This window comes from Cyprinus carpio, chromosome A22 (assembly GCF_018340385.1).
Source record: "Cyprinus carpio isolate SPL01 chromosome A22, ASM1834038v1, whole genome shotgun sequence".
NCBI classification, from domain to species: Eukaryota; Metazoa; Chordata; class Actinopteri; order Cypriniformes; family Cyprinidae; genus Cyprinus; species Cyprinus carpio.
This window is the reverse complement of record NC_056593.1, coordinates 15,586,240-15,713,820: the sequence shown is the minus strand read 5'-3', so window position 1 is coordinate 15,713,820 and position 127,581 is coordinate 15,586,240. Positions and strand designations below refer to the sequence as shown.

The 127,581-nt window shown below is 38.6% G+C and overlaps 2 protein-coding genes across 10 annotated transcripts; both read right to left on the bottom strand.

The window, feature by feature from the left end:
• Positions 1 to 9,042: 9,042 nt before the first annotated feature.
• Positions 9,043 to 92,097, bottom strand: LOC109058568 (gamma-adducin-like). Of its 9 annotated transcripts, XM_042712096.1 has the most exons (16): positions 41,725 to 42,019; positions 38,712 to 38,854; positions 35,730 to 35,952; positions 29,978 to 30,132; positions 27,828 to 27,978; positions 27,303 to 27,383; positions 22,302 to 22,451; positions 22,023 to 22,166; positions 21,797 to 21,895; positions 21,181 to 21,354; positions 19,640 to 19,891; positions 17,377 to 17,493; positions 14,212 to 14,295; positions 13,597 to 13,720; positions 12,710 to 12,799; positions 9,043 to 11,212 (listed from the first exon to the last, which is right to left on the bottom strand). In XM_042712096.1, exons 3-16 carry the CDS (start codon positions 35,922 to 35,924, stop codon positions 10,965 to 10,967), a joined length of 2,064 nt encoding a protein of 687 aa, XP_042568030.1. In that variant the 5' UTR covers positions 35,925 to 35,952; positions 38,712 to 38,854; positions 41,725 to 42,019; the 3' UTR covers positions 9,043 to 10,964. The 9 variants fall into 9 exon arrangements, with proteins under 9 accessions (XP_042568030.1, XP_042568028.1, XP_042568031.1 ...); XM_042712094.1 differs by lacking the exons at positions 38,712 to 38,854; positions 41,725 to 42,019 and adding an exon at positions 91,963 to 92,097; XM_042712097.1 differs by lacking the exons at positions 38,712 to 38,854; positions 41,725 to 42,019 and adding an exon at positions 76,251 to 76,428.
• A 14,555-nt stretch (positions 92,098 to 106,652) lies between these two features.
• Positions 106,653 to 114,332, bottom strand: LOC122135027 (waprin-Rha1-like). The gene is made up of 3 exons (XM_042712474.1): positions 114,115 to 114,332; positions 108,658 to 108,795; positions 106,653 to 106,849 (listed from the first exon to the last, which is right to left on the bottom strand). The coding sequence occupies exons 1-3, from the start codon at positions 114,206 to 114,208 to the stop codon at positions 106,653 to 106,655; spliced, it is 429 nt and encodes a 142-aa protein (XP_042568408.1). The 5' UTR covers positions 114,209 to 114,332.
• Between the last annotated feature and the right edge of the window lie 13,249 nt (positions 114,333 to 127,581).

Below are 127,581 nucleotides of genomic sequence, written 5' to 3'. Positions count from 1 at the left end.
GATGGCTGTTTAGGCCAGACAATGCCTGGTGGTTTGCTGGGATCTGAAAGGCCCTTGCAGACCCAGGCAGTGGTCTGTCACCTGGGCCAGACTGAAGAGAGATACTGGGGCACCATTTGCTGAGGAACATCTGGATGTCATGCGCATCTATTAACCCACTTAACAGCAGAATAAAGATTTCATGAGTATTGTGGAGATCTCTTTAGTAAGAGGACATGAACTCAGAAGCTTAAAGATTTACATGTTTCTGTAAGCCTGTGTTTAAAGGACTTTCAAGGTTTAAGTTTAATATTAAAACCAACTGGGAAAAATTGTCAAAAATCTTAAATTAGATTTACTCATCTTTTCAGTTATTCCTCCTATTCATCTTGCTTCAAGACCAAGATTTTAGATTGGACATCAAGTAGCAACCCAACACAGTATCCAAACTGTTCCATCAAACTAATTTAGTTAAAGAAATCTTGTCATAAAATGAGTTAAACGTTACTTGTAATGTAATAATATTATGGTTCCAATTTGAGGATTTGACAACCTGTATAAATGAAGCCAAATGAATTTGAGCCTTGAGTTTGATTGGACAGACAACCTTTGACATCAACAACAAAATTAATAAGCATAAGAATTGTTTTTCCTGCTGTCCTTGACTCCTCTTAGGGGTTGTGGCCTGCCAGTTCTGTCATTGACAGCAATGAGATCAAAGAGAGCAAATGCAGATTTGGTCCCCTACTTCTTCAGATTTTCTCCCAGTGATCTCACATATTTAACCTCTAGAGTTTCAAACAATGTCTCAAACATTTCAACCAAATGTTCCTACCAAGACGCCAAAGGCTACAACCAAATATCAGCGATATCAATATGAAGACTTTTTTCAAGACCAAATAATCTGAGCTATACTATCCACATATACATCCACAACTCTGCAGTCATACTGTAAGTCAATAATTTATGCCAATAATGATCTCATTTGTCTTTTCATTTCTCCTAAGGAACTCGAGGAGAATCATCTGAGACAAAGTCTCTTAGCTATGAAAGAGCAACTTCTTTTCCTGTGGAAACTGAGGGTTAGGACAGGGAAACCACATCATCATATCACATCATAAAGACTTCAAAAGCTTCCACTGCCATCCCACAGATCCACTGTCATATTGTCCCAAGAGGATGGAGGGGGTGGAAAAAGACAGACAGAAAGTAGGAAAGAAAGGGGGATAAAAGTTGATATTTCATACAGATAGACTCAGCACAGCTGCGGGTTGAGGATAGTTTCTGTTGAAGAGTGATTAGTTTCCTCAGGTCTATATTGAGCTGATGTTTTACTGCACAGTAATTGCAGTTGGATTTAAGGACCCCTGCCCCCTTCTTCAAAGCTGGTTATGTGTGTATGCAGGGGGTGGTGAAGCTTCGTCCCCTGCCCCAGACAAAGGGTGCAGATGGCCTTCAGGGTGGGGTGAATGTGGGTTGGGTAAAGACAGACATCTGCAAGAAAGAGAGGGAGAGAGAGTGAGTGAGTGTGGCATTCCATTTTGGAAAGCTAACTGTGTATTTTCAGTAGGAGGAATTGGCCAAAACTAGTCAAGGAGACAGTCATGTCTGCGAATATCACCCAGGAGAGTGACTCAGACATGAGAGACGCTCTGCTTTGGGCCTTAAATTTATCCATGTCATAAACAAGTATTGTTTTCAGTTTTTAGTCATTTACTCACCCTCATGTTGTTTCAGACTAGTGTGGTTTCTTTCACCTGAAAGTAGATATTTTGCAGAATGTCCAAGCTGCTTGCTTTTCTGCAACAAACGTAAAGGGTTATTTATACTACCAAGCTCCAAAGTAGACAAAAACAGTATAAAAGATGTATATATTATTTGTTTGCTATGTCACATTAATCTCTGTACTGCTAAGCAGAACACTTGTGAGTTAACCAAGTGTGTGTTTTTTTTTTTTTGTTTTGTTTTTTTGTTAACCACACGTTTCTGTCCTTGTTTCATTATTACTGGCACATCTGTACTTTTAGTGCTCTCCTTCTTGAACAGTTGGAATTGTTTTTGTTAAACCAGACACCATGTGTTCATGAGGAAATGACAACTCATGGCCCTGGTGCAAGTGGATCAGTGTGGTTTGGGGTGTAAGGCTGATATCCGCTGTCAAAAAACCCATCTCACCCTGAAGTCTTACACCATATCTACCCTGCAAACAAACAACATGACAAATCTACAACTTGACTGTCATAATCACCAAAGCTAAGCTGGGCACAGATTTGTTTATAATGGGAGCTTTCCAGTTTAGTCACGTCATGTCACCCGCTTAAAGTCCATTCATCTGTCACTTTCTAGAAGCTAATCAAGATGAATATCAATGTGGGTGTGACCAGTTATCTTTGAAAACTGTGAACAAAACTGCAATAGGTTGAGGAAAATATGAGTCAGACTTGGGTTAAATAACAAGTCCACTTCTAATGCAAGTAAATGTGTGATGAATTTATTGTTGGAAATCCTGTTTAAGCTTCTAGCTATGTTTTGGAACATGGTAGCAAGTTTACGTTGAAGCTGGTTTCTTGCAGGTCCAAGTTGGCCATTAGCTGATTCAACCAGCCACTATGTGCTAAAAACCAGCTTGACCCCTTGGTATTAGTTAGTTTGTTAATGGTCCAAGAGTCTACCATCTTATCACCAACTTGCACCAGCGAATAACCAACTTGGACCAGCAAAAACCAGCTACCAGCAGGTCATATCAAAACCTCAAGCAGGTTTACAGAACATGGCAGCTGGTTGACCAACTGAAGACCAACATGGACCTGCAAGAAACCAGCTACCATGTTACAAATAACAGCTAGCATCTCAAGCTGGATTTCCAGCACGGTTACTGGCTGCCATGAACATGAAACTATCGAAATTGCATTTTCGGTTAATCAATTTTGGTACTTTGTTGGTTCGCCTCTTGATGTCCAGAGTAAAATCTGGGTCCTGAATTAAAAACAGTTTGAGAACCACTGATCTAGTGATACAAACACCCAGATTCAGTTCATAAGAATCCATAGACCTCACAACATGTTACACAGCAGACTCGGGTTACAAATCAATGGTTGTTTTTCTCCCTTCAAGAAACACAATGGCATCAGTGTGACCTACTGCTCGATATAGTTGCCCTGAGACTGATGCATTACATGTGCACAATGGGCTTATCTCACAAGGAGGCCAGTGTGTGTGTGTTATGACATGGGGTCATCCTGGATTAGACGGCCGATCGGTCCTCGTTGAGCACCGAAGATATCCTGAGAGTTTACAGGACAGGGCGGCTCTCACAGTATTGTGTTACAGGAAAGAGAGAACCAACAGGTACAAAATGAACCTAAATGTGATCTCATGCCTTTCCCTCCCCTCCATCCTTGGCAGCCAGCCGTCACACGGAAGACACATTGCAATGACTCCCTCCTTTTTATTCCCCCCCGATGCATTCTCTCTGAACCATCCCGGCTGGTAAGGGAGGATGAGATGCAGTCGGATATTGGCAGTGTTGTTTCGGTGCCTTAATTCCTTTTTAATATCAGATTTAGGAAGGAGGCAGAGAGGGACTAGTGAAGACAGAGCCAGACCCCATGCACTGAGTTGGCCTCCTAGAGTCATTCCGTCTAAACACAATCCCTTTCAGATACTCACAGCGGCCTGTCCTCATTTAGAGGGCTGAAGGGAGCGTGTTTATCATCGTATTGCTGACATGGCTTTGGATCTGTTTGGCTCCATTTCAAGAAGCGTCTGTTCTCTCTGAAACAGGCTCGGATTGAGGCCAGTTACAGTCTGATTGGAGCTAATTTTAGTCCCGGCTTAACTGGACTTGCACGCTTTACTTCTAATTACAAAACAAAGCTGTTGTAAAATAGCCATTATAAAGTGGATGGTTCTACTCCTGGCATCTGACCGGTCAATGTCGCAGGCATGCTAAAATACTGATAAACACACAGTTTTGCAGTTCATGTCTGTTAGCATGGAAATCATGGAAATGCACTTCAAAAAGATAGCAAAATTATGTAGATATGCAAAAATATTTACGTAAACATATTTCCCAGACACGTCCTGGTTGGGATTAATAAACTGTCTAAAATGTGACTCTGTTGATGCTCTACAGTCTTCACACATTATAAGTATGCATATTTGCATTGCTTTGACCATCTTCTGTAGATTCCACCTTCTTGCGTGCCACGATTGGTCAATTATGTACGATGCCTGCACACTATTGAAAACAACAGGAAAACAAAGGCAAAAATTGAACTTTTCATGCAGTATTTCCAGGAAAAAGACGAAGTATGGTCACCTTTAATAAAATCCTCTCTAATATAAAAAAGTTGACCAGATTTCTAAAATGGAAACCAGCTGCAGTAAGTTGGTTGGGCTGTTTTTTATGTGCTGTAAAATGGGGACATCTCCAGTCGGGGACAAAACTCCAAAAACCAGGACTGTCCCGGAAAACAGGGACGTCTGGTCACCCTCTGTAGTATGAGAACATCCCTCCTCCAATAGCACATGTTTAGATGATTAGCATTAGCAAGTAGCAAACCAGGGTTTCGCTGATGTCATACAACATCCTGTTCTAATCATAAGTTTCGTTACTATGTATTTAGTCTTAAATATATGATAAATATATTAATATACTTTAAAATTACATGCTACATTATTTTACAGAAGCTAAAAATTAAACATCCCTTTGTTTTCAGTGAGAAAGCTAACAATTTAGCCTCCTAGCTTAACACGAACTGGTTTTAAAAAGCTCCGTTTGCTAGAACAAACATAATGAGGAACGCATCTTGCATAACCCCGAGCTGTGATGAAAACTGAAGCCGACTAGCTATTTCGAAAAAAGGACAAGCCCTTTGATAAGTTTAGTAAGTAAGCAGTCGATGTTAATGCTTTCTTGCCGTTTGCAGAGCTACGACAACAGGTGTGGTCTCAGGACACCTGCTTTAATTTTATCTGTCAGATAGCAGAAACAGTTTATTCAGGTGGTTTTTGATTGTGCTGAAATGCACCTACGTTCACATGGAGATCTTGAGAGTTTAGGCGTGTATAAGTGTTTTAAGTCAGGAGGAGGAACGCACGGGAGACAATGTGCAGAGTGCAAGGGCTGATCCTGATTAACCCCCTCTGACCTACACTGTCATCCTACACTGTGTGTGTGAGAAAGAGAGAGTGTGAGCCAGGTCACCATGTGCTATTGTGGGTAGGACGGTGCTTAGGGATTGCGTCTATGTGTGTGTGTGGACCTGCAGTGCTGTGGCTCCATTAAAGGCATTGTCCCCTAGTTGGGACATCCTCCAACCTCCCTTCACGGTGACCCCGCTGACCTCTTTTCAAGGGTAGATGGGGTCTGCCTCTCTCTTGCCCTGGAACAGGCATGGGACGGTTTCTTCCTTGAAAGTAGTTGCAGGGACTTCAATACACCATCTGCTCCAGATGTCTTGCCCATTGGACACCAGTTCACAGCGGGACTCGTCACCCAAGGAAATTATACAAACTGAATATAATTTACACCCATAAAGACAAATGATCTGTTCACATTAGTAAGGCACATTGTTGCCCTGGTGAAGTGGGTTCACAGCTGATAAAATATATTGTTTTTAGTTTTAGTTAGAACCACCAGACTCAGAGAAGCTCAGAACCTGTATATATATCATATACCTATATATATATATATATTATATATATATATATATATATATCACAGCATATATAATTAAAATTCTAATATAATATTTAAATATATTTATATACTGTTTAAATATATATATATATATATATATTTATATATATATATATATATATATATATAGTACTGTATATATACACACACACAGTATATTTTGTTTGTAAAAAAAGTTAGTATACATATTTAAAAATGAACACACACACACATATATAATGAAAATATAGTTTATAAAAATTAACAGAAATAAAAATACAAGTATACATTTATTAAATTTATTAAAACACACACACGTTTCCTTTAGTAAATACAGTATATACTGTATATACTGATATAATAATTAAAATGTATATACAATATAAAATAATTGTATGTATATTATTTAAGAATAAAAACTAATATTCATAGACAGTCATATTAGCATTGTAGAATAGTTGTGCGAACACTATTTCATGTAAACTTTAAATTTCCGGATATAAATGCAGTTCATCTGGCAGCCTCTGCATGACCAGGTTCTCAGTTTGAGTTCAGTATTGCTACCCGACGATGAACTTGGCAAGACTCAGAAAGAACATTGTGTCTCCTGACGGTTCAGTTAGGACGGTCCATGAGAGTGTACGAACAAACTGTTCGGCTCTTTAGGGAGGGCAGGAGTAAAGCAGGAGTGCTGAAAGAATGAAAAAGGGAGTGTGTTCGAGGGTTTTGCTGACAAATTCACCCTCCCCTTAAGCTCTGAAGAGCTGGTGGCAGTGGCCTGTAGAGGGAGCGCTCCTGTATCTGCTCTCTCTGAGTTTATCCCCTCTGGCTGGACATCCATCTGGACTTGAGCGGTTTTATTGTTTTGACACTCACAGCAAGACACCGTCTGGAGACCTGGGACCCCCATCCTTCAGTTCCCCTCACTCTTCTCCAGCTTAATGTCGAGATCCTGCGGTCTTCCACCAGAGCTCATCTAAACGATACGGCCGCAAGAAACACCAGTTTCCCGCCTCGCTTCCCAGCACCGTCCCGGCTCGCTCTCAGTCCCTCTGTTCTCCAGGGACGCCCCACGTCTGAATGGCTGTATTGTCTGGGCTGCGGTTTCGGCCCACTGACCAACTTCCCACAGCTCCTGCAGTCATGAGCTCATAGGGCCAAACACAATGACAATGCAGCTGGGCCACCGAGGAGCCTTTCTTCTTTACAGGAAGGACATTTCTGGAGCACATGTGGTTAAAAACCAACTGCTTAAATGGAAATGTTTACTTAACATTACCTTTGAATTCTGCTCTCGTATAAACAATGTTTAGTTAGGACGTATACTTTATTAATATGTATTTCTTGGAAAGGGGTGCAGAATTAACACTGGCCAAGTGCCAAACAGGAGTAAATACTGCTTTTCAGAGAGCAGGCCTAATTAAACCGAACAGTTAGCAGGTAACTTTATATAATATTTATGGCTAGTGGGACTATTTTGCATTTTATAGTCATATTTGACAATGTTTGTAAACAATCCAAAGCACAGATTCAAATAAGGTCACATGAAAAAAAAAATATAATAATAATTCACAAGGCCTCTTTTATTCATTTCCATTTAATCTTGATGCTTCATATACAACCAAGACATCTTCAAAACATTCATCTGCATGGGCAAAATAAATCACAAGGCTGATAATATTTGGGTCATAGAGGCTAATCTGAACAGTTTCACTATGCATCAGATCAGCCCTCAGGGCAGCATTATTCTATGGCCTGGACTGAGGACAATCTAATTACATGTGCAGCGAAAATGAAAGCAAATGAGGCTTGTGAGACAACCGATCTACAGTCAGCCTCATACTGACCACTTTGTGTCCTAAAACAGCAAAGCTGCCCCACAATCAGCATGGGGATTCGCCCCACCAACTCGGTCGCCCACGGTTTAACTAACGCGTGAATCGCAGCAGTGTCTCGATAAATGTGTTGCATATTTCAGGTGTTGCATTCATGGGAAAAATGCAGAAAGGCACATCAGCACAAACACAATAGTGAAGCGCCTGCTTTTAAACCAACAGTCTGCTGCTTGTGCAAAAGGAATCAGATGCATATTCAGTCACTGAGAGGTCAAAGTGGAGAACAGACTGGATTTCTGAACACTGAGCATGACTTGTTAATATATGGATGTTTAAAATTCAACCTATCCTTAAAGTGAAAGCATCGTTTTTGCTGTAATGAGGGAATTCACTGCATCCTGCAGCAGGGTTGGTCTTTGGTTGTTATTGGTGCATATTGGTAATAATAAAAGCATAGAGGCAGTTTTCAGTTAAAAGTGCGTCATACATAAATGTAACAGGAAAGCGAGTGCTGATTATTTCATGAGAATGCGGTTGTCAACCACATACACATGATTTTTAGGAACATGTTTTGCTGTGTCAGAGATCCCAGAACTGAAAGTGAGAAAAGCAGTGATAATTTAGTGCACTGCCTGTTTGTTTACACTTTTTTTTTTTTTTTGGTGAAACCACATCCTTAAAGACGTAGTCCACCACAATTTGCTCATCCTCAGGCCATCCAAGATGTAGATGAGTGTTTTTATAAGCTGTTTGGCCTCTCATCCTGACGGCACCCATTCACTGCAGAGGATCCACTCATGAGCAAGTGATGGAATGCTACATTTCTCCAAATCTGTTCTGATGAAGACACAAACTCGTCTACATCTTGTATGGCCTGAGGCTGATACATTTTCAGCAAACTTTCAGTTGTTTTGGATGAACTATTCCTTTAAGAAAGAACATCTCGTCATCATTTATTCACTCTCACGCCAAACTGTGTGGAATACAGGGGGGCCCCTAAAAAAATGCTTTTAAACAAAAACACATCGTGTGAAAACCCCCTCATGATCACAAACACTCTCCCCACTTCTCTACACTTGTATTTTAAGTATGATTTATTGGCCAAAAGTAGAGAAAAAAAAATTAATTTGAATTTGTCTTAATGTCTATATTTACAAATTTCTAATAATCTTGAATTATTTTGATAGTAGTGTAGTAAAAATCTGATATGATAAGCCCTACTGAGTGCACAAGATATAATTACCACTTTTATGATACTTCCACTGTATTTGTTGGCCAGTATAATCTCTCACTGTATGGAAAAAGAAAAGTGTGAATATTGAAAATTTCTCCTTTTGTGTTGCACAGAAGAAAATCAGAGGGACATGAGCAAACAGTTTTTTTAGTAAACTAACCATTGAAGTCAAATGTCCTCATTTAGTTATACATTTGTTTCATAACTGTGAAATGGCTGTGTATGAAGAACTAAGAAATGCAATGAATGATGTAAACAAATGCATAAATGGTGTGAAATGCATGTTTCTGTCCCCACAGATGAGTGCAGTGTTTGCTTCTTAAAATAGTTTATTTGTGAATTTACACTGATTAGCAATACATCTAAAAGCAAGTCCGTTAGATAACCATTTATATAGGATTTCACAGGTCACAAAGAGGCTCGGCTCAAACAGGCCTTCTGAACCAGACTACAACAGAGAGGCGTTAGTAAAACAAGGTGCAAAACGGTCAGAAGGGGGGAAAGAAAAAAAAAGCAATAGAAACCAAAGCAAAAAGAAGCAAAATAAGAAAAAGTTAAAGCAATAAAACGAGTTAATCTTCCCGTGCGCTCCAGTTCTCTCTCTAAACTCGCACCCCGTGCAGCTTTAAATGTGTTTTAATACACGCCTGGCCCGCATCCAAAAGCACATGCTATTTACACAGCGTAGAAGTGTCTGTCTCTCTCTCTGTGCCCAAGCCAGTCCTTCACATTGCCCACTGGGATATACTTCTCTCTCTCTCTCTCTCTCTCTCTCAGTGGTTCCTCCTCTTCCTCCCCCTACAGGATGTACGATGACTACATTCAAGCCTAACTGAGTTCAAACTGAGGTCAAATTGCTAATATTAACCATGAGAGATTAGCTTTTGGTGTACATTCTGTCCACAGAGTGTGATCTCGTGTGGCGGGGCGCTTTAAAATGGGCAAAACAAGCAACATCTGACCTCATGGGAACTGGAGGGAAGATGAGTGAATCAATCCAGTTTTAGATGTAAAAAGCACACTGCACAATGCTGCTTCTCAAACTTGGTAACTCTAAAGCTTTGGAGACTTAAGTCTGTTGGATGGTTATGGGATGACTTGTGGCGGTCACAAGGTGACATAATGAATGAAGCTCAAATGTCTGATGTGATGGGAATCAATTACACTCAATAGATTTGGACCCACTGTTGACCCCATGAGAGCCAGTACTTTGCTTTGGGACTGAGACTTTTTCAAAAATACAGTTTACAAATATATATTTTGTGTTTCCCTTCTCCACCCTTTTTCTAGATGCTAAAACATTTCTCATGTTTTCATATCACACCTCTTTCGCTTTAGATCTCCTGCTAAGTTCATCCACGTTATGTATACCACATTTAAAAGTGCAGCACAATATATATATATATATATTTATATCATCACTCCAGTTTCATATATTTCTGTTACATGTTTAGTAATCTTACACGATTGAGAAGTCAGGCACTGCAGTCAGACTCGCAAAACATGCTTCAAGATTCTGTATTTTCGTTGTTAAAGTATAGAAATGAGTACAAAACTGTATGGATAAAAACGAAATCGTTTCAATTAAAAAAAAAGCTAAAATATTTCATAAGAGATGAAGAGTTGATGTTCACTAAAACGTGATTGCTCTGCTTTTTTAGCCACTGAATCTTTTAGTTTGGCAAAGAACAGTACGGAGAGGAGACTGGAGTGACTCTACCCAGGATCAGACCCAATTTTTAGACCATCGCAGGCAACATAAGAGAAACAGAATAAAACAAACCCTGTTAAAATAACCCCCGAACGGCTTCCAGCGTGATTCTTTAGAGTCTCCTGTGTAGTGTAACCAATTACACTTACCGTCCATCTACAGCTGGAGAAACCACGCAAACCACGAGAGATGACGTGGTGGATAGAAAAGGGGCTCATAAAAGGTCTGTATGAGAATCTAATAAACATACAGTATGAAAAAATAATGGGCTCATGAGATAAAATCAATAGGAAACTGTACAGGAACATTTTCAGTCCATCAGGTGAGAAAAGCCAGTTTCCCAGGAGTTTCCCCTCGCTTCTCTTCATGTATAAATCTCATCTTATAATCATGGCATGTCTCTTAAAAACAGATGACGCTCCATCTATTCACCGACTCCCAAAACAACGTGCCATGTTTTTTTCAAAAACAAACTTAAAAACATAAACCAACAAACAAAGCGGCGTGGGTTCACTCCTTCCTCTAGGCTTCCACTTTCTCTTTCTTTTTGTTCTTCTTCAGGAAGGACGGGGTTCTGAACTTTTTCTTCTTCTTGTTGGGTGATTTGGAGGGCGAGCTCTCGGGCGTCAGAGCCTCTTCGATCTTCTCTCCCGAGCGCACGGTGATCTCTACGCTTTCCACGCTGGTGGTCAGCTGGCTCACGCGCTTGATGAGCTCGTCCTCGTCACCGTGGTCGTCTTTACCGTTCAGCATCACGCCCGTGTGGTTCTCTGGATGAGGAACAATAAAGAACAGAACTAATCAAATCCATGTTTGGAAACCATGAACAGCCAACAGCTGTGCTAATATATTTTATTTGCCAGAAGATTTGTTTGGGGTGGTTCATTTTTTTTTGTATTCGTTTTATCATTATTAAATTATACACTATTTATTAGAAACATTATTAACTGATGATTAATAAATTCTTTAGATTGTTTTATTGCATTAATTGAATTTTTAATTAACTAATTATGAGAATTAGAAAATATTAACTAATTGCGGTTTAATTAATTGTGTTAATTGTATTAGTAAATTAAACTAAATATTAGAAAAATAAATAATTATAATTAAATAAAAAATAAAATAATTAATTAAATTATTGCATTATTGTACTAAACTCTAATTTATTTAAAACTTAGAAAAATACATTAATAAAAAAAGTTTTAAATTATTTAAAGAGCTATAGAGTTGCTTGACAAAATTAGTGCTAGTTTAATTTTTTTATTTGCTAGAAGATTTGTTCATGTTGGAGGTGATTTATTCCATTATTTTATTATTTATAAATTCTAAACTTATTATAAAAAAATAACGATAGATTTAAAAAAAAAAATTGTTGCAATTTTGCTGTTCCATAAAAAGCCTATAGTTGAGAATAAATGTTTGTGATTATTATAAATATTTTTTACAATTAAAAAGTTCAATTATAAATTTATTAATAATACATTGTCATATTGCCAATTAATTTGGTACAAATCACTGTACTTCAAGGTGTTAATTATGTTTTAAACAGAGTTCAACTGATTGGCAGGTGATTAAAAAAGTCCTATGAATATTTAATAAAAGCTATTTTGAACATCAGATTCAAGTCTAAATTAGGAATGCATAAGTTGAACGCGTCCTCAATTTTTGGCCACTTATGAATATCATGTAATACTGCTGGTGTAATACATCTGGTTGAGTAACCGGTGATTTTGACGCAAATGGTGCAGAGTGACGAGGGCAAACACATCCTGTTTCTCACCACACTACACTTCATCCCCAGTGTGTGTGAACACGTATTTCATGAAAGGCTTCACCTTCAGTTTATGTAAGCTGATGAACTGTGCTCCCCTCCAAAGATGTCTAATGTCAGCTCGTCTTGTAGTTGACTTAAATTTACTCTTCCAAAATATGAAACAGGTAACACTTGTTTTATATAAAGCCAACAGAAGAGCAAGGTCCTGCAACATATCCTGCCAGAATGTTTCGCAACAAGCAGGACCGTTGATTAGAAACATTGTGAAACCAAAAATGATGTTTAATTGTTTTAGATTATAATTTGCTTGTTTTAGTATATTGAATTTCTCACTGTTTTCTTTCGTTTATTTTCCTCCTGCATTGTTACCTAGCAACCCTGGTAAACATTTGCTGCTAATATTGACATGATATGTTAACATACTGCTGTTTGGAGCCACGTAGCGTGCACACACACACACACACACACAGCTGGCTCTTTCAGTGTGTTATACCTTGTTTAGCTGGAGTGTTTTGTGGAGACTGAGTTTGGGACACTGATTGAGAGAGTGTGGAAGCGTCGTCTGACGTGAGCTGCTCTTCATCTGCAGGAGCGAGTTGGTTAGTGACCAGACAGACAAGCAGGGAGACAGACAGTTAGAGACGTAGACAGGTGAACATGCGAGGACATTGTCACAGCTGTAAGATGCTCTCAGCCTTGGCTGTAGGTATTCAAGTTAGTTCTGTGCAAGCCACACTGTGATTTTTAGCTATGAGGGGCCAAGCTATACCATTAGCATTGACAGGGTCAAATATACGTGGCTTTGGGAACAGGAAATGAGGTTTTCTTACAGGCCAGGAGGTATCATGCATCAGTGTTCTCTTTATTTATTAGTAAGTCTCTTACGTTCACAAGGGCTTTATTTATTTAATCAAAAACACAGTAATACTGTGGACTATTATTACTATTTAAAAATGAGTGTTATCTATTTGTATATATTTTAAACATTAATTTATTCCTGTGATGTAAAGCTGTATTTTCAGCATGATTACTCCAGTCTTCAGTGTCACATGATCCTTCAGAAATCATTCTAATGTGCTGATTTGATGCTCAAGAAACATTTTTTACTATTATCAATGCTTAAAACAGCTTAATATTTTTTGTGGAAAGGTTGATGCATTTTTCCTCCAGGATTCTTTGATAAAAGTTCAAAAGAATATCATTTATTTGAAATATAAATCTTTTGTGACATTATGAATGTCTTTACTGTCACATTTGATCAATTTAATGCATCCTCACTGACTAAAAATATGAATGTGTTTTTTTTTTTATCTTCCAGACACTAAACCTTTGAATGTTAGTGTAAAGTGAAGGTGTGAGGGTCTCGTGAGCGTGTTTTACCATCTAATCCGAGCTGCTGAAGTTCTCCTCGTTTCTGGTGGCCCTCCAGCTCTTTCTCACTCAGCTCGCTGAAGGGGTTTGGAGGAAGCGGTTCCGTCTGTTCCTCATCGTCACCCATGTATGGCTGCACATGTGTGTGGTTAAAGCAGAGAACACAAAATAAGACACTAGAAGCATACCACAGTTATGAAATGAGTCGTAACGATGACAAAAACCACTCAAACACACAGACCATCTGGCATGTTAGTCACTGTGCATTCAAAAGTGAAAAAAAAAAAAAGTCACAAATCCTCTAATATTAAAACACAAAAACAAAAACATTCAGCCATGCAGATATTTCAAAAATGAAAATTGTGACATAACGGCAAACAAAACCTGGAATTTTACCTGAACTGTCCCTTAAAGAGAAAAACAGAGCTTTATAAGACCCTGCTTTGAAACATGAGGCCTCTGCCTCACATACTGATGCTAAATTCACCAACACAACTGTGATGTCACAGTTCAACTGTCTCTGAGAGGATCTGGCGCCACCTAGTGACACTGATGTCCGTGCAACACCAGTCTGACTGTTCAGGGTTCACACTGGGTGTATGGTATTGTCACTCTGACACTCACCGGCGGTCTCTCCACCACAATCCCTGCCAGCCGCTGTGACTGTGGCCCTGCTGTCATCATGTCAAACCGGTTCTGCTCACGAATCTGAAACAAGATCACAAAAAGCTGTTTAAGACAAGTGACATGGATGAAATGGTGAATAAGAGTCCTAATGGACCCTTTTTACGGACTGTGATCATGTTTTCAAATATTTCTCCAAAGATGATCATGTATCCAAAGTAGGGATGTCAACGATTAATCAATGATCGATTAATTGTCGATAAGAGATGCAATTGATTAAAGCTATCGATGGTCGATTTACTATTTAATTTTAGGCTGCGTGCGGCTCATGTGCAAAACACGTGCGCACGTGACTGAAGGTGACGGTATATAAACGCATCATCATTCATTCACAATGTACAAATTAAGCTTTTAATGTGATTTACACTTTAAAACTACATTAAAATAGACACAAAAGTTCTTCAACATGGAAAGGAATAGAAATGTAGTAACTAAGTCATTTCCGCAGATAATAGTTTCATATCGTGCGCTTTGCAGGACAGAAAGGCTATCAACTTGTTAATTTGTTCCTACGACTTATTAACTTGTGGCAACTGTCCATGTTTCATTAATTTTGTTCCCTAAATAACCCATGATTTAACTAAAAAAAAAGGGAACAAATTAATAAATCGCACAAATTCTTAATTAATGAAATCTTTCATTTCCCTTCCCATATTTACCACCATAAGAGATGTGAAAACAGTGATTAAAAGTGAAAGACAATAAAATAAACCTGCAAAATTAGAGGGTTAGACTGTGAGGATTTAGGAAAAGAAACAATGCCTATATGTTATTGAATTTGTGGAAATTCGTGACCAACTGGCAAACCAGAACAAAGCCGCATAAATGAAGGCAATATGCTCGAACGGCATTCAAAAGCATGGTAACGAGCTAACATTTTCCAGCTAACCTATTATTCCTCTAATAAACAAAGCTTTTATACCACACTTGTCATAATCAAAGCTTATAATTTGTAAATAAATAATTGCTGGATTCAAAACAGCAATTAACAAGCGCTGTGACCGACACTGACAATACGTTTTCCCGGAGCATTCAGTGATGTCACTAAACAGTGATGCCACAACAAGCATCGTTCACAATTTTCTGCATGGACCTAACTAGCTAGGGCACAGGTTCTCAAGCCCTGAGACAAACTGGGATATTAATAGGATGGGATGGTAATAGGCCTAACATAAAAATAACAATTTGTTTTCATAAAAAAAAAAAAAGCTAAATATATCTGATTTAAATAATTAAGATAACAGATTTACACCAGAAGGGTGGAGGTGCTCCATAAGTTCACGGAAAGAAAAGGATGACAACGTGCATTCTGTTTGTTTGCTTTATTTTACAAGAGCACAAATCTTCTGTTTTTATTGTGAGTGTGCACAAAAGAAAGTAAACACTTTTGCGGATTATATCTTTCTCCAAAAAGTTTTTTTTTTTTTTTGTTATGCCAGAGCCTCGCAGCACATATTCTAGCAATTCAAACTTACATCGCAGTCTGTTCATTATCAAAATATAATAGTCAACCAAACATTTAAGAGGTTACACTGGTCAGTTTAAATAGACTGTAGTATACCGGATCACTCTGCTGTTATGCCATTTGGATTTGTGCTGAATGAGCCGTGAGCAATAACCTCCAAATAAATCTAGCCAAAGCCGCACTCGCTCCATCATCATATGCACGCACACACTGTCATGATCTAATGCACTGTATGCCGGATATTTAAAAACAAATAGGCCTACCGGAACGCAAAAATTCAAAATCTGACATTTTCTAGAACAGAATCCAGCAGGATCAAATTAAGTACTGGTCATACTAATCATATAAAAATATTTAATGTGAGCAGTAGTGTGTTTTACTGCAGCAGCGCCGATGGAAGCAGTTCTCTTACTGCTCAGCACAGCCACACGCGTGCCACAGTTACGTTTGGGATCATTTCATTTTAAATGCCATAATGTCAGTTGAAAACATTGCAATTGTGTTTTAAAATACAACAACGAGCACCACGAAACCATTTAAAGAGGCGCGTTCAGCGGTCTCCGTGACGGGATAGGAAACAGTCAACAAAGTAAAATGATCTCAAACATACAGTGCTCTGATGATTTCTCCATCCAGCTAGGTTCTTCTACAAGTACCCCATCAACTTTGGTCAGAAATCTTGGTGTAACCTTTGATGACCAGCTGACCTTCAAAGACTACATTGCAAAGACTGCTCGATCTTGCAGGTTTGCATTGCACAACATCAGAAAGATCACGCCCTTTCTAACGGAGCATGCTGCACAACTTCTTGTCCAGGCCCTTGTCATATCTAGGCTGTACTAATTCAATGCTCTTCTAGCTTGACTTCCATCAAGCACAATTATACCTCTACAAATGGTTCAGAATGCAGCGGCATGACTGGTCTTCAACGAGCGAAGCCTCGTGGTACCGTCACAGAGAGGCTCAAAATCACTTTCCAGAACATTCTCGTTCACTATTCCTGGCTGGTGAAATGATCTTCCCACCCCTATCCGGAATGCAGAATTTTTAAGCGACAGCTGAAAACTCATCTCTTTCAAAGCTACTTAACTTCATCATAAAAAAAAAAAAATTCTTTCTCTTTATTTATTCCTTCCCTTTCTAGCTTGTACTTATTTGAACAATGCCTGAAACTTGGTATTACAAGCACTTCCTGTGTATGTTTGCATCTTTAAGAAGAATAATTTTTTATGTATTCCCCAATTGTAAGTCGCTTTGGATAAAAACGTCTGCAAAATGACTAAATGTAAATGTTTTCACAGTTATTAACGTTTAAGTTTTTCACTTTTTTTATTTTAAGTAATGTTCATTCATAACACTAAGTTGTTGGCATTAAAGGGATAGTTCACCCAAAAATGAAAACTCTGTCATCATTTTCTCACACTCAAGTTGTTCCAAACCTGTATGAGTTTCTTTCTTTTGTTGAACATAACATATTTTGAAGAAAACTGGTAACCAAACAGGTGACAGTAGCCACCGACCTCCATTGTATGGAAAAATACTATGAAAGTCAATGGTTACCAGCAACTGTTTGGTTACCAGCTTTCTTCTGAGAGCCCCGGAAATGTGAAAAGGATCCTTTAAACAGTCTGATCGCACACCTTATTTCTCTTCTCCAGAACTTCATTAGGGTTCGTGTTCAGAGGAACAAACTGGTTTGGATCTTCAATGCGGATCGGAGTCCCGCTGGTGTTTCCATTATCATCTGACTTCATCCACTGCAGAGATGGAGTAAAAGAGATTTAGTACAGAATTCAAGAAAAAAAATACAGGTTGAGATTTTAAAGCCCTCTGAGAGCATTCAGAGTTGGCGTAAAGTCTAGTGACAGCTGTTTTAAAAGAGTTGTAACAAATTCTCTCAAAGTTGAACTCATTCATACCAAGTACAAATTTTTGCCATGAAAACATTTGCACAAATGTCTAGTTTTGAGCTAGATCTAGACTTGGCCAAGTCTGACATTTCATTCTTGGTGAAAGTGCAGCACAGTTTCATCTACCACACACACTGAAGCATGCGTGACACTCGTGGTGTTTTCAGTGTCTGCAGTCTCATTATACGAGGACGTGAACACATGAACATCATCTCCAGAGTTGCTTTGAAAGTCAAATTCAGTAACATTTCACCATTTCCTTTGATAAAAACTATCATCATACTGTGTATATATATATATATATATATATATATATATATATATATATATATATATATATATATATATATATATATATAAAAACAGAAATGTCACAACAACCTGTCAAAATAAGTTAGGTTTAACTTAAGGTAGAAATATATCACTAAAGTACAGTAGATTGTACATCTCAAAAGAAATAATAATATGATACAATTAACCCTTTATTTTATAATCACATTTTTTCTGTTTTAATTTTAACAGAGAACCTCTGCAGTGCAGCATTTTGTTTGTCAAAAAAAGAACTATTAAAATTTCCATTTGATGACAATTTAATTAAATTGTTCATGTTTCATGCCTTTAATTTGTATTAAGTCATAAATCCATAAAATTTAAACAGACATCAAATAATTTCTAACAAAATTCAAAGGAATGTTTAATAAATTACAAAATTTTAAAGTTTTATGAAAGCATTTGAGTTAACATGTTTTATGATTATTACATTTAATTAAACATTTCAGTATAAAAAAAAAAAAAAATCATAGGGTTCTAAAGATGTAATATTTGTTCAACTTTTAATAAATTACTGTTAAAGAGATACTCCATCCCAAAATGAAAATTTTGTCATTAATCACTTACCCCCATGTCGTTCCAAACCCGTAAAAGCTTTGTTCATCTTCGGAACACAATTAAAGATATTTTGGATGAAAACAGGGAGGCTTGAGACTGTCCCATAGACTGATAAATAAATAACAGTGTCAAGGTTCATAAAAGTATGAAAAGCATAATCAGAATACTCCATCTGTCATCAGTGATTCAACCGTAACATTATGAAGTGATTAGAATACTTTTTGTACACAAAGAAAACAATATATTGTGGACCTTGACACTGTTATTTATTTGGCAGTCTATGGGACAGTCTCAAGCCTCCCTGTTTTCATCCAAAATATCTTAAGTTGTGTTCCGAAGATGAACAAAGCTTTTACGGGTTTGGAACGACATGGGGGTAAGTGATTAATGACAAAATTTTCATTTTGCGTTGGAGTAACCCTTTAAATTGTATACATTTCACTTAATTAAACGTGCCTTTTTATTACTTAAATTTAATTAAACGAGTAAAATAGAATTAAGAAAAATTCAAATGGAAAACACAGAACTTGGGGAAAATAAAACAGAATTGGAAATTATTTTTTTTTTGGTTAAACTTTTCATAAATTGTTAAACTGAGTTTCATGATTTCAATTACATAGAAATGTTTATCAAAGTCTTTTTATAAATTTAATTTAATTTAATTTAAATTTAAGTTAAACATTAAAATGGAATCCAGAATATATAAACGGGGAAAAAAAGTAATACAGAATAATATCTTAGGGCCCTAAAAATGCAGGCAAAGCTCTAATACTAAAGCCTTGACCACTAGAAGTCAACGGGAACGGTGTTTGGCATCAGGCTCGAAGGCAGTGGCGTCCTCCAGTCAACTGACAGAAGTAATGAGGCTTCAAAACTTTTTCTGTGATGACAGAAATTTGAGTTGATTTCATCTGCAGCTAGACTGTTAGGTACATGCCCAGGAAAATAACCACATTCTTGTTGTTTCACATAATCCACCAGCAGACCTTCTGATAAGAAAGATTTACTACTTTTACAGCAATCCCCTTTTTTTCATTTAAAAGGCTTCCAAAAACTGGATTGCACAAATCTCAGATCACCATAACAGAGACGAACTGAGTCTTACCATGGTCTTGGTGCGTCCGTTCTCCTCACTCGCCCCGTCCGACACGTTCACCTTCATGTAGCAGTTGGGTGAATTGAGCCAGCGTGTTTTCTCTCTCTGCTGTCGCTGCTGCAGTAACTTCAGTGGGAAACGTGGAGTATCATCGTCATCAAACATGAAAGTGGTCACTGTTGCAGGAATCTCCACTTCGCTCTTGTGTCGCGGCTTCTCCCGCACAATGGGGTGCCGATACGTGTAGCCTGTCCTGTAACCCTGAAAGTAAAAAATAAATATTTATAATATACATGAAAAAAAAATGTGACAAACTCCAAACTTAATAATGAAGAAAAAAAAAAAAAAAATATATATATATATATATATAATATATATATATATATATATATGGAAATAGAAACACAAAGTAAAAAAAACAACAACAACAAAAACAAAATTATAAATAAATAAATTATTATTTAAAAATCTATAAATAAATAAATAAAACTAACAAAAATACATGGAAGTATAAATACAAATATAATAGCCCAAATTAAAATGGTGTGAATACCCACACACACATACATACATATATATATATATATATATATATATATATATATATATATATATATATATATATATATATCTATATATATATATATATATTATTTTTTAATAAATGGCAAATGATATATAATATTCATATATAATACTAATACTATTATAATTATATTTAATTAAAATTATAAGGATGAGACCTATTTTTAAATAATTTAATTGCCACAGTACACACACACACACTAATAAAAAGCAATAATGAAAAGCTAGTCAAATTCTAGTAACTGTAAGGACGAGACCTATTCTTAAATCAATTTAATTGCCTTCTATGAATGAGCTTAATGAATAATTCAACTGAATTGGTTTATATAATGAGCCGCTGCTTGGAAACTGACTTGGCAGAAAGAAACTGCACAAAAAGTCAAAGGTCCATCTGCATTTCAAGTGCATTATGTAACCATATGCTGAAACTCTCCAAAAAAGCTGGTTACGGCGACTCACTGAGCGTCACACCATATCATTATCATCTTCCACATCACTCCATTCTTCTGCTGCGGCTGAGAAAACAGACTTTCCACATGCCTGCATTCTTCCCTATCTCACACGGACAGAGAGAGAGGAAGCAGTGCAGTCTGCACAGCTGGAGAAGACGGACAGAAAGAAGAGAGGAATTTTGGCAGAAGTGCTCTTCAACTCCAGTTTGTCTCTCTCTTAACATCTGTCTCTTTCTGTCTGCCTGATATGAGGGAGGAGGGCAGGAAAAGAAAGAGGCTAAAAGATGAAGAAAGAAGTGATTTTCCAGTCTCTCTGCGGTGATTATTCCTCTCAAACACAGCTGGACTAGTAGTAAGTAGTCATTTAGCAGATGCTTCTGGCTGTTATTGGCTCAACTGCTTGGTCTAAAGCAGAGTTCATACACCCGTCCTCTGTATCTGTATCACACTGGGAGACGACTGAGACAAAGCTCACTGGCAGTAAATGTAATCGAGTCTCACACAAACACATACCAGGTTGTCCAGCATTCTCATGAGTGACTCGAACTCCAGTTCTCCCAGCCTCCACTTGTGCTGAGAGCCCATGTTGACCCCGGCTTCTGCCACCCCCTGTGTCCGAGTTTTATACTTCTCCAGATCCAACACGATCAGGTTCTCCACTCCTCCGGCGCATGACAACGCATTCACCTACACAGATACAAATGTGCTGAATTTTTACAGAAATGTACTGGTTTTATTGAAATGTACTGCCATATCAGCTAACAGATACAAAAAGATTCAGGATTTAGTAAACAATACAAACTTATAAAATAAATGAAAACATTTACTAAAATTTAAATGAACCACAAAAACAGAGTCCTGAACAATTAAAACAAATTCAAAACAAAAATGAATTCAGAAAAATGTATAGAGAAAATAATAATAATAATTTTTCATGATAAAAACATGTTTACAGACAAGCTGGTGCTACAGTATTGACATTTGGTGCTTCTACACTCTTCATTAAATACCTGTGAGTCAGTCTAGTATGGGCTATATTCTGTTAGCCAATTGTATTTTTAGTTTAAAAAGCATCACTAAAATCCAATAAACAAAATGTAAATTTGTAGAAGAATTAAGAAAGGTTTACTTGTGTTTGACAGGCAAGCTGAGCGTTGTAAATGTAGTGAAAGGCCTCTTCAATGGTCTCCCCGAGAGCTACAACCCCATGATTCCTTAAAACCAACACCTGCAACACACACAACACGTACGTAATTATCTTGCACATTTATAATCTTAACTGCCCTTTACACTTTCATTCTCAATGGCAAGTACCGAATTGTTGCATTTCAGCTGTAAGACAGGAGGCAGTTTACCTTTGTTGATGGTCCGAGGGCTTTCTGGAGCTCTATGCGCTCCTCTTGCTCATCCAGACTGCCTTGGTAGTTGTAATATGCAATGTCACCCAGGATCAGAGCCTCCTGAGAGATGGGCAGAAGGCCGCACTTCATAGACGACACCTGACATGGCGTAAGAGATTAATGCAATCATGGTGATTTAAAAAAAGTCATTATTTCAATATAAGCTACATATTGCTTTGAAATTGGTGATAGTGTGTATGGAGCAGAAGCAGGTGGGACTGGACAGAGACTTACAGCAGCAGTGGCTGGTGTGCGTATGTGAATGATGCAGCGCACATCAGGTCTCACGGAGTAGATGGCAGCGTGAGGGCTGAAGCCGGACGGGTCGATCTGCAGGTTGGTGGAGCCCTGATCGATCACGTCGCCAAGAATATTTACCTTCACCTAAAGAATGTAAGAAATACAAAGTAGTTTATGACTGAAGATGATTGGGAAAATGTAGGGTGAATACATTGAACCCTCCTAAAACACACACACACACACACACACACACACACACACACAAAACTGAGGCTACACAAGAGTTAAGAAATTAATATTAGCTTAGATATAGTATCTGACCGCTTGTATCCGATTGCTTTTTAAACAAACCAGAAGTTTCAATACACATCCTACACTATCTCTCATTTCCTTTTAATCCTGACACTGTGCACCTAATCAGGAAGGAACTGTCATCGGAGATACACAGAGAACCGGTGGATGATTCAGTTAATGTTTTTAAAAAGCATCCAGTTCCTGGTTATGTCAACAGAGGTTGGCCAAAGGGGAAAAAACCTCAGGAAGTTTACAGCCTTATTAAGCTGATTTACACTAACGTTCAAAGGTTTGGTGTCAGTAAGATTTTTTAAAGAAATTAATATTTTATTCAGCAAGGATGCATTAAATTGATCAAAAGTGACAGCAGAGAGTAGATCATTTCTATTTCAAATAAATGCTGTTCTTTTAAACGTTCAATTGATCAAAGAATCCTTGAAAATCAGCTTCGTCACCACAGGCATAAATCACATTTTCAAATATATTCAAACAGAAAACAACTATTTCCAAATGCGTTTTTACTGTACTTTTGATCAGACATGATGAGCATAAGAGACTTCAAAGAAAAAAGAAAACTTACAGACTCCAAAGTTTTAGTAGTAATCTATTTTAGTATTAATTATTAATCAATTATTGGTTGTGTGTGTGGTTTTTGGAGTGAATAAGGCTCAGACAGAACGCGTTTTTCAGGTTTGAAAACATGAGGTGCACCGCACTGCCTTTTTTTGGTAGACTTTTTTTAATTTAGAAAAGAGCAGAGCGCTGCGGGTTTTTTAATTTTCTAGGCAACCACCAAATCAGCAGTCTTGTCAGTCTAATCAAGGATTACAGCACAAGCTCTCTAAAATCTTTGGTTTGCTGTTAAGTAAACTGTCGTATTAGCAGGAACCTAAAAAAAATACAGCTCCGGGTAACCGATGACAGCCACCACATCAAGTTTCTCCTCCATCACTGCATTCTCCTGACATTCCCAGCAACTGTAAACTTCACAACGGAAGTCCCGCCTCTCCATTCATTTGATTGGACAGTGAGAAAAAAAGAAAAAAAAAAAGAAAATGTGAATGACGTCGGGATCTTTTCAGCTCAGATTTTATTTTTGTCAACTTCAGGAGCTCAGAGCACTCCTACAAAAATGTGAGGTGCATAAACAGAGGGCAAAACTCTCACTGCCAATAGAACCAAATAAAACGTGCGTTCTGTCTGACCAGGCCTACTTGTGCATGTATGATTCCTCTAGAGCTCTGGGTGAATATCAAACTGCATCACATGCTTGCCCTGTAACAAGCCACCCAACATACCTTTCACATACCCGTCGATGCCGCACCCCACATCACTGCCAGCTCAAAATAAACACGCTGTCCCACTGCTGTTAATTAGCTCAGAATGACATCCATCCTCATACAGATCATATTTATACAGTCACTAATATCATGTGACTGTTTTGACACAAAAACAAATGCCCCATCTTTCTCGTGCAATTCTTAATGCAGCGGTTACACATCGACTACTAGCACATCTCACAGGAAGTCGATCCACTTCTGTATGGACATCTGTTGTATAATGCCACCACACTAATGCTAATGGACTGAAACAGGACCTAGCTGTTCTCTCACGTGATGTCAGGAAACTGTGGCAAAATCTTGCATCTCATTTGGAGAGAGTTGTTGCTTCAAGTTGGTCTTAGCTTATGTAAAAAAAATAAATAAAAAATGGTAAGAGTAGGGTAAATCCCAGAGGAAAACTAAACTTATGCTTTGTGGTTTGATTTCTGTTGTACGTCCTCATTCACCTTTTTTGTTAAACAGTCCAGCAAAAACACCAATATAATCGTCTTTACAAATAAAGCACATCCCTTGATTTTTGATGAGTGAAATAAACGTATTGCACAGTGCATGTAACAGCAATAAAAAGGAAACAAAATTACAAGTTACATTTCCTGTTACATGAACATTTGGAACGGTTTACAGCAGTTGCTCCACAGACAAGAAATCTCATGGCACATTATGTAATAGTTATAGTGATGCTTGCCTTAGCAAAACACTACTAGCAAAACGTGTTGCCACATTTGCTGTTTTTCGGCAAGTTTAGTTGGTAAAATCCAGTCTTTCAATAGGAATCCATGGGATTGGGAACTTGCCATGCATATTTCGCCACGGGTTCAGGTTGGATTCACCATGTTGACCAACAGAAAGCTGCTTGGTTTGAAAGTGACGTCTGTGTAAGATGTGTTTCCAGATTGAAACACTACTGACATTATATAATGGACATTTTAGCCTGCAAAACTTTGCTAATGTGAATATACTTTTAAAGGCACAATATGTTGGCTCTTTTGAATACCTACAATATCCGTTCATCAAGGCAGTGAGTTTTGCACAGATATTTCCTTCAAGAAGTGCTAAAATCTAGTGTTAACATCATGTTGTTCTTTGTTAAGAGGGTTTAGTGAACTAATGAGTGTAGAAGAGAGACTGTGAAAGTGACAGAGGGTTAATAAAACTCTGACCCAGATTGCTGGCCTGGTTCCAGCGGGGCACCAACCCCACGGCCACGCCCACAGAAGAGGAGAACAGGAGTTCTGAATGACTGTGTCAACAACACTGATATCTCTCTCTCTCTCGTAATACACACAGAGACAAAAAATCCTGTATGTTCTGCCTATGCAAATGAGATGGGTCTTTATCTAACCATCACTGTCTAAAACACACTGTCCATGTAAAGAAAAAGAAACTGGACAAACCTGTACTGTGCAAAAAAAGGTCAATATTATTAGCATTATTAATACTATTATAAATTACCAAGAGTGCATGACCAAAAAAAATCTGGTTTGCTATGATCCTGAAACGGCACAATGATAAGTGTATTTTTCATTACCGTGAAAAATGTATTTGCTGTGGCAGTGGTTGTAATTCAACTCCAAACACAATCCAGCATAGCGTGGCATTTAAAACAGCATTAGCCAGCACAAGAGTGCAAGTCAGATGCGGATACTGCCACTGTTTGCCTCAGGCGCCTTCAATTCTGTTTACTGAGTCATAAATGCTGCAGACAGGAGGACAAATGTGCTTCACAAATTCATTCCAGTGTTAAATCACCTGATTGGCAGGAATTTGTCAAAACAGCATCAACCACAAGCAGTGGATCAAAACTCATTCATATGCCGACAGGAGAGAAAAATGCTCAAAAATTAAACCTTAAGAACTGGTTCAATTCGTCACCAGCTAACTCGTGGTTTGCAGATCCGAGCCAGAAATGAACTCCTAGCAGGGGCGTAAATGCAGTCGCAAATGCTTGTATAAACTTGATATGTGCACTTTTGCTCTATGGTGAAAAAATAAATAAATAAAAAAATAACTCAAGGGAATTATAATGTTATTACCTCATTAAACCAAATGTGTTAAGGTGGATAGCTTTTAACACAGATTAAAAGCTTTGACTTTAACAGAATCTGATTTGACTCCAGAATCAGATCCAGTCTGAACAAGTGTAGACAAATCGGTTGGCCATCATGCCAGATCAATCAATACTCCAGGGTTTCTCAATCATGGTTCTGGATTATATCAGCATCTTATTAGCAGATAAATGCCAAAACATACTTTTTAATATTTTTGAGAAATATCCTTTCTAGGAGTAAACTAGGGTGTGCGTACAGTGTGCATGATGTAAATATTGTCATTAGGATAGTGGTGCTCATCATAGGTGTGCCTTGAGTGTTTTTGCACAGATTAGTTTGTCCACAAGGTGGCGACAATATCTAGGGTTTTTTCACGGTTAAAAATAAAAAGACAGAAGAGATGACAAGATAACCTACTGAAGACGCTACAAGAATAGACATTCGCGTTTATGAGCACTTGTGTGGGTTAAGAGATGCACGCATTTCTAGTTTAAATGAGTACAAAAACATTTTTCTCTTAACTTCAGGATCGAAATAGCACAGACACTGGACAAAGATGAGACTTTTTAGTGCACTATACTGTGTTGAATACCTGTGTTTGCACATGCTCAAATCAAATGACGTATGCTTAAAAAGGCTACATGTTCGGCTAGGCTTTCATGTCAAAACTGAAGAATACTTTGGGCTTTTTACCGGGGTTTTCCAGGACCGGGATTAAGAACCACCGCAATATGATTAGAAAATAATAACCATGAACAACTACAGGCACTAAAAGCCTCCCACTGACATGAACACACAGGCTAGTACAAATCCAAAACCCACTCTTGAGATTTCAAAGAAATAACTGGCTGATTAAGCTCACGTCAAACATTGGCAATGAGAACTGAGCTCAGTCAAGGTCTGCCAATGCATTCCCTCCGTGCACGCCACATATCAGACTTAAAAATCCCAAACACACAAAGGAAAACACATATTATTTAGCTCTGGGCAATATTATTGTCTCATTAATAATTTAAACAGGCTGCTAGACCATTAAAAAAAAAAAAAAAATGCAACAGCAGCACAAACTATAACCTGAAGCGATCAAAACGGAAGCATTAAGTAAATATTTATCATTTAATCAACATAAAATTAACTGATAAATGAATTCCGATGGTAAGAACCACACAAGACTGAATCTAATCTATCTGAAGTCTTACTGGTATGTGAGTTCAACTAAAGCCACTGCTCAAAGTGACCCTGGCAGCCCTGTGGCATGATGAACCGCTATCAACTCTGCTGTGATAATGCAAGACAGACAGTTTGTTTACCAGATTGGACGCAGAGGCCTCAGAGAAGGACAGTCCTCTGGGGATGATGAGGATATGATCCTGCTCCTTACTGACACGAACCTACAAGTTTTAAAATACACAAATAAGCAGCTGTTTTTCCTCTCCTGGTCAAGTTAGCTCAGGGTTTCTTAATCCATTCCAACAAGCATCCAGATATTCAAAATTATTTCCTTGTTTAGCAAACCTGGCTGTAGATGTATTAACTACACCATTATGAAGACAGAAAGCATCTTTCTCTATTAATAGCCATTCAAAAATAGTGTGTAATTTAATAATAATATAATTTAATTTGATGATGAATGGAAAAGCAGATATCTTTCTCCATGTATTAAACTGGGAGTGTCTAATGAGTGGAACTGCAATGTTTATCGCCTACAGGAATGGATTGCGAAACCCTGGATTACACAATGTACAATGCTCACTTTCATTTCCTTGTTCTAAAAAAAAAAAAAATCCAAGAATAATACTGTGGAGCAATATTAATGATAGAAAGCTGCGCCTTACTGTGATGTAACAGTTTGTGAAGTGGGCCCAACTGAATAGGTCCACTAGTCTGTAGAGGCTGGCCAGTTTGGAGCGGATCTGTTTCTCTCCCTTCACCACAGTACTGGACTCCATGCTGAACATGTCGTTTATTGGGGTCACCATTGCCAAAACCAAGAAAAAACAACAAAAAACGTAACAAGGAATAATTCAAGAACAGGTTTGACCAATTTCATGAGACTGAATTCAAATAAAGATGTATTTGAAAAAAAAAAACAAGATGTTCATTAGGCATCAATGAGTAAGCCCACTAGAGAGAACAACTTTTGACATTTCAATACTGCTCTCAAGGGAAAATGTAGAACAAATGAGTGTAAATCGATACCTTGATACCAATCAAACTCAGACTAAAGCAAGTGTTGTGACCTGATTAACTGATAACCTAAAGAGTGTCCATTAAACACTGATATGCCTGAATCTAATAAAGGTGTTTTAGTTAGACTGATGTAGTTTATACAGCTAAAACACTCCAGTAATCATTTTACTGTAGCTTATTTAGCACCTATAGGGGTTCTGGTCAAAGAAGAATAAGAAAATCCAATAATAAACAGTCAGCATTTCACATCTATAATACACAGACTTTTTAGAATGGCAGTTAAAGCACTTTGTATATTACAGAACTCCAGTTGCAAAATAAAAAAAATTAATAAATAAAACTAAATAAACATCCTAGAACTCATTCTAGAGCTCCAGTTGACTACACATTCCAGAACTCTAGAGTTTCACTTGGCTAAATGTTACAGAACTCATTTCAGGCCTCTAGTTATTACAAGTATCAGGAACTCATCCTCAAACTCCAGTTTACTTCCCATTCCAGAACTCTTTCTTGAGTTTCACTTGGCTAAACGTTCCAGAATTCGTCGTTAAACTCCAGCCCACCAAACATTTATGAACTTAGTCTTGAACATTCAAGAAACATTCATTCTTGAACTCCAAATGATTAATGTTCCAAAACACAACTTTACTAAACATTTCAGAAATCATTCTAGAGCTCCAGCTGACCAAACATTCTAGAACTCAACCTTGAACTCAAGTTGACAAAATATTCCAGCACGTTTTCTAGATCTCCACTGGCTAAGGGCTCCAGAATTCAACTCTGAACTCTAGATGGCTAAACTTTCCAGAACTCATTTCAGACATGCAGTTATTACAAGTTTCAGGAACTCATCCTTGAACTCCAGTTGATTAAGCATTACAAAACTCTCTCTAGCACTCCACTGACTAAACATTGAGGAAACATTCATCCTTGGATCTCCAGATGGCTAAACATTCCAAAAGTGTTTCCACAACTCCACTTTACTAAAGATTCCAGATCTCATTCTAGAGCTTCAGTTGACTAAACATTTCGGAACCCATCTTTGATCTCCAGTTAACTAAACGTTCCAGAACTCATCCTTGAACTCTAGACAACTAAATGTTCTAGAGCTCTTTTCAGAACTGCACTTGACTAAATGCTATGGAACTCATTTCAGAACTCCAGCTGGATAAATCTAGAGATTGAGAACTGCTGCTTTCAAATTCTCCACTGAACAGACCTCATAAATATGTTTAAATGTGGGTAGCCATTATTCGACAACCATGACACATTTTAAATGGCCCGATTTTGCAACTCAGTTTACATAAATGGTCTGGAAAAAACTGGGGAGGGCATTGTCATTTTGGAATGCTTGTCTACATAATATACCAAAGTCTTATTTCTGAATATCATACTTTTTCCATTATATGGCCTAGATAATGCTCTAGACCTGTGCATAGTCTACAGACACCTATGAGATTTAGGCGATGACTATGAAAGTACAGTAAGCACTGAAAGGGGTTCACTGAAGTTCTGCTGATTAGTTCCGCATAGCAGAGCGCAGAGAGAAAACAGACACATGTGCAGAGGGGCTGGATGGGGTGATAAGGGAGGAAGAAGTAAGATGAAAGAATGCAAAGGCTTTCCTGAGTCGGCTGGTCGTATTTCCTCCCTCAATATCTGTTTATGGGAATATCTATTACTTAGCGACCTTACTATTACTCAGAGACCTTTACAACTCTGAACAGGTGGAGGAGTGGGGCAGTCTGAAGGACTGGAGGAATGTTGTAATCTGTTGCAGTGTACATGAGACGCACCATGGTGACACTCACTGAGGGGGGAGGTGGAGAAGCCGGCTACAGAGCTGGCCATGAAGAAGTCTGCGATCTGCCGCAGAGCGAGCAGCTCTGTGGGGTTGTTCCCCTTGTTCATCTGTTCCTGGATCAGTCCCTCTAGCTCATCCTTAAATGCCTGAAAGAGAAAGAAAACCTGAGATTAGAGATGACTCACACACAGTAATGAGAGATGGACACAGAGCTGTAATCCTCTCACGCTCCTGCATGTTTAAACCTTTTTTCCACTTGTATCTTGACAACTAGTTAAGTCTATTAACCCATAGGCCTACTCCACTTACTCTGAAAAGCTGGAGGAGACTCTCTACAGACAAAAGCAAGGCAGTGAAGGATGAAAGTACCATCTTATATTCTTTGGGTACGTCCAAAAATCATTTTAGCCTATGGAACTTTGCAGAAAAGTTTATTTTCAATGTTTAGGAAAGAAAATCACCCGTAAGTGTTTTTTTAAGCAGAACAAAGCTCTTCTGTATGATGCATTGTCATTCTGCACACCTGTTTGGAGTCTCGGGCACAGGGTGATCAAAGAGCTCAGATGACAGAATGAATCACAGGATAAACAGACTCTGACGCTCTTGTGCTGCGGGTAATGACAGAGGAGAGTCAAAATGACACAATACCTCAGTTATGATGACTGTTCGTTCTTACTGTACAGTTGCATACAGACATACAGACAGGTGTGAGTAAGTGTCTGGATGTGAAATGGGGCATGTACAACTTCACTCTGCACTGATGATACAAACATGCAAACTGTATGCAAACACATATATGCACATATCAGAATAAGGAAGGTAAGCTAGTCTCAGCAGGCACACTCTATTCACTGATGTCCTGATGTATTTTGCACAAAATGTCAAGCAATAGTTAAAATCTGCAGATTTAAATGGACTGATTGGCTTTATGCAAACTGCAGGTACTGGAATAAATAATGGCTTATTGAAGTTTGTTGATTGTAATAAGCATCACCGAATCGTTAGGTTTGCCAAAGTTTGCCAGGTTATTGACATCAAATCTCTGAGAGGTACTTTGAGGATGTTAGTAAAAGTTAACTAGTTATTTACAAATAGAAATGTTCTGCTTTGAGTGTAAAATAAATAAATAAATGAACAGTCAGGTTTCTGCCAATTTCTTCTGTTTACCATAGAGATTTTTCTCCCCATGCTGGCCTATTATTTCGGCAAACAAATACTGTAGATAATTCTTCCTATAAACAGCAACACACACACACACACACACACACACACACACACACACACACACACACACACACACACAAACTAATTGTTTCACATCTAATTGGGTCATTCTTGGCCAGAATTTCATGCAAGTTGACCAAGTCTGGCTATGCAAGACTACAGGAAAACAGCAATCTGACCTGTAGATTCCTCCTCAAATCTACAGATTCTCCTTCCATTTTGGGATGTGATTTTGACTGATCTGTGTGTCCCATAAAGCACTTTAACTTCCCACCGATGTGGCATCCTGATACGCACCACAGAATTGGAGAGATTAAGCTAAATAAAGTCTGATTTCCATAGCGAGAATCACCAGGCAGCCACAGGGAAGTGGGCATGGTGTTTGTGTATCCATGTGTGGGGCTGTCTCTGCCAAACTCTCAACGAGTTTGTGTGTGTCAGTGAAGTTTGCTGGGGCTTGATTACCTAATCTAGGGTGAAACTAACTACACAGGAAGCAAATTAAATGGGCCTTTAAGTTTGTTTGTTTTTGAATGAGAGCCTCATTCATCAAACCTACACTGAGAAAACAACGGGAAAGAGAGAAGTCATAAATTCATGACATTAATGCACATGTAATAGCCCCAAAAGTTACATTTAGGGGTTGTGAATCTTAAATGTAAAAGTGCAGCATGTTCACAGTTGTTCGGTAACATTTTCGCCCAAATTTCACTCCTTCAGTACGGGGAATAGTAAAACTGATGCTTGTCTTGAACTAAATGAACTAAAATTATTGAACTAAATATGAAAATATTTAAATATTTCAGCAAAGTGCTTTAGAGGTCAATCGCATCTTGACTGAGGCATGATGAAAGATTAACCACGGGAATCATCAAACCTGCAGCCAACATGCTCGCATGGGGATACACCATCACAAAAACACGGGCTTAACATGCCCACACTTGTCACTAGATCAAAGCGGTGACAATCTAACCTCATAACAACACAAAACATAGTAACTACATTAATATCAAACCATAAAACTGTATCCGTCATGGGGGAATTTGTGGCTCTTATCTGAGCTTTGTGACACGGTATGTGGGCCAGAGTCTGTATTGATCTGCTGTCCATTCACCTCACATGGGCCACACTTCAATCGAAGCAGTCCGAGCCAAAACTGTCTAGCCAAAGTACAAAGGTTAGATGGAGATATCCTGGGCTCTAATTCCCTCTGCGAGTATTAAATTATGCTTGAATGAGAACCGGACGCCAGGGACAGGGTATGAACTGCACAAATTACTCTCAAAAGTAAGTGTCCCCACCAACCCAAACCACAGTGCTCTTGGAAAACAGCTATGACTTTGGAAATGGTGTGTTTTATTGCTGAAGAGGGAAACAGAGGGGAGTGGGGGAACTAAAAATAACCCAAGAGAGGAAATTCAAGACAAATTCAATTGTGCCATTACAGTTTAATATCATTAACATGTTGTTTAAGTAAATATCAGTGGTCTCTCAGAGCAAACCACTATTTTTCCACAGGTTCCTGAGCGGGTTACGCTGACGCTGAGATGTCTTCATTTGTTTTGGTTGTGACAGCACAGATGAGGTCTAAGCATAGCAAACTCTGCCCTGCCTATAATAGTCTGACTTTAAACACAGTCCACGGATAGACCTGTAATTTAAGCAGTGCTCTTCCACATGCACGCACACATGCATAAAGCCCACAGAGAAAGAGAGGGAGATGAAAGAGAGGCTTGTTGAATCAGCTCTGATAGTGCAGACGTAAACACACAGGCCTGTGTGCTGATACACCTGCTGCCTACCCTGCCTGGCTCCTCTCCATACAGAGTGAAGGATGAGTGAGAGGAGTATATAGTGTGTCTCAGAAACACGTGCTCGGACAGCTGCTGCTAATAAAGCCCAGCAGCGCTGCCGTAATTAACCTTAACTGTCACTCCGCCTCTGGTTTTATCACAATCATAGGGATTACAGTGACAGAATCTATTTCACTTTCACATACTGTGCTCAAACCCTACAGAGCTTGTCTAGTTTTTTTTTTCTTTCAAATTAAAGTAGTTCAGCTTTCTCAGATTTTCCAAACTAAATAAATAAATAATAATAATAATAATAAACCTACATTTTTATAATTTATATTTTTATAAATTATACTTTTAATTTAACATTTATTTATATTACATAATTAAAACAAAATTACAGCTTTATTTTATTAAAATAAATCATTTTGCACACATTTTTTCATTTGATGATTTTCCTTACAACACAAATGTGCAATAACAGCTGGATATTACAGTTATTATAATTCTACAAGAAACTTCAAGAATCTAAACTCCAAAACAGCATTAAGTTCATAAACGCAAGGCAAAAGATCAAGGATTGGTTTATGATTTTAAACCCATTCTTACTGATGATACCAACATTATGGCAAATCATTCTTGCAATTTCGAGTTAAATTAGTTGAAGTATCATTATCATATTATGAAAGTTGAATTATCAAACAAATGTCAAGAGATTTTGCAAGGTCTAAAATAATTATTTTTTATGTTTTTGAAAGAAGTCTCCTAGGCTACATTCATTTGATTAAAAATGCTTTAAAACAATAGTACAGTTAAATATAATTACAATTTTAAATACATTTTTCTATTTTAATATATTTTAAAATGTCATTTATGCAAAGCAAAATTTTCAGTAACTGTTCATTCTCAAGAAATATTTATTATTATTATTTTGAATGTCAAAAAACGTTGAAAACAGCTTAATTTTAATATTCGAAACCATGATTCTTTTTCAGGATTCTTTGATGAACAGAAAGATCAAAATAATTTATTTTAAATTATAATCTTTGAAATATTACAAATGTCTTTGTAACCAGTTGAATGTGTTCTTGCTGAATAAAAGTATTTTATTTTTGCAAAGTGAGGGATGAGATGGATTTATTTGCTGTGATAATCGAAAGCAGTGACAGATGCCATCCATACAGCTTAACTTGTATTGAACTGAACGTTCCTTTAAACACAGTATGTTTTTTGCTGAAATGTCTGCAGGAGTGTAATCTGTGCAGTATGTTCACTGTAATCTCTCCAGTGTGTGTTAACTGTAATCTTGTGTGTGTGTGTGGTTGCTATAATCTCTCTCTACTGTATGTCAGAGGTGCTTTGCTGGCTGTATTGTGTTTATAAACAAGATGTGGAAGTCGGTGTTGTGCGTGTAATAGGGTGTGGTCTTCCAGATGGCTTTTATGGTGCAGCTGTGGCTTTGTGTGTACGATTGAGTTGTAACTCAAAACATCACACCAAACACACAATTAACTGACTGACAGACCTACTCATCTGACAAGAATAAACAATAAATCTTTCATTGTGAACAAAGAGGACGTGTAAGGTGCAACCAGCTGGGTTCAAAACCAGCTTTAGAAGTTCATGCCAAGCTTTGAATGTACACTTCATGGCAATGTGGCGTTTACTCTAAACCACATGGCTCGAGACAACCTATAAAATCTATACATAAACACTTTTACACTGAAAGCACATTCTTGCTGATTAAATCAGTGGAAAAGTGGAAAAACATCCCTGTACAGTACAATAACTTCACAAAATCTTTTAAAAACACGCTCAAAAATAAAGGTTCCAAAAGGTGTTTTTTGCAGCAATGCCATAGAAGAACCATTTTTGGTTCCCTAAAGAATCTTTCAGTGATCATTTCTGAAAATAACCATTTTTTCCTTAGTGTGAAGAACATTTCTAAAGAAGCTTTTTACACTATAAAGAACTTTTTGTGCATTGAAAAGGTTCAATGGGTGTTTAAGATTCTTCATGGAACCATAGATTCCAATAAAGAACCTTTATTTTTAAGAGTGAATAAAGTCTCTTTTACTGGCATTGATGGTTGTATGAAGGACCTTGGAACATCCATGGAACCTTTTCATTGCACAAAAGGTTCTTTATAGTGGAAGGTTTTTTTCTTTCTTTTCCATTTGTTTGTTTTTGTTTTTAAATATATATATATTTTTTAATTTCACACTAAGAAAAACAGTTCTAAGAACTATTTACTGAAGGTTCTTTGGGGAACCAAAACCAGTTATTTTATGGTATCCCAGCTAAAACCCCTTTTGGAACCATTTTTCCACACGTTTTTACATGTGTTCTTCCCAGGCAAAAATAATTGCTTATTAAATTTCTCATTATTCTATATTATTTCCAAATATTGGATTCAGCCTTTTTATCAACTTGTTTCTTTCAAAACACTTTATATTTCTTTTTGGAACTAACTGATCATAGGCCTCGTTTTTTGAGTGAATATTTCCAAATTTATCCACAATTAATGCTTTTTACTCAAAAATTGAGGAGCATAATCTCAAATCAGTGAGGCCTATGATAAATCAGTTCCAAAAAGAAATACAAAACCTGTGGTAATTAAAAGAACTCACGTTGATAAAAAGACTCAATCCAAGATTTGGTGAGAAACAGCATAAGCAATTTTTAAAAGCTTTTCAAAAGTCATTTCAGTGTGTGTGTATTCTTACTGGACTCTGTAGTATCTGTGTGACCCTTTTCTTCTGCTCCATCATGTTGAAGTCTTGTCGCAGGTCGGGTGACATGTTGCGTGCACGCAGGTATTCAGGGTCGTTTTCGTTGATGCGGTCGAAGTAGCCCTCCCTTTTCCCCATGCTTGGGGGCGGAGGGGTCGTCACCACCCCCTGTCTCAACTCGTCACTCATCTCTACTGTTTTTTCCTGCTGTCTTCACCTGGAGAGAAAGAGAGAGATTTTGCTTAAGCATGTGCATATTCTGTGTGGAAATGTCATCATCCATGAAAAAACTCTAAATACTTATTTTTGCACATCCCTAGTAAACATCGAACAATACATACTGCACCGACTGAATTAAAAACCCTGAGAGAGGAAGTCTGTGCACTTGATTTGACAGGCAAAACAGTCTCGATCAGTAATGCCCCAAGGACAAACTCATCATCCCACACAAACACGCACCTAAGTGCACCGATCAATACAATCAAAAACCCAGCAACTGCACATTAGCTGAACTCGCTTGCTCAGAGTATCGCTATTCACAATGGACTTTGTTCACCTTCAAAAAAAGAAAAAGAAAAGAGTGGCTGTCCTGCCAACAGTGAAGGGTGGTGTCAGGTCAACCAACAGGAGGGCAGCACTATCCTATAACACTATCAGGTTTAGTTAAGCCTGATTTCTGTTCTCTCTCTCACACACACACACACTATTGTCTCAGGCATGTGCATTTCTCTCTCTCGTGTAAGTAAAGCTGTAAAGCATTAAAAATGACAGATCACTCAATTTCTCCAGATGGCTCACTACCGTTAGTTGGTAAGATTTTTTAAGAAATTAAGACTTTTATTCATCAAGGATGCATTAAATTGTTAAAACGTGATCGTAAAATGCATTTTTAATGTTACAAATTATTTATATTTCAAATTAATGTTGTTCATTTAAACTTTCCATTTATCAAAAAATCCTGAAAAGATTCAAAGAAAAATATGTAGCAACACGACTGTTTTCTACATTTATAATAATAATAACAATAATAATAATAAATATTTCTTAAGCAGTAAATCAGCATATCAGAATGATCTGAAGGATCACGTAACACTGAAAAATTGAGTAATTATTCTGAAAATTCAGCTTTGCATCACAGGAATAAAATACAACGGAAAACAGTTAATAATATTTTTACTATATGCGATTTCTCTGAAAAACATTTAAAAAAATCATACAGATTAGGGCTGGGCGATATGTCAAAAATATCTTATCGATAATCGCCTTTAAAAATATGGCGATATCCGATAATAACGTCTACCTAAGATTAATTTCCTTAATTATAACAGTTGCAGCGTTGTTTTTAAACTTATAGTCAAGCTACGTATTTGATATTTATCACGTATGACTAAATCATCCGCCCCCTGCTGAGACACTTCAAACGCATACGACCATAATGTTTTTGAATTGCTTGAATCACTTTGAAAAGGAAGGTATCTTTAAGGGCAACATATGCAGAACAAATCTGTCATATATAGGCTATATCTTCATGACTAGCACAGTCGCTTATGCAGCCGCTCACAGCCTTTTGTGGATCTGTAAGTTGCAATATTTTGTTTATATGTTTATTGTGTATATATTATTCATATCTCATAAAAGAAGCATTTGGTTGAGTTAAGCTGCAGAAGCGCTTCACTATGGTGATTATCTATTAAATACAAACAATAATGCAGAATATTAATAACTATGACTGGGACTGGCATATACATAACATTATAATGAGGACACTATAGGAAAACGCTGTGAATTTTTAGAGTTTAGTTGCCATGTTTCGCTGCGGGATTGTGGGCATTGTGCTTAATTCTACACATTCCCGCAGGTTTCGTGATTATAAAGCGGGAAATTCCCACAAACATTTATGCACTATAGCATGCAGGTTGAGTCCAAACTGATTATCAGAGCAGATCAGTCGTTTAAAAGTGTCTGTGAGATGGAATTTCACAAACAGTGAGTGATTGAGCGGTACTGTGTCTTCTCCCACTCTCTTAAAATGCACAAATAGCTTCACATCTATAATATCACGTTGAGTTTGCTCTGCAAGCGAGCTGCACGCAAGACTATCGCGTTTCGGACAGTTGATGGAACTGTCACTTGCACGTCATTTTAAGTCATGCCACTTTAACATTCAAGCTATTTTAACCTACTTTAAGTACTCGCACACTCTCTAAGAGACTGTCTTCAATGCACTCTCTGCCAAAGTGTGCACAGCCGCCTCTCAAACAGCTTGCGACTCTCGAGTGTCAGATTGAGTTAGTACATACTTGCTTAAAATCACTTCCTTATTGTCCAGCTATTCCATTTTTTTTTATCTATGGCACATGCATTTTTATATGTAGCCAAAGTAATGTTGTCCAATGACTTGTTTGCATTATTCAGGCATTATTTATTTTTTATTTTTATTTTTTTTAAAGCAATAGATTTTTGGCAACACTTTACAAAGCAACAATTTTTAAAGTCTCATTTGTTAATGCATTAATTAACATGAACTAACAGAGAGCAATTATTGTTACTATTATTGTTATTAACTTCAAAGAGAATCTATTGTTCTTTAGCATCGCTGGTGCTATGCCATGACCCTACCCCCACAGCAAACAGAACCGAACCAAACTGAATCAAGTCTCCAAAACTGTGATATGAACCGAACCGTGGCATTGGTAAATAGTTACACCCCATTATTCAACAGGTGAAAAAAGAAAGTTTGATCAAAGTAATAGCACACCTCTCCTGACCAGACGGCATGATTTGAAGAACAATTCATTCATGGGGTGAAGTTGCCATCAGGGGTTTCTTCAAATCCCTCGTCCTATATGAGTAGTCTTAACAGTGATGCTTAGCAAACTCCAGACATTCAGCTGGGACTGTTTTCAAATCACTTCTGCTGTTGTGCCAGACAGTGTCAGGCATCCCCCAGCCCTCAGTAAAAGCTTTCACCTGTACCTCTCTAGGCTTTCACACTCGCTCTCTTCTGCGATTCACTCTGGAGGGGTGGGGGGGATTCTTTTCTCTTCTGTACGTCGCTAAGCTGCTCATTCAGGTCAAATGGCACTTGGAAAGATGGTTCAGATTAGAGACACACAACCCTGCCAGAAAACACACACACATACAGACTGAGGGTGGGCTCAATAAAAGAGCTCAAGCCAACAAAAGGCAATACTACACCACACATTTTTAGGTGTCTGAACACACGTGCAAGAATTAAAACAAAGCAAAAAGCCTATTAATCTGAATAAGAGTTGCATTCTTGGTGAAAAAGCCAAATAAGCACAAACATAAATGCTAAAATGGATCAAATAAATTGAAAAAGGTGGAGCTTCTTATGTTTATTTTAGTCAAGACAACAAAACCGCACGCGTACACACAAAGCTCACATGTTCAACTTATTATGCAATATTCAAACCTAGCAAGCGCGTCTAGTGAAAACTCTCATGTGCTGATGGATGACGACAACTCTGACACACCCACCCAGAAACAGAAACACAACATGCAGGAAGGACTATTAAACAACAACAGGTGGGTGGACATTACCACCGCAGTATGTGTCCCATAAGATCCAGAAATGCAGTTTAGTCAGCCTTATTTTGTTTCAAAGCTGTTATGACCACCTTTCTTCTACATAACATAAAATGAAATGCTTATGATATTATTTACCATAAAATGAAAGTGAAAGAGGAAATACACCTTTAAAGTAGTCCATATAAATTGTGTGTAGTTGTACAGTAGTCCATATAACTTCTAAATATACACTACCATTCAAATGTTTGGGGTCAGGAAACTAAAAACTAAAAAATAAATAAATACTTTTATTCAGTAAGGATGCATTTAGTTGAAACTGTAATGTATTTCAATTTCAATTAAATGCTGTAAATACAAGAATACTGAAAAAAAGTATCATGGTTTCTATAAAAATATTAAGCACTTTTTGTTGTATATATTGTCCCAGAAATAACTGCGATAAGCGATATAATTTTTGTTTTAAAGACCATTTTATGCAACTGAATATATAATCATAATGTAACAGCATAATAATGCAAGAAGGCCTACACACTTCCAAATCACAACAAACTTTTCATTTTTAAGAATATTTAAATCATGGAAATTAAGTATAAATATATTAAGATACCTTAAACTTGAATAAATAGTAAATAAACATTTTCTACCAAAAAGTACAAACAAGTACAAAATAAAAAAAAAATGCACAAAGAACTTGTATAGAGATTTTTCCATCTACAGATTTGTCCCTGACCTTCTTTTCCCTGTAAGTTAAGGGTGCACACTATTGCTAAATCACTCAATCACTACTTAGCAGTCAGTTGTTCGTATGCACAAAGACACAGATCCCTAAACAAGGCCATATCTTCAGATGAAACTTTTTTTGCACAAGCATTTTTTTTTATTTGAACTAGCACCACTACACCACATTATGTACAATAAGCTGCAAAAGACACAGGCGCAAGTGGAATGTAAAACACACGGTCACATTAATCTTTAAGTAAATATAATGGGTGATATATTGTTTCACCAAAAAACGATTGAGGTCATGTACATATATTGCGCAATAAGTCAATATATTGATTATTGCGACAGGCCTAATGAAGACTGGAGGAATGATGCTGAAAACTCAGCTTTACATCACAGGAATAAATTGTGTTTTAAAATATATTACATTTTTACTGCATTTTTTTTTTTTTTTTTTTTTAGCAAATAAAAGCAGCCTTGGTAAGCAAATGGGACTTCTGAAAAAAACATTAAAAATTCTTGCCGACCACAAACTTTTTGAGCAGTAATGCAGCTATATGGACCACTTTTATGCTACTTCCGACCGTATCATTTTTGCATCAACTAACCATTTAAAACACCCCACCATCTGTTGAAAACAACCTGCATAATGGAATTATAATCTGCCAAATATGAATATGACTCTCCTGGGACAGGCGGCAGATGTCCCATACATGAAATTATATAACACTGACCGTCAATCTCAGCTAACTGACTGCATTGAAGCAGTGTGTTGACCTGGTACATGTTGTTGATTGTTTCAAACTGTCAGGGTGGGTGTATGAGGGGGGAATAAAGTGTGGGAATGTGAGGAAAGAAACGGGGAGGGATCCTCAATCCTCACTACAACAGCTGTTCGGTCTCTGAATACAGGCAATAATGAACTGCTGTGCAGGATAACATTAGACAGGGAGAGAAAGCAGTGCTGCAATAACAGAAGCGACCAGTAATACAATAACCACACAAGACAATAAAATACACTACAGGGACACCAGCAGTACGAGTCACAAGACGCACAGCGTGTCCTACAGTCAATGGCTCATTGTGTAGCTTCCTTCTCTCACACACATTAGACGCGATGTAACAGGATTCCCAGAGAGCTAATCACCTTCAAATGACCAATTACAATCACTACTCACCAATCACAGCGTCCTGACTGACCTGTGCACTTTTAACACACCGACTGACGGATTCAAAAACAAAAACATGTTCAACGCATGCCACGGCTGTTATTCATCAGCGAGTCCTAAAGTCCCTTTGAGTGCACTGTACAGTGTGCGCGCCCCCCACAGCCCTTCACCCGCGTTAGTATACACTACTATTTCTCTTCTTATCTTTAGCAGCTCTATAAATAAGGAGCGAGAGATTTTCGGACTCAGATTTCAGTCGCGGCGCTCAGAATAGCTGACTATCAGCTGGGAATAACTAACGTTACAAGGTAAGCGAACAAAGCAACAGTTCGTTATAAACCGACACGAGAAGCGTTTAAAAAAATTCTGTTTGTTTTTTTTAAAACGTGACGGTTGAGGAATAACGTTAACTCCCTCTTCTGGAGCGTTTAGCGCTGTTGTGATTGCACGCAGCGATCTCCGTGCTCCACTTAAACGACAGTTCGTCACTAAAATATAACCCAGTATTATATTTCTTTTTCTGAATGTTGCGCTGTTAAACTCACCTGTTTGCTCCTCACAGAGTGAAAGTCCAGTAAGCGCTCGAGCGCATCTCTCTCATTCCCGCCTCAAGAGTCCCAGATTACGTTACCTCAGAGGATTAAACGCGACAAAAACAGCCCCCAAGCTCCACAGACAGTCCGCAGTTCCACTCAGTAAAGCGCAGAAAGCGACTCTAGCCCAGCGACACTCCTCTTTCTCGTAAGTGGGGGGATTTTCGGGTGTGCAGTGTGTGTGTTTGGATGTGGGAGTGTGTTTGCGAGGATCTGCTTCAGCAGTGAGAGAAACTACTGAGGCGGTCATGTGACCCACTAATCCGCCCCTTCTCCCTTCTCTGAGCGCACAAATCCGATCGACCAATCAGAACGCAGGAAACCACTACGCCCCGCCCACTCGTGTTCTAGCTAGGTCAGTGTTTACGAGACTTGGTGCGTGGTGTGAGAGAGACTGTATGACACAAATCCACACTAAACCTGACCTACACGAGCGCTCAGCACATAGATTAGAAGAACACAGGTGTGATTCAAAACACCCTTGTCAAAAATTCTGCCAGATTTATTGCCAACACAAAATATATGAGCAATGACCAGCAAAGTGTTCCACTGCATTCAATCAATGCTTTGGGTTCAATACAAGTCCAGCTCTATCGACAGCATCCTGTGGATTACCAGACATCAATTTCCACTTGTTAGTTTGTAAAAGCAAGCAAAATTTGCATTTACTGTAATACACATATAATGGAGGCCTATGGGCGGCAAGACATTCTGAATTAATTACAAACATAAACATGCAGATGATATTTTTGTGCATTAATACACAACATTTAAGGCATTAAGTGGTCAATTATTCTTTTAGGAACCAGATCAAATTTCTGTAGCTCCTTCCCTTGGCTATAATTTCAAAAATTATTCTGGTGCAATGTCTTGCCATACACTTCTGCTATAAACTCATTCCATAAACTGACTTGTTTTTTTTTTTTTTTTTACAAACAAAATGAAACTCTGTAATGATACAACCGTATGAGTCAGTTAGTAGTGTTTTGAATATAAATTCTCATTTAAAAACCAGATACAACAAAAAGTCTAATTTCATAACTGGCCTCTAAAAGCATCCAGCACAATAAATAAACAAAACTGAGTAACTATTTCCTACAACCTGCCATCCAGAGGGTTGGAGACACTTTATATCACATACAGATTATGACTTACTGATAACTTGTGTGCTCTTCTAGTCATTGTCCTTGTGTGTGTGTGTGTGTGTGTGTGTGTGTGTGTGTGTGTGTGTGACATCTGTAACACAATTCCCGACTAGAACACAATCTTATCCCAGATGACATCAAGGAAGTAAAGATCATTCCTCCCATATGACTGTTGTGTACACAAGCATCCAACAGTACAGTAAACCAGACCAAACAGACATGAATTCAACCTGGCACTTAAGAAAATATGATAAAATTCTGTGCAATTTAATGGACGCATTTTGGAATAAGATTTGAATCATTAAAGCCAGTGAACCAATAACTTACATTCAGCAATACGAGATAAAAAGAGAGAGGCAGAGCGAGTCAGACAGACTATAAATAAATGGTTTCCATGAGACAAAAGTCCAGTGGGAGGACAGTCAGTCAGATTGACAGCCAGAGGACATGCAGGAATTCCTGCGAGCGGGCAAAAGCGAGCGGAAACTCTTTGTCTCGTGGTTTGGCCTTAAATAAAGCCTCACTTTTATGGAGACTATGTTATCGCTCCCTTTCCCACAATTCCCTCTGCCTACTGTTTGACACGAGCAATACCAACTGAACAGGTGCAAATGTGTGTGTGTGTGTAATTTAACACACGCCTCACTGTTTACCCTGTCTCTGATGGTTCTGCTCCATGTTTCCCACAGGTATCTCACTGTACGAGGCCTGCGTGCATTACGTGATGCAAAAATGTTGGAATGCAAACACAAGACCTCATCGCAGACCATTTTCCCCTTCAACACCAGACATCCGGGTCTTGCACATGGTTTTTACACTTTGTTCGAACTGGATTTGAGTCGGACTTAAGTTGTCTCAGTGGCTTCTCTGTGGAACATCACGGAGTCTTTATCACGGTTTGTGTTCGGTGTGTGAAACCTATTGTTTGCTCTGATATAAACTGTAAAATATAGCCCATAATTGAGGCTTCACACACACATTGTTATGATATCAAATCAGGCCATCATTTCTTGTGTTTCGTCATAGTATGGCTCTTTTTGTGTGATCTCAAAGGGAAGGACAGAATTATTATGGCCAGAGGCTAATATTTAATCCACCCTGACTTTTGAACAATGTGGACAGTGTATGTCAAACAACTCTTCCACACAAACACACACATTTAAATGACACACTTGCTAAACCTGCAAGTAAACTTGGAACTAAGACAAACTCATTAAATTGGTGATCTCAAGCATTTCAGAAGATCAAGAACACACAAACAGCATCTAAAAGAGTTCAATGACTCTGGTATCAATGAATAGAAATGAATTCATTAGGTAAACTAGCTCTGGAGTAGTGAAAATTGATGGGCAAATGCAAACATCATGGTCTAGACATGAGGACACATTAAAAGAAAAGTCCTGTGTTTCATTAACCATTATTTTTGTGTAAAAGTCATGATTTAGGCATGTCTGAAAATGTATTTATGTAATTGTTAATAATATAATCATAAAATGTTTAAACATATATTTTAAGTACATTATGTCTTTCAAGTCTTTGTTGCATAAAAGAGAAAAGGCTGGTTTTAAAAGTTTACAGGGTTAACAGTCTGTTCCAAAAATCTATGTCCGGATCAGATTCAGATCGATGATCGAAACAGTTGACAGAGCTGATAGAGTCCAACAACACCCCCAAAAATTGCACAGTCCTATACCACTTTCTGGGTCGTCATTTCATTCTGCAACATTAGGCAGTTTTGATTTATATGCTGTTTATTATTTGATTATTGCATTATTTTTGCATCTGCATCTGCTAACATACACAATCACTTGTTTCTGCTTCTTCTTTGCCTGTGTTTGATCCAGAGATTTAGTACTCTTTCAGAAATGCACAATAGCACCTCCCACCATATAACAGTACAAACGCGGAAAGCTGGAAAATTCCATAAATGGCAGGGAAGCGTTGTCTCATAAATGATGGAAAGTTCCGTCAATGGTGGGGAAAGAGTTAATTTCAGTGATTTTGTGTCAGATTCACTTTCTATTATTATTCTATGTATATCAGCTAACAATCATCCTAATCTCAAGATATCAGAACCAAAAAACCTGGTTGAGCACTAGGCTAAGGCAAGTCATTTCACTCAGCGGCCAGGGATACTCCACCCCAAAATGAAAATTTTGTCATTAATCACTTACCCTCATGCGTTCCATCCCGTAAAACCTTGTTCGTCTCAGAACACAATTTAAGTATTTTGGATGAAAACAGGGAGGCTTGTGACTGTCCCATAGTTGAATCAAGTAAAAAACACTTTCAAGTAGGGCTGGACATATATCGAACGATATGATCTGCGCATCTCGCCAGTAAAGCCGGTTCCATGATTAAATTTCATGCTTTCAAAAACCAGTTAATACACAGAGCCGTAGTTCACTGAGAAGCACGCTATATCGCCGTTATTAAGATGAATCGCCTTCGAGTGAACTTATAGCGTAGCTTGTCAGTAAACACGGCTCTGTGTAAACTGCAACTCCGAAAGCAGTGATGGGGATTTACCGCTAATCATGGGGCTTTACTGACGAGATGCGCATGATCATTCGTTCGATATATTGTCCATACTTTCAAGGTACAGAAAAATATGAAAAGCATCGTCAGAATACTCCATCTGCCATCAGGCGTAAACCGTAACATTATGAAGAGATGACAATACTTTTTGTACACGAATACAAAACACTGACTGTTTCTATAGCAACCGGGACTTCTAAGGCAGCGCTAGGACTTTACCGATTAGCGATTGGCTCTTTTACTCAGAAGGCGGGGCTTTGTTCAATAGAGTGACATATTAAGTGTCTTGTGTCACTTTTTTGTGAGCACTTTTTTGTGAGTCTTTAATAGTCTGACTGTCAATAGTATTTCTGAAATCATATTTACATTCTTAAGACTGCCGTTTGGATGGCGGTATTGGTATTCTACTGTATCAGTGTTATATTTTTGTGTTTTTCTGTCAACCAGACAGTTAAGTTCGTGGCTGATGTACAGGCATGTGCGCAGCTCCTGGAGGGCAGCCTCACCTGACAGCCGTCAACACATTCCCAAAGTGTAGGAAGCATAAAATACGGAGCAACATTAAAAAACATGTACACGGTGGACAAACAGTCTCCGCTGTATCTTTGTATGTTGACATTTTTCAAATTCTAAACAGATAACTGGTAACAATTACCATGGAAATGCCCAAAAAAATAAACAAATCTTCTGAATGCGCAACCATATCACCTTCATCACACATAGGCCTAGATATTAAAACGTGGGCTGGATAAAAGGGACATTACCTTCATATTTTGTTTGAAATCTGACCTAGTCAGGGAGTAAAAGGTGAAATTTCCTGCTAGGTGTACCGACTTTTCCAATAACAGCGGATGCAGCTTGACAAATACTGTAGTTTTCACCTAGCCATGACCTCTCCGTGATTGTATGCTTTATCTAGAGAGAGTTCCTCAAGGGAAATGATTTTACCTTGACCTGTTTGAGTTTTGAGCTCATTTCCGATTATTTTAATTCAATCCGAGTCAGAGCATCACAGGACGCAAAAAAGATTTTAAAGAGAACATAATGGAAAACAGGATTTTCCTTGCTCTTTTGAAATAAAAGTCTGTTGTTCAATGAAGTTGACCCTACTCCACCCAGACCATTTATAAAAACTTCCAAAACCAGAAAAAAACAACAAAATAGATTGAAATCTGTAATATTTGCCAATCAACTCACATACTTTAAGTCTTTCACAGACCATCAGTTGTCCACTGATCACAGTTTGAGAACCACTGCTGCACTAACCGAACAAACACCAATAATCACCATACTGTATAACTGAGCCATTGAAAACATCCTTTCCCTAAAGAATTATCCAAGAACCATACACTCATGTGTTACAGGGCTCACTTTGTGATGACACTGATAAATATACTGATGATAAAGAGGATGTTTGTGTGCTGCTATGTATCACATGGCACTGCTGTGACTCTCAGTCTAAGTTCATGCCCCTCGGGACAGAGTCATTTCAGAGGCACAGAATAGATCCTGATGGTGGATATAACATGGGGCTGTCAAACCTGTTCATAGTAGGAAATCTTGGCTTTAGAGGAAGATAGACAAAAACAGAATCATTAACATACACATAACTTTGATTAGTGGCTAATTAGTTCCAGTTACAATGTAAACCCTCCAATAATTTACAATACAATTTATTTCTAAAGTTATAACAGGATTCTAAAGAAAATAATAGCTGTCCTATCATTTTCCGTTTGTACTTTATCAAAATTACCAAGAGAATCATTAACAGAACCATTAAGGAACAGTGAAATGGAACCTGAATCAGTAAATTTCTTACAAAATCCTATTACCACCTCCAAGTCTCAGCTCTCATTTTACTTATATGATATCAGCATAACCTGATCTGGCCTTGACCAGGACTTGTGACAGAAGATTTGTGACTTTCCGTCAAACAATATTGAATTGAAACAATTAAAGCTTGCATGGACGAAGGAAGGGACGACTGTTTCCTGGAAGCTTATTGCGCAATCAGGAAAAAGAAACAGTGTGTGTTTGAGTGCTTGTGTGTGTGTGTGTGTGTGTGTGTGTGTGTGTGTGTGTGTGTGTGTGTGTGTGTGTGTGTGTGTGTGTGTGTGTGAGAGAGAGAGAGAGAGAGAGAGAGAGAGAGAGAATGATGTATTACCCCATGAGCCAAAAGACTTTCTCACAAGTTTTGTATGACCACCTCTCCGCGCACACACACACTTAAAAACATCTGCTGTCCACTCAGCCGAACTATCAGAGGTTTCCAAGGAGACAAACACAAACAATGGAGATGTGTGTTGCGGCCCCACCTCGTGCCCTAAGAGAGCAATCAACATGGATAAGTCCCCTCCTCCACTCCCTTCAAACTTCACATATGGTTCTCTTTACCATCTTTAAGGGACTCATATATAGAAAACATCTCAAACACATGATAACATCAACCATGTGTACAAAAGCTTTAAGAAGTAATGGAGTAAACATCCAATTATATGGAATGATTTTCTCTCTTAAGTTCGTATGAGACCTGATGTCAAGCACTTTGCCAGATTAAGAAGTTATCAGCCACCTGCTATGAATAACCAGCTAGAGGTGAAGATTTTCATAGGCGTCCCAAAGGCGTGAACAAATACATGCTAGGCCATGAACTTGAACTTTGACCCTTTCAGCCACTAGATGAAAGTAATTTGTAGAATGAAGGGTTACTGAGGGGAGTTACGAGCTTTCTTTCCTCTGGGTCTCTGTGTTTTCAAAGCACACTGAATGAAGGAAGCACGCAGAACTTTCTCCTACGCATTTGTCATGTCCTGCTCAGGAATTCCCCCTAACTAAAGGAAAAAATGTTTTATTCAGAGAGTCTCATCTAAATGGCAAGCCTTCTGAAAGGCTTGTTAACCACTTTGATCTCAGTTCTTTCTGGGCCTGTTTTGAATAGTCAAGTTGCAAACAGGTTTAGATGCAGGAGATCAGGAAAGGTTGTAGGTGCAACAGCGGTTTCCTGCATTGCTTAGTTTCTAGCCTATTAATGTAAACTAGTATCTCTTGGTTTGGGTTGAAGACTGGTTGTTCTGGTAAGACAAAAAAAAAATGAAGGGGACTTTCAATCAAAGCCCAGATCCTGCGATTCACCCTGCACAAAGTCCCGCCCCCCTTCGCTACGACCGACCGGTGAGCCATGGCGCTCTCATGCCACACATCATGTTCTCACTCAGTGAAAAATACATCAAGGGGCAAAGAGGACACTGACAACACACCAACAGACAAGACAGAGCACGTTACTTCACATACAGTATGGTACTTTATGGTCTTGGCCACTTGAGAGTGCATGCATCCGACAGGAAGTAAGTGCGCAAGACTGTCCCAGGTCTTAAAAATGCCAGACCACAGTGCCTTTAACGCACACTAAATCCACATTATCTCAAATACCACTCCGGAGCGGTTTTCGAGGCTTAGTGTATCCCATCATGCATCATGTTGTGGAAAAAAAATTGTGAGACTTTTTGCTGAGATCTCGCAAGAGGTCACGGAAACCATTCCAATGTATGTTAAATATTAATAATAGTTAGATACAGTATTACATATAATTTGGTAGTAAAACAAAGAGTTTTATTGGTGCAAATGAGTAGTGGTGATAATTGCAACTGCATTTTATCATTTAATTAGAGTCACCACAAAATGAAATTGTGTCCTCTGTTATAGAGACTACTGAACAGACATTTTGAAGTTGATTTTAAAATGCAAAGTGTTGAAAATAAAGCTCAGTAAACACTTACATTTTTACAACACTATAAGTGTGTATAACATGTAATGAAAAGTTCTACACACACTCATGGTCTTCATGCTCACTTGAACACTTGGACCAAATACAGGATATACATCATATAAGTAGTCAAATGGTCAAGAGCAAAGACTGCAAGTGCGAGTATATGGACAAGAGGAAAGTCACAGCTTTCAAAATTTGTCATTTTTTATGAAATTCAAACAATAAATACCATTTTGTGGCTCTTTAATGTGACAGATAGCTGTAGCAGCACATGAACCAATCATCTCTTCCTCTTTACTAGTTTTAGCATGAAATAAACATGAATGAACATCAGAAGGTATCTGCAGAAAAATGTCAATACACACCATTTTTCAAGTTCAAGTCCACTGACGTTAATCTACTTCCCTGTCTGGTTTGTTTGTTGGACAAAATGACAGATTCTGTGTTTTGATTGATCATATCTTTCAATCAAGCACCCGGCTAAGGGTCAATTAGCTAGAGCAGGACATCCCAATGCTATGTAACTCACAAAGGGCTGGGCGATATGTCGAACGAATGATCATACTTTGATCATACGTCAGTCAAAGCCGGTTCCCTGATTAGCGCTAAATCGCCATCACCTGCTTTCAAATGGAGCGGCATTTAATAGACAGAGCCGTAGTTCACTGACCAGGTACACAATATCGCGTTCATTATCCCAGATGAATCGCCTTCGATAATGAATGCGATATTGCGTACCTTGTCAGTGAACTACGGCTCTGTCTATTAAATGCCGCTCCATTTGAAAGCAGGTGATGGCGATTTAGCGCTAATCATGGAACCGGCTTTACTGACTACATACGCATGAAAAAACTGGGAAAAAGCAAACTGAGAAGGGGCAAGAAGTGTAACTCACAAAGTCTGGGAAGAGTGAGGACTGGAAAATATAGCTGTAAGCTACATGAAAGGCAAATGAATTCATGGGCAAAAACTGGGAAAAAGCAAACTGAGAAGGCTGTCAACTACACCAAACAGTGGTTCTCAATATTAAAGGTCTGAACTGATCTCTTTAGGATGAAAGGAAACTGTGGTTGAATATTGGCTCTGATGATAATGTATTAATTATCAATGAGTTTTTAACTACACTAAAAGCTGCAAGGCTCTGTTTCAATCTGGCATGTTTGTAATAGAAGGCAGTTCAGCTGGAGGAAGTAAATTAAGTCCCCACCGAGGTGGTTATTTCTCTGAGAGAACTGTGGATGCCCCACCATGTATCAATGCTAAACACCCATCAGCAGGGGTTTGGAAAATTCTGGAGCCCCTGTGAAGTGAGCAGAAGGTCAGCTCCAAGCTGAACCAGCAGTAAAGGCCAAGATAGAGACCCATAGATGTCCGCTCACCCAGCAGCGGGAACCATCACTTCCCCTGCCAAATCTATTTATGCAGCACCACCTCCTGCCGAAACACCATTCAGCTAGTACCACTGTTCATGATTAGCTCTTCCCAAACAGATATAAGAGTTTGTGGGAGTTGCTTTGTCCATTCAAGGGAAAACAGGACCTGTCATCGGATTTGCTGCAAAACCTTGGAAGGAGAACAGCACAACTATTGCTTGTGCAATTGGCCATTAATATCTGAGTGCTGATGGGTCTCCAAAGTTTGGACGAGGCAGATCAAGAGAACTAAAGAGACAGAAAGCAAGGAGCCAAACTTCCTGACAGACAAAGGGATCCTGCAGGGTTGCAGGCAGAGTCTGCACTGTCTACTGGGACGACACTCAAAGAGACAGAAGCATGAGTAATATGTAACTCAGAACCAACAGTAAATCCTAAATTCACAAGAAGTCTTTTGTTTTTAATTCAAATCCAGAATTCATTGCCTCTCAGACTGCCTCAATTGCCATCAGGTTCAATTGCCATCAAGTTCAGCAACATTTAAGACTATACACTGTTATATCCAACATAAAACAAACTTGAGTCATCCCATTTCCCACAAACAGTGCTTGTCATCAGAGGGTTAACAACCTGGAATATTTTCCAGGATAAGGGGAGTCTTTTAAGTCCCCCTATGAAATAGCCTGCTCATTGGGACTGCAGACAAGCAGGCATACTTCTGAAAACTTCATTGCAGACACTGTAAATTTCACCAGAGACCCTTCCCACAAGTATGGAAAGTTTGTTCCTCAAGAAGAGCCTTGACAATGGACCACCAATGCACACGGCTGTCACAGTCAGGGTTATTGAGGCAGTCTGAGGGGCACATCAGTGCCTTTTCAATGGAGTAGGTTGTTCTCAGTCATACAATCCCTCCTAGTGTGTTGATTTAAGACTAAAGGTAACTCCTTCCAGCTCTTTCCTTCCACACCCCATGGAGTTAAGGAGCAATGCATGAGTGTAGAGTCTTTCCCAGCAGCTAACTGTAAACATGTACATGTGATGCAACACAGGCAAGTCATTTGTAGTAACAAAGTTTTAAAGAACACAGTAAGGATGTGACCTAAAAAATGTAAGGAAAGTGATTTAGAACTGCATCACAGTCTGTAAAATCCCTTGATACCTTACACCCGAGCTGAGGTGATCCAGACAGGTTGTAATATGTTTCCTCCCTGCAAAGTTGCCCATCACAAATCACCCACCTTGACAATAACAACTCGAGCATGAAGATATCTTCTCATAAAACGGTGCTAGGTGTGGATCCCACATGCCTCAAATGCCAAGAGACTGAAATATAATCCTGTGCTAGGAAAATGCTTTTAGAGTCTTGAATCCATTCTGAGCCAAATTACCCAGCTCTCCTCAACAGGCCATTTCAGGCTGGGTTTGAGTCACAAACAACATGTCACAAAATGTGAGCTTCATTGTGGACAAAGGACTGTCATGAAGTGTGAGAGGAACAATGAAATAGAGAGTATAAAAGATAGATCATACTTACTCAGATGTAATAACTGATACTTTAGACTGGATATACTCCACACTCAGCATATATAGAGAACGAACCTATAACAGGCCTCTATTAATTTTATATAATTGCAGGTTATTCATTGTATGACATTATAGGATTCAAGGGTTTTATCAGATTTATCTAAAATTTGAGGACGATTTTGTCTTCAAAGTACACAGTGCTTCCACACACAAGTATCAATACCTAATTTTTGAATGTTATTTCATAACACCCATCTTTATTCACCTTTCTCATACTTTTCTCACACTTTATAACTGTATAAACAGGCTACTGGCCTACCTGGCCGAATGAATGTTTTTGCCACAAAGAAACCCTGATATCAAGAGACAGAATATGAGACATGAGGAGTGTGAGCACAGCAGGATTTTTTAAAGGTGAGGCAGAGTGTGTCTGAATTTCCTGGTCACTGGTAAACCAGTAAAAACCTTCCAGACTCTCTCACTTCTCAGCAGTGACCAATGGGGAGAATATTACTTTCATACACCCTCTATGATCTCAGTTTCTCTTTTATTTCTCTCTCCCTTTCTCTGTTTAAGGCATCATCATCTCTTTCTCAGTCCTGAGCAGTGTATGGATTGTGTGAGCTCAGAACTGGTGGATGACTCTTATATTTCCATATTTTTTTTCTTTTTGTCCCTGAAATGGATTTACAACATACACAAGGAGATATTAAACACTACATTGTGTCCATTGTGAAATCATTCTCTCTTTTCCCCCTGTTCCTCTTGGTACAATATGAATACTGGACTTGGACATCTTTCAATAGTCTTGTTATCCTGTTCTTGCTCTCTCCATCTCTTCCTATTCCTCACTGCTGCCATCCCTCCACCCATCCAATCAGTACTAATGCCACTCTTCTTCCACCTCACTGACTCGCAGCACTCTTTTGTCTTTGCTATTTGTACGGCGGAGTGGAGAGGGCGGAGGGGTTCAATGACAGATTGTGCAATACTCTCCCTGCCCCACCCACATATGGAAAAATAAACAAGTGTCCATACAGGTATGTAGCCACAGAATGTTAATAGCTTCCATAACTCTGCTCTCCACCTGCCAAAATGCAAGCAAGTCCATAATATAGATCCTGATGTATTGTATTATACACCATAAATCTGTAGAGTCAACGACTACTAAGAATCTTCTTTCAGAGAGTACTGAACCAAACGGAAGTAGACTTCTTTGCGATCAGTTTGAGTGGCAGCTCAACCAATAGACTGTCCGAAAAGAGATTGAAACTTTAAAAGTCATTATTTTTGCAATTCCGTTAGATGCCATTAGTGGCACAGACATGGCATCCTTCACCCTTAAACTTTCAGTTTTAGATGCCACAAAGATCTGAAGAATTTCTAGATGTTTAGCCTAGAACTCTTACAGAGAGATCAGGACTACTTGGTTGTCCGAGGCCTGGAGCCCAACCAAGCCACACTACTGTTTTGTTTATTTCATAAATAGGGTTGTTTGCTCACAGACTGTTCATCAGATGGCTCCTGCAATGAGGTCTGGCCTCAAAACAATCTCCATGAGCTCCTTCACTGGGGGTCTCACAGACATTGGGTGGTCCAGAAGACTCAATATTGGGTTTTAAAGTGGTGTTCCCTTTCTTTCATGACTTCAGCATATAAGGGCTCTACATTACATTGGAATTTTGAATGGCTGCATGTTGATATAAAGAAATACATAAATAAATAAATAATAAATAAATATAAATAAAACCAACTAAACAAATGAAAAGCCTACATTACTAATAAATTTTTTTTCAAGTCAACTTATGACCCGTATGAACTGCAATTCTTATGGATATTTTGACATTGCCTTCAAAAGGAGAATTAACAAATAAAAAGCCTACTTAACTACTTAACTTTTTTTTTTTACACAAACCAAGTCTAAATCCAGTGCAGAACAACACAACCCCACTTAAATGTGCATACCTCATTGCAGAATGATGCACTTTTAATGCAGCCAGAGAGCTAATATTCACTTTATGGCTGGGAAACATCTAGTTTAAGGCATCCAATAGTTTGTTTAGCCTTTTTCCCTACTTATTAACAGTTTAAGGCAGTCATCAGTTTGACTACAGTCCTCTGAGAGACACCCTGGAGTGACTAACACCATAAACAACAGACTTCAGAAAAATACCATCCTTTAATTTCTCTATAGCACTTTACAAAAGAACCTGTAGATTTTGCATAATAACATGAATTTGATGTACACCGGGACACAGTTTGTGGAAAGCAGTAGAACCTGCCACAAATCTACTCTGTGCACAACCTTCTTCACGTAGCAACTTTGGAGCACAATGACATAGTATGTTCTTGTTTGGACATTTAGAAATGGTGTGTTGATGACAACAGATTCTGTCAGTCTCTCCTGATCTTGTTTTCTGTGATGCTCCACAGAGGAACACCCAAGCTCACGCTGGGTAATTGTTTAGTTTTCCAAAACCTCTGTGTTTTCCCCTCTCGCCTGTTCCAGCTGCAGAGGAAATGACAATGCTCTAAAAAAAACAACAGCCAGTGCAATTCATAACCTCCACATCTCTCTGTCTCTCTACAGCTGGTAGATCTTGAGTATGGGCTGCTTCCTTAATTGTGAAAGGGTTCCTGACCCTGAAATCCAATATGCAATATTATAATTACATAAAATATTGAGTAACAAATGCTCACATGGGGTGGCCAGATGCTTGTTTCAGGAATCCTTTCAGGCTTTTTGAAGAAAGACTAAGACTATGACTACGACTAAAAGCAGGATTATGGTTTGAGTGAATAAAAGCCCGGATACAAAAAGATGGAGATTAGGAGAATGACTCAATGTAATGCGTGTGTTAACAGGATCTGAGCAGATCAGTGCTTTGTCTTCGGTCACACAATGAAGCACACAAGTCAGTATGTATGAGTGTGTGTGTGATATTAATGTACAGGCACAAAAAAATTATAAATCGGTTATTATTTTCATGTTTCAGCCAATTGCCGATAAATGGGCAATATTTCAATTATATACTTTTTTGTCTAAATAAATCAATAAAAAATTCAAAACTAAAACCAGTTAAAGATGCAATGTAACAAAAGTAACAACACAACTTCTCTTTTATAATGTGATGTACACCAGAGTAAAATGAATTATTGAAAAAGAAAAACTAGGGCAGGGTCTTGGTTCAATCCATTGGTTGTTGACTGGATGGGGGAAGAGCTGAATGAGAGCTTGCAGTTGATTGTAAGAAAGGAGCAGACTTTATGCAGGCTAAGTGATAAAAGAAGTCCAACATATGTCACCGGAAGACTGAGTTATGGCATTTTGATTAAAATGAAAAATTTAATAATTAATTAAAAATTAATATTCATTTTTAGATATGCAAAATATTACATTTAACAGTGACATAAATGAGTGTTTGAGATTAACTTTAGATGAGTGTCAGATGATGACAAAAATAATCTATTCATAAAAAAATCACGAAATGAGCATAAATCTCCAATATCGACAGATGGTAAAAAAATTTAATATCCCTAATATTGACTGATATGATACCAATATACTATTCATAGTTTTTAAAATCCAATTAAAATTGTCCTGCTTTGAAAGTGTATTATGTTTTATGAAAGACACAGAAAGATAATGGGGAGGTGGGTTTGACGGGATACAGGATAGGGAATATTGCTTTACGTGTTCTGGCCTTGTGGTTTCTGGATAACAATGGATATTCCATTTTCCTCCCTGAAGACTCCAGCCAGCTACAGAGGCCCAAAGTTCAACTTTAAAACTTTGTCATGACTTCACCCCTCCGCTCTCCTACCCTATTTCTCTGCGTCTTTTCTCGGCCCTCTTAGTCCTGATTTACCCTCTCACAATTCTCTCTCTATGTCCTCCTGTGGCGATGGTTCACATGACATATGTCTGGCCTCATGGCCTGACATTTCATGTCCCTTTCTTCTGTCAAAACTGCCACAGGTCCGGCTGCTATGTCATGAAAAACATTACATGGATTTTGAACCCACAAATGGTCCACAAAGTTTCCTGATTTCAGGGTTTTCAATGTTTCAATAAGAGGCTTGATTGTTTTATTTATGTATTTGTGGTACATATCGAATCTTAAAGAAGCTTGATTTATGATTTGTCATTATTTCTGTCATGACAACTCTCGGAGGGATTGGCATGGTAATGTACATGACAATGTTAATGTATTTGGTCTTGGCAGAATAGATCTGCTACACTGCTGCTGTGGCAGAGCAAGTAACGAGACTTGCTACTTGCCAATATATCCACAATATGATACTGTGAGCATGTAAGAAATATTGCTGCTGCAAATATAACATGCATGAGATAACCCCATAGCATACATGAATCACCTTGTAGCAGAGCTATGCAGGTGGTGCTGGGGAAGGTGGAGGGTTTCTGAAGCAAGCTTCACTGCTACGGCAAGCTCTAGTCCTATATTTGAATGTTGAGCAGCGAGCTCATTGGCTAACAGTACAGGAGAGAACCAATCAACTTTGCCATGTGATAATGATGTCATTACGTCAGATTGAGTAAGACTGCGCCATGATAGTTTCATGCCAGAACTCTGTATTTACTTACACTCAAGTGGATACAAACCTGTCTGAGTTTCTTCTGTGGAACACAGAAGAAAATTGTCTGAGTGTCTTTTTGTCCATACAATGAAAGTCAATGGGGTCCAAAAACCAAATGTTGCTTTGGACCCCACTGACTTTATTGCAAGGACAAAAACAGTGAAAATATTCTTCAAAATATCTTCTTTTGAGTTCATTTGGAAGTTATGAGCAGATCTATTTGTGTCTCAGCTCAAATCCACAATCTCTTATGAAGATCAGTGAAGCAGACCAGATGTGGCGCTTTCTGTAAAGAATTGTTTCCTGGATCTGCCACGATATCACTGTCAGCACCGAATCAGACCTGGCATTCTGTGTCAGATAGCAAATCTGGAAGGAAATTAGACTTTGAGGGGTTGAATGAAGGAATCCGAGTGGCGTGATACTGGGACAGGTTGAGAGGTAGTTGGATCAGATCCTCACGCACACCAAAATTGTCAGTCTCTCTGTCTTTTTCCAGGTGTGTTACTTACAGACATCTTGGATTAAATACAATATTGGAAATGCAGGACAATCTGGACAACATATGGATACTGGGATATAAGGATACATGAAACTAAAACCAAAACAATACCTAAACAACATATCAGTTATCAGCCAATATCAGAAATTTTTCGATATTGGCTGTTATTGGATATTTATTGTTCATGCTCATTTCCCATATTTTAGCCATCATTTAACACTTACTTTAAAAGTCTAATAACACTATTTTTGGCTAAATGTTTGCATATTTTAAAACAAATATCTTTTTTCATACTGTACATTAGAATGTTTTTATGCTTTTAATCAATGGTACCATTTACAATAACTTTAAAATTAAATTTAAAACTTCTTTTATCATTTTATTGTTATTTTTATACAAAAGACTACAGAATTTAATTATCGGCATATTTATCGGTTAGCGATCATAATCTGACAATCATTATCGGCTAATTGTATGGGCCAGAATTATTTTATTGTGTTGCATTGCGTAAACCTATAAACATTCCTAAGAGAATATGTATATTGTATATTGCTACAAGGAAACAGTGATTAACTCCTGCATCACCATAGTCCTCCAAATGAGCTCCAAGTGAAACCAGACGCACATACATGTATCCTCATGGGTCAATCCCTCTTCCTGCCAAATCAGGCTCTGCCACCCTAAATCAAGCAGAATTTGGCCTGATGACATAAAAATAACTTCAGCGTGTTCATAAACCCTTTCTGTGCAAAAAAATCATGTTTTTCTTTGATTGTTGTAAGCATGTCGCATCTACATCACTGCAGAAGAATGCCGTAAGTCCCAGCCCCTAAGCCCAGGCCCAGCCCAAATCCATTTGGTTTAGTTTATCATGGAGCCTGACTCCACATTACTCAATCTATCTCACACAAACACCATTAGTCTACACACTCTGGGGGCTATGGGCCGCCAAGACACACTCACACACACGGTCGCACAGCCACACATCAGTATGTTAGCCGCACACCTGTAAATACAGAGGGAGAGGGAGGTTTCCTGTTGTTTAACTTTAAAATAAAGTTAGACTGATTAAATGGCTAAAGGACAGCAGAGACTGAATGAAGGGAATGTTACATAACAGTATTTGCACTCAATGCATAATGTATGCCTCTTACCATCAGTCACATGTCATCTCAGGTTAGGATCGGTCCAGAATCAGGAAGTATTCGATCACACTAGTATTAATGTTTTTAGTATTATTTATTTTGTACATCACAGTTGCGAACCATGATTTGATACTCACTATTTGCTGGCAGATGGTATTGGGGAAGGAAAATTATCTACAATCCCAAAGAACAACCTAAAATGACTGCTATATACATAATACATTTCTTTAAGCAAAAATAAGACAGTATTTATGACACTGAAAGTAGTGTTGAAAATTTGATATTTCCTGTATAATTAAGTTGTCTATATTTAGTAGATAAATTTGATATTTCCTGTATAATTAAGTTGTCTATATTTAGTAGATTGTGTTTAACACACAAAATCGTCAACATCAGGTCAACACTCAAAGGTATAGAAATTCTATATTCTACATTAAAAAAGAAAAACTGTGCTAGTATCGGTATCGGCCGAATTTTTGGTATACTCGTATAGTTCTGAAAAAAAAATAAAATGGTATCGGTGCGCCATCTCTTGGGATGGTCGTCAGGAATTTCTCTCTCCAGTTTATTATTTCATTAATGACATCTGTGCACATATCTGAGAAGCTCAGAGGATTCTGGGATGTGTGGGCGGAGCTTGTGAAGTTAAGTGATAGCATCCTTTCACACTGTAAACAGCATAAAAGATGATTTTCCTTTAGCCCGAGGACTCAGGAGCAGGCTCTTCCGCTTTCCCAATGGTTCACTTGGCTATGGTCATATAGGGCAAAACTGGTTCATGATTATACATCCTCACAAGGGTTCACACGCTTACATATGTTTTAATTTTTTCAGCGCAAACTTTGGACAGCACACATTTTTCATTCACTGCGATGAACAAATATGTGTGAACACTGCAATTTTGTGGTTTTGTTTTCTCCAAGTAAATAGTCTCAAGTGACTCAACATATTGCTAGTTCAACATTAACTGAACTTAAAAACACTTTACATAAATTATGACACTACCAGTGTGAATCTGGAAACAGTAAACACTACATGACAAAAGAAAAATTAATCTGCTCCAAGCAACTTCTTTTTCCAATACCAGAGAACAGTTTTGGGCAAGACCATGGCAAAATAAATCCTATTTTACCATATTTGATTCAATAAAAAGACCATGCAACCATGCAAAGAAACATCTTTCTACTGAGTTGTCCTTGCAGGTCACAAAAACAAACATACAACACCAACCAACACTGTAATTTATAAACTAATGACTCCAATGAACCAGTTCTTTTTACAGACTCAAAAACATACAGCACAAGCAGTGCAGTCTGAATCGCTAAACAAATGACTCTTATGAACCAGTTCTTTTTAGTGATTCAAAAACATGCAGCACAACCAGTGTAGTCCGATCCCAAAACGAATGACTCTTATAAGTTGGTCCTTTAAATGAATAGTTCAATAGTACTTGTTTGAGTCAGTCTGAAACAGTGTCCTGTATAATTTACTTCAGCAAATAAAAAAATTAAAATTAATAAAATAAAATTATTTCATATGCAAGTAAAATGGGTATTATATCTGAAATTTCCAAATGGATCAAAATCAGAATTTAGAATCAAATCAGGAAATCTGTTTCAAAACCCAGCTTGAGATCAAAACTCATTCTTCCTCATGAGGTTTATACAGAGGGCAGCAGCAATCATGTGGACTGGTGTGGTTTTCACAGCATTTTATCTCTGAACGGGAAGCATTCATCTGGAAACCCAGAGCATAATGGGCCAAAGGGCCTGCGAGCAACCTGCTTTTATGCCCACTTAAGATCACGTCGGTAAACGGAAACATGTGAAAGACAAACACGCATGCTGACTGCTGTACTCAAATCCTAGCATGCTGCCCTTCAGGCAAAGAGTGTTTGGAGAAATAAGATGACATTGCAGGGCCTTCGTTCAGCATCAGTTTACATCAAACACACTTCTGCACCTTTTCGCTAACCAATTCACACAAAACAGTCAGCCCTTAGGCAAAATGGCTCCTTTCGCTGTTAAACTGAAGCACATTGTTGACACCCTGCCCTCTGACCTGCACTAAGATCTATCTGTCAGGGTCTTTCTATGTGGACTGCTTAAGAAAAGACTGTTTTGTTGAAGCAAGTTCATCTGACTTTGATTCAGAATTGGATTCGGGCCCAGGGTTGCTGCCTTGTCCACTAATGATTTATTTATTTGCCCGACTGCAAGATGACAGCTCTGAGAATTTAGTTTGAATTCAACAATAATATACGAACAACTCACCTCCACAGCAGAGGTCCCGGAGCTCACTTGCACACCCATTCTGAAGGGAGAGCTTGCCCAAAAATGAAATTTTTGACTCTCTAAAGGGACATGGTGATAGGAAAAAATGTTTTTGCGTTCTCACAATACTTTTGTTACACCAAAAATGTAAATAAGATGAGGTGGGAGGAAAAATATATGTTATAATATATTATCGGTTGTGCCGATAGTTCGAGATATTTCCTGTGGCTGATGCCTTTGATGATAGCAAGATGATTAGTACTTTTATTATTATTATCAGGCTAGTAATAGTATTTAATTAATATTAGGGCTTATTTGTTCCACCCTTTTTTTTTTTTGCATGTTTGTACAGTGCATTTTACCAATCACACACGATTCTGTTGAGTTTATGAATGCAATGAGTTATCACTGAAAAAAGTTTTGCTTGCTACCTGACTTAATTCTGCTCTTTTGCGAATTCTCTCATCATAAACAACAAAGTGCATGTGATGAAAGTCAGTGATGATGTTCTTTGATAATGTTAATGTTCTTTGCTCATTTTCTGCAGCTGCTGTTTGAATAACTGAGGAAGTGTACGCATTATAATTAGTAACTTACAATGTTTTTATTAAATTGTTATCATGTTAAATACAAATTCGGTCATATTAAAAATATTTTATATATTTACTTAATAAATTACACTAAAATTAGGCTGCTTTTAGACTTACCCTGGAGTTAGTTTACTCTCCGCTATGAAACTAAGTAAGTAAATAAATAATTAGCATGATAACATCATGTATCATCGATCTTACAGGAAGATGTTATGATGACATGACTATGGAGCATATTGCCCGACACTATTATGTGGTTTTATGAATGGTGGAACACAATATGGTTGTGAACTTGTGAGAGAAAGCATAGTAATTGCAAGCAGATGCCAAGTTTCTCCAGGGAATGCAAACATTTTGGGAGAATTCAAAAGTTTTACAAGTGATTACAAATTTCATTGAGGAATGCAAATGTTTTTGAAAGAATGCATATTTTTGCAAATTTCTCTCTGGAATGCAAACATTTTGTGACTAAATGTAAATTTCTCTGGTAATGCACAAGTTTTGCGAACAAATGTAAATTTCTCCAGGGAATGCAAAAGTTTTGCGAACTAATACAAATTAACACAAGTTTTGCAATTCAATGCAAAAGCACTAAAATACAATTTTTCCACCAATAAAGTCAGTCTGGTATCTCCTCACACTTCTCAAACTCAATGTGCAAATTTCCAGCATTCCAACATGTGCTCTCTAGTCTCCACAGGAGAAGCTATCAGTCTACTCTACTTATCTTCATATTTAGAAGTGGCTGATAGAGAGAGGCAGAAACAGAAAGAGAGAAAGAGACACACAGACATAAGGGAGGGGGTCTCTGATTAAAATTCTCCCAGCACATTGTAGAAGGCCATCGCAGCAATAAAACCCAGCCAGCTGGCTTTTGTTCAAGTTTAAGACTAAAGTATTTTTTTTTCACTCCGATTCTGCCTCTTTTTGGTCTTCTGGCAGTGATTTCTGGAATTGAAAGGAAGTGAAATTTAAAACTAGCAGGGTAAGAAAAAAAAGCTAGCCCCCCGTCTTCTCACTTTCTTCAGATGTGCTATTCATTGGTCTCTGGGGGGTTACCCGGTCCGAACAATGCCCAGCATCAGACCGCAACAAAGCCGAAGCAGCTTTCAAAAGGTCTTACAAGCTAAGGCGGCCTTCAAAGCTTAAAGACTGCCAAGAGTTGCCTTTGTAGATCCACAATCAGAAATGGAGAGCAAGCATGGACAGAGATAAACCTGATTCTGCATCAAATCTAAAACTGTGAGAAATCTAAAGTATGTATTTTAATATCATGATATTTCTAACTGTGGACCACCCATAATAATATTAGTGTATCTATACTGATAGACCGATATATTGGCCATGACGATTAATTCTTCTAATAATTTGATATTTTTGGAGATTTTTCAAGCATTTATTTCAACTTCCAGGCAGGTTATCAACTCTGACATATTTGGCTATTCTGAATGCATAATTGGCCAGTTTTCACCTTATATCAGTAGCAAGTATGGATACACCAATATTACAATTGTGTTCAAGCCGATAATTATGTTAAGGCTGCAAACCGATATATAGACAATATTAAAATTCTATACTATTTTGTTCAAATAAATTACTATATATAAAACACCAGGAATTAACATGAATAGTTTTTAAAGATCCAAGTGATAATAATGTTGTAATGTCATCCAAAAGTTATAACGTTCAGTATGAAAAATGGATATTAATTTTGGGATTTGCTAAAGATTACATTTAACAGTGTTATTAAATTATTAGTTTTTTTAATATAAGCAAGATTAGATGACGTTAAATTCATTTAAATGTATCAGTAGCTGAAATGGGCATGAACAATTAAAAACCCAATAAAGACTGATACCGATAAATGAAGAAAAATTTTGGTATGGCACTGATATATTGTGCATACATGGTTTCATAATATAAAAATGGCCTTTTAATGTATTTTGACTAAATATTGTGTAAAATAAGTTTTAATTACATCTCATTTGGGGTATATTCAGAAATCTCATATTTAGTAAAAGCTGATTGGTGATTGGGGAAAAAATTGGGGGAACGAGGGATGCAGGGAGAATGAGAGCTGCGGTTCAAAAAACCAACTCTTGCATTTTCCATAAATTCATATCCATTAAATTCAAACTCAACACGTCCGTCTCATGGGGCTCACATGATAGAGTTGGTTAATGCCGCACTTGTGAGAGCTGACACCAAAAGCACCACAAACGTATGACTCCAGTGTTGGTGGTGATTGTAAAGAAGCTCTTGACAGTTAGTGCTGGGCTAGTTTCTCCAACGTTTTTGAAAGAATTTTCAAAATGTTTCCAGAACAAAAAGTGGGGCTCCCAATTGGTCGTATCATCTTAATGTGCTTTTAGTATTGTCAAATGATTGTCCCAGGGTCAATTTGTTAACTAAAGAGGCACAAAGAGACACAGTGAGAGTGACACTGAATTAACATCTGAATAACTTGGCCTACAGAGCTTTTACTTACTATTCTGCTGAGTAAGTCATCGGTAAAAAAGTGTGTCCAGTTTGTCTCAAAGGTTCCTGTTGGAATCTCCAAAGCAAGTGTTGTAAAAGTAAACAAAATTGTAAAAAAAATGGGCCAGCCTTATACATGCAAAGCATCCACATAGAGCTCGTTCCTACCCATCCTGTGGTTCCTGATGTCTTTTTAATTGCTGAGTGAACTTCTGGCCAAAAGAGACAGTGAAGAACAACAGTTATGGGAGGATAAAGTATGACTGTGTACTGTTTACCACAGAAAAAGCAAATGAAAGCCTTCAGCTGGGCCTCTGCAAGTGTGGGTCTCTCGGGGGACGTTAAAAATCAATATGCAACCAATTATTCATGTAGGAGGGAAAGCCTCCTGCAGTCTAAAAGCTGACTAGAAGCTGGAAGCTGCAAGCCACATTCTGCTAATGTATAGTTGAGAGTTACGAAACAGATATTCTGTTTTTTCTGAGGAAACAAGGCTTTGGAATAATAATCACTAAAGGCAAGTTCCAGAATCTTCTGAAACCAAGCAAACTGCAATGTCTGGCACAGGTGCCCTCAGGCACAACAACCTAAAAATTGAAAACACACCACACACCTGCCTATACTGACTGGATTCATGTAGATATTGGACATCGGAAATGCACACGTCCCATGACATGTAATGAATATGAATGCATATGAAGGTTGGTTCTTTTGATGTAGAGAACAAAATCTGAATGTGGCCTCCAAAGGCCCTTTGAAGCCAAAGTCATATTTATTTATTTTTTCACCAAAAACCTTAGATATTAGATGGTGGACTCTTGATTTGGGGCAGAGTACAGAATCCACATGTGGGGCCCCTGTCATATAATTTCACCGGTATACCACAGACATATGGCGGTAGGCTCTTTTGACATGAAGCAGGGTACAGAATCTAAATGTATAGCCTCAGAGGCCCTTGGGGGATCCTACCATTTTCTGCACCAGAATACCACTGACATCTTAAGGTCGCCTCTTTTGATTTGGGGCAGAATACAGAATTAAAATCTGGGGCCCCAGAGGCAATGCACCAGAATATCATAGATAGAATATTATATAGCAATCACAATACAACTCTCAATTCCAACTCTAATCGAACAAACCTGAACCAGCTAATCAAGGTCTTCAGGATTACTTGAAAGAAGGTTGGAGCTAAACTCTGAAGGACTGGGGTCCTACAGGAGCTGATTTTAACACTCCTGCCTTGAAGGTATTTGGCCGCTAGGCCAGACTGGATTTGGGCACTATTCAGGGGCACTGACATTAATTAAACATTAAGAATTTGCAGCTGTACTTCACAACACGGACAGAAAAATGCTGTTCATCACCAAACTTCATATTAAGTATGTATGATTGTGATGTCGCCTATGCTTAATTTCCCTAGAAACAGTTACAAGACCTCTATTATTGGCAGGAAAAGTTTGGGTTTTTTAAATAGAATCATATTTACAAGCCTTTTCCTGTTTCTGTGCCAGATTTAGGGTTGATGTTAGATAAACAGTATTTCTGGACCAGTCTGAAACACTGAGGGTGATGAAAGGGGCTGGAGCCCCTCAATGGTCATTTACATTTCCTTTGCCAAGACATGGATGATGACAGGAAAAAAAAAAGCACTTTTAGATCTGAGGTGATTAATGTGCCTCCTTGTGATTTGTGAAGAATATCACAAAATGCTCAAAGTATATATTTTCATTAGCACTGTGTTATTCCATAATCTTTAGTGCTCAGAGGAAAGGAATTCAGAATTTGAAGCTGAAAAATTTTAATTAAAAATAAATCAACCTGCAGTTTTTGGAGATAAACCACAGTGGTGTTTATCAGACACAAATTTTTAATTCAAAAACTGATGAACTAATCCCTCTTACAGAGCTTCATTCCATATCGGAGCTGGGTCAAACAAGGTGACAGACGTCACTTCAGGGTGAATCTATTACAGTGAGAGTAATTTACCACGGTTTTATATCAAAGAGCTTCTGAGGTCTTGGCAGGTTGGGAGCAGGCTGCTTTGACCTTCCTCTGGCAACCCCAAACAATCAAGAGAGTGTCTGAGAGAGAGAGAAAGAACCAATAAAACAGTCCTTTGGGCATCCTTTGCTTTGAGCATGCCCTGAACTGCCCACCCACGGAAGCCAAATGCATTACTACACACTTGTTCAATCCAGCACAATGTGTCTGTTGATGGGAACACATAATGTATCAGATCAGTCTGGGAGAGGACAGCGTGAGAAGGACCAAAATGTAACTGAGAAAAACTAAGGGGGAAGCCGTGGCATAGTGGTTAGAGAGTTTGACTCCTGACTCCTGACCCTAAGGTTGTGGGTTCGAGTCTCGAGTCGAATATTGCCGGCCCGAGGTTTGAGTAATACCACAACTGAGGTGCCCTTGAGCAAGGCACCGAACCCCCAACTGCTCCCCGGGCGCCGCAGCATACAGTAAATGGCTGCCCACTGCTCCGGGTGTGTGTTCACTGCTGTGTGGGTGCACTTTGGATGGGTTAAATGCAGAGCACGAATTCTGAGTATGGGTCACCATACTTGGCTGTATGTCACATCACTTTCACTTAAAAATGATACAGTAGCTCATTTAAACTGCTAAAGTTCATCTGCGGGACTGGAGGAGATCTCAAAAATTGTCAAGGTCCATAAAAGTTATGAAAGTCGTCGTCAGAATACTCCATCTGCCGTTGCTTCATATAACCCAGATTACACATCTGATGGCAGATGGAGTATTCTGATGAGGACTTTCATACCTTTTATGGACTTTGACACTGTTATTTATTTGGCAGTCAATGGGACAGTCACAGGCCTCCTGGTTTTCATCCAAAATATCTTAAATTGTGTTCCGAAGATGAACAAAGCTTTTACGGGTTTGGAACGACATGGGGGTAAGTGATTAATGACAACATTTTCATTTTGGTGTGGAGTATCCCTTTAATGTTCTCATGATCACTGCTATTGTTTCAGAGTACTCTGACAAACACAATCTTGCTGGTTTTTCCACAAATCAGTTCCAGTAAGTGCACAACAACCTTTGGTTCACTGCCATGACGGCCCTTTGAAGTTGTCTTCGATAAACACAGCCACAGATGCAAACATACATGCAATTACATGCAACGGTGCAGTGCAGTATCATGATCCATCACGTTTAGCTCAGCTGTTGCCAGTGAGGAAAACACCCAACTGGATAATCACACACATACACACAATAATCCCACCCTCAGTCCTGAGTGTCTGTGTTTTAACTGTTTTCAGCATTCTACAGCAGTGAAGTCACTTGACAGACTGTACTGAGTGGGAGTGAGTCCTTTAATGCAGCCAGGCTCTTATTACATTACAAGACCACAGAGCAGGGAAATCAAAAGCTTTACAAGCTCATCAGTCCATGTAAGACAAATGCTAGACTGTATAGCTGTCTACGTATAGGCAATTGGCATCTTTACGCCCAAAGTATACTTCAGTTTTTACACGTACTCTAGGGTATGTGTACAGTGCGTTTGACACATATTTCATCAACACATGCATACTTCTGCATTAGTCCCTGATAGCACACATACATCACGGAGACGTCTATTTGACATCTGCATTTACATCTGCAAGAAGTATTTTACGAAGTGTTTTACCTTAAAAATCTTTCAAGATCATCCTTATCTGTGTACATATAAGTCCAAATCCCAAATTCCGACTACAATGGATTACTGAGTTTAAATACTGTGTTTAGCAGCATGGTAAAATACTCAAACCCTGTGTCTGTTTAAACTCCCAAACTCTTGCACAAATGACATCATAACGGAGGTGGGGAGTGATTTCAGTGCTCTGAGGGGTTCGTGTATGACTATGCAGTGAAAAAGAGCAAAAGAGACAGAAAAGAAGAGAGGAGGTTGGGGAGGAGAGTGTAGGCTTTAGGAGCCATTTGGGACATTTGCAGTCCAGCCAGAGAATGAGGCATGGCCTGCGTTTCTGATGTGTTCAGTTAAAGGGGTTTGCAGACAGAAATCAGTGTTTGTTTGTCGTTTAAAGACGATAAAAAAAACCCTGTGAAATGTTGGACTGCTGTCGAGACATTATTCACCTTTCATTAACATAAAAAACACAAGCCATTGTGCCAGAGGCAGAGAAAGAAAGAGGTTTGGACTCTACAAACGTTTGCTCACATGCGTCATTGCTTTAGAATCCGAGAAAAACAGTGAACTAATCATCCAAATGCAACTCACTGGAGTCCCATAGTGCTTTTTTTCGGATCAAAACCCAAATTGCGCATGCTGAACTATGATTTATGGGATTATGATAACAATGCAGCCCAAATCCACTTTACCAGTAACCCTGATTAGAGCTGTCACATTAAGTGGGTTTAGCCAAAAATCACATACAGCAAGTAAAGCGAGACTAAGACCCTCAGCGACAGATTTTACGCCAATATCTAACCGCGTTCCTGATGCGAAGTGTGGAAATGATCACAGATGACTTCACAACCGTAAACAGACCACAGGCCATCATGAAACAAAAAGAGAATCGAAAATGGGTTTTATGCAATGACTTCAGACTATCCAGAACAAGAAAATACTAAAATAAATACATAATAAATAAAAAAATACTACATGGAGAAACAATAGAAAATTCTTACAAATCTTGATTAAGAAAGTTGCAACGGGGGGAATGGAGGTATATAATCTAAAATACTGACATTTTACTTTGCTAAATCAGTTACAATTGCATGTTTTGTATGGAGGCCCAAAATACGAGTCAATGGAAAAAAAGAAAAGAAAAGAAAAAGAAAAAAAGAAAAGTTATTACTGATAAATGCAGTTTGTTGATGAGATGTGATCAAACTTACAAATTTTGTCTGGTAGACAATAAAACAGCCATAAAAAATGATCTCTTCCATACATCATTTATGCACTAAACATGTTCATCATGAATAAACTATTCATACTTTGTAGTAAGAATGGGGCTACTTTGAATACAGCAACTCACACACACACACACACTGTTCTGTTTCCCAGCATTCCCTGCCTGTGTCCTCAAGCACCCTTGACTTGCAACATCATTGTAACAAGAGTCCAAGAATCAGTATGACTGATCAAGCAGAGAAAAACCTCCTCTTTGTCTTCTCCAAAGCACAACAAACCCCAAAACAGCACTTCAAATTAAGATATTGACTCTTAACTAGAGACTCAAAAACAAAAACCAGCTCGCCTTCACCTCAAGTCAACTGTCTACATTTATATTTTATGCCACCAAAGCCCAACAAACCTAACTAGTAAATCTACAGGGCTTCAGCTGTGTTTCCCAGACATCAGAAATCACTCAGGAAGTGTAATCCAAGCATTTAAAACGTTGTTTTTGAGGGCTCTCCCAGCAGTCCCGTAAAGCACTCTAATGCTGAGGGATGCGCCATAATCACGGGAAGAACTGCAGCGATGTTAAATTAATCACAAGAGCTTAGAAAGACTGCGACAGAGAGGGGAGTCTGTAAACTGCTGGTTTTTGGTTTGTGGTCATTGCAAACGTCAGAGTTTCCCACTCCAGGACTGTAAAACGTCTCGCCAGGTTGTCGTGACTACATCCATGTCCTTTACTCAGAAAAATGCCCAAACGCCACTTGATCAGCCATGCACACAAGAACAAATTTTCACAGAAAAGACAAATACAGTACTTGGTTTAGGACTAAACACTAAAACTCAAAGTGTTGTTGCTAGTGGTCGACTGATATAACGTGATACCCTGTTATCCGAATGAATACGTTTACCAAAAAAAAAAAGTATTTATTGTCAAGGCTGACAGTAGACTTTTTAAAATGAAACACAAAGTGACCACTCTTAATTGGCTAAACGGTCAACTATGTCCAAATATTGTGCGATACGTCAATCGTCGCACTACTCTTCAACAATAAGTCGCAGAATGAATCAAACTAAATTTGACAAGTTTGCATGAATACTGAATTTTGGGACTGTAGCTACATTTTGATATATATAAATAAACATAACGCAGACAACACAACAACAAAAAAAATTATGCTTAATGTGGACACAGCCTTTACAATATTTCTACAAAAACTGTACAACTTTTTGCAAGATTTTGCAACTTTCAGAAAACAGTCAATGTAATAAGATACAAAATTTATAATAATTGATTTATTATTGATTTTAAATAAATTTTGATTAAGGTTGCAAAGGGGCAGAAAATGTACAGAAACTTTCCAAAATTAAAAAAAATAAATAAATAAATTCATAGAAAGGTCCTAAAAATTATTGAAAGTTTCTGGAAATTGTTCACCCTTTTGCGACTCTAGTACTGACAGACCAATATATTTGGCAATACTTTCTGAGATTAATGGCATGTCTCTTTGGCCAATTTGCTAATGTTAAAATGGACAAAAATATTAAACTGTGAACTCTTTAATATAGAATTTAATAAACTCTTTGGTATCAGTTTCCAAGATCTTTTGACAAATTTGTTAATGGATAAATATCTGGTGTCATATTTCTGATTAAATATTGTTTTTATATAGAATTATAATTTTTTATTATTATTATTTATTTCTAAACCATCTTGTTCTCTAGATTCTGGTAGCGGCACTGGCCATAGAAAAACGACCATTACTTTTTACATAGTAACATTTTCTGGATATCTATAATGCATATTCAATTGACTGATACAAACTCATATGCATATCACCTAATTTACATACATCATTTACATCACAAAATCATAATTTTAGCATGTTCACCTTTAGCCTCTGAAACATTCAGATCCAAAAGCATCTCCAGACTCAACCGTACATCATACCCTGAGGGCACGTCTCACTTCCGATCTGATGTACTTTATCTCTTCAAACAGTTGGAATGCACACGAAAGCCAAAAGATTAAGACAGTCAACCCCCTCAGTCAATAAATGCAAAAATGGTAGGTCAGCCAAAAATCCTGCAGATAAACCTTTAGGATTCATGCTAAACATGCTTAGTGCAGCTTTTCTGCATGCCTCATCTCATCATGTCAACACAGTTTCTAGAACCAAATTCACATTTCTATGTACTACCTTAGCACACTGCTAACCGATTAGCCTGCTAGCTTAAAGCTTGTTTACACCAAGAACAGTAAGTGTATTAACGTCCACTGTAGTTTTGTTGCCGCTGCATTTTTGTCGTCTGTTGATTTAAATTCTCAATCTCTTTAAAGTCTGGGTGGATTCTGATTGGCTGTCACAGTTTTAATCTTTCATCAGCTGAAAAAAAACATTGGAAAATGATTCCAACGACATTCTTCCTGTGTTTTGTTATCATTATAGTTGTGTGTGGACTTCCCGATTCTCACTGAAATAGAAGAATTATTAAAACGAATGGCTTTCCTCAAGTGTACAGACCAAAACATTTAAAACGATGCCACTTTACTAACAAAAGCAACACAATAATTTGGCTATGGTTATTGATACTACCGGTACCGCTAAAGTCTTTCAATTGGAATTCATTCAATTGAGAATTTTAATGCAAGGATGATCAAAGATTTCCCCACATGGATTTCGCAACAATTTCAAGCTGGTCAAGTGAATTTGTCGTATTAACCACCAGAACTCTGCTTGGTTTGAAAGTAACCTCTATGTGAGCTGAATCGCTACAGTACTGGCAATGGGCTTTTTTTCTGGCCATAAAATTTTGGCAAAAAATTTTTTTGCCTACAGTCGTACAACACAAAAATATCGGTAGCATCATTTTTGGAGTAAGTAGGAGTGACAACTTTATTTTGTTCAGACAGACTGACTTTCAAGATTGCACCGGTGAATTAATGACATGTTTTTCCTGTTGCTCTGTTTAGAATGTTTTAGAAAATGACCATAGACCCTCTTTCATACCGTGAGGACAGTAAGAGCTCTACAGAGCTCCATCATAGAGCTCAGCAGAGGGGAAAAACTGTCTAGACCCTGTCTAGAGCCCACGGGGAGTTCCGCAGCATGTGATAGCCATCTTTATCATCTGTACCAACACATCTGTCTAAACACTGCTAGGTCAACCACACAGTGGGTAGTAAATGCAGCGAGTCTGTTTCACTTGGTATGTCCGATTATGATACACTCCATTTAAATAAAGGATCCAAATGGGAACCACAGAAGATTTTGGGTTTGCAAAGAACTTCTCAGTGAATGGTTCTCAAAAGAACCACCTGTTTATGAACATCTTAATAATCTGAAGAACCTTTTTCCACTATAAAGAACCTTGTGTGTAATGGATGGATTCACTCTCAAAAATAAAGATTCCTAAGGGGAATTTTCACAACAATGCCAAAGAACCACCATTTTTGGTTCCCAAAAGAACCTTTTTAAAAATTTTAAACCATTTTAAAATTTAAAGAACCTTTTTCCACTCCAAAGAACCATATGCGCAATTGAAAGATTCCATGGATGTTAATGGTTCTTCATGGAACCACTGATGCCAATAAAAAACCTTACATTTATAGTGTTCACTAAAGTCAAAAATGTGTTTAATCCTGTTACAGCTACATGCATATAATTTGGTCATGCTCCACTCACCATGCTGATGGGGTTCAGGGTCACTTAGATAACATCAGCACTTATATAATTATGTCTGGCCCGTGTTGTCCTACAGACAGCTTGTGGCCCCTGAGGCGAGGTGATTCCTGCTCTGCCACTTATGCAAGCATGCTAGCTACATTTCAGTTGCAACCAAAACAACTAGCATCTGTTTTCACACTTCTAGACCTTTTTTTGGCTGAGGAACCCATTCATTTTTAGGATTTACTGCAGCGCTCTCTCAGTTATTTTAAAAAAAGAACATGCTATTTGTGGGAAATGGGATGCTTTTGCAACACTAGATTGTTAGTGTGATTCTGTCAAATGGCTCTGAAATTCACAGACTCTCGTTGCTGTGTTGGGCTCTTTCCATCACCCTGAGCGTTTTGGGGCTTGAGAACTGTGCTGAGATTTTGTGAATCTGACTGGCTGATTAGGGTTCGTCATGAATTCCGAAAGATATTACTATATTAGCCTGGGAAATGCATGAGGTGTCCATGTGATACTGCCAGTCTGCAGTTGTCAGACATGGTCTGAACCCAACGGAGTGATCAAAGAGCTGAAAGGAAGTACACTTTGAGCGGCTGACAAAGTATATTTGACAGACTAACGGGCAGATGAGTGTTCAGTAAACCATCTCAATATGTAAGTATCACTCTATGCCAGAACAGATGGTATCCATCTGGAATCCCTTTAAATGATGACTGACAAGCCTTAACAATATGAATACATTCATGCCAGTGTTTGCAAGGGTATTTCATTTGTGCACTTTTCAATGGAGATTAATCTCTCTGTTGTTAAATAGTAGCTAATACAAACCTCTCAGCCGCTGTATTTACACACATAACTTTCATGGCATGATATAGTAGGAATATGGTGCTAATTATTGTCTTAATTACATTATTATAAAAAAATCACCTAGTTCCTGGATATGTGACCCTACATGCTAAACTCTATGAGGGGTGGTATAACAAAAATCTTATATCAAAGTATAAATAATTTTATGTCACAATAACAGGCTGAAAATTCAACCCTGAAATATTTTATATTTTACATAAAATGTAGCATATTTTGTATATAAAACAATATTGTGTATAGTTTGATAATCCTATGAATTAAATACATTGAAAATAAAAGGTCTTTCATCCAGTTCATTACGAATCATGATATGAATCATATTTCATGATATAAATCATACTTCATTATGATAACAAATAACAAACTGGAGCCATCATTCCAAAAGTGTATTGGCATAACATTGTAAAAAAATTACTTAATTTTAATAAAAAATTCTAGTAAATACTTTGCATTGACTAAATTACAGTACCATATACAGTACAGTAAAAAAAAACTATTTAACAGGGCAATACTTAATATGTACAATATTTTACAGTAAAATTATATAGGTGCTGGAAGTTAAAGTGTCAGTATATTTCATCATGTTTTGTTTTATGTTGTTTAGTTAATGTTTATACCTACGATGAACTTGGATTCGTCATGTGGTTTTCAATTGGATCACCAGTATTATGCTCATTATCAGTACATTTTAAAGTAAAAAGCAGATTTTAGTACTTCAAGTAAATAGGTATAGCAACATTTTATTATTTAATGAAATATATGGTTATAAGTTGGAAAATATACAGGCCTCCTGTAATACCATAAACATTGTCACAGGATTTTTTTCCCAGTGAATTTCTGGCAACCACAGCTGCCAAAATAGGTTGTTGTTGTTTTTTGTTTTTTTTTACAGTGTGTTCTTCTGTTTTACTACCTGTTTTATTATGCTGATTAGTATATTTTAAGACACAAAGCAGATTTTAGTAGTTCAAGTATGTTGGTATAGTAACATTATAACAATTAATGATCTTCATACTTACAGAACTACAAAACTATAAGCACCTAAATGTTTCCATTAATGCCTGAAATATTCAGTTTTTCCCACAAAGTGAACAGGATTTCCAGGAAAACTATACATAAAAAATAAAACAAAGAAATACTGATTGATTTACATTTGCTAAGGTGCATTGTTTGCTGACAGTACTTGGTAAACAGGGTTTAATGGTCCATCGCTGACACAATGAAACTCTGCTGGTACACCAAAGAGGAAAACTCATCTGACGGTTATCTGATGTAGTGACTCAGAATCCCCTGGGTACGAGCAGCTCAATGGTGATGAGGAACTCTGTGTGTAGTGACCGTAGCCAAAGCAGAAACACATACAAACACTCAGCGGAGATACAAGGTCATTGCAATCTCACAGCTGGAGCAGATGGGCTGGTGACCTTTTGCACTAATGAAAGGATGAGATTTTTAAACAAACCGCATGTGGTTTATGTAAAACAGCCTGTCACTGCATCAAAAGGTGTTTCCAAACACTTAATACAGCCTAAGTAACTGATTTATCATACACATTCATGAAGTTCTAAAGAAATACAGACCAATTTCAGTAAAAAAAGGGGGTGCGACCAGTAAAAAAGCAGAAGTTGTGTTAGATCTGTTCATCAAAAAATGAAAAATCTGTCATTATTTACTCATCCTAATGTTGTTCCAAACCCGTATGTTGTTATTTTTTTCTGTTCAATATGAGAGGAGAAACTTTTTAAATAATAGTTTGTCTGAATATTTCAGGTGTTCCTTACACAAAACTATTTTATGAATTCAGAAGACTTGCACAAAGCATATGAACAACTTTTATAATACTTTTCTGTCGTTTTCTTTTGGTCTTGGTCACCTCTGTTGTATGGCAACATCTATAACTAATGTTCAAAAATGTCTACTTTTGTGTTCCACAGAAATAAAAATGCCAGCATGCATGTTGAGCAAAATGAAGGTGAGAAAGCAATAACATTTTCATTTTTTTGCTCAACTATATCTTAAAAAGTCAGTTAATGTATGTTTATATGCTGGTATGAATCAGAGATCTGCAGTCACACCCACATGTAACATGATTTGCATCTTACGGACATGACTGTGGCGATGGGAGGGTTTCGGTTCATCTAGCACTGAAAGTGCAGCTGATCCGATACACATAGATGTCCTGTGAGGCGTGAGGACTGCACACACCCAAACACACAGATGGAGGGGAGGGGGAAACAACTGTGACCTTTTCATGCACTGCCAGGCTCATTTCTTCCTTACTGTCAATCTTTTGTTTTAACTATGCAAATGAGGGCAAAATGTCAAATGTCATGTTGAACCACTCATGTGGATCCCAAACGCCCCTTACCACACAACCTTCCTTCCCTGAAGCCCTTACAGTAAAGACAAGCTATCTTTAATTCAATAACACTAGGGTCGTTCAATAAACAAAGCGACCAAAAGTCAGAGTTGGTGATTAACAGCTACCGCTGCAACAAAATTTAGAACAGTTCAAGTTCATGCAAATGATCAGCAATGTGGCATATGCCAATGGGAGCAAAGACAATGAGTTGCCTCTGATACAATCAAACATCTACTAGGTGGGAAAAAAATAAAAATCAAAATTTACTAGTTAGCCTTTACAACTAGCCATCTTAAGGAAGCCCTGTTTAAATGCACTGGATTCCTAGTTCATCTAATTGACATTTGAAGCAACTTGCATAAGAGCATTTTCAGAACTGTAGGTCGTTTGCATTTTTTTTTTTCAGAAAAATGTAAATTGTTACAATCTTGCATTTTCTTCTCGGTTTGGTTTGCTTCCAAAAGGCATCATTTCAAAGAGTACCAAAATGTATGCAAGTCAAATGTGAATAAAACTGTCCTCTCATTGGTCAGAGTGCACCCGTTTATGTTCCAGGATTCCTCTTATAGCATCATCCATCCAGGATGAATTGACAAGTCATGTCTGCAAGCTCTTTGTGGCTTTATCTCTTGCTATCATAATACACACAGTACCCTTATACAACATATAGCCTATAAGCCATATACATCATTCCCACTCGGATTTCCCATCATGAAGTATGTTACAGCTTAGTTCATTGTTCCATTGGGTCAGATTGCATTCTTACCACAACTAAACTGCTCCAGAGTTTGTTTTTAGTTGGGCCGAGACTTCCTCATTCAGGTGATCTCGGACCAAAAATTTTGGTGTGAATCCAAGCATTATTGCTGTGTCCATATATGTCTAAACCAGTTGTTCCCAACCACATTCCTGAAGGCCCCCCAACACTGCACATTTTGCATCTCTCCTTTCTCTGACACACCCAATTCAGGTTTTGGACTCTCTACTAATGAGCTGATGATCTGAATCAGGTGTGTTTGATTAAGGTGACATGGAAAACATGCAGTGTTGGGGGGCCTCCAGGAACATGGTTGGGAACTACTGGTCTAAACCATAGGTCTTCAACACTGCTAAGTGGGACCCAGTGTTCTGCAGAGTTTAGCCACCACCCTAATCAAACACACCTGAACCAAATAATCAAGGTCTACAGGGTCACTTGAAAAATCACAGACCAGGTGTGCTGAAGCAGGTTGGAAATAAAATTTGCAGGGCAGTAGGTCCCCAGGAGCAGGGTTGAAGACCAAGGGCAGGGGTGGCCAACGTCGGTCCTCCAGAGTTTTGTTCCAACCTTGATAAAAACTCACCTGCCTGTAGCTTTTTATTTGTATTATTATTTTATTGTTCAGGTGTGTTTGATTAGGGTTGGAGCTAAACTCTGCAGGAAAGTGGATCTCAAGGTCCAGATTTGAGAACACCTGGCCTTAACAAACCAAACTATAAGGGAGAAAATGTGCCAGGCTCTGAAGTGAACATTTCAAACGAGCCAAGTGTGAAAACACATTAAGTTTAGTTAAGTAAATGCTTGTTTGCAGGTGATGTGGGAGATGGAAACACTCAAGTTTGCCTACTTCTGACCTCAAAGCATTCCAAACCATTCTAGTCGTACTGCATTCCGGATAACTAGGAAAATAACCAATAGAATGTCATCTTAGTTGCCACCGTCCTGGGAATGATGTCAAATGGTGCTTCTCAATGCAGATCAATCTGCTCCAACTTTACAATTGGAATGCCAAACTTTTAGCACTGTTCCCAAAAGTGGAGGTGGTAGAATTCAACTCAGGGTGTCCAATTCTGATAATGGAGGGTAATTGTACAGAAGAGTATAGCTCCAACCCTGATTAAACACATCTGAACCAAGGTAATCAAGTTTTCAGGATTACTAGAAACTTACAGGCCGGAATGTTGGAACAAGCTGGAGCTGAACTCTGCAGGACGTTGGCCTCCAGGACCAGGATTGGACAACCCAGTCCTAGCTGAAGTGCAAGAAAAGTTCCAGAACAGCTGGATGGAATGCAATGGAATAGAACAGACTGTTAGGGTCTCAAAGTGTTTTTACCATTTTTAATACTCTTACAACTTGGGCATATTAAGAAACTGGATAAGATGCAATATACTAGTCAAAGTTGTCCTGAAAATGTCCACAAAAATGTTCATGGAACCTTCACAATCAAAGATCTTCCTCTTTTTCCATCTGTAATCCTACTGGCTCACCACATACTCCTCAGATTCAGAGGCAGATGTGATCTTGCTTGTCATCTTGTTGTGAAATGTCATTCTTTGCTGAAATGTTACACAAGCACTACTCCAGAAAACATCCAAATACTACAACTCCGACTCTCATATTGTTCCACTGGGGAAAACAGTAATTCTTTTTTGCAACTAAGTTGTTCTTGTCAATTCTGCAAGGTTTGTGTGACACAGGCCATGGACCAGATCCATCCGGTCCACTGCCATCATCACAGAGTTCCATCTTGTGACATCACAGGGTCACCGGTTTCACCTTCCTCCATGAATACAGCCTTCATAATGATGGCTCCATATGATCATATGGGGTGACCTACAGACATCCACTGACAAAAGACAAATTCAAGGGAAGAAAGTGACATCATCATTGTTGTCTTTCTTCAAAGCCTGTTGTGTCAGCTTTGTAACCTACGAGACCATCTGTCAAAAAGAAAAATAGCACTTCCTGTCCACTTAATCGAGAAAAGGAAGAGGAAACGGAATGCTTTCCTGTCCCTGCAGTGGATTGCATCTCTGTCAATCGAACACACACCTAGCTAAAAGTAAACCATTGCTAACTTATGCATATGCACATCCCAGTAGTGAGACAATAGTTCAGCTGTTTTCACAAAACAGTAGCTATATAAAAGTTGCTTGAATACTTTTTCCCATTATGTAGAGGTATAGCGTAACAAAACGCTAAACTGCTAGCCTATTTAAAATGTCCTCTTTTGCTCATCTAAACACTGGGGAATTAGATTCATTTTAGAGTATAAAATTAACGTTATTTAGTATTTTAGTGTCACTAACTGACGATTAGCTTGACTGCACTAAATTAGGAGCAACTTATAGCTTTTAGCAACAGCTACCTTGTATCTGCAGTTTCACAGTTGCTTTCCCAACCCTGATATCTGTTTTCAGGGCCACACTTCCTCAGTGGAAAGTCTGATATGAGTTTGGAGCTGTGCTTTGATAAGCCTGAGACCTGCAGGGCTTGGTTATCTCACAGTGAACCATGTGTGTCAAACCGTCAGGAAAATGCTGTGACATGAAAGCATAGTATATGCAAGGATTTGTTTTGCAATACTTTCTGAGGTAAAAATTTTCTAAATATCCACACAAATACAGATAAACCTCTTTAAAATGATGTCTTCACTAGCAATACAGCATAAATTAGCCATAATATATATATATATATATATATATATATATATATATATATATATATTTTTTTTTTTTTTTTTTTTTTTAATTTTAAAAGCTGTAACAGCTAGCAACTATAATTAGCGTCTTACCAAACACAATAAAATTTGTCAATATGGCTTGCGTTCTAAAATTCATACAAAAACATTTCATGTTTTCTGAAGCCATTGTAAGGAACATTCTGAAATTTAAGTTGTTACTTAACATCCAAAAACGCATTACAAGATGCCTTAAACTCAAAGGACAGGACTGTCCTAAATGCAACCACAAGGCCTTGATATGAACACTGGATTTTGAGCCAAGCCTCCAAAAAGCTAAAAGTTCTTAAGTGCAGAAGTTAAAAAGGTTTAAGCACTTAAGGCAAACAGCAGTAGGAGGCTCCTTACACAATGATATTAGCTTTACTCAGAGAGGGGGGTCAGTGTGTTCTGGCAGTCAAAATACCAACGCTAAACTAGCATGGCGACCTGTGACAGGGTTTGATTGATGTCGGTTGGTTCAAGAACTGAGAGTGTCACATAGACATTGTGGCTCGACACCAAAAGGCTTTGGGGTTTGTTGGCCAGAAATAAGGTTCTTGAACGAGACTGAAACTAGTTATTTTTCCTGTGATAACACATTACAAACTTGATGCTGGTGTTGCATTTTACTGAAGACTATGACTGCAAAAACAGCAGGGAAAACACTGCTAAATATCACAAGGAACATCTACTACCATAACGCCAAGAAAATACAATCTCAGGCAGACAGAACCTGCTGTGCCACGTACTTTCATGGTCATTTTTTAAGAGTAAACCACTGCCTTGTCTTTGACTAAATTGCCACATCCAGGAAATGGCCTGTATGTAGTAAAGAGCTGGTGGAAAAGAGTGTACAATTAAACCTCAGTCATTATGCAAGAATGCTGCCCTCCATTTGCTCTTTAAATCTTTTAGTGTTATGTCCAGTTTAGCAACACTAGCAAAATTAGGACAACATAACGCAAGTGTTAACCGCAGATAGAGAAGAGCGGACCCTGCCCTGTAAACAGTGCTACAAGAACAAACTGCAATATCCTTCTCCATTAGACTTGCACTAGCCTCACCCATAGTCCATTTTATGGGTCAATAACATAATGCTCATTTTTTTGTCATTTTAGTCAACATATTAAAAACATGCATATAATTAAGGGAATGTACCTTTTATAATAATGTTTTTAACTTCTGAATGAAAAAGCCTTATTAAAAGTTACAACTTAAGGATTAGCATTGTCAATTGGCAAAAAAGAGGTGTGTCATGTGGTGCAACTCAATATTTAGGGCTTAATTACTCATGATATTTGTAATATATATATATATATATATATATATATATATATATATATATATATATATATATATATATATATATTTTTTTTTTTTTTTTTTTTTTTTTCAATATTTAAAAACTTACAAAAAAATATTATAATATGTATAGTCAGTATAGTATTAAAAGTTTAAGGGAAAAGTTTTTACTTTTTACTTGATAGTTACGCCACATGACATATTTTGAGAAATATAATTGAAAAATATACTTTAGAAAATTATTAGGATGTGTACATTCACATGTAGCCTATTCAGAATGTAAGGAAAATTATTTAATTTTTTTACTTGGTTGCACCACATGACATTTTTAGAGAAAATGTTTTTTTTTTTTTTTTTTTTGTATTGTACTGTATAAAATTGTTGTGTGTGTGATTTTTAACAGCTTTTCCTTTTCTTTATCATAGACAAGCTATGAACTAGACTTTGTCAATAGTCAAAAGTCTACCTCAGAAAGACTAGATCTTGCCATATCTGTGCGAGACTGACGGACAGTGACAAGGCCATACATTTTACCAGATCAGACACAAAAAACCTCCATCATCCATTGTCATGTGACCACAGGCCAAACTCTGCTGTTACTCTACTGTTAACTTTATCCATTAGACAAGATCGACAAGATGCAATGAGCTAGATAAAAATAGCCACACTTCTTCTCCAAGAACTTGGACACACAGCTTGGAACCAAAGGACTGTCATCAAATAGCAGTGTTTGTTTGTTAAGTTTGTTGCGTGCAGATTGTAGGCTACATGTCACTTTATTGCAACACAAAGCTGGTTGTGTTTATCAGATATCTGATTCTAAACAGGGCAGCTAGTGTCTGTGAGGAATGTGATCCCTGATATACACAGTAAAGCTCCAGTAATAGAAGGGAATTCCATGCATTTGTAACGAGCTTGGATGTCCATCCATAATTTGGCAGTAGCATCACCTTCAGAAGGCTTTAGCACTCTTTTTACAGCCCACAGTAGTAAACTCGATCCAATCGGTCATTAACACATCCCTAAATACCCACTGAAACATGCACTATCATCAACAGAGTGAAGAGAATGAGCTTGTGAACTGCCACTAGGCCAGTTTTCCCATCAGCCAATAGGAATTTTAAAAGATCTTACATTAGATCTAGTATTCATGGTTAAATAATTGGGAGTTTGTGGACCCTCAATACATCTAGTATTTGATGAAGGTCCACAAACTCCCAATGAAAGTGACCTTCAATTAGTAGTGAGTTATTTTTATTTTTGTACGTCACACCCAAAAGGGACACACATCATGTCTTGTTTGGATTGCTCACATGAACACTTCAGATAAAACACTATTGCATTGTTTGTGAAAATTAACAATCAAGTAAAAATGAAACATGTTTTGGAACGAATTTAATTCAAATACTTAATATGCACTAGTCCCCACCTGCTGGTACAACTTTCTAACCTTCAGAAAGAGTAAGGTGTTAAGGCACTGAATAAAAGTAACTTCTAAAAGTCTTTTTGTTTTTGGTAAACAAAAATAATTTGAGTCACCGGGATGAATCAAACTCTCCACTAGATAAAGGTCTAGGGCAATATTCACCAAAGATCTTCACGTTTTTAGCTTCAATTTATTAGGCGAGTCATTCCTAATTTTAAGATTCATACATTTTTAATCTAAGAGTAATTTACCCAGCATTTTAACCCTACAAGTAGCTCCTAAACCTAGGACAGCTTAGTTGTCCTCTTAAGTCCATTGATATACCTAAGAGTGACTCAAAAGTGAAATCCATGTGGCCACCAAGTAAACCATCCACAGCAATGAGGTCAACCCTGCCTTACTCTTAAACTCCTAGCTATGAACTAGCTCAAGTTAACTTAAGAGGAGTAATCAACTAGCTAAGGAGGCCTCGTAGTGGCAAGATAAAAAATCTCTGTGAATAAGGGCCCTGGTGTTTGTAATAGTAGGTAACTAGAGTAATGAATCTGGACCATCAAGAATCAACTCCAAGGATTCGAATCAGAACTCTATGGAACCAAATCTCCCAATATTCCAGAATTAAAGAATCAATCATTTTTGGCATCAATTTCCCACCGTATAGATCTTGCAACTTCTTTTTCCCCTCAACGGAAAAGTCTCCAGAATGCTAGTGACATACTGAGCTCTTTAAATAATTAAATTGTCATGGAAACAAACATATTTTTAATTTTAAAAAGGCTCAAAATAAGTTATGTTATACTTTCTCAGTTCACTCACTAATTTGGCAGGTGTGGCAAAAAGTAACTTTGGACCTTGTTTGTTAATACAGAGCCGTGATTCGATCACTTGACAACAGGAACTATGGGAAGGGTGTGTCAGCTCAGGCAGATGAGTAGTTATATTTAGAATATTATTTTTTCTTTTTTTTACGCAATCTGTGTGATAGAGCACATTTCCTTTGTGGGCAGGATGCCACACACCACCCTCAGAGTCACGTTCAGAGAGTCACACACAGGCTCATTAAACAAGACTTCCATAACAGCATACTGATAAAGTTTTATGATCTGTTTTTTACAAAAATGCATTACAGGACCATTTTCTATTTTCTTTACAGAAACACCATGGGAAAAAAACAGCAATAAATGCTGTTTTGCAATAAGTGCTATAAAATCAACACACTTACAAATGCATTGATTCATAGACATCCATAAACCCACACACACTATATATACATGTGTATAACTTCAGGCTAGACCCGCACCTGAAGATGCACTCTCTAGTACATTCCTGGGAAAGCTGAGCTGTTTTGGCCGGAGGGAGGGATGTACAGCTGCCAGCACGTATATATCTTCATTAGCACACATGCACTCAGGTTTGTGTACTCAACCATGATAGAAGGCAAAAAAGCTGAAACAATAACTCAAGTGCAAGAGTTCCAAATGATTCATTGACAAATTAAGCCAAGATGAGGATTAGCTTGGCGATTCACACCTTCAATTAAGTTGTCAAAAGAAGCTAGGCTTTAAGGAGGATGTCGAAAAGAGTTTGAATAAACGCTGTACATTTTAATTTGACCCCAAACCACACTGGGCTGTAAACCAACCTCACCCATGAGAGTTCAAGCCCACTTCCTCTAAACTGACTGTAATTTAAAATCTCAGGATTTGCTGAGCAGATCCGAGGCTCTGTGTGATTTAAACCTTACCGAGAAGCACAGTGCTAGGAATCTGACATGTTAAATTAAACAAGCACCTACAATCTATCAATTAAGAAAAGAGTGGTTGGATGTCTTTGTTTTCATGGCAGTGAGATTCACAAATGTGGAACGTTTTAATGTCGGACAAAAGGACCCCCTGGGGATTTTATGAATACTGAGTGTTGCTTTTAAACCACAACAAAGGCCTGTAGTCCATTGGAAGTGATATAAAACAACTGTACGGAGCTACATTGACTCTCGACATGTTTATGTTTGTCTCTATTAAACAAAAAGATCACAATGTGACTTCAGAATGTGGAAAAGGCCCTGTGTTTGACAGGGTCAGGGTGACCATAATATAACAAACAAGTTCACAAGTTTATAACAAGTTCAAATGAATGTTCTTCACATGCTACTTGTGATGCAACACTTAGAAGATATTTATATACACTATCATTAAAATTTTTTAGGGTTGGTAATTATTTTTATTTTATTTTTGTTTTTATGTTTTTGAAATAAATCTCTCATGCTCACCAAGGCTGCATTTATTTGATCAAAAATACCCCCACACACACACACACACACAAAACTGTGATAAGGTAAAACAATATGTTACTTTAAAACAACTATTTTAATATATTTTAAAATGTATTTTTTTACTCCTATGAAACAATGATAAATTCACAATAACAATACCACATTTCAATTTCAAAATTTTTTTTTTTCAGTGTCACATGTTTTGGAGACGCTGTTTCGTTGTGAAGGTGAAAACACTTAGTTTGGTCTTCCAAAAGAGGACACGACTAGAAATCAGTGGTTAAGTTGTAATTACAACACTGTTCCAGAATAGTTCAACCCAAATATTCAGATGTGTGCTACACATTTTATGGAGGACTGTTTCCTGATCCTGGGAAAGTAGACTACAATGCTGGCTGTTCTGACTCACAGTCTGTAAGTACGTTTTCTAATTTAAAGGATTTGCCACTGATGATTCAAACGCGAGTTTTGAGCAGTGTAGAGTAGAGCTTGTAGTTTTTCATTTCTCCGATCACAAATGCAGACATGGTTTTATGTTTACATGGCACGATGCAGCGCAATGCGTAAAAAGACAGTATAAGTCATTATAATCAGTAATTATGTCCCCACTGGATACAACAAATAGCTTGTTTGTAATGGTTTTTATTGTTTTTTTTTTCTCATCGCGCCGGTGTTCTGACAATTTCTGTTACCCTGTCAGATTTTCCTACCTCCCAATAAACAGATGGTAAAATAATTTGGAAGCAAAATCCTTTATTAACATGTACACCTACCCCAGCGGTTCTCTGTTCCAGTCCTCGTGCCCCCCAGCTCTGCATATTTTGCATGTCTCTCTTTGTTAACACACCTGATTCAGATAAATCAGCTCGTTAGAAGTGAGCTCCGTGCATGAACTGTGTTCCGATTGACATGGTCCCTACACAGTGTTCATTGCTCCCATGCTAATTTGATTTGAACCATGCTAATGCACTTCAACTAATGCCAACAAAGTTTTCTAGTCTATTCAGAAGAATGTTGTGGTCGATAGTGTAGAACGCAGCACTAAGATCCAGAAGCACTAATAGAGAGATACAACCATGATCAGATGATAAGAGCAGGCCATTTGTAACTCTAATGAGAGCAGTTTCAGTACTATGATACTGTCTAAATCCTGACTGGAAATCCTTACAGATACCATTTTTCTCTAAGAAGGAATATCTTTGTGAGGATACTACCTTTTTTAATGAGAGGCTTAATAACAGCCAGTTTGAAGGTTTTGAGGACATATCCTATGACAATGACAAATTAATAATAGTGGTTTACTGTGTAATCACAGCTATCAATGTAAATGCCGTCTATATGAATAGGGTGTGATTATTGACTTTATGGCGCCTCTGTATGATTACCATCTCTATAACTGGCCATCAGTACATCAGCACGTGATAACTGACTATATGAGCATCTATCAGTGTAAATGCTGTATTTCTAGTGATCTCAGGATGTACTGTAATTGGAATACATAGTTAATTATTTTTTATTTTTCTTATTTATTTTTATTACTCAAATTATTCTTATTGTATTTTTCTAGTGCTCAAATAAATCACTTATATGATGTCTAAGATTCTGTCTATTGTTTTATAATTGAAAAAATATGCAGTGGTATGTTTAATGACTAAAATATTTTGTAGAACTGTGAGTCCCATAATGGGGGGTGCTGGCTAACATGTAAAGCGTAAAGGAGCAACCATATCTAAAATGCTAGAAAAGAGCGAGTCCATAGTTTATGTTACATCATCAGGTTTTTCTGAGTAGAAGTTACAGTTTTAGCTATATGGAGTTTACACAAGATTAGATAATGATCTGAGATGTCATCGCTTTGCTGCAGAATTTCAACACCGTTAACATCAATTCCATGTGACAGCATTAAATCTAGAGTATGATTTCAACAATGAGTAGGACCTGACACGTGTTGTTTAACTCCAATAGAGCTTTGAATGTCTAGAAATGCTGATCCCCGGTGCAGTTTTTTATCATTATCAACATGGATATTAAAAAATCACCAACAATTAAGACTTTATCTGCAGCCAGCACAAACTAGATAGAAAATCAGCAATTTCTTTAATAAAGTCTGTATGGTGCCCTGGTGGCCTGTATACAGTAGCCAGTACAAACATCACAGGGGATTTATCATTGAGACTTGTTTCTCTTAATATTTTCATGGAAACCATGATACTTTTTTTCAGGATTATTTGATTAAAAAAAAAGTAAAAATAATGGTAGCGGATAAAACATAAAAAATATAGCAATCAATTTGGTATGGTGGAATTGATACCACAATTTTAAAAACTTATGAATAAAATATATATTTACATTTTCACACACAACATATATGTGCTATCCACATTTTGAAGCAGAAAGCAAGCCAGACGTAACATCTGGGAGTGATTGTGCTGCTTTCAGCAGATGTGAAATGACAGTGATTGGTTTCATTAAACTCCTGACCTGGAACATTTTTACTAATGCATTCCCAACACAGACACACACCCCACAGGTCAAGCCTCACCCTAAACACCAGAGAACAACATTATTAACCACACAAACCACATTTGAGCTGTTTGCACTAACAACTGTCAAACCACAGCTAGATCCCTCCTGTTACCACCAGCAAAGTCCAACAGTTACAAAACATTGAAAGCTGCCCACGGAAAAGCTCTTGTTTGGAAGAGCATACAATCTCTTTTTAATTAAAATAAAAATGTAATCACCATTACATTTATTTTATTTAGTCCGATTTGAATCTCTTGCATAAGACGTCTGTCCTCTCAGACCCAGCATGCACAAAACTGGCTGGGACATCAAACGTTTTTGTCTCAAACTCATTTGAGTCAGCTCTTGGCATTTCGCTCTGTTTTTTTCTCTCTCTCATGGTCAGGGTACGACCTCGTAACCATGGTGAAGGGCTGCTAATATCAATGCAAATGGATTCTCTGCTCGCAGGAATTCAGCCGGACCGGAGGAACCCCGAGTGGCACTCCAGAGAAGGAATTATCATTCCTTCAAAAAACCAAAAAGTATAAAACCTGACTAGAAAGAACAGTTTATATGGCATCTATAATTTAAATTTAGGCAAAATTTCAGAGAAAAACCTTGCCAAAAATGTAGCACAATCTTGTTCTTGTTAATCTAAAGAGCTTTTCTTGATCACTGCTACACTAGTAGGCTAGGCTGTTAGCTTGCTAACTTATGCTTGCTAATGGATATAACAATAAATGGGAAATGCTACGTTCATAGAAACATACTTTGTATTCTTTTTGGTTTTGAAACACATTTGCACCATTTTCAACAAAAGTTTACATTCGTCTCTAAAATTGTCATGCGGTGTAACCAAATAAAAGGAATCTTTGCTGAATAAAAATAGTAATTTCTTTCTTGCAAAATTAGTCTAAAGTTCTATTCATGTTAGTTTTGGCTCATTTTATATCAAGTTAAAAAGTATTTTTTACAAATATCATGAATTATTCATTCATAAATATTGCATTTTGGGGGGTTGTACCACATGACATTTTCTAACCTGAACTATTCTTGTCTTGTCATAAAATGGAGAATTGTTGACTTTGAAAGTGTCATGAGGTCTTCAGGTGTTTTTTTCATTTCAAGGTAGTTTTTTTCTCTGCATGTTTCTGCACATTGGTTGCACCACATGACTTTGATTTTCCAGATACAGCCAAATCAAATTTCTCCAAAATCATGCTTCACACAGCTGTAAATTAAACATAAAATACATTCTGATTGGTTGCAAAGTTGTTGCTTCCCTCTTTGCCTTCAGCAAGGGCAGAAACATAACTTGACTGTGGAAACTTGTAACATCTTTCTCTGAACAGAAGGATGTTGAGTGAGAGGACATGGAAAAGATCTCTTAGGCAAGACATAAGCCCATTCAAATCTGTGAAAGGGGTCCTCAGTGTCACATCCCAAGCGGTCTCATGGGGTCTGTCCTCCTCTCACTTCCTGTGGTGGGACAGAGTTGTGTTTCAGGCTGTGAGAACCATCTCTATGGGGCCTGTTTCCACCCACACATGTATAAAGAGATTATTCTGACCCTTATCCCACAGACACAGCATTCCCGACAATGATGTTATCTCGCCACACCAGCACATCCAATTATACTACAAGACTTGTTCATGCTGCTCTGTCATTTATCTTTCTCATCTATAATCAAATAACCCAGCAGAACAATCTGTGGATATGTCTAAGACCACATTATGCTGCTGTGCGCCCGTTTTGTGGGTTTATAAATCTTGTGTTTGACTGGTAGATGACAGGAATCTTGAATGTCAATGCAGATGTTCTTTTCCAATGGACTTCAGGTTTTAAATCTCTCGTTTAAGGGGTCGTCCAATGATAATAACAAAAGTTTATCTCTTAAAAGGCCTTTCTTGAGTCGAAGACATCAAGAGAAATTTCTTAAGGACATTTCCATACGTCGACAAAAAAGTTTATAGCGTTTGTAGTGTTTTAAGTCTAGAACATTCCAAAATTTCACAAAAAAAAAAAAAAATTGATTTTGTTCAGTATGGTAAGAACAAATAACTATCAAATGTTCTTATACTTTGGCACCACTTTCGCAAACTCTTTCGCCATACCTATTGTACATTTTTCATTTTTACTGAATCAATTTACAGTGGCACTTTATATAGAAACCATCTTGGAAAAGTTGCATTTTTAACATTATTCAGATATTTTTTCCCCCTCAGAATTGTGAGAAAAAAAGTGGGACTTGTGGGATAAAAAGACACAATTACCTTTTTATTTTTTCTTGGTGAAAATGGACTTAATCAGATATACCTACTAGTCAATTTAAAAAAAAAAAAATGTAGTTAGTAAAATCCCTAATTTACACCAGTTTATTGGCAGCTTTAAAACACATTTACATACAAAAATGCTTAGCTACGTGTGCAACCTTTCAGTCCCTGCGCCGCATACAAATAGTGATAAAGAAAAAAAGGATAAAACAAACCTGAAATTAGACTCATATGGAGCGGCAAGACCAAAGAAAGCGAGAGTAAGTTGCACAATAAAAACACCACCACCAGCACTCACACACGCTCCACACATCCTAAAAACAAAATGAAAAATTTCCATGGCAGAACGCAGTCAGCATGTGGAGCTCATATGGTTCTGATAAGCGTTAATGGGGAACTGTGAGGTAATGATGAAGTCATGCCTGTCCGCTGGACAGGTTCAAATAAAAGACTGGTGCTTTCCAAATGGTTTCATACTTACTCGAGCGCTGACACACACTGTTAGGACAAGCAAACACACAAACACACACACACACAGAAATATGACTATAGTTTGCAGAGCTTCTAGGTCAAGAGAAGATAAAATTTCAATTTGTTTATCTTTACACACGACTGCATATCACATACTCTAAATGCATTTCTATACGTATCTGACCTCAGAAAGCATTCTCAGCCAGATGGAGCTAAGCCGAAGAAAGAAAAACAGAAAGAAGTTTGCTCTGCCCTGATCATCAGCAATATTCATGCACTCCCAATAAAAAATGCGTGAGAAAAGTGGACACACCCGCAGAGTGAGAAAATGATAGAGGGAAATGATAAAAATAGCTTTAGAACTCAAATTCTATAAAGATAAAAATGTGTGACACTGATTTAAAATTGTCAGTATTGGCAGAAAACTGTGTATTTACACAACGAACACATTGACGGCGCGATCTGTAACGTCCAATTCATGTAAACGTGACTTTCATGAAGTGACTCTGTTCACAAAACAGCATCTAAAGCCCTATTCGGACAGTAATTGTTTCTCATGGGGACGTCCGTAAAATATAAATCTCCATAGCCCCTCAATGATTAAACGCATGCTTTCGGATTAAGATAAATTTGCGATGGATTTCTGGCAGTGCGTTCCAAACGGGATACATCGCCCTCCGAAGGGCACTTCGGAGTGAAAACAATCATGGCCGACATATTGAAGGTTCGTTCCAAACCGAAGCGCTCGAAAGTTTCCACTTCTACGGGCCCTTCGGAATGAAGGATTTCGAAGAGTACAACTGATGGACACTTCAGGCTCCCATGATCCTTTGCATGATTACAGCGCCTCCGTGTGGGTATGGTATAATGACGCAGAAGGGCACTTCAAGAAACAGTTGTTTGGTCCCCTACACCCTTCAACCCTTCGAAGCTCTCACTCCGGAGGGTAAACCCTTTGAAGGGATTAGGGCATAGGGATGAGCCCTTCCGAATGGAACGCAGGGTGAGTTTGTAATCCTACAAACCCGGAAACTGCGTGTCTTACGTAGTCAGTCACATGACTACTAGTCGACCAGAATTTTTTTTTAGTTGTGGGCAGCCCTATAATTATAAATAATATAGCTCTAAAAGAAAACCACCGAAATCCTGGATTCGGCCGTCATTGGTGAAAATCCCCCTGAAAAACAATTTCCGTAAATAGGGCTTAAATCACTGGTGAGACTAGCGGTTGGAATAAGAAACGATCACCCTTGCTACACTATCAGTTACATTCGAATTGAACTGAACCAGGAATCGTTACCTCATGTGTCACATGAGTACATGTCAACAGAGTTTTGTTGCATAAAATCAGCTTATAAAGTAATATAAAGCACAGACAGAGTTTTGTTGCAAAAAATCATCTCAAAAATTAATATAAAAAACACAAAACATGCCTATGATGGCCAAAAATGCTGATATAATGCTACAAAACAAACAAAAGAATTTTCTTGAAATAAAAAAAAAATAATAACAAAAAATTCCCACAATAGCCAAAAAATACAAACAATTAAACACTAAAATGTTCAAACAATACAAAAAAAAAAAAAAAAAAAAGTTCAAACTATTTTTGAAAAATAAATAAATAAATTGAACATTTTGAACATTTTCATGAGTAGCCTGAATATGAACAACAGAGAGCAAGTTAAATAAATTATATTAAATGCTCTTAAGAGGCTTTATTGCACTTTTATTGCACATACACTACACACCTTGCCCTGCAGACAAAATAATCTTTGATTTTATATCTCAAGTACAAGCTTGACTTAATTAGGATAATTTAATTTATGAATCAGGATCGCTAATTAGAGGATGCAAGAATTATCCAAATGCAAGGACAGCTTGCAATGCATGCGCCTTTGACTTTTGACTATGCATCAGCATATCTTAAGGACGGCCTGCAGGCCCGGGGACAACGTGTGCGAGAGACTTTTGAGCCGGTTGACAAAACAGTCTATAAACTATTATCTTAAAGTTATTACTTATTTATGCATGTAGAGAAACCTTCACATTTAATTATACACACAAAAGTATATATACTGTATATTATATTTAAAATACATTTATACATTAAATAAAAAAATGTTTTATAAATAAATATTTTAATATATATGTGATTTAACATTAAAATAATATATTTACATATTTACATTTATTTATATTTATATATTTAATGTATTTTTTTTACCTTTTTTACAAACATTCAATTATTTATAATGACAACATATATACATTTAATGCATTTTAAATAAAAAAATATAAATATCTATTTGCATATTTAATAATTTTATTTATATACTGTATATATTATATATATATATTATATATATATATATATATATATATATATATATATATATATATACTAACAATTTTATGCATCAATGTCTGTTTCACCTGACTAACACTAACATCCATTCAATTCCTCTGATTTATCTACTGCATCAGACACACTATTATTATTATTTAACACAGTGCTGCTTAACCGTGACAGTATCTGTTACAACCGCAGCAGCTTCAGCGCAGCGCAGGGCGGGACGCACTGGAACTTCAAAGGCACCAGCAGCGCCTTCATCACTTCAAACGCGTCGCTGTGCTCCTGCTGAAGGCATGCGTTTCCATTAAACCCAGCCACAGACAGCGCTGTGCAGTCCAACCGAGGCCTGAGTAACACACCCGAGCAAAGCGCATTAAAAGCCGCTCACCTGCTACGCGTTCGGGAAGTTGCGACCAATCTGGTACTTTCATTCAGTCCGCGCGCACGTTCAGCCCGGAGAGCACGAGCGCTTTGAACCGTAGTTCAGTGTAGTTGCGGTGAAGAGCGCGTGAGGTCAGCAGCGCTGCGCAGATGACATCATGAGAGTGATAGACGTCACACACCGAGCTCAATGGCGTCAGCTGATCCGCGTGTGATACCGATCTGCGGCAGCACGGGGACGCGCACTATATGTCAGCAAATCACCGCTGCTCTGCAATCGGCACGTGGGAAGTAGCAAAAAATGTCAGGCGCCGAAAAAATGTCAACTACTGGTGTTCAAAGGGGATCTTCTAAAAAAAAAAAATAAAAGTAATAATAATAATAATAATAATAATAATAATAATAAATTAATATAGATATATATATATATATATATATATATATATATATATATATATATATATATATATATATATAATATAATATAATTTATAATAAATAATGTATTTATTGACATTGTATTGAATATTGTAAATGTCCTTTTTGTAAGGAAAAAAAACTTACTTTTTGGTCCATGTAGCAATTATAATATTTAATTAATATTCATGTTGACCATTACCTTCAGAAACGTTATCATGAGACGACAAATTAATTTCTCTGGGGAAATGCGGAGGCATTATGATCCGATGCTTCTCCCTAGTGACCGTGAATGGTATTACATCACAATAGCGTGCTTGACTATAACATGCAATGCTGTGAGTGTGAACTGTTTTGGCCATTACTGCATGAGTGTGAACCTTAAAAGAGGTGAACTGTCCTTCTCATGAAAACCTTAAAATTATCCAATGAGGAAAACAGTAAAAAATTACATCACAGCCGTTTTGGACCAATACACTAAATATAGAATCAGAAAATCACTTTTATATGAGAATTATGTGATTTGCATTTGAATTAATACACAATGGGTGGTTCTCACCTACAACTGTTATTAAAATGGGCCAATAGTAAAACATACCTGAAAAAAATATATCCTGTTATTGAATCAAAATTATAAACAAGCAAAGCAAACATTAAAGGGAAAAACAAACTTACCACAGTAAACATTTATACTGCCAGCTACAGAGCAATAATAGTACTGAAACAAATAGCTTTCTAATTATTATTATTTTTTAGAAATTGATGGTAAATTTTACGAACATTTGCAAATAAACTGCAATTAACATGTTGAAAAAGATTATCATGGATTATGGGCTGGTGTTTTAGCCAGAAGTGATTGTTTAAAGTTAATTTTTTTACATACACAAAGCTTTTCACTTCACAAGACATTAGTTGATGGACTGGAGTGGATTACTTGTGGATTTTTGTGATGTTTTTATCAGCTGTTTGGACGCTCATTCTGACGGCACCCATTCACTCCATTGGTGAGCATGTGATTTAATGCTACATTTTTCCAAATCTGATGAAGTAACAAACTCATCTACATCTTAGATGGTCTGAGGGTGAGAATATTTTCTGAACTGGTATAAAGCATGAATCCAGCATAGAGGAGTTGAGTGAATTTGGTGTTGAATGTGTATAAGTGTCAGAGATGCTGTGGAAGGTGAGAATGTCGGCCAGTTTGTCCAGATACACTGCTACTTTGTGCTGGGGGAGGAATATGTGTTCCCATATTGTCAGGCCAGTCAAACAGTTTCTCCCAGAAGCAGCTCAGAATCCAGGATTCGTCATTGGCTCCGAATCTCTACTTTCTCTTTTTCTGCTGATTCCTTCATATGACCGCCATATCACCCAAACCTCTCCATTCAGCCTCGCGGTAACAGCGTCCAGACAGACACTCTTTACACAGAACCTGCCGAAGGCCGTCAAATATCCCTGGATTATCAGGATATGACATTGGTTCTGGATTACATACCAACTTTTTGTCCCCCTCTACAACAGAGACGATTGTGTACTGTGTTTGGATCCAGTGTGAGATCACAGAAATCTGCACACAAGAAAAGAGAACATAATTAAGACAGCAAGAAGCAGACTGGCCTTGGATCTACTTTTCGGTTCCATGTAAATATTTTGACTACAATATACACAAAACATATTTAGACCTTATTCTGTTCTTCTGTAAAATGGTGTTCTGTGAAGAAAACGTATGTGTAGACCTACATTTTGGGAGTTCTTCTCTACTCATGTTCTCTCCACTGTGTTCCATGATCCAGACTGTCGAAGAAAAAGAAAAGCATAATGTGTCATGTTCTATTCATTGAACTCACCGAAAATGTTGAAGAAAAAACAACAACAAAACAAACTAACAAACAAAAACAAATAGAACACAGTAAATAATCTTTAAATATAATATTTTGCTTTCCATCCTTTATTACACTTTTTTTTGTAGTTAATTAGGGACCAAGCAACGACTGTACTTTAACAACACCTTTACTTTCTTACAATACTAATGCAATGCATTTACATGGATCCTAACAACCCGTTTTTAAACTTCAACTTAAAATAAAAAATGTTTAACCTTGTAGCAACATAAGGGTGATTAAATGTGCACATTGAAATTGAGTTGTTTAAACCTATGATAATCTTTTTAATAGCAAAACATTAGTCGTTGCCACTACATCAGTCCAGAATTTTTGCTTCGAAGCAGAGTCCTTGATGTTCCCCCTGAAGAAGTGAAAACCGGTGACAACATATGGAGAATTACAGTGGGAGCTCGTTTCTGTGCTTGGATTTGATGCTTGTGTTATGAAAAAGGCGTCTGGGTCACTGATGAGGGATCAGACTTAATTGCTGCACTCGCACCATATCATCGGCTGGATTGTCAGGACCATGTTTATATCACAGTACTCAGACATGCACTTGATTGTGACGAACTACGAGACTGCGCACCAGAGATCACACAGACTTTGTTGGCAGCAAAGGCGCTCATGAGATACACCAAGCAAACAGGTATAATAAGCCAGTTAACAAAAACTGTCAGACAAATGACGGACACCAGATTCAGCACTGTGTTCCTTACATATGGTGAGTTTTGTGGAAATCTTGACAAACGTGGAGAAAGCTGAAGAATTTACAAAGTATCTCAAGATGTGTTAAGAGTTCCTGCTGGAATTTCTTCGCCCATTGCTCAGAGGGGACTAGAGGGCGACCAGTACCCCACACTCAATCTGGTTGTTATGTGGCATGAGCGGCTCATGCCTAATCAGGCCTGTCACTTCAGACAGTCCACACCAGGCCATTATTTGTAACCCCATTGTTGAACCGGTAACTAAAAGAAGCAAGACTGTAGTGGCAGAGTTTGAGCAGCAGCAGCCTTACACTCCTCTTATGATCAAAGGGACCCCTGTGAGCAGCTTCAAGTACCTTGGTGTAAACATCTCAGAGGACCTGACCTGGACTTCACACATCCAAACACAGGTTTATAAAGCCAGGCAAAGACTGTACCATCTGCGACATCAGAGGAAATTCAGGGTCTCACCAGCAATCCTGAAAACTTTCTATTCAGGGGCCATAGAAAGTGTATTGACTCAGTGTATCTCAGTGTGGTATGGTAACAGCTCCAGTCAAGACTGCAATGCCCTGCAGAGAGTTGGGCACTTAAAGCGCATCTCAGGGTCTGCTCTCCCCTCTCTGCAGGACATCTACCTCAAACGCTACAAAAGCAGAGCTGTTAAAATCATAAAGGACACAAATCACCCTGGTAACTCTCTTTTCATTTAGCTGCCATCTGGTAAGCGATTCCGTAGCCTAATGGCAAAAACTGAGAGACTTAGGAGGAGCTTCTTCCCCCAGGCCATCAGGCTCCTAAACTCAAACTCAGTCTCTTAACCTCTATGTGACTTCACTTTATCTTGTACATTCCTGCTCATCTTAATATTTATTAAGTTTACAGTATACTGTCCTGCACATTTTATTTTATTCTTATTTTTTTATCTTACTTTTTCCATATCATATTTTTTTGTATGATTTTCTTGTGTTTGTATTCTTTAATAATTGCACTGTCCATGGAGCGGACCTGACTTACATTTCACTGCTGGTCATATGCTCTCCATATAACCATGTATGTGACAAATAAAAATCTTGAAATCTTGAGGAGTGAGTAAACGTGCCCCTGAAAGAAACTGTTGATAAAGTTCAGCAAAACATGAGCCGCAACCACAACATGGAAGAGGAATGGGATCTCTTGGGTTGGTGGAAAAACAACAGCTGCGTTTTCTTATTACTGTCAAGACTGGCCCGTAGTATACTCAGCATCCCTGCAAGTAGCAGCAGCAGCGAGATAAACTTCACTGCTGCTGGACTAACTTTTAGTCAGATGAAGACAGCGCTGAAACCATCAATTGTTGATGCCGTTCTCTTCCTTTCACAATTCATACTGAAATGGATATATTTGTGTAAATAGTTGTGCAACACTTTCCATGAACTCTGTTTTGATTCAAGAGGAATTTGTGCCTGTTGCACCTTTGTTCACACAGCAACGTTTCATAATTTGGTAAGTACGTGCTTTTTCTCTTTTGCTCTTGTGCTGAGGGGGCAGCTGTGCCTTGATGAAACTGTGTTAGTTTACACATACTTGTTTACTGATGGATGCGTGCAGTCCTGCAATACAGCATCTTGCAAAACGTTATTTTTTATGAGAAACCCATTTTGGGTTTGGGTGTTTAGGCTAACATTAGCAGGCTAGAAATGCTATCTGGTAAAGGACATCATAATGGTATACTTGATAATCAATAACTTAACTTCATAGTCAAGAACTTATTTTTAAACACTTATATTTTAAAGCCTCAACTCTACAGCTGTGCAGTAAAATTCACTTTAATGATTCACTTTTCATTTATGAAGACATGAAAAAATTTGACAAAAAAATCATCTTGCCATTTCCAACTACCTAGCAGCAATAGTGTTAGCCCATTTTGCGGGGAGGAGAATCACGGACCAGGCATTTTTTTTGACAGTCTTGATTAACTGATGGCAGCAGAGGATTTCATTAGTAAACCATTTCCACTAACTATTTTACAATTGTGGTTTAGTATAAAAAAAAAAAATAAGTAACAAAAGTCTATGTATAGCAAGTGCAGGAAGTCACAGTCTCATGTCATTTAAAAAAATAAAATAAGTGTCAATAGCCAATGGTGTTTTGGCAGAAATGTATTTATTATAAATGTTACTTTTATTACTTATATTACTGAACATTTAACTTTCATAGAAGTTGTTTTTGTAGTTTGTACAAGTTTATATTTTTTAATTACAAATTCCATAGTTTATTATTAGCTTACTTGTTTTAAAAACCACATGAAAATGGTAATGAGGACCACAGTTTTATTTGTTGTGACCAGCATCTTACTAAACTAGTCAGTTAAACTCTGGATTCTATGCAAGAACTAGTAAATTTTATTAGGACAAAGGATAATTTAGACTACCAGAATAGCTTTAATAGCTTCTCTCTTTAAAAGCTTAGTTCCAATTAATTTTAATTGAAGATAAATGTTATTCAATAAGAGCTTGATTAAAGATAAATATCAGTGTCTTAAAGTATGTTAACTATTTACCTTGTGTTTATGTTCTTAAAGGGGCAGTTCAATCAAAAATGAAAATTCATAATTTACTCATTCCATTCCAAACTGTTCATCACAATTCAATCATTTTTGTCCATGCAATAGAAATCAAGGGTAATGATTTGGTAACAAAATGGTTTGTTAACATTCTACAAAACATCATCTTTGTGTTCCACAGAAGAAAGTAAATCATACAAGTTTGAAGGACATGGGGGTGAGAAAATGACAATTTAATAGCAGTAAAAAAAAAAAAAAAAAAAAAAAAAAAAAAAAAAAAAAATTTAATTCTAGTTCAAAATCAATGCTTGTCAAGTGCATTTCTATATGACAAAAATGCATTATTAAGTTTGTTGCATTTGCAGTGAATTCAGTAATATCATTATTTGTTTGTCCTGTTTTATTTATTTTCTCCAATTTAAGGCATAATCACCCATAGACTGTAGAAAAGATGGACGACGTACCTTCATTCACTTCCACTGATGAAAAGTGAAGCTGCCATTGTCCCAATAGGGTGCGGCCATATTGCACTGATTTGGGACCAGAGTCTGCGCAGTAGACAGCGAAGTAGAGCCGCGTCCCGCCCACACTTCTACAGAGTCGATAGCAAACACACGCCCCTGACCCTTTTTTAAATTAGCCTGACTGGTCCAATTTTTGTCTTCTGATTTTTCGTATAAGAGGCTTGTGTTAAAATAAGGTAAATACAACTCCAATCTCTTCCTGAAGATCCCAAAAAAAGTCCATTGGTGCCTCAGTTTGCTCAGAGAAGCTGTCAGTCTCAGCTGTCAATCATGACGTCACACTCCCATTTTTTATAGCATCACATAACTAAAACCAAACGTATTTTAAAAACAAACACCCTAACTTACATCAGCGTGATCAAATCTACATCAAATAACAGACCATGTTTGAAAACAAAATATTTAAAGTGAAATTTAATTTGTCCCATGTCCCATTAAATTACATGAGAGGGCGGGGTTTATGACCTATACTGGGACCACCCAGCTGGGGGCAATCGAAACACGATGGCTTCATTTGAGGACGCACTTGCAATAACCCAGCAAAACATTCACAGGGAACTCGTGGGCCAAACGAAATGGATTTGTCCATTTTTAACCCCTGTCCAGCCCTGTATTTAGTCAACAGACTTGCTGCTGCAGTTTTGTTTCTAAATTTAGACCAAATCATTTAATGCACAGCTGTTTTTGAAATCGGCACATCAGATGTTTTGTTCCATTTGTTGCTTTATGACTGTAAATCACAGCATTGATTTAACTTTACATCTGCATTTGTCATTCATTAAACAAAAAACATACATGTTTGTTCCTCCCCAACAAAAAAAAAAAAAAAAAAAAAAAAAAAATAAACAAAAAAAATATTCAAATTGTGAATGGATTATGTAGAGAAAGGGCACTCCATTACAGCTGATTTTGACAGTTGATAGGAATGACTGAGCTGGCTTATCTTAAACCAGCAAGTAACCATGCATTTTTATTGACCAAAAACAGATGTAATAGTAAGTTGACACTTACTATTACACCTATTGCAACTTAAATTGTACTTATTAAAAATGGATGATGTACTACAGAGGGAAAACTGACTGATGCATCTGTCACTCCTGACCAGCTAAAGAATCTCCATTAGAAGACAGAATACAGAGTGGGCAAAAGTTTCAGCAGCTGCAGCAAATTTACAATTTAAAAAAAAAAAAAAAAAAAAAAAAAAAAAAAAAAAAAAAAAAAAAGTGATTTTACAGCCATTCCTAGCACTGAGTCCCTATGACAATGTTGTACATTGTGTAAAAATTTACTAATACTTTCCTAAATTAGGGGTGTCCAGGGGTGTTTGAGTCTCAGAGAGCGGAACAAAGAACTGATACCAGAAAGCAGCCAAATGATACCAAAAACAACTCCGTAAAGCAATTTTCCTTTTTATTTCCTTTTATCTTCAAACTGGGAGAACATGCCATATGAATAAGGGACTGAAATTGAAAAGCCCTGCAGTAAGTGTTATGCGGAATGCCCATGACCATTTCAATGACCACTTCCCTGACCTTGAACAGCTCCCTGCCCATTTCCTTAACCACTTCCACGATGCTGACCAGTTCCCTGACCACTTCCCTGACCTTGACCAATTCCCTGACCACTTCCCCGACCTTGACCGCTTCCCCGGCCTTGGCCAGTTCCTTGACCTTGACCACTTCCCTGGCCTTTAACAGTTCCCTGACCACTTCCCCGACCTTGACCAAATCCCTGACTGCTTCCCCGCCTTGGCCAGTTCCCCGGCCTTGGCCAGTTCCCTGACCACTTCCCTGACCTTGACCAATTCCCCGACCACTTCCCTGGCCAGTTCCTGACCACTTCCCTGGCCAGTTCCCTGGCCTTGACCAGTTCCCTGACCACTTCCCTGGCCACTTCCCTGGCCTTGACCACTTCCCTGGCCAGTTACCCTACCTTGAGCAGTTCCCTGACCACTTCCTTGGCCACTTCCCTGGCCTTGACCACTTCCCTGGCCAGTTCCCCTACCTTGAGCAGTTCCCTGACCACTTCCTTGGCCACTTCCCCGGCCTTGACCACTTCCCTGACCACGGCCAATTCCCTGACCAGTTCCCTGGCCTTGGCCACTTCCCTGACCAGTTCCCCGGCCGACCACTTAACCAGCTCCCTCACCAACCCCCCAACCAACCCCCTCACCGGCCTTGGCCAGTTCCCTGACCACTTCCCCGGCCTTGGCCAGTTCCCTGACCAGTTCCCTGGCCTTGACCACTTACCAGCCCCCTAACAGTTCCCTGACCATTTCCCTGGCCTTGAGCAGTTCCCTGACCATTTCCCTGACCGCTTCCTTGGCCTTGACCAGTTCCCTGACCACTTCCTTGGCCTTGACCAGTTCCCTGACCACTTCCTTGGCCTTGACCAGTTCCCTGACCGCTTCCTTGGCCTTGACCAGTTGCCACGACCACTTCCCTGGCCAGTTCCCCTACCCGACCACTTCCCTGGCCTTGACCACTTCCCTGGCCAGTTCCCCTACCTTGAGCAGTTCCCTGACCACTTCCCTGGCCAGTTTCCCTACCTTGAGCAGTTCCCTGACCACTTCCCTGGCCTTGCCCAATTCCCTGACCACTTCCATGGCCGACCAATTCCCTGACCACTTCCCTGGCCAGTTCCCCTACCTTGAGCAGTTCCCTGACCACTTCCTTGGCTACTTCCCTGGCCGACCATTTCCCTGACCACTTCCCTGACCTTGACCAATTCCCTGACCACTTCCCTGTCCGACCAATTCCCTGACCACTTCCCTGGCCAGTTCCCCTACCGAGCAGTTCCCTGACCAATTCCCTGACCACTTCCTACCAAAGTTCCCTACCTTGAGCAGTTCCCTGACCAATTCCCTGACTACTTCCCTGGCCAGTTCCCATACCTTGAGCAGTTCCCTGACCAGTTCCCCGGCCAGTTCCCCTACCTTGAGCGGTTCCCTGACCACTTCCCTGGCCTTGACCAATTCCCTGACCACTTCCCTGGCCTTGACCAATTCCCTGACCACTTCCCTGGCCTTGACCAATTCCCTGGCCACTTCCCCTACCTTGAGCACTTCCCTGGCCAGTTCCCCTACCTTGAGCAGTTCCCTGGCCACTTCCTTGGCCTTGACCAATTCCCTGACCACTTCCCTGGCCTTGACCAGCTCCCCGACCACTTCCCTGACCAGTTATCCTACCTTGAGCAGTTCCCTGACCAGTTCCCTGGCCTTGACCAGTTCCCCGACCACTTCCCCGACCTTGACCAATTCCCCGACCACTTCCCTGGCCTTGACCACTTCCCTGGCCAGTTCCCCTACCTTGAGCAGTTCCCTGACCACTTCCATGGCCTTGACCAATTCCCTGACCACTTCCCTGGCCAGTTCCCCTACCTTGAGCAGTTCCCTGACCACTTCCTTGGCCACTTCCCTGCCCTTGGCCACTTCCCTGGCCACTTCCCTGGCCTTGACCACTTCCCTGGCCTTGACCAGTTCCCTGCCCTTGGCCACTTCCCTGCCCTTGGCCACTTCCCTGACCACTTCCCTGCCCTTGACCACTTCCCTGACCACTTCCCTGCCCTTGACCACTTCCCTGCCCTTGACCACTTCCCTGACCAGTTCTCCTACCTTGACCAATTCCCTTACCTTGAGCACTTCCTTGACCAATTCCCTGACCAGTTCTCCTACCTTGAGCACTTCCTTGGCCACTTCCCTGGCCTTGACCAGATCCCTGACCCCTTCCCTGGCCACTTCCCTGGCCTTGACCACTTCCCTGACCACTTCCCTGGCCTTGACCACTTCCCTGGCCACTTCCCTGGCCTTGACCACTTCCCTGACCACTTCCCTGGCCTTGACCACTTCCCTGCCCTTGACCACTTCCCTGACCAGTTCCCCTACCTTGACCACTTCCCTGACCACTACTGACCACTTCCCTGACCAGTTCTCCTACCTTGACCAATTCCCTGACCACTTCCCTGGCCTTGACCACTTCCCTGACCAGTTCCCCTACCTTGAACACTTCCCTGACCACTACCTTGACCATTTCCCTGACCTTGACCAATTCCCTGGCCTTGACCAATTCCCTGGCCAGTTCCCCTATTCCTTGGCCTTCCCTGACCACTTCCCCGACCTTGACCAATTCCCTGGCCACTTCCCTGACCTTGACCAGTTCCCCGACCACTTCCCTGACCTTGACCAGTTCCCCGACCACTTCCCTGACCTTGACCAGTTCCCCGACCACTTCCCTGACCAGTTCTCCTACCTTGACCAATTCCCTGACCACTTCCCTGGCCGACCAATTCCCTGGCCAGTTCCCCTCTTGCAGTTCCCTGCTTCCCTGGCCTTCCACTTCCCTGACCACTTCCCTGGCCACTTCCCTGCCCTTGACCACTTCCCTGACCACTTCTGACCTTGACCACTTCCTTGGCCACTTCCCTGGCCTTGACCAGTTCCCCGGCCACTTCCCTGGCCTTGACCAGTTCCCCGGCCACTTCCCTGGCCAGTTCCCTGGCCACTTCCCTGGCCACTTCCCTGGCCTTGACCAATACCCTGGCCACTTCCCTGGCCTTGACCAATACCCTGGCCACTTCCCCGGCCTTGACCAATACCCTGGCCACTTCCCTGGCCTTGACCAATACCCTGGCCACTTCCCTGGCCTTGACCAATACCCTGGCCACTTCCCTGGCCTTGACCAATACCCTGGCCACTTCCCCGGCCTTGACCACTTCCCTGACCACTTCCCTGGCCTTGACCACTTCCCTGACCACTTCCCTGGCCTTGACCAGTTCCCTGACCACTTTCCTGACCAGTTCTCCTACCTTGACCAATTCCCTGACCACTTCCCTGACCACTTCCCTGGCCTTGAGCAGTTCCCTGACCACTTCCCTGGCCTTGAGCAGTTCCCTGACCACTTCCTTGGCCACTTCCCTGGCCTTGACCAGATCCCCGACCACTTCCCTGGCCTCTTCCCTGCCCTTGACCACTTCCCTGGCCTTGACCACTTCCCTGACCACTTCCCTGCCCTTGACCACTTCCCTGCCCTTGACCACTTCCCTGACCAGTTCTCCTACCTTGACCAATTCCCTGACCACTTCCCTGGCCTTGACCAATTCCCTGGCCAGTTCCCATACCTTGAGCAGTTCCCTGACCACTTCCCTGGCCTTGACCACTTCCCTGACCAATTCCCTGACCACTTCCCTGCCCTTGACCACTTCCCTGACCACTTCCCTGCCCTTGACCACTTCCCTGACCACTTCCTTGGCCACTTCCCTGGCCTTGACCACTTCCCTGGCCACTTCCCTGCCCTTGACCACTTCCCTGCCCTTGACCACTTCCCTGGCCAGTTCTCCTACCTTGAGCACTTCCTTGGCCACTTCCCTGGCCTTGACCAGTTCCCCGACCACTTCCCTGACCAGTTCTCCTACCTTGACCAATTCCCTGAACACCCCCCACCCCTTGACCACTTCCCTGGCCAGTTCCCCTACCTTGAGCAGTTCCCTGACCACTTCCCCGACCTTGACCAATTCCCTGACCACTTCCCTGGCCAGTTTCCCTACCTTGAGCAGTTCCCTGACCACTTCCTTGGCCACTTCCCCTACCTTGACCAATTCCCTGACCACTTCCCTGGCCTTGACCAATTCCCTGGCCACTTCCCTGGCCAGTTTCCCTACCTTGAGCAGTTCCCTGACCACTTCCTTGGCCAGTTCCCCTACCTTGAGCAGTTCCCTGACCACTTCCCTGACCTTGACCAATTCCCTGACCACTTCCCTGACCAGCTCTCCTACCTTGAGAACTTCCTTGGCCACTTCCCTGGCCTTGACCACTTCCATGGCCTTGACCACTTCCCTGGCCACTTCCCTGCCCTTGACCACTTCCCTGACCACTTCCCTGGCCACTTCCCTGGCCTTGACCACTTCCCTGACCTCTTCCCTGACCTGACCACTTCCCTGACCAGTTCTCCTACCTTGACCAATTCCCTGACCAGTTCCCTGGCCTTGACCAATTCCCTGCCCACTTTCCTGGCCTTGAGCAGTTCCCTGACCTCTTCCTTGGCCACTTCCCTGGCCTTGACTAGATCCCCGACCACTTCCCTGATCAGTTCTCCTACCTTGACCAATTCCCTGACCAGTTCTCCTACCTTGACCACTTCCCTGGCCACTTCCCTGACCAGTTCCCCTACCATGGCCACTTCCCTGACCAGTTCCCCTACCATGACCACTTCCCCGACCTTGACCAGTTCCCTGACCACTTCCCCTACCTTGACCACTTCCCTGACCACTTCCCCTACCTTGACCACTTCCTTGGCCACTTCCCGGGCCTTGACCAGTTCCCTGGCCAGTTCCCCTACCGAGCAGTTCCCTGACCACTTCCCTGGCCTTGACCACTGACCAATTCCCTGACCGCTTAGTTCCCCTACACCACGGACACATTTCCCTGACCACTACCCTTGACCACTTCCCCACCTGACCAATGCCCTGACCAATTCCCTGGCCTTGACCAATTCCCTGGCCAGTTCCCCTACCTTGAGCAGTTCCCTGACCCTTCCTTGGGCCAGTTTCCCCTTTGAGCCAATTCCCTGACCACTTCCCTGACCAGTTCCCCTACCTTGACCACTTCCTTGGCCACTTCCCTGACCTGACCAATTCCCTGACCACTTCCCTGGCCAGTTCCCCTACCTTGAGCAGTTCCCTGACCACTTCCTTGGCCACTTCCCTGGCCGACCAATTCCCTGACCACTTCCCTGACCTTGACCTATTCCCTGACCACTTCCCTGGCCAGTTCCCCTACCTTGAGCAGTTCCCTGACCCACTTCCTTGGCCTTTCCCATACCCTGACCACTTCCCTGGCCATTTCCCTGACCATTCCCTGGCCCTGACCACTTCCCTGGCCAGTTCCCCTACCTTGAGCACTTCCCTGACCACTTCCCTGGCCAGTTTCCCCTACCTTGGCCACTTCCCTGGCCCATTCCCGTTCCCCGACAACCTGAACCCCCATTCCCTGACCAGTTCCCCTGGCCAGTTCCCCTACCTTGAGCAGTTCCCTGACCACTTCCCCTGGCCAGCTCTCCTACCTTGACCATTCCCTGACCACTTCCCTGACCTTGACCAAATCCCTGACCACTTCCTTGGCCAGTTCCCTGACCACTCCCATTCCCTTGACCAATTCCCTGGACACTTCCCTGGCCTTGACCAGTTCCCTGACCACTTCCCTGGCCACTTTACCTGTTCCTTGACCAATTCCTGACCACTTCCCTGGCCCAGTTCCCCCACTTTGACAGCACCTGTCCCTCCCTGACCACTTCCCTGGCCTTTCCCACTTCCCTGACCAGTTCCCCTACCTTGAGCACTTCCTGACCCTGACCACTTCCCCTACCTTGACCCACTTTCCCTGGCCAGTTTCCCTACCTTGAGCAGTTTCCCTGACCACTTCCCCTACCTGGACCAGGTTCCCTGGCCAGTTCCCTACCTTGCCAGTTCCCGTCCCTGGACCCAGTTTCCTGGCCATTGACCACTTCCCTGACCAGTTCCCTGGCCTTGACCAGTTCCCCGACCATTTCATGCCAGTTCCCCTACCTTGAGGCAGTTCCCTGGCCCACTTCCTTGGCCAGGTTCCCTGGCCTTGACCAGTTCCTCCCTGACCACTTCCCTGGCCAGTTCCCCTACCTTGGCCAATTCCCTGCCCTTGACCAATTCCCCGACCCTTCTGGCCAACTTCCCTTGACCTTGACCACTTCCCTGAGCCACTTCCCCTGCCTTGAGCAGTTCCATGACCACTTCCTTGGTCACTTCCCTGGCCTTGACCAGTTCCCTGACCACTTCCTCGGCCAGTTCCCCTACCTTGAGCAGTTCCCTGACCACTTCCTTGGCCACTTCCCTGGCCTTGACCACTTCCCTGGCCAGTTCCCCTACCGAGCAGTTCCCTGACCACTTCCGGCCAGTTCCCCTACCTTGACCAATTCCCTGACCACTTCCTTGGCCACTTCCCTGGCCTTGACTACTTCCCTGGCCACTTCCCCGCAGTACCCTTGACAAGTTCCCCGACCAGCTTTCCTTGGCCACTTCCCAGGCCACTTCCCTGGCCCTACCTTGACCAATTCCCTGACCAGTTTCCTGGCCTTGAGCACTTCCTTGGCCACTTCCCTGGCCGACCAGTTCCCTGGCCAGTTCCCCTACCTTGAGCAGTTCCCTGACCACTTCCCCTACTTGAGTGACCGACACTTCCCTGACCCCAGTCCCCTACCTTGACCCACCTCCCTGACCCTTCCCCTACCTTGGCCCACTTCCCTGGCCTTGACCACTTCCCTGACCACTTCCCCCACTTACCCTACCTTGACCACTTCCCGCCTTGACCACTTCCTGTGACCAGTTTCCCCCACTACCATTGGCCAGTTCCCCTGGCCTTGACCAGTTCCCTGCCAATTCCCTGCCCTTGACCCCTTCCCTGACCACTTCCTTGGCCACTTCCCTGGCCTGACCGTTCCCTGACCTGACCTCCCCTACCTGACCACTTCCCTGGCCACTTCCCTGGCCTGACCAGTTCCCTGACCACTTCCTTGGCCACTTCCCAGGCCTGACCAGTTCCCCGACCACTTCCCTGACCAGTTCCCCTACTTTGACCAGTTCCCTGACCACTTCCTCCCCTAACTTGGCCTACTTCCCTGGCCACTTCCCCGACCTTCACCACTTTCCAGACCACTTCCCCGACCATGTGGTTCACTGCATGCATGGCCACTGGTGGTTGGGCAACATTTCTGTGTGGCAGGACACTGGCCATCATGGAAACAGCTTTCAGCACCTGCTGGAATCTTGTTCAGCTTGGGACATTGACCCGGCTTTACTGCATGGACACAGATAGTCAGCTTTAATCTGTGCATATAGACTGTTGCCACTTCCATATACAGTCGTGGCCAAAAGTTTTGAGAATTACATAAATATTAGATTTCAAAAAGTTTGCTGCTAAACTGCTTTTATATCTTTGTTTCAGTGATGTACTGAAATATAATTACAAGCACTTCATACGTTTCAAAGGCTTTTATCAACAATTACATGACATTTATGCAAAGAGTCAGTATTAGCAGTGTTGGCCTTTCTTTTTCAGGACCTCTGCAATTCGACTGGGCATGCTCTCAATCAACCTTCTGGGCCAAATCCTGACTGATAGCAACCCATTCTTTCTAATAACTTTCTTGGAGTTTGTCAGAATTAGTGGGTTTTTGTTTGTCCACCCGCCTCTTGAGGATTGACCACAAGTTCTCCAATGGGATTGGGAGAGATCGGGGAGTTTCCAGGCCATGGACCCAAAATTTCAACATTCTGGTCCCCGAGCCACTTCGTTATCACTTTTGCCTTTATGGCACGGTGCTCCATCGTGCTGGAAAATGCATTGTTCTTCACCAAAACTGTTGTTGGATGTTGGAAGAAGTTGCTGGTTGGAGGGTGTTTTGGTACAATTCTTTATTCATGGCTGTGTTTGTGGGCAGAATTGTGAGTGAGCCCACTCCCTTGGATGAGAAGCAACCCCACACATGAATGGTGTCAGGATGCTTTACTGTTGGCATGACACAGGACTGATGGTAGCGCTCACCTTTTCTTCTCCGGACAAGCCTTTTACAGATGCCCCAAACAATCGGAAAGGGGCTTCATCGGAGAATAGTGACTTTGCCCCAGTCCTCAGCAGTCGATTCACTATACTTTTCTGCAGAAGATCAATCTGTCCCTGAGGGTTTTTTTTTTTTTTGGAGAGAGAAGTGGCTTCTTTGCTGCCCTTCTTGACACCAGGCCATCTTCCAAAAGTCTTCGCCTCACTGTGCGTTGCAGATGCGCTCACACCTGCCTGCTGCCATTCCTGAGCAAGCTCTGCACTGGTGGCACTCAGATCCCGCAGCTGAATCCTCTTTAGGAGACCATCCTGGCGCTTGCTGGACTTTCTTGGACGCCCTGAAGCCTTCTTTACAAGAATTGACTTTTTTCCTTGATGTTCTTGATGAACCTATGAATTGTTGATTTAGGTGCAATCTTAGTAGCCACAATATCCTTGCCTGTGAAGCCATTTTTATGCAACGCAAATGATGGCTGCACGCGTTTTCTTTGCAGGTCAACCATGGTTAACAATGATTTCAAGCATCACCCCTCCTTTTAACATGTCAAGTCTGCCATTCTAAACCCAATCAGCCTGACATAATGATCTCCAGCCTTGTGCTTGTCAACATTCTCACCTGAGTTAACAAGATGATTACTGAAATGATCTCAGCAGGTCCTTTAATGACAGCAATGAACTGCAGTGGAAAGGTTTTTTTGGGGATTAAGTTTAATTTTCATGGCAAAGAAGGACTATGCAATTCATCTGATCACTCTTCATAACATTCTGGAGTATATGCAAATTGCTATTATAAAAACTTAAGCAGCAACTTTTCCAATTTCCAATATTTATGTAATTCTCAACTTTTGGCCACGACTGTACAGCAAGAAACACTCAAAGCATGAATAGCAAGTTTTACCTACAGAGTGAATAATATTCTAAGTATTATTCCTCTATTTTCTAAAGCCATCCTGTGTTGACCAGCAAAAGGCTAAATATTATTATTATTATTATTATTATTATTATTATTATTATTATTATTATTAAAAAGTGACAAACAAAAATACCTGTATATGGAGGTGTACAGTAATGTCCACATCCATTGCTGCAGCACTTCTCATTGGTGGGACAGTTAGAGTCACTGTTACAGGATGTGGTACACAATCTTCTTCCAGAGGTTTGGGGTGGACACTCTCCTGGCTTTGCTGTTATAGACAGCATGACAAAGCATCACTGAATGCTGAACATTTCCATTCACTCAAATTAAAGTTTCACATAACACTTCAATCCCTGCTTAAAAACTTACTGTATTCAGTGTGTTAGGGTGAAGTCGGCTAAAATGGGCCATCAGGTAAAATGGGGCAAATAAGGTTGTAGAATCATCTCTAACTTTTTACAGCCAATCACAAAAACTGATCTTACATTGTTGCTTCAACACTTGTTGACACCACATTGGTCAGATTTTTATATTCTTATTCATTATTATTATTATTAGCAGCAGCAGGCAGGGCATTATTATTCTTACATTATTATTGTCATTAAATTTATTACTATTAGCAGTATTAAAGCAGGGCCGAGTAATTACATTACAAAAAAAACTTGTCAAAGAAAAGGTAGAAATGGCTGGTTAAGCTAAAATGGGCCACAATTATTTGACATGCGCTTTCAAAAAAAAAAATTGAAAAAGATACTTCCATTTTTGTGAAAAAAGGATAATTTTAGGTAGAAATGGCTGGTTAAGCTAAAATGGGCCACAATTTTCAGCTAAAAATGGCCTGCATCCACACATACTTTTACACAGAAATTGAGGGTGAAAATATGTTTATAGTCCAAGATATGCATCCATACATAAAGGGAAAAGAACTACATACAGGAAGTAGCTACAGAAAAGGTTTTTGGTCAAAGGGGTTCTAATCTTTAACAAAATATTTGTCAAGCATACATGCACACAAAATACAATCAGTTAACAGAGACACCTGTACAAGATTCAGTTCATTTTTAAATTGCATTGTTTAGTGAAATATTCTTTCAACTAATGAAATAGATTTATGGTGTTGTTATGGCACACTAAAGACAAGGGTCAATTTACGGTTTAAAATTAAATTTGTCGAAATTACCTGTTTTTTTTTATTGGCCCATTTTACCTGAATGTTTGCGGTTGTTCAAGAAGGTACCTGCTGATACTGCAACTCCATTTTAAAATACTTTCACATTAAAAAAAAAAAAATTGCGGTGGTTCCACATGTTTGTATCGTTATTTGGACATAATTAAATCAAGTTATAGGACGTCTAATTTTAGTTGAGTTTACTCCAGCCAAGTCCACACAAAGCCAGAGCTTTCCCTATTCAATCTTTTTTCCCCCTCAAGAAATATCTGCGTCTACATGAAACAGACACAAAACGATGTAGTATACCAGAATCAGAATGAGCTTTATTGCCAAGTATGCTTGCGCATACAAGGAATTTTTTTTAGTGACATAAGCTTCCAGAATGCAGAGACAAAAAAAAAAAAAAAAAAAAACCCACATGAATAAATTGTATAAACAGTTGTGCCAGAGATAATGGAATAGAATTGAGTAAGATGCAGGGATGTACTAGGATGGAGGGGTAACAAATAAGGATATTGCACATTTTTATTGCATAAGTGAGAAACATTTAACTGTTCATGAGGTAGAATAGTTAACATGCCAGACCAGTATGTGGCGCTGTAATTCTGCCACCGAGATACACTAAAAATGGAGAAAATGATTTAGCATATTTTGTTTGAAGATTTGCGCATAAACCCTGCATGCGGTGTACAAATGAACATGGAACAATACATAAATCTGTGTTAATGTTAGTTAATAAAAAGACAATCATTCAGTGTTTGTTCATGTTTTTGTTGGCGTTACATGGTGTCTGACTAGGGGCAAGACGTGGGCTGATGACGTCATTGTTTCAGAAAATATATGGATTTGCGGTCCACATGAAAACACAAGGGTGGCGTTTTCAGATTTATCCACTCTGGCGGTCACCGGTTCGGTGTTTAAAAAAAAATAAAAAATATATATAATAATAATAAATAAAAAAAAAAAATAAAAGGAGACCAATATATATATATATATATAAAAAAAAAAAAACACGTTTCCATGTTGCCGCTTTCCCCTCCTCCGGGTTACTTTAAGGAGATCAATTCCATACTCTCCCAGTTTATCTGGAATGGTAAATGACCCAGAATAAAACTTGTCACATTCCAGCATCCTATACTTTCCGGAAGATTGCTTGTACCAAATCTTTAAATTTATATTATTTTAAGTCATTCCAACTTAAGGCTCTTCATACTTGGGTCGATCGTCAATCTAAAGCTTCATGGAGAGTAGTCAAAGCGGACTAGGTTAAACCACATAGGCTCCAAGATATTTTATTTGCTGGCACAGGAAACAATGATAAATATAAATTTGGCCCGGTTGTGGCCAATTCTATTAGGATTTGGAAAAGGGTGGAATGTCTGATGGGAGGACCTTTCAAATTTTGTAACATACCCTTATAGCACAACTTTAACTTTTTATGTGGAAATCGGCCATTTGTCCAGCCCTCTTGGTCTGCTCATGTTAACCAAGGACTCTGCTCGCTTCAAGAATTAAGAACTAAGTTTTGTTTACCAGCATCATCATATTTTGTCTTCTCAGTTACACTCTGCTCTCAAGGCCTGTGGAGTTCCCTGGGCATCCCCCGTTTCCTCTCATCCTATGTGGGATTGGATCGCACCACCCTCTGGTCGGCCATCATAAACTTAATGATCACATTGCAAAGCCTCTTTCTATTAAACATATGGAATCATGAATTACCAGATTTTGACTTATCAGTCGACTGGGAGAGGGTGTGGTCTAATCTAATCTTAATTTCTAAACTTGGCTCATCATCTTATCCATTTCAAAAGCATACATAACTCCTTTAAAATGAAACTGCAATCAACCTATAACTGCCATATCTGTAACACTGTATCATCAGGTACTTTTTCTACAGGTTTTGGAAATGTTGAATTGTTGTAAGTCTATGGACACATGTGAATTCGGTTTGCTCATATGGGACTATTGATGCATGGCAGGGTTCCTCAAATCTTGCCCTGGAAGGCCAATGCACTGCAGAGTTTCTCCAACCATGATCAAACTCACCTACCTGTGATTTTCTAATGACCCTGAAGGCATTAATTAGCATGCTCAGGTGTGTTTGATTAGGGTTAGAGCTAAACTCTGCAGGAAAGTGGATCTCGTGGGCCAGATTTGAGAACCCCTGATGCATGGCAATGTTTTTCTTCTAACATTTTGGAGTATGTAAAGGATACGGGGCCTCAGTTTGCTCTAGTTCATCCTACATGAAATAGCGGAGTAGAGAATGTTCCACCTCTGACCATGCAAGTTCAGAAAAAGTGTTATAATAACATTAACAAGCAAGATATATTTTTGCTTTACACATGTTAGTTGTTGGCAGTTTAAGGACGTACTAACGTGCACAGACATTGAGGGGCAGGGGCTCAAATGGGAAAAAAATAAAATTAAAATTAAAAAGGGTACTTCTACACGTTCTGTACGTAATTATTCAGGAATTATTAAACGTTGTTATTAAAAAGTTATTAGTATCAGAAATAGATTTGAATATATTACAATAGCCTCTGTTAATATTGCTCTATACTGAAATGAAAGCTTAACTTAGTATCTTGGAAATAAAGCCTTTAAATCCGTACTGTATTTAGTCAGTTATTTTTCTGAATAAGTTATGGTGTATATTTTTAATGTCCTGATTGAGCAACATCTGTTTCAGACTCTCCAAGATCGCACAAATGTTTACTAGCATTACCGTTTCCATGTAAATTGTTGCATGCATAATTATTAATTTAACCACTGTTTAAATCATTACCTACTTCAAAGTGAATGCAGTTAACAAAATGGTTGAAACATTTGCACTTAGCGCCGAATTACGGATAAAAACACTAACAAAATTATATGAACAATGAATAAGTGTACAAGGCAAATAAAGGTATACAAAGCACAAATCTTTCTTCAGATTTGAGAAAGAGCACTTTGTCGTTTGTTATATACACACACACGTTGGTTGTGTCTGTCTGATGTTCGCTACTGTAATGAACGTAGCTTTTTACTAAGTAGGGGAAATTCCCGACATTAAAAAAATAAAAATAATAACCGTTTACATGCCTAGGGTGTTTGCATTGTAAGAATGCACAGAGATACTTCAGATTTAAAAATGCTGACTTGTTAGGTGATGTTTTCTCATTAAAATCATACAATTCCTATTAATTCAAGGGAACGTTTAAGCACACTAGGGATTACCAATATGGCGGCACGGCGGCTCCACTTTCATGATGTCATGAGCAATCCAGTTCTCTATTATAGATCAGTGGCTCTCACACAGAAAGTCGTACCAGGAAATTCCTTATATGGACAAAAGCGTCCAGCCTTCGCTGTATGAAAACAGTGGTTTCCACAGAAGAACAGAAATGTTTGGAAACATAAAGACATTAAACATACGACTGCAAACATATGGTTTGTGTTTTTCCAAGTCATCTCCAGGTAATAACTAAAGTATATGAACAGTGCAGTGCTAATTGACAAAGGATTTACTACAGTATAGATACTATTCTGCCTTACGCGATTAAAAATAAAATAAAGTGTTTATATACTACAAACATTAACAAATTATTATTGATTATTGTCCAGCGGTTATCTAATTTCTAAGCCAATTAAAAGCTAGAAATTAGAGAAAAAGAGTTACTTATACACTACCAGTCAAAAGTTTTAAACAGAAAATTGTTAAGATTTTTTTTTTTTTTTTTTAAGAAGTCTTGTTCACCCAGATTGCATTTGTTTTGATCCAAAGTACAGCAAAACTTTTAAAAAGTTTTGACCATTTAAAATAATGGTTTTCTATTTGAACATTTTAAAAATGTTATGTGATTTCAAAGCTAAATTTTTAGCATCATTACTCCAGGTCACACGATCCTTCAGAAATCATTCTGTTTCGGTGCTCACAAAACATTATGTTGATGTTGAAAACAGCGGAGTAGAATTTTTCAGGTTTCTTTGAACAGAAAGTTCAGAAGAACAGCATTAGTCTGAAATAGAAATCTTTTGTAACATACATGTCTTTATCATCACTTTTGATCAATTTAAAGCAGGGGTCTCCAACCCTGCTCCTGGAGAGCTACTGTCCTTCAGATTTCCGCTCCAACCCCAATCAAACACACCTGAAGCAGCTAATAAAGGTGTTAAGGGCTACTTGATAATTACAGACAGGTGTGTTAGAGCAGTGTTGGAGATCTCTGATTTAAAGCATCCTTGCTAAATAAAAAAAAAAAAAAAAAAAAAAAAAAAAAAAACACACACACACACAACACACACATATACACGTACATAAATATAAAATAAAATGTTATTTATAAAAGTATTATTTGATCTCATGCATAGCTTATTTGATGGTATTATACATCAGTTACCAAAACGTGTAATGAACCTGACAGCTCTTCTCACCTGTGTTTCCTCCTTGAGTAGCGTGTGTAATGCTCAAGTATCCAGACAGACATGATAAAACAGCAATCAGCGAGCAGTACACTCGAGCTGTCATCCTCCCGACCTGCGGTCGCACAATAATCTCTGCTGGAAAACGCGCGTCAGGAAAAACGGACAGCGAGGCGCACAGAACTAACACGAATAAGCGTATCGCTGTAACATACACCTCTGTAAAATGGGCTTTTAAAGATCCAGGGAGATCAGGTCATCTCCAGCTCTAATCGAACTCACCTGTCTGTAGCTTTCTAGTAATCTGGAAGCAGCATGTGCACACGTATGCTGCTTCCCAATGTGCCTACTAATACTACGCCCTTAAAGTATGCACTTTTTTGGTGAAGAAAAAGTACACACTTTTGAGTTGATCTGCGAGCCTTGGGTCTTCATACAGAGAACTCTGCTCATATTTTCTGCATAATGATGCATTTAAAAGTTAGCGAATAATGTTTATAAAAATTCACTTTGCTATTGCAGATGAAATATAACACAGATAACATAATTTTTTTTTTTTTTTTTTTTTTTTACCAGGTTAAATGGTGATTATTAGTAACTCAAACCCCTTTATTTAAGCCTCTCTACTTAATCGTCGGTCGCGCGCATCTGCCATGTTTGTAGTTTTTAATGCTTTTTATTCGTGTTTGTAGTTCTCAACCGAATCATTCGTCAGGGCGCAATGGACTGTGGGTAATATTAGCCATTAGAGTATGCACAGATCCACACTTCAAAAATCAACCTGAAATAGTAGACCATCCGGGGACTTTTGGCATATACTTTTCAACATACTCTGCTTTGGGACACACTTATTCTAATCTCACATACTATTTAGTATGGATAGTATGAACATTGGGACGCACCTGAGCACCTGCTCTTTTTCTTCCTCGAGAGAAAGTGTCCTTTTTTCCGGGGAGTTTTTTTTTTTTTTTTTTTTTTTTTTAATAAATGAATAGCCTATATATGTGCATGTGTGTGTTTCGGTTTGTGCACAGCTTGAGTTAATGATATTTTTAATAGAATGACACAAACCTGTAGCTCACATGGGCTCTTCAATCGCGTTTGCTTGCATTTATTTTCAGTGCTACACAAACTTTTTTCGAGTGAGTTTTGAGCAAAAACTGAAAAACACTGCATGGATTAGGATGCGTTATCCAGGATCACAAAACCTCAGGCAATTTAATTCAGTTCAGTTCAGTTCAAATTGGATTACTGCCATGACAAATATTTCACAGTAAAGAATTAAAATTTGTCCAAATATTGAGAAACAGTAACAAGAACATAACGATTTATATTAATTATACAGTGTGTGTGTGTGTGTGTGTGTGTGTGTGTGTGTGAGAGAGAGAGAGAGAGAGAGAGAGAGAGAGTCAGTCACTGTCTCCATCTTCAGGAGGTGCCCCAAGTTCTTCTTCTGCTGCCTGAAAAAAAGCATAGGCTAAATAACAATATTTACCAATCACTTCAATTACTTTTTAATTGCTTTTAATTACACTTAGGTGTGTACTTCTAGAGGACCAAACATGCAAAAATGACAAATAAATAAATATATAGATAAATAAATAAATAAATAAATAAATATATTTAATAGGAAAATAAATAAAAGAATAAATGATTTGATGAAACAAATATAATTCACTACAATAAAATTTTATCCCGAATTTTATTTGGCCTTTTTTCTTTTAAATTTTCTGTACTTATTTTTTTAATTAATTTAATTAATTTAATTATTTATTTAAAAAAAGAATTATATGTTCATTATATATATATATATATATATATATATATATATATATATATATATATATATATATATATATTCACGCATGTATTTATCTCCAGATTTATTTATACATTTATTTCTTTTTACTTTTCCATGTGGAACATAGACATTTTTTAATACACTTTTTTTTTCTTTAAACACAATACACACAATTTGTTTATTTCTATACTTCATGCTGGGTTCAACACAATATACAAGAAACAGAGAGATACAGTATCCTGTTATAAAATATTTTTCGTATAAACCCCAGCAAACACAGAACGCTCCACTAACGTTAGTTTTTGGTTCCCATTTGGATATTTTTTTGGAAACCAAATACTAACATTAGTGTAACGTTCTTTTGTATTTTTTGCAACCATAAAATAATGTTTCCCGAACGTTGCATGGTGATTATTAAGTAACCGAAAATTAACTTACAAAGAAGATTCCCTGATTTTTAAAAAAAAAATTTTATTTAATTTTTTTGCAACCATAAAATAACATTCCCAGAAAGTTGCAGGGTGGTTGTTTTTAAAATAACCTAAAAATAACTTACAGAGAACGTTCCCTATTGATTATTCTCAGGTTATTTTTATAACCCTGTAAAACGATCCAATGAAAGCGTTGCAGATTTTTGTGTAATGACTAATACTTATACAGAAATTCTTTCAATATAGCATTTATTATAATATTAATAAGATTAATAAAAATGCATTTTAACTTATATTAAGCCAGTGTTAAGCATAGAGTGATAACAGAAATCATAAATCTGTGGGTTTGTTTCATCTTCATTTACTGCGCGCCTCTGATCTGTACGCGCTGCTCTAGCACGCGTTTCCACCTGTCTTCCGCAGAGAGCCGCGCGCTCACGGAATTTAAATAGTGAACATCAGTCATAACTCCATTTGTTATTTTTTTTTAAATGCCTATTTATATTACAGTCACTACACTCTAAAAAAAATATACACACATTGTTATTCATATGCATCTAATGCACAAGTATATATTTTTTCTCTGGTACTACTTTAACAACTGTTAACAACTGTCATTCTTTCAAAAAATCATCTCATTCTTTCTTTAGGTGTTCATATTTTTATTGGAATCATTTCAAGTTGTAATATGTAGTGAGAAAATTTTGTTTGATCAATAGCATAAATATATGAACGTCTTCAGTAGTCATTTTAACAATATCTTAATTAAGCAGCAGACAATGCAACACATATTTTCAAAAGGCATCCGTTGGCATACTGTAATGTAAAAATCCTGTATTTGATAAATGATTCATTTAGATAGATTATTCATTATTTACCCATTTAGATCTGTAAATAACCCTTTTAGCTTCAATTTTATTAGGTTGGCTTGATGAAGGCAACTTAATGATCTGCTTTTTAAGCTTTATTATTATTATTGATTTTATTAATATTTAATTTTTGTGTTGCACCCACTACATAAAGACCACTGAATACTACCTCTGGATGGTGAAAACTCGACATGAGGCAGCAAAAAAGCATTGATCGTTAATCATTACACAGCTGGTGTAATAATGAATGCAAAAGATGAGGTCATAAAGAGACATTTAATGTCAAAGGTAATGAAGTTGTACTTATCTCTCTCTTTAAATAGCAACACATTTGCATGCCAATGCATAAATGTAGCACAAGATTGTGTTAACAGTTGTCATAAATGCCTGCTTAGATGTTGTTTGTTACTCTGGTTTTATTTACTACTTTATTTCTAAAGCTATACTTTAGCGCACAATACCTTGCCTAATTCATGAATATGTTTTGTTCAAATTGCATTTAATACTTTTTTACACAGTTGAAATTTAATGATTTTGATGCAGCAGTTGGGCCACTTAATGTACATTGTACCCACTGGACCTTGGTGGTGAGTGTTGTAGTTGGTACAATAATTTCATCCATTAGTCAATTTCAACCCTTTTTAGCATAAAGAAACTGTTTGGACATTATTTCTTTTTAATATTTTGTGTAAATATTTTTGAAAAAAGTGAAATGTGTATTGCATGTAGAACTTATAGTCATTACTATGAATATATTTAATTGTGAGGTAAACAGCAAATAGAAAATGTTGGCATACTACAGTTAAATAAATAGAAAAATTGGTTGACTGTTAAATTCTTTCAGCGTCTTTCAAACACTTCCCATCTATTTCTCTACACCTTGTATCAATTTGAGTATATCTGGCTTATTATAAGGGTTACATAAAATATGTGTGTCTTAAGGTATCATTACAGGGTGCCTTTTTCTACAGTATAAAATATTTTTCATTTTCAGTTTCTAAATGCTGCTTCAAAAGAAGTGTCAGTTATAGACCTTTTAGGTTCAAATGAAGTAGAACAGTCTAGGGCCCTGTCTACACAAACGCAGTTATTTTTTAAAACCGCAGCTTTTTCTACGCGGTTTGGCCGTTCGTCCACACGCAAACACAGCACTAGGTCACTGAAACCGAACATTTTTGAAGGGTGAGGATTTTCAAAAACTCTGGTAGCAGTGTTATCGTGTAGACAGCGAAACCAGAGATTTTGGTTTGTGACGCCGGAGCATGCATGTTATCTCCACCTATTGGAAACTTTTTCAGGTTTCTGATTGGCCAACATGGCTTAACGGTTGAGATTATATCGCCACCTGTTGGTTTGGCATGCTCTTGACAGTGCTTCATAGCATGCTTTTGCGTTTTCATGTGGTAGGAGATTTAAAAAAAAAAAACGGAAGTTGGAAAAACTCTGTTTATTAAAATATCCGTGTACATGTGGACATGGCCTAAGACAGCAAGAGAAAGATTTAGGTACTTTTAGTGTGCTTTTACACCTGGCCCATTGTTTCGGAACCTGGCACGTTTCCCCCTTACCTTGGTTTATTTGGGCATATGTAAACATGGCAATCGCACTCGGATCCACGCCAAAACAAATGGTCCGAGATCGCCTGAACGAGGTGGTCTCGGCTCGATTGAAAACAAAGTCTGGAGCGGTTCGGTTGTAGTGAGAAAGCAATCCGATCCAACAGACCAACGAACCAGGCTACATCACAATGTATAATGAGTAATTTCGCAAGGTCAGTGAAAAACAGTAGACGATGTCTGTGGGTGAACACATCTTCGCCATTCAAAATCAAAGCGCGCCTTTTCATTTTATCCTGCCGACTTAATGCTCTTCGTAGTAGGTGCATTTTAACAATGTTTTCCCGACGAATCCTGGACTCCTGCTCAAAATGATAAATTAGTATATTAATATAACAGCAGCTATATATATATATATATATATATATATATATATATAAAATATCAATAAGCCAAAGCTGTTGTAGTTCCGTCAAAGCTGGTTCGATCCTGACGGCTGACAGCTATGAGCAGAATTCTGAAAAAAAAAATAGACCATGGAACTTTGACCAATGAGTCACGTTTACTCGCACGTGACTTGTATTAACAATTTTGGGCCATTAATAAACTTTGCCGTGTGAAAGCAAACCACACCAAGAATAAAATGCAACATTGTAATAATTTTAATCCCTGTTTCGGAACGAAGCATTCGATCTACAGGTGTGAAAGCATTATAATTCCATTGTTTGTTGCATTTAATCAAAGCTATAAATATAGATGCTGAGACTGTTTGCAATTGTTTTTTAGGAGGTTCTTCCAAATGCACCACAACATTCTGGGCAGAAAACATTGGTGCAATATCAGATGGAGGCCAATGAATATTAGCCACACAAACCAGCAGGATGGAAATAGTTGTGGGGTTTTTGTTATGAAGGTATAGAAATATATTTAACATAAATGGAAAAACTCATTCAGACAGTAAGGATAAATGTTCTATATGATATAACGACCTTTTCTGTTATTACAGTACTTATAGTTTAGGGAGGTAATACTCTCAGAATTCCCTGATGTCCCCAACAATATTTCCATCGACGCAAGCCTGGAGGCAATAACTGAAATTAGGCAACAGATGGCAGCTCCTATTTTAGCAGTTGTTTATTTATTGGGATAAATACAGAATAATTTCTTCTTCAGTCGTGATTGCTGCTATAAAGTGAACTTTAAAAGTTATCCATGAGGCAGAGGCTATTCAAAGTGTTTGCCAGCTGTGTGTCTGCAAAGAGAAAGCTGAGAATGCACTCTGGATGAATATTAAGACATTTCCAGTCTCTCTGTCATATTTTTTATAACCATTACACCAAAATTATTTTGTGAAACAATACATACAATAATACAAAACTTTTTTTATTACAATTTCATTCCAAATCAGATCCAGTGTGACAGCTGCTTGCTCTGGACACCTACAAAGTGCACTGCCTGGACACAGAAGGAGGTGGACTTAGTAACCAAGGATAAGAAATTTTGCATTGTGTAAATATACACCTGATATGATACTACAACTGAAAGCAATACCCTAGCTTGGCTGTTTAAGAAAGGTTAAATGTCAAAAATAAGACAATGATGTTGTCAAGCATTACTGTGGATAGAAAAAATAATTTTGAAAACTCAAACTAAAACCGTAAGACAAATGAAGAAGGACAAATAGCTGTTAAAAAAATAATACAGAAAATAAGTTGTGTTAAAGACTTTCAAACTCTATTTTCAACATCTTGTATCAATCGGAAAGGTTCTTTAGAAGTATAAACGCATGAAAGTTGATGAGCCTTACTGTGAAAAAGGGTACTGAATGTAAAAACGTAAGATTAATGAAAAAGGACAAATAGATTAAATCTGTAAACTGTAAATGTGAAAGTCAAGATTATTTGTTGGTTTCCTCTTCAAGTGTGTTGTCTTAAATATTAAGAATTAATACACCTCATATGTACAGAATTTAAAATATAAGTACTGTTTTAAGCTACATGTATCAGGCAAATGGCTTTCTCAGCCCTGTAACACTACCTTTTCAATAAAGCTGTTAATTAAAATGTTTCTGAATGGCAAATTAAAAATGTCACAGATCAGAATAGTGATGTTAGTGACCCAGGCAAGGGTCAGCTGACCCAAACTGAACTGTGAGTTTTCACAAATCAGAATAGTCAAGGGCTCAGGGAAGGGTTAAATGACAAAACTATTCTGTGAAACCTTTAGTAAATCAGAAAAGCCAGTGACTCAAGGAAAGGTACACATCACAAAGAAACACAATGAAAATTATATCGGCCAATCACAACGCACTGGATAGCTGGCCAACCACAGCACACCTCACTTTTCAGAGAGAGGGGCATAGAGGAGAAACAATAATGTACAGTAGGTGGAAAATAATGTGTTTTTTTAAAACTTAAACCACATAAACACATTTCATTACACCAAATACACAAAAGAATGTTCCTTTTTAGCAGCATTATATGACCCCTTTAAACTTTGAAACTGCTGGTTATCTTTCTTTTTTTGCTCAAGATGAGAACATTTTGATTATTGTAGACATTTTTAGCAGATAATGCTTTTAAGTAAAATATTAAAATAGTATAGATTTCAGGAGGAAAAGCCTGAACAGAAACAGTATTTTTTTTGTCACATAGCCTCGCATGCATCTAAATGTAAAAATACAATACATGTAAAAATAATCAATAAATAAATAAATTGTTGTTGTTGTTTTTTGTCCAGACCTCTGCTTGGAAGAAAATATAGAGGCCGCACCTCGTGGAACTTTAATTGAATACCCCTGACTTATATCAAAAAGAAATCATTTATTTGTATGGTTTTGTAATATCTGTGTCACATATTTTCATGTGTGTCATGGTAGATAGGATTCTTATTATAGAATTTGATTGCAGAAAAATTGTTTTGAACATGTTAATGGATTAAAACATAAGTAACAGGCTGGATGTACATTATCCTTACATCTTAACACCTCTTTTAAAAATAAAAAAAAGAGGATAGATCATATATTTTGATCGCAAATAGGAAGATTTCAATACATGAGGATTCTGAATGGGATTTTTTTTAGCGAGCCATTAAATGACTCTAGACTCGACTCAGACTCGTGACCAGAGACTCGAGACTTGACTCAGACTCCAGCGACAAAGACTTCATACTTGACTCGGACTCCAGGTTAAAGACTTGTGAACTTCTCTGGCGTCACCAGAATTCACAAATCATGGAGAACCACATTCAGTTTCATTTTCATGTCTATGACAGTGCATGGTGTATTTATAGCCAAAAGAAATCTGAATATCAAACCGCATCTTTACTGCGGTCCTTTGGCCTGCATCACTTACAGTAGAGCAAGTCTGTTGTTGATAACGCTGTTGTGAAAGTTTCGGGACTGCCGATGAGGAGGAGGCTACTGCTGCAGCAAACCCTACAGAGAACATGTCAGTAATCTTTGCACATTTCGCTGCATCCACCTCCAAACTTTTGAGCTTCTTTTCCCTGAGCTTTTGAGCACCACCTTATTTCTATAGTCTGTCCATTTTGAGAAAACAAGAGGAAAAGGGGAGGGGAGGTGAAGCGATATTTACATAAAGTAGGTGGAGCAAGAACCCTTATCGCTCAGTCTATGGCACATTGTGATATGGATCAAACCTGCTATGATTACCCTTCTTTTAAAGCATACATTTAATTTAAACAATAGTTCTATGTAATATTCACATATGCAGTTCATAGGGGGCATATTCCATGAAATAACCTACTATTTAAACTTATAACATTTACCTTTTATATCAAAATTCATGCTTTTTTCCCTTGCAAATTTAAGTTTATATCTCTTAGTTCGGACTTTATAACTCAATTTAACAAAATTGATTTTGTCAATTTTGAGGTGGGGGGGGGGCATATGTGAGGGATTATAACTCAGATTTGTAATATAATGGATGTTCCACGTGGAATACAGACATCAGCAATGCCTCTTTATATTTGTTTCTTGGCTGTTTATTGAATAATACATGTTGCCAGAAGCGGGGTTTGAGGAACACCATGGATGCAATTGAACCACCGGGCTATTTGAAATTGTGTGGAGGCAAATTGGCAGACATTTTAAATTGCACTTTATTAACATCACACTTTTATAATACAAATTTAGCTATTTTATAATAAACAATATTTAGAAATATCTGCAAAGTTATAAAGCTGAAAGTTCAATGCAAACGGAGATATCTTTTAAAATTCTGTCAGTTTAATGCCTACAAAAAACGGCTGGTAGAGACTACAACAAGTTACTTTCTGGGTTCGTGACACAACAAACCCAGATAACCCCTGCCCTCAGGAAAAGGCAGCAAAGAGGGCAAGGCCATGCTGTGCTGCTTTAGAGAAGAGGAAGAGAAAACTAGAGGTGCACATAAAAATCTATTCATATATGAATCACGATTCTGTCTTCTAATGATTGTAATGGATTCACAAGTTTCAAAATTAATGTTCTAAAGCAGCGGAGCTTAATACTGTTCCTACACGTCCCCCTGCTCTGCATCTCTCTCTCTCTCTCTCAACTCAGCTCCAGCAATGAACTGTCACAATTATAAACTTATTTCACATAGCCATGAGAAGCATTAAACATGGACACACGTGCAGTTGCCATACTGTATTAAAGCTTTAATCGGGATAAAACTGTATATTAAAAGCTAACATAAGCAGTAGCATTTACAAATAACAGCGTATCTAAAAGTACGAGACAACAACAAACAAAAAACAGGCCTAACATTAAAAGCCATGCTTGCCCAGGCTCTTCACTAATATCCTCTGCTTCTCAATCCGGCTCAAACTGATAAGCGATATTAAAGACGTTGTTGTTTACAATACAACTGGAGCACATGCCACTGAGGTGAGGGGCGGGACGTTTAGACGCGCACTAGAGCCGGTTTAGCCAATCACAACACACTGGGCTAGCAAACCAATCAGAGCCCATTGCTTATTTCTGAGGGAGGGGCTTCATAGAAGAAGGAAATGATCAGCATATTAATAGGAGAAGGGACATAGCGGTGTGGAATTTTTAAAAACAGAAGGAAAAACTGTTTATAAAAAAAATGTGGACTTGGCTTTAATGAATTGAGAGATTCCATGATTTGTGATCAGATTGTTTTTGGTATATGTGTCAAGAAAGTGCGAGAAAGATTGTTACGAGAATCTAAACTCACCTTGGATCATGCTGTTGAATTGTGCCAGTCTAGTGAATTAGTGAGACAACAAGTTTGCAAAAATTTGATATTCAAAATAATCTAAAAAAGAGCACAGAGTGCATGTAGTGGGGAATACAGATTATAGTGATACCTTGAGTGATTCCTTTTATGTACAGATGGTTTCTGAAGAGGATACAATTCCGGGCAAGGCAAAAGGTGTGTCCATTGAGGATTCTGTGCAGTCGTCTAATGGCGCTTTTCCACTGCATGGTACGGCACGGTACAGTTCACTTTTGGGGGTTTTCCACTGGGTACAGTACCTGGTACTTTTTGTTTGTACCACTTCGGTTGAGGTTCCAAGTGAACCGTACTGTCACCAAAATGTGACGTGTAAACTCTGCTGATCACGGATTGGCCAGAGAGAATCGTCACTACCTGCATCACTGAACTTGTGACACAAACACAAAAGAACCGCTAGATTTTAATCAGCACAGCCAGCCAAGGATCGAATGCAACTGTTTTGAATGAGCGCACCTTTTTTAACAACCAAAAAGTTTTGTTGTCTGTTGCAAAAGTACAGACGTTCCTCTTTTTCATAGCAGAGGAGCGGGTCCAGTGAGAGCTTGTTGGGGTGATGCGGAATGAAAACTTTTTTTTAGGAGTTGTGGCATTAGAGGTGGTGCAACTATAACGACATGTGAATAATCCCGCCCACTCTTAATCGATACTAAACTGCAGTGGAAATGCAAACCATGCCGAGCCGAGCCGTGCCATACCATACTGAGCCGTGCCGAGCCGAGTCATACCACGCAGTGGAAAAGCGCCATAAGTGGATTGTTCCTCTTGTGGCTAATGGGACAATAGTACCTTTTAAATTAGACACTGGTGCTAAGGTCACCTTAATTAACATCAGAAATGTGAAAACACTGAAAGAAAGACCCCTAATTCAAAAAAGCACAGTTCCCCTTAAAGCCTATAATGGACAACCAATTGAAACACAATGAATTTGTAGACTGAAAATACAGGTCAAAGGAAAGACACAAAATGTATTATTTGTTGTGGTTCCAAATGGCCATGAATCTCTTCTTGGAGATAGAGCATGTGAAGATACTCAGTGGTCTAAATGAGTGTATCAAGTTAACAAAGAGAATGTAGTCATCCAGACTGTCTGTGACCGTGTTACTGACATTGTCAATCAGTTTCCAGATGTTTTAAAAGGTCAAGGCACCTGGCAGATACTTACAAAATACAACTGAAGGATGACACCACCTCTGTCATACATGCTCCTTGGCGTGTTGCTCTCCTACTGCGAGAGCCCTTGAAGCAAGAATTGGATTGTATGAATCAATTAGGAGTCATTCAAAGGATTGAACAACCAACTGATTGGGTAAACTCCATCACATGTGAGAAAAAGCCTAATGGTGAATTAAGAGTGTTTAGATCCTAAAAATCTTAATGATAACATCAAATGAGAACACTATCAGATACCCACATGTGAAGAGATTCTTAGTGAAATGTCAGGTGCCCAATTTTTTATAAAATTGGCTGCATCCCAGGGATTCTGGCAAATCCGATTGAATTCTGAGAGTAGTAAATATTGCACATTTACTACTTTTGGAAGATATTGTTTTCTCCGTCTTCCATTTGGAATTAAGTCAGCCCCTGAGATGTTTCATCGAGCAATGGAAACACTAATTGAAGGACTTGAGGGTGTTCATGTATATATTGATGATCTTGTGGTGGTGGGGGGTTGGGGGGGGGGGGTTACTCTTGAGTGTATGATTTAAAGTTAAACTAGGAAAAGTGTCTGTTTGGAGTCACAGAGATGACCTTCTTAGGTAACAAGCTATCTGCAAGAGGTGTGGAACCAGATCCAGCTAAAGTACAAGCCCTCTTGGACATGTCTTCACTTAGTGACAAGAATGGGGTTTTATGTACCTTAGGTATGGTAAATTTCCTAGGAAAATTTCTGCCAAATCTATTTGCCAAAACCACCCATATGAGAGCATTGTTCCAAAATGCAAAGTTTGTGACTTCTTGGTAATGAAAAAATGTGTTGTAGATCATAAAATGGAGTAATTGAGTGTTTTGGTGTTGGACTAGTGTCTAGTGTGAATTGTTGTTAAGTATGTGATGTTATTTATCCAAGGAAAAGGGATGTAATGAGTGGGATGTTTAGTCCACTAGATGGCAGTAATGTTTTGTATAAAGTCGAAGTGCATTTGCTAAGGGGGGTTGTGGTAATTTGTATTTACTGGATGTTCCATGTGGAATAAAGATGCCAGCACCAGCAATACATCTTTATATTTGTTATTTGGCTTCTTTATTGAGTAATACAATATAGACGTATTGCAGATGGGCAAAAACTCTTAAAAAATAAATAAATAAAAACCCTTTTGCAGATGTAAATGCAGACATCAAATAGACGACTCTGTGATGTAAGTGTGCTATCAGGGAAACTAATGATTCTGAGCCGAAGGTAAAAGAGAGAATAGTGAGTTGATTTTTTTTTTTTAATCAGAATTGTGAAATATAGTCTTGGAATTGTAAGAAAAAAGTCAGAATTTTGAAATATAAACAAGTTCAGGAAAATAAATTGAGCAATTAAAATTTTGTCCCCATCACAGTACAGAGACTAATCTTGTTAAAATTACTAAAGATTTGTTATTGGCAGCTGATTCTGGTTTACTAACAACACTTGTCCTTCCCGACCTGAGTGTAGCCTTTGAAACCATCTCACATAAGACACTCCTGGACAAGTTAGTTTCTATAGGGATCACTGGCACCCCTCTGTCCTGGTTTAGGTCATATCTCACAAGTCTCACTCGGTTTGTTCAAATTAAAAATATTCGATCAAGACCATCTATAGTTACCACTGGTGCACCTCAGGGTTCTGTTTTGGGCCCACTGTTATTCATAATTTATTTACTTGGAGCATTTGGACCAATCAGACACACAATTGTTCATTAGATTTAACAAATCAATTATTCATTAGATTAACAAATAATCACAGACTCCTCACCCAACACCAATACTGGGTGCCAGGATGTCTGTGGACAACCCCCCAAGCTACCATGGCAACCAAAGACAAATCATCTGATAACACTGGTTCTATTGCTCAAAGGAATGCAGGCAAAGGAACTCTCACTAATTTTACTCAGGAAAAGCACATAATACCCATAGAAATGGACTCTTCTCTAATTAATTTGTAGACAGACCTCTCTTTGAATGAACACACACATCCTCAGGACATTGTGAGTATTATTACTGTTCTTGTGTATTGTCGTTTTTGTATTGTATATGGTTTTAGGCATGCTTATGATAGATTCCTTAGTTAATATGACCTCACCTATAGCATGTTTGGTATCTACAAATTTTTATTTTCATGGTCTAAATGATAGTGTACAGGTGCTGGTCATATAATTAGAATATAATCAAAAAGTTGATTTATTTCATTAATTCCATTCAAAAAGTGAAACTTGTATATTATATTCATTCATTACACACAGACTGATATATTTCAAATGTTTATTTCTTTTAATTTTGATGATTATAACTGACAACTAAGGAAAATCGAAAATTCAGTAAATTCAGTTTGAACATGAAAAGTATGAGCATGTACAACACTCAATACTT

Excerpts from the sequence above, each read along its gene's own strand:
- LOC122135027 (XM_042712474.1), bottom strand. The coding sequence starts at position 114,208 with ATGACAGCTCGAGTGTACTGCTCGCTGATTGCTGTTTTATCATGTCTG. Across the intron at positions 108,796-114,114 it reads TACTCAAGGAGGAAACACAG|CAAAGCCAGGAGAGTGTCCA; the intron begins GTGAGAAGAGCT and ends TGTCTATAACAG. Across the intron at positions 106,850-108,657 it reads CTGTACACCTCCATATACAG|TAAAGCCGGGTCAATGTCCC; the intron begins GTATTTTTGTTT and ends GTGTCCATGCAG.
- LOC109058568 (XM_042712094.1), bottom strand. The coding sequence starts at position 35,924 with ATGAGTGACGAGTTGAGACAGGGGGTGGTGACGACCCCTCCGCCCCCA. Across the intron at positions 30,133-35,729 it reads CACAGATACTACAGAGTCCA|GCATTTAAGGATGAGCTAGA; the intron begins GTAAGAATACAC and ends TTTCTCTTTCAG. Across the intron at positions 27,979-29,977 it reads CTCAGTGAGTGTCACCATGG|TTTGGCAATGGTGACCCCAA; the intron begins TGCGTCTCATGT and ends TTTTTTCTTGGT.